Source organism: Triturus cristatus, chromosome 1_2 (genome assembly GCF_964204655.1).
Source record: "Triturus cristatus chromosome 1_2, aTriCri1.1, whole genome shotgun sequence".
In the NCBI taxonomy this organism is placed as follows: Eukaryota; Metazoa; Chordata; class Amphibia; order Caudata; family Salamandridae; genus Triturus; species Triturus cristatus.
Genome location: NC_140580.1, coordinates 348,578,341 through 348,700,236, shown reverse-complemented (window position 1 = coordinate 348,700,236; position 121,896 = coordinate 348,578,341). Strand labels below are relative to the sequence as shown.

The 121,896-nt window shown below is 43.9% G+C and overlaps 1 protein-coding gene across 1 annotated transcript; it reads right to left on the bottom strand.

The window, feature by feature from the left end:
• Positions 1–969: 969 nt before the first annotated feature.
• Positions 970–72,153, bottom strand: LOC146867308 (trypsin-3-like). The gene is made up of 6 exons (XM_085614909.1): positions 72,112–72,153; positions 58,659–58,722; positions 47,789–47,942; positions 47,571–47,712; positions 1,601–1,855; positions 970–1,517 (listed from the first exon to the last, which is right to left on the bottom strand). The coding sequence occupies exons 1-6, from the start codon at positions 72,115–72,117 to the stop codon at positions 1,371–1,373; spliced, it is 768 nt and encodes a 255-aa protein (XP_085471035.1). The 5' UTR covers positions 72,118–72,153; the 3' UTR covers positions 970–1,370.
• Between the last annotated feature and the right edge of the window lie 49,743 nt (positions 72,154–121,896).

Below are 121,896 nucleotides of genomic sequence, written 5' to 3'. Positions count from 1 at the left end.
CCAAATTTAATCAATGATGTCATTTGAGATATCATCATTGATGTCATCAGTGAAATCACTGATCATGTCATGAGTGATGTAATATGTGACATTATCAGCAGTGCATTGCTGGGGGGTGAGTTATAGTTAGCTCAGCTAACTATAACCGCTGAAATTCTCTGGTTTTGTACGGGTGAAATGTCAGCCTAACTATAATGTCCCTGTAACCTTTATTTTTTCCCGCAAATTTCTAAGGTTTTTTAAATGCTAATTCCTCACTATAACGTCCCTGAAACCTGTGTTTTTTTCTGTGAATAAACATGTAACATATGCCAACAATACTTGCATTTACACACTTCCAGAAGGAAGGGGAAATTAATGGGTTAACTCCAGAAGTAATTAGATACAAATGGAATGTTTTTGTGTGTGGAAACTTAACTTACGTTCATCTGCTTCGAGGTTGGTGTTGGAACTTTTATTACATTTATGATGTCCCAGGTCCAACATTTTACTGAATTGAGGCCTGGAGCAAGCAGACAAAATATGGCCATTAACTCTGATTAAATGAAACTACTGAGCGTCAGAGGTGAGGACGTGGAATTCATCTTGCTTCAGGTTCAATTAGGTGAAACTTATTAGGAACCCTTCAGAATGTACAAAGGACTGCTGGCCTGTAGCTGTACTCTTACTGTAGGCACAAATCCTTGGAAATTATAAAGTCACAAGTGTACGTGACAAACTGTTGCTCATTTCAAAATTCAATTCCAATATATAGCCAAATGCTTTACCCTGATTAATGATTGGATACATGTTTGGAAACCCCCAATCCTTTCACTGGCCAACTGGCCCTTATTGGATGGAATTATTTGTGCAGCATGTATTGCAACTTATAAAACCTCATGTAAATGTTTGTATTTTGAGCAAGTCAAGAATTGCACCTGATGCCTTGCAGCTGTGATGATTAAAAAGTTACACTTTGAATCTTACTGCCTGTGTGTTTATTAATGTTAGGCTTTCACAATTAAAAATGTGTGTCTACAATGCAGTTAAGAGGGGGAAGTAAGGGCTCTAGGTGAGAAAGTTCATAAACAAAGATGAAGCAGAAGAGAGAGCAAAGTATTCTTACATATGAGAGACACCAATTAGAATGAAAGGATGAACACATTGATAACACTGCTATATGTTGGACTCCTCTAGGCACTGGACTGCTTCCCATGTGTTTATATCATAGATAAACAATGGTTACCTAACAAATGCTTGAAATAAATAAACATTTCCTTTGGGACACACATTGTGTGCATGCCTGGCTGTGGAGTTGGGCAAACTCCTGCCTGGGTGGAACTTGTCTCAGTCTTTGTCCTGGAATCCAGAAGTTCAACTGTGATGAGGTGTCAGTTGTAGGCCAGAATTAAGTCTATCCAGGCACGGATACTGGCCACCCTAGTATAGACCCCAGGAAAGGCTGTCGCACAGCTGTATCCCCAGGACGTAATTCCTTCCAATTTCCCGTTGCATGTCAAAGGACCTCCAGAATCTCCCTGTGCAAGAAGAAGAAATACTGTGAGAAAGAGTGTGACCTGTGAGAGGAACTCAGACTGCAGTGTTTTTTGGAGTGTCCTACCTTGCAAGAGTCTTTGCCGTATTGACCAGCGCAGACCATGTTCACAGTTATTGTATCATCTCCGTAGCTCCTTTTGCAACTGGTTTGATTCACAAAAGGAACATTTGCACCTTGAAGTACATCCGAAAGGGTGTAGCTGAAGACATTTGTGATGCCCCATCCATAAATCCAGCATAGTGCAACACTGACGGTGCTTCCCTGGCTGGGGAGTGTAGCTGGCTTCACTGCTGTCGTTAGAACCACTTTAATATGAAGCTGTGGGGACAAGAACCAGAATCGAGGGATTACAACAGGAAGAGGGACTGAAAGACACCTGTTATATAAGGAAGCAAAAAGTTGTTTATAGCATGAGAAACGCAATAGTGATTGGAAATGTCTTCCTGCAATTTGAGCGTTTCACATTATTGGAATAGTTACCAAACTTATTGGAACTAATTTTATTGATGTTAGACATATGAAAGATTGTGGTAACCTTGGCATGATTCAAATCTGTCATGTGCACGTTATACACTAATACCAGAATACAACACTTGAAAAACACTTATTTTATGTGGCACGAGGCCGAATCCACTGTAGTGGTAGAAAATTATCAACTTATGGCACTAGACAAGCAGAAGCATTTGGCATAAGATGATCCTGAAAATATAGCACTGGTTAAAAATTAGCATAGGGCATTGGACGATCCCCAGTTTACGGCACTTTACAAACCTCACTATGCATCTGGCAATTGTTGGGTTGTACATCAAAATACTGTTAGCAAAAACATCATCTGACAGAAATAGTGTGCACTAAATATTTTGAGCCTCATTTTGATGTCGGTCGCAGGCTTTCAGACCAACATCTTCAGTTTCACTTTTGACCGCCATATTACAATGACGGCGGTCGGAAGTGAACCCATCCGGTCATTCTGGCTGGCCCATCGGCCGTTCGGGACTGGCACATAAACCCTTAAGGACGGTGTTAAAAATGGGGTTCTCTAGTTGGCAGAGGTAAGTACCTTTGTCCAAATAGGGACCCTTGCTTGTAGTCTGGGTAAGGGGAATACACTTCTAAAATAACCCCTGCTCACCAACTTGGTAGCTTGGCACGAGCAGACAGGCTTATCTCAGAGGAAGTGTGTAAAGCATTTGTGCATGCATATAGTAACACAGTGAAAACACTACAAATGAACACCACACAAGTTAAAAAAAATAAGCAAAACTTTATCTAAACAAACAAACGACAAACATCCACCATACAGTACTCTTAAAAATAGTTACTGTGCAAAATGACCTTTAAATTACAGGAATAATTTTGAAACACAGTTCCTTTGACTCAGTAGCTCCTTCTGGGGCTACCGCGATACTGAACACGACAGAGTCTAACAATTCCAGCCAAACATGTTGAAACAGGTCAACTAAAGCGTCAAGAGACTCTGAGACAGTACCTTTCTTGTTGTGACCAACACACCGATGCGAGTCGGTCGGGGTAACCGTCGCGGTTTCGGTGTGAGATGGAAGCGTTGAAGTGTGCAGTGTTCTAATGGCTCGGTGCAGGCAGCGACTTGTTGAGGAGTTGGTAGGACCAAGGCTTGCATTGCAGTGTGAGACGGTGCTCGATGCGGTGCTGGTCATGGTGCGGTGGTGAAGCTGGTTGATGGAAGAGTCAGGCAGTGATGGAGTCGGTGACATCTGTATAGCATGTAGGGAAGCTGTGCAGAGTGCGATGCCCACAGGACACGGTACAAGCAGCAGCTCGTTGACTGAGTCAGTGTGACCAGGGTTGTGTTGTGAAACAAGGCGAGGCTCTCTACGGTGCCTACAGAACATTGAGTCTGTGAGTGACAGAGTCGGCTGCTCTTTTCTTCTGTTGAGACTGGAACCAGCGGAACCAGAGACAATGCCCAGAAGAATGGTGAGGTCTTTGCTGTTCCCGAGACTTCTTGAACAGGGGCCAAGCTCCACTTTAAGCCATTGGAGATACTTTCACAAGCAGGATGCACACACAGTCCCTCTCCTTGGCAGAAACAGCCACTGCAGGCCAACCCCATGTAGCACACAGCAAAGGGGCAGTACTCCTCCTCCAGTTTCTCCAACTCTTTTCCTTGGCAGAGGTTCTTCTGAAGTCCCAAAAGTGATCTAAAGTTTCTGGGGTCTTGGCCCCAATACATATACAGCGAAATCAATTGTTCTCTGTGGCAGAAAAGCCATGTGCCCTCTCAATACCAGTTCTGTTCTCTCTGGTCCAGCTTCCAGGCAGGAGTTGGAGACAGCATTGTGGAAGGCAGACCAGGCCCTTTCAGGTGAAAGGAAATCTCCACCCCCTACTCTAATTGCAGCCCAGGTCTATTCAACCCAGCCCTCATCCAGACTCTCTGGAGCTATTGCACATCCCCAGCCCCTACAACTCCGAAGCCAGACATTCAATTCACATCCTAGCAGAGGCATAATGGATTTATAGGCAAGAAAATACCTACTTTCTAAAATTGGTATTTTCTAACACAGAATGTAAAAATCACCCTCACTAAAAGATGCATTTTAACATTCTGAGCTCAGACACACTAAACTTTATTTTCCTACCTTGTTCCCAGGGGTAGTTATGTTTATAAAATGTTATAAGCAAGCTCCCCATTCTACCCTTTGGGAACAGATAGCCTTGCGATAGTGAAAAACAAAATTGGCAGTATTTCACTATAGGGACATGACACACACACCAGGGCATGTCCTACCTTTCACATACACTGCTCCCTGGTCACAGGGGTACCTTGGGCCTACCTTAGGGGTGACTCACATGTAAGAAAAAGGAGGGTTTTCCCCATCATTTAAGGCAATCTGCCAGTACCCAGACGTTAAGGCAAAAGTACTGAGGTACTTGGCAGCTCCCAACCCATTGATGAGCTCATAAGCTCTAGGGATGGGGTGTGCATCAGTCCTGGTGACTGAATTGAGCCCTTGGCATTCCACACAGAACCGGAGTCCTGGTGTGACACCGGGTGCGGCAGCCTTTGGGACCAAGATCTCTGGGCTGGCCCAAGGGCTGTTTAAGGGCTCAATCACCCATAGCGCTAACATCTTGGAGACCTCCTCTTTGATGCAGACTTTGACCCTGTCAGCCACTCTGTAAATGTTGTGCTTCACAGGAGGACTGTCTTCAATGTCAACATCATGGACACACCACTTAGTGACACCAGGGGTCAGGGAGAACAGAGCAGCAAACTGTCCCAACGGTTGGCGGCAGTCACTCTGCTGTTCAGGATTCAGGGTGGGGTAGAGGGTTACACCGTCCACTGACCCATCATGTTCCTTAGCGGACAAGAGGTCAGGAAGAGCCATCTGAGTTGTCGAACCTTTGGAAGTCCTCTGACTGAATGTGAGAACCTTCATTTTTCCATAGGTCTTACACCCCTGCTCTCCCTTTCGGGTATTCTTATATATCGTCTTTAAGGACCTTTGGCCCAGTTTCTATCCTCCCTACCAGAAGCAATTACGAAATTAGCTAGCACTGTTTCCAATTTTATTGTCCTAGGGGATCTAAGCATTCACTTTGATGACCCTGCATCAAAAAGTGCTTTAGAACCCTCCTCTGATCTCGCAACCCTCCAACTCTTGCAGAAGGTATCCCAGGCTACTCACGTGAAAGGACACCTTCTCGACCCTGTTTTTTCGAACCTTCAGGAGCTGCGCTGCTTGGAGCCTACACCCATCCCCTGGTCAGCCCATCATTTGATCTCTCTTTATTGGTCCCCTAAGGTGGTCATCCTTTCCGTTCGACCTACAAAATAAACAGTTCACTGTTGGCGAGAACTTCCATTAGATGAATGGGTTCTCTCCTTAGGAGGTAGTATACCTTCTATTAAACCAGATCCTGGAGTAGCCAACGACCAATTTAATAATTGGATGAAAGAGACCTCAGATGGAGTCCTTCCAAAAAAGACCCATCGAGTGAATCTAGGACCCAATAAATTAGCATGGTATACTCCTTTACACCGTAAACTAACGCAGATTTATAAAAAAGCCGAGCGAGCCTGGAGGAAAGATTTCTCCTCCTCGAAGAAAAAGGAATATTGGGATACTATCAAAACATACAAAACTGAAATTAAAAGGGCCCAAGCCTGCTACTACAATGAAAAAATCTCCTGTGCAGCCAACTCACCTCGTGAACTTTCCGTATTGTTAAAAAACTCTTGCAAGCTACGGCCGCCCCTGATATCCCCGAGCCAACAGATGGGCGCTGCAACGAACTTGCAGAATATTTTCAAAATAAAATCCAATCTATTTTATTTTTCTTTTCCGAAACTCACATAAACTTTTTTATTGAAGAAGCAATTGTCAGGAGTAAGGTACATTTGCTGGAAGCATTTCCTCCCCTTGACAAAGAGGCATTCCTAACCATCTCTGCCCTTGTCAAGAGTGGATCTCCTAGAGATCCTGTTCCCCCTAAGATTTTGACATCAGTAGGTGGCTCTGTAGGTCCCTTCCTCACAGAGGTGATCAATTCTTCATTGTCTTCTGGGATGGTCCCCTCTTTATGGAAAAAGGCGCTGGTAAAGGCCTTGTTGAAGAAACCTGGCTTAGATTCCGACTGCCTTGCAAATTACCGACCCATCTTGCTCTTGCCCTGATCCGGTAAAATCACAGACAAACATGTTAACATGGCTCTTTCTAGGCACCCTGAAGCTGGAAAACTCCTACATCCATCTCAAACTGGGTTTCGCCCCTCTCAAGGGACTGAAACTGCCTTACTGGCAGTCGTGGAAGACTCTAGAAGGATCCTTGATGCAGGTGGTTCTCTAGCCGTGATATTGTTAGATCTCAGCGCGGCATTTGATACGGTTAATCACTGTATCTTAATTCATCGACTCAAAGATCTGGGTGTGACAGGAACAGCCTTGAATTGGCTGTGCTCTTTCCTGGAGGGTAGATCCTTCCAGGTCTTCGAGGGCGAGGCCATTTCAAGCCCTAGGTCCCTCTATTGTGGAGTGCCTCAGGGGTCGTCCCTGAGTCCCACTCTCTTTAATGTCTATATGGCCCCTCTCGGGGACATTGTTCTACCCTTTGGGGTGCATATAATTACGTATGCCAACGACACTCAATTAGTGGTGTCACTTAACTATAAAAGCAGTTCACCTACTTGCCTTGGCCCATGCATCGAGGAGGTGATGAGGTGGATGTGCCATTCCTATCTTAAACTGAACGGTGATAAGACCGAGCTTATGTTGCTCGCAAATCCTTCCCCCCTCGAGGTTTCCTCTATCTGGCCACCATATATGGGTCCTGTGCTTGTCCCCAAACCCGAAATAAAGAGTTTGGGTTTCTGGCTTGATTCTGAGATTAACTTTAAAACCCAAGCAAGGAAAGTTGTTGCCTCCTGCTTCGGCATTCTAAGAACGCTGCGTAAAGTGTTGCCTTTGCTACCCCCCAAGCAAGAAAGTTCATGGTCCAGGAACTTGTCTTATCCCACCTGGACTATGGCAACACTCTCTATCTAGGTGCTCCCTGTGCGGTCTTTAAGAAACTTCAAACCATGCAAAATTGTGCCGCAAGGAATCTTGTGGGTACTCCAAGCCGCCAGTCTGCCAAACCTGCCCTTAGGTCCTTACACTGGCTTTCTATTCAGGAAAGAATCCACTTTAAAGCCCTCTGTACCACCCATAAAATGCTAGGGGTGTGGGACCAGCTATCATTTCTTCCTTTGTTCAGCCCTACCAAGCTAACAGATGGTTACGCTCAAATGACCTCCACCTGGTCTCTGTTCCCAGAATCAAGAGGTCCAGAAGTGGCGGCCGGCTCTTTTCCTACAACGCCACTAAACTCTGGAACTCCTTGCCACTTCAGCTACGTAAAGAGCCAGACCACACCATCTTCCGCAAGAGGTTCAAAACCTGGCTTTTCCCTAATTGATTGCCACAGCTTAGCGCGGTTACTGCCCTAGCGCTGGGATGCCTTCGGGTAACCAAGCGCTTTATATAAATGCTATTTCATTCATTCATTTAAAAGGATCAGTCTCCTCTTCTATTACAGCATCTGTCGCCAGGAGCATGTCCACTTCGGACCTCTCCAAGTGGGTCTTAAGGCGATTCACATGCAGGACCCACAAAGGGTTCCTTGGAGACTGCAAGTCCACCAGATAGGCGGCTTTACTCTTGTGCTCCACCACCTCAAATGGCCCAGTCCACTTTTGCTAGAGCACACAAGGGTCCAATGGGGTCATGACCCGCACTTTTTGACCAGGCTGAAACTCGATCCGAGTGGCATTCTGATCATACCACTGTTTCATCTCTTCCTGGCTTGCCTCCACATTCGCCTGAGCGAGTTGCCTAAGGCGCTTAGTCTGGTTCCTGAAGGCCAGCATGTAGCTATATACATCCTGGGGAGGTTTACTGGGAGCTTTCTCCCAGCCTTCTTTGACCAGACTCAGAGGTCTTCTTACAGGATGCCGATACAGGAGTTCAAAGGGACTGAACCCTAAGGACTTTTATGGTACATGATCTGAAACCAATGGGAATAGTCATGAAACCAAATTGATGCAACTCTCGCATATGGGTCAGAGAAAATGTTGGGTGACGAGGCCCTTCTACTAGACAAACTATTGGTAAGAGGCTATAAACAAATCTTTAGGCTCCCCTGGTCGGCCTCGCCTGCACAGCTCCAGTTAAAATTTCTTCTCACAAAGCAGAAACTTGCTAAGCCGGCCGCATTTGTAAAGCTTTGTTATAATCTGTATAAAGCAGCTGAAAACACCTTGGCTAACTTAGTCTGGACCGAAATCAACTTACAACGGGGAAATGGCATTCACATGAAATATCTTTAAAAATAGCATTAGGATGCTCGAACTGGGTGACCTATGGAATTCTAATATCTCTGGACAAACTTTCAAGAAATTGGTAATTAAATCAACCAGACTGCAAAACTGGTTGGCGGATAAGGAATGTCTGTCTAGACGTCGTCATGGGTGTCTGGTGCTGAAATCATATTCCATTTTAACAGAATCACTCCTATTGGCTGCACCTTTCCAGCAGAAGATCAAACAGTCTTTTTTGATTTAAGATTTGGAGAGATACCAACATTAGACCTCATGCCAAAATGGAAGTTGGTTGGTTTAAGTGAAGACCGGTCCTGCCGCTTATGCCATCAGGGGAATGAGACTCTGCTCCACATTGAATGCATTTGTCCTGCATTGATGGACCAACGAAGATCTTTATTAAGACGGGAGTTCCTCGACCGGGGAATTAGGTCATGTAGGTCTGCAATGGTGGAGTCATATGGATCCAGGTAACATAATGATGAACATTAGAATAACTCAGTTCTTGAACATGTTCAAAAATGTGATTAGCATATAGGTTGAGCACTGAGTTATCTGGAGGGGTCTCCTAAAATTTGATTCTAGGATGTAATGAATCTAAAGTTTTTAAGGTAATTTGTACATGACTAGGCAATCTTTATGGATGGGCTGCTAGGGATGGCCATAATAGCTGTTCCCCATCCCGCTATGCTTAGGTAGCAATCCGTTTAACTTGCCATTTTAATGATGCATAGTTTTGCACACCTGCAGTTTTACGGGGGGGGAAAGCCATGGTTCATCTAGCACCATGCATATACCCGCCTCAGTTCAGCAAATAAGCACTTTAACTATCTATAGCGATCTAGTTATGTAAACTCCAGCGGCCCGCATGGTAATTTTGCACTTTCTATAGTAGGGAAAAGATCAGCCCCTGATCAGCCATTTTGATCCATTTAACATCTGTGTTTGCCACCTTTTTTTTAAATATCTTTAGGAAGAAAAGTGAAGGGCAGGCAATACGATGCCCAATGGCAGAAGTAGATGTATGACAATTTTTTTTTGTCTTTCATGGATGCATCTTTTTAACTTTGCTAAATTGTCTGTTTGGTCAAGTTTATGGCTTTAATTGACTAATAAACTATTTTTTAAAGTTGGTTCTATAGAAATTGATTTGCAATTCCTACTGTGTGGTTTGAATCCTGTTAAATTAGTGTCCAGAGATTTGCTCTGCTAGATGAATTGTGTGATTTACTGTACACCGATGGTAGTGGAATTCAAACTCAAAATGAATATTCACAATTGCTCTCAGTACTTGCAAAAGATAACCTACCTTTTCATTTAGGACATACAGTGTAAGAAAAAGTATTAGATAACACTGGTAAAAGAATTGGATTAATAAAAAGTGCAGAGCCAGTGAGACTTACGGTAAAACCAGATGCAGTTTACCACCAAACTCGTGAGTATAAGCTTTCAAGAGAAGCAGAAGAGAGAAGGAAGTCTGTCACAGAAAAGATGATAGATGGAATTGCAATGTGGATACTATTGCAGTCCTGAACCACCTTCAGATAATGGATATATTGTCCCTCCTAAAATAATGCAGTACTGTATGAGAGAAGTGATTTATCTTGCTCATCGCATTGAGAAAGGGCCAAGAAAAGTGTCTTAAAAAAACCTGCTTCTGCAATCCTAAAAATGACACACAAAAAAGTGATGATGTTTTGGGGGATAGTTGGCTACTGTCGTCAGTGGTTTCCACACTTTTCCCTGATTACAAAGCCTTTAGTAAGGCTTCCTCACAGTGACGTAGTGGATCCAGTCCCATCTGATAACAAATGAATGTGTGCCTTCCCAGAGCTCAGAGACAAACTCAGCAGCGAACCAGCTCTAGGAATGCCAAATTTTGACGACCTTTAACTGTAATGCCATGAAAGCAAAGGGTTTGCATTGTCTGTTCTGGTCCAAATGCATTGGTGGGTAAAGTGGCCTGCTGCCCACTTCTCTGCTACATTTATGAGGTTTTGATAGCATAGGAGGGGGTATACACCGTTCTATACTAATAGGCACATGCATCAAGATAAATTGCGGTCGCAAATGGGCAGACTTGCAGAGATCTGCCCTTTTGCGACCACAAATTTTGCATTTGGGATGCATCAATCCCAAATGCAAAAATCGCAATTTGTGATTGCATTTAAAGAATCACAAATTGCGATGCCTTAAATGCAATGCAAGATTGGATTTACAATAGCGATTTCGCTATTATGGACCGCTAAATACAGGTTATTGCAACCTAATGGTATTTAGCAGAAACTTTGAAAAATGCACTAAAGTGCATTTTTCAAAGTTTCAGGTTACACACACACATGCCCTTGCGGCATGTGTGTGCGCAACATGGGTGCACACCACAATTTCAGGGGTGCAACAGGGTGTCCTTTTAAAGCTCTTGCACCCTTGAAATTGCATGCGCAAATTGCGAGTACCTATTGGTACTCGCAAATTGCTCATGCAAATTCCCATTAATTCCTGTGGGCCTGTAGGTAGGCCCATAGGAATGAATGGGAATCCATTCCTTAATTGCGACTCACAATTTGCGAGTCGCAATTAAGCAATGTTTAGGAATCACTATTTTTATAGCGATTCCTACATGCATAGGCTTTTGTGAGTCCTTAATTGCGATTCCTTATTAATCGCAATTAAGGGCTCGCAAAAGCATATCTTGATGCATGTGCCCCATTCTCCTTTAATCATTGTGTTAATTTGGGCAATTGGTTTTGCTCTCTTGCTGAAATGTTTGAATTATTTTTTATAAAAGGGGATTTAGTTGTGGGTGTAAGGAGAAGGTGCTAGTAATGTCTACAAACAAAAGAAAGCTAGAAGAACTTGCACTAGAGGACATCAAAGAACAAGTTTATAATGACATCAAAATGTTTGGAAGAGTCAAGATAGAAACAACAGAAAGTTATAGCTACTGAAATATGAATGTAATATAATGCCATACATTATAAGAATATTGCAAGTCACTGTGGAGTTCCATTACCAAACAAGGAACAAGGCTGAAGGCCAAGTTCCTTTATAAGGTCATGGAACTCCAAGGTGACTTGTAGTATCCATATCATGTATGGCGGGGTGTACTTTATCCCACATACCACACGGTCACACCATTGCCTTTACCACAAACCACTTATAGTTATAACCTTGGTTCATATGAAAGCAAGAGACTCTTTGCAAACAGTAAGAATATAAATTGAACCTTTAGTGCAAAGTTAAAAACATCAAAAACCTGTTAGATTTGTTGCAAAAAGATATCAGAAACAGTTCAACACAAGTCAATTTTTTTTTAATGTTGCAGTCGCTTAGAATGTGAAGAAACCAGAAACATGCTGAAATACTCTAACTTTTCAATAACTATTTTAAGAATGCAAAAATGATTCATGTTCTTTCTGGTAGTCACTGTAAGCTTGAAAAATAGAGCAGAAGAAAAGCAATGTTTCATTTTCTAATGCTTTAAACGGCTGCTCCGTGACCTGAACTGCTTTTCAACTCAGCTGCTGGCTCTGGCAGCAGGCATTCTGATGTCAGAACTTCACTGCAATAACTTATTACAGTTGAATTCTGTCGTTTTTTCTTTATAATCGGCGACTAGGTGTGTCACAAGTCGCCGATTATGAAGAAGTTAGAGACAGGCGTTTATACATGGATTACAGAATCCCACGTATTATAGGGGATATTGATGATGACAGTGGACAATGGAAGGAGATCTGATGAAGATATTTTTCATATTTATTTATAAACGTAAATTATTTGCAATTAAAACACTAATGCTGTAATGTACAGAACTCCTATGTTTTTTCGGCATAGGCCTTAACTAGGCCTCAACTCCATCCTGTCTGTTTGAGCATCCATATTAATAGAATGCTTTCATTTCTCATTGACATCACATGCAACAAAATGTGCACTGATGTTTTGTAATGACATGTTGCTCTGGAAGAACTCCGGAGGACGCCTTTTAGGTATTTTTTCAAAGCCCTTCCTGTTCGCTGACTGCAGACAGTTCATCTATGGATCTTCTCATTAATTATGCAACTGCATTTGTGCTAAACACTTCAGATTCAATTAGGTCAGAGGCAACTTATTGGTATGCAGTTAGAGGATAGTGCTAGGATGCTGGCATTATATGACATGTTATAACGCTGTGCTGTGATTTGCCAATGTATTGTTACTTTTGCTACCCGATAATGACTGTCTGATTTCCATTTCTTTCTATGATTGAACTTTTCTATATAAATCACTGATATTGGAGGGGTGAGCCAGATCTTTTAGGATCTCTACTAGGGATGCTGTCCCATTTTCAAATGGTTTGCTGCACATTCTGGACTCAGTCTATTTTTCAGGCTTTGCTCATTGCGACATCTCTTAAAATGCTATGCCAAATACATTCTGAGCCTTATGACTCATTTATTTATTCTAACTGTATTTTTGCCTCCTGTATTGAACTTCAATATTTTAATAAACCTTTATCTAAATTACTGATCTCTGACTTTTTTTGATTCAGTCTTGATTTAGTGACTACCATTTGATATGCTGTTTTTAATACAATTTTTTGGGATGCATTTCCTCATCGGTTCTTGAGTACCTGGTTCCCGACCCCGCATAAACGCTATGAATATCTTTTACATTATTTGAGAGAAAGCGCCAACATGTCTATGGCTTCTTGCCCATATTCTTTGTCCTTGTATTTAAATCCTTCTAGCCCTGTGTTTGTTTCTATGTTCACCATGTTGGTGTCCTCCTTTCTCAGCGCTTTTGACTAGAATCAGACTGCCCATGTTTGGGTGCCAGTGCAACTCTGTCCCACTTTTTGTGCCTCCCCTTATACTACCAATCTCCATATGTCCGGTTTCTGCATCTCTCATCTCCAGTGCCTGCGCTGTGCTATGCGTTTTTAGCCTTGGTGTTTTGTCTTTTTCTCCCAGTGTTTGTTTCTCCCTGTTCCAGCATTCTGTGTAAACATTTTCATGTGTCAGTGTCTCCTCATCCTCATGGGTTTTCCTACTCGCCTCATGTCTCCAAGCGTGTTGTCCCTATTTCCCATCTCCTTCTCTTCCAGGGACTGTTTCCTGTGTCACTGCCCTCCATATCGGTATATTCTTGTGTCTATTCCTCCCCCATCCCTCTCCCCAGTTTTTTTTCATCTCCAGAGTCTTTCTATGCCTTTGTTTGCGTGTTCCTGACTTCCAGCACTCATGTCTCCTTGTCTCATTGTCTACGTGTGTCCCAGTCTCACTGTGTTCTTTTCTTTTTGTTTCATTTCTTGTGTGCCTGAGAGTGTTCCCTCATGACTGAGTATTCTGATGTCCATGTGTTCACATGTCCACATTTAACTGTGTCTACATCTTCCTGTGTTCACATCTCCATAATGTCATGCCCTACATGTCCTTGCCTTCAAGAATCAGGTCTACCTATTCTTTCCCGTACTTGGTATGTGTTTATGACTCAATGTCACATTTCTGAGTCCTCTCATTTTTGCACCTTTCTTTCTCAGTGTCTTTATGTGATGCTGCTAGAGCAGAGTTTTCAGTTTGAAAATAACTGGGTTTTGAAGCTCTGGCATGTCTATTTGTTATATTAATTTATTAATTATTAATTATTAATTATTTGTCTTGTGTAAGTGTTTATACTAATCAACTCGTTTGTTTTAACAAGAGAGAATTACACGTGGGAATGCATAAGTGTGCTGTTTAACAATAATGTGCATGTTTTCATGTTTAAACGTTGCTGAGTGCTGTTTATTTTTTAAAGCACGAAACGCTTTTCGAATTAATGCTTTTCTATGTTGCAAGAGCTAGATAATTGCATACACATAAGGGTATTAGTGGGGTTAACACTGTTCAATCACTATGCTGTGGTAACGTTGTTTTTGTCTCTTTTAATTAAGATGGTCTATTGTGGCCTATTGTGGCCTAAACAAAGATGGCCGATACGTAAAGCCTGGCCTCGAGTAGAATTTGTGACGAGAGAGAGCCTTGCTGAATATGGTCCTGAAGTCAGCTGACCACAGTCCTTGCTTTGCCTGGTTGAAATTTTCCGTGAGGACAGCAGCAGTTTTAGGCGATCTCCAAATGAAATGAAGCGTCCTTGGCAGCTTTGGGAAACAAAGGAGCTTTAAAGAAAGACTCTGAACTGTGATCTCATTGCCGAGGAGACGTGGAAATTACAAGATACAAATGTATTTTTTGGTTCCTGTTCCGTTATGTTTATTTTGTGATTTTCAAATGTAGCGATGCTACATCCTTTCCTTCTCGCTTTGCTCAGAGGTTTGACGGAAGAAGTTAATACAAATTATATTTTCTTTTGTTCGACTTGCTATAAGAATTGTTAGCTTAGAGAGGGCTTTGCCACTTGCCATTTGCCTTTTGCCGCGTTCCGAATCTGCGTTGGTGAGGATCGTTGCTGAGAGGACTTCGTCTTGAGAGACTTTACCGAGAGACTTGTCCTGACCCGTTCTGACATTTAGCTAGAATAGGTAACTATGAGAAAAATGATTTATTCTGATTGATTTTCTTTGACTAATTTGAGATAAAGCAATATAATTTTGAATATGGTGTTGGTTATTATTTCTTGTCAATTATTGAGTATCCTATTTTGATTATTATTGTATAGATTGTTTAGATTATGTTTAAGGGCAGTCTCAATAACCAGATCTTATCGACCCTGATATAGATGCAGGGTGTTTAGGAGTTTTTCTTTCCACAGGTTATTGCTGGTAGAGTATTTGAGCGTATGTTAGTGAAATGGGCCCTAGTGTATGAAGAATGTATGTGCGTGTAACTGTGAGATTACTCTATCCGTGGAAGTAGGGATATTATATACACCCTGATCTCTATCAATTTCCTGGTAGCAGAGTAGGATGGTTATTGATGATTGTCTTGATCTGATTAGATTACATATTGATTATTGATTATTGATGTTGGTATATGTACTAATACTATATGTTGGAGTTGTCATGTTGAGTTATATGTAGTGCTTCTGGAATTTGGAAGCTGGTAGCAGTTCCGTAGTAGGGCAGAGGGAAGTATATGCTGCTCTCGGGAAAGACGGAATTGTTGGTCCTGTATGTATGCAGGAAAATTCACATTGTCTGGGTTCGGAATCAGTGACATTATTGTATGTTACTATTAGAATATATTTCTGGTATATAAGGAGTGTGTATGGTAGTGAAGGTTATCTGTGAAACTTTGGTCTTAAGTCCCAGGGATCCGTAAGGTTTGCCGTTAAAGCTTATCGCGGGAGGAGTAATAGGTATTCTCTGAGCTTGTTTGAGGAACTGGGCAGGGTAAACTGCTTGGTTAACGTGTGTTATAATTCTGTAGTGGAGCAGATTGTTTGCTGTTCTCGGGAAGCAGGATTCTGTGTGTATGTACTATATTTTCTTGTTTGAATGTGCGTGAATGCATATACATTTAGTTGATTGTAAGACTCTTTGGACAAGTCCTAGAGGAAACAGTTAATGAATGTATGTTAGAAGGGCAGAGTAGAGGGAAGTGCTACTGTGTCAACGAGAGGTTCTTGTGAAATAGATTTCTTTTACTATTCTGTGGTTAGCGAAGCAGACAATGGAGATGTTTATATGTTGTAACTCAGTGTTTCCCAAACTGGGGTCCGAGGACCCCCAGGGGTCCGTGGCACATTCCCAGGGGGTCCCCAGGCATCAGTTTTAAAAGCACTGCAAAGTTCATTGTAAAATTAGCAGTTTTCCAGCAACTATAAAAGTGTCAAGAAAATGCCAGTGATTAATGTACCTGCTGGAGAGAGATGAGTTTTGTCCAGTGGCAGCTTTGACTTATCTAATGTGACACAGAGGGTTAATATACCTACTGCAAAGAACATGTACAATGCATTTTAAAAACAGTATTTTATGTGCATAGGTCAGTGGGTTACTGATTTTGTCAGAGAGATTCTTTTGTCACTGTGCAATTCATAAGGGACAATCATAATCTAGCACAGTGTCCTATAAACTGTCATCAAAGAGCTGCTTACAAACTGCATGGTAAAAGTTAGTAACATATGTTTATTCCCAGTCTATCATTATCCTGATGCTGCTAAAAAGGTTTATTAGGGTGGAAATACATTTTTCTTGTTAAAGTCAATGCTAGCCACTGTGTTATGTTCTGAATCCTGAGTTTGTGCTTCTCCAGACCAAGCACTCTTTAAAAATGCCTACCAGTATGAATGACATGTGAATCCTACACCTTGTAGTCCCCTTTGCCTTATGTAACATTTTCTATACACTGATTTACACGTATGATTCATTATCTCTATATGTGTGTGATGTAAAGTGCTCTGACATCCTACAATGGTATTTACAAGACAGCGTTAAGCCACAATAAATGGCTTAACGCTGCCTTGTAAATAAGGTGAAGCCCCTATCGCCACAGGAACATCGCAAAAAGTGACATTCCCGTGGCGATAGGGACTTGTAAATATGTCCCTAAAATCCTTAGTAATTCGAGTATTTGTTGTGTGCACACATGTGTTTATTTTTTTCGAATTACTGTTTTAATGTTTGAAATTTAAATCCGACAAATTGCTTGGGGGTCCCCGGCTTTCAGTGGTGACTCAAGGGGGGTCCTCATGAGTCAAAAGTTTGGGAACCACTGTTGTAACTAATAGATTTTGTAGAAATTTTGACACGAAGTCTACTGAAAAGATTTTGTAAAGGAGGGGTAGACGAGTGACAGGAGACAGGAGACAAGCGACTGCAGCGACTGCTGACGTCAGGAAGACCGCGCTCTGATTGGATAATAGATCAGAATAGTGTTCGCGCTGGGATTGGTGCGTTGGTGTGAGTCGCGCAAGGAATGGAAGAGCAATTCTAGTGACGTAGACGCTCCAGGATTGGTGCGTTAGTGTGAGTCGCGCTGTTATTGGTTGAAAATCTGTATTGTATATTTATAATACGGAAAAGAGTAGAGAGTTTTGGTAAAAACTAAAATGTATTACCAAGAAGAGAAAAAGAAGAAAACATTCTTTGGAAAAATTAAAAAGTGGTTTAACAAGGATAAAGATGTTAAGACGAGAGAGGGTGAATTGTTACCTCCACCGAAAACACCTGCATCCTACATGGCTGCAAGATATGGGTATCATACCTGTATATGGTTGGAGAATTGGGTTAGGTATACTAAAGAGGATGGTGTTCTAGCATTTCCAGAACATGGTTCATTTAATTTGGCCGTGTTGAGAAATTTACGGGAAAAGATGTTATGTCTTGACCCGAAACCAAGACCTACACAGTTTGAGGCTTTAGTGGAATGGGAAGAGGAAGTACATGAGCGAGAAAAACAGAGATCTGGAGGACAGTACAGGTATATGTTTGGGAGGAGACATGATCGTGAGACTCATCATGATCGAATGAAAAGGTGGCGAGATGCTAGTATGTCAGAGGGATTATATCCAATGAGAACAGTAGAAGAAGGAGCAGAGAGGGTTCCTGAGTCAGAAATGAGAAGATATGGAGTTAATGAATATGAGGATGAAGTCTTGAATGACATGATTTACAAAAGACCACCTCCATATAGACCAGAACCAGAAGAGAGTACACCAGTTGTTTCTCCAATAAGAGATACAGTTTGAATCATTGAGACAGAAAATGTGACATCTGAATCAAGAAGTGGTAATTCTTTCAGGGAGAAAGTAAATCGAAGTGGTGACGAAAATGCAAGAGAATTAGCTAGAACTACAACAGAGCTGACTGTAAAGATTAGGGAGTTAACGAAAAATCTGGAAGCTGTTACGGTGCCTGTAACAATAGGTCCGGTTATGCCTGTGTTTGACAAGCAGAGAATAGGTGAAAATGGTTTGGTGATTCCATATGTTGGGAATAATTTGATAAGTTCAGTTGGTCCTTCAGGAGATTCAGGAAAAAGGACAGAAAGTAGTGACCTGAGACAATCCAGACATGACACATGTAGTGAAATATTAGATGCTAGTGAAGCTAGTTGTTCAGGGATGCCAATTTTAGAACCGCAAAAGAGAGTGGTTCCAGTGAGAAAAACTACTGCAATAACAGCTGAAGATTTGAATGATTGGATGAAAGTTCTTCAGAAAAAGGATAAAGATTCACAAGCAATTGATGTGGCTAGGTTACGGGTAGAATTAGAAGAGCTTGTTACAGGGACAGTTCCAACAGAAATTCTTAAAAGTCATCATGATGGTGAACTAATGTTTATGTGTAAAAACATTACCTGGAGAGCGAGAAATACACATGACAGGTTAAGAGCAATAGCGAATGAGCAGGGAGTTGACATTGATAAGGTTAAAGCTTTGCAAAAAACCTACAGGATGGATTTTTCAGAAAAGGACATTGAAAATTTAAATGCAACTGGTAGAACAGGACAGATTAAATAAATGGTTGCATTATTGCGAAGATGGGGAGATGTAGAAAAATGGAAGGATAGGTGGTATAAGAAAAGAGAGGAATCTGAAGATAGAACAACTTATTCAGCTTTTCCAGTGAGAGAAAAAGAGAAATCAGTGGATAATTATCCTATGAGAGAAATACCTGGAGGAGGATATGTACATGTTCCATGGACCAGACAGGATATTTTATCATTTACGAATGATTTCCCTCGATTGAGAGAAAAGCCCGTCGAGTGGTATAGGCAGGTAGATAGGTTTGTGAAATTGTCAAAAGTGCTGTGGATTGACCTGAATAGTCTGTTTGATATAATTGTTCCAGCAGATTTGTGGACTGAGTGTAAAATAGTTGTGAGTTGGCCTACTGAGGAATATCCAAGAGATCCAAGAACAGGAGCACCAGATCCAGAGGTAATGAGAAAGTATGATCAGGTGATGGTATACCTGAAGAGTAAAGTACCCGCAAAAGAGACAGATTGGGTAAAAATAGATAGAACACAACAGGAAGCAAAAGAATCAGTTCATGCTTTTTACGAGAGGCTGATACTGGCGTTTAAACAATTCAGTGGAGATGAACACCTGGGTGACAAAGATTTGAGTCATTTTGTATACAGATTTGTATATGGCCTGAGACCTGAAATTGGTGAGAGAATTCGTGAGCATACAGTGGATTGGCAGAGTAAGAAAATAGATGAGATTCTGAGACATGCTAAATACTTCAGTGATGAAATTGAAGCAAAACCAAGAAAGCTGAAAGAGAAAGCAATGTGGGCACAAGTGAAAGTTGCAGAAAGACAGGAAGCACAGTTGATGGAACAGGCGAATAATCCAGGAAATAATGCAGGGAATAGACCTAGATATGCAGGGAAAGGAAAGGGGAATCTTGAGGAAGCGAAAAAAAAGTTTCCTTGTCACAACTGTGGCCAATTGGGACATTGGAGGAATGATTGTACGAATCCACCATTAGTGAATAATGAGGGTAAAACCTTAAATCAACAGGTGCAGAACGAGAGGAATAATCAACAGCAGCAACAGCAGAAAGTTGTGAGACAGCAGAGTCAAGAGCCAAAACCGCCCTTGCCGCAGAATAGAGGAGCACAAAAGTATAATCAGGATTCGGGATTCTACAATGATGAGCAGGTAAACAAACCAAGACGTTCTAATCAGGTACAACAGTACTTGTTAAAGAATGAAGGGAGTGAATCTGAGGGTGATTATTGACGGTGCCGAAGAGAGGAGGAAGAGTGCATACTTGGTGCAACTCTAGAAATAGACCAGGCAGGACCATTTGTGGATGGGAAAATAAATGAAGAGAGTGTTACTTTTTTAGTAGACACAGGTGCGACAAGATCAACTGTCAGGTCAACAGATATTAGAAATCTTCCTCTCTCGGATGAAGCAATCCAAGTAGTTGGTGTAGCCAATACACAAATCAGAACACGTCTTACGGAACCAGTAAGAGTACAGATAGGGAAATTTTCAGACATGCACAGATTTATTGTCTGTGACACGAGTCCAGTGAACCTGTTAGGTAGGGATCTGTTATGCAAGATGAATTGCACAATTTTCTGTACACCGGATGGAATAGCTTTTGAAACACCAGATGAGGATGTTTTGTACCGAGTGACTCTAGAAAATAGGGAAAGTGAGTTAATTGGTGCATTTGCTGTGTTTGATCCAGAGGATTTGCCTCAAGAGCTGAGGGACACAGTGAAAAGGACAGTTTGGGATTTTACTGGAGAGGATGTGGGATTGATGAATAATGTAGATCCAGTGAAAATTGCAGTGAAAGAGGGAATTACATATCCTAACATTCCTCAGTACAAAATGACACCAGAAATAATTGAGGGAATAACTCCTATAATTGAGAAAATGATTCAGCAGGGAGTCCTGAGAGAACTACTGAGTAGTCCGTGTAATTCACCGATAATGGGGCTAAAGAAGCCCAATGGGAAATTTAGGATCGTACAGGATCTGAGAAAAGTTAATCAAATTGTGGTGGCATGTTGTCCTATTGTGCCAAATCCATCAGTGATCCTGTATCAGATTCCACATGATGCTGAGTGGTATACAGTGATTGATTTGTATCATGCGTTCTTTTCAATACCATTGCATCATGACAGCCAGCCGATTTTTGCATTTAGGTTTGGCCAGCGTATTTTAGCATGGTGTCGAATCCCACAGGGGTATACAGAGAGTCCTTCGATATTCAATCAGTTGTTGAAAAAATCGTTGGAGAGTTTGATCATGCCTGAAAGTTCAGTACTAGTACAATATATTGATGACCTACTTGTGGCATCAAAGGCACGAGAAGCTTGTGAAGTAGATACCATAGCTTTACTGAATCATCTGGCAGATGGAGGGTTAAAGGTATCTCCAGCCAAATTGCAATTTTGCAAGAAAGAGGTGCATTATCTTGGACATAATATTGAAAAAGGTCTGAGAAAAGTGACTGATGACAGAATCAGAATCATCAGGGAAATGAAAGCTCCAAAGACCCAGAGAGAAGTGAGGATGTTTCTGGGGATGGTGGGTTATTGTCGTCAGTGGATAATTAATTTTTCGCTGATAGCAAAGCCACTGATTAAACTGACAAAAAGTGAGATGACAGACCCATTGGAACTAGATGGGGAACAAATGGCAGCATTTGAAGAGCTTAAAAATAAAATGTGTGAAGCTCCAGCTTTGGGTATGCCTGACTACGAAAAGGAGTTTGAATTGTACTGCAGTGAGAGAAATGGATGTGCACTTTCAGTGTTAATTCAGAAGCATGGATTATTGAGAAGGCCTATTGCGTACTTCTCATCGACACTTGACCCTGTAGCTGTGGGTTTACCAGGTTGTCTGAAATCTGTGGCTGCAACATGCAGGAGTCTGGAACAGAGTGAGGGAATCATAATGGGATATCCTGTATGGGTATTCGTACCTCACAATGTGGCAATTCTTTTGACAAGAAGCAGAACTCAGTACATGTCACATAGTCGGTTGACTAAATATGAGAAAGTGATTCTAGGAGCATCGAATGTGACTCTTGAGAGATGTGTAAATGTGAATCCAACGACACTTTTGCCGGATATTGAAAATGTGGGTGTGAAAACAGAAGATGATCATGATTGTTTGGATGTGCTTGAGTACTGTACAAAACCGAGACCAGACATAAGGGATCTTCCCTTCCATGAGAGTGATCATGTGTTGTTTGTGGATGGTTCATGCCTGAGAAATGATGATGGTGTGCTACGTGCAGCATATGCGGTGTGCAAAGTTTCAGAGGTTATGGAAGCATCACCATTGAAAGGAGTGAAATCTGCACAGGTTGCTGAATTGGTGGCATTGACAAGAGCTTGTGAAATTGGGAAAGATTTGAGGACGACTGTAATGACTGATAGTCATTATGGATTTGGAGTGTTGCATGATTTTGGCCAGCTTTGGCTACAAAGAGGTTTCTTGACATCGAGTGGAACTCCAATAAAGAATGCTGAAGCAATTAGGAAATTACTTGAGGCGATACAGCTGCCTAAGGAGTTAGCAGTTGTAAAGTGTGCTGCCCATGGACAAGGGGAGGATTTTATCACGGTTGGAAACCGGTATGCAAATGACATTGCTCAATACTGTGCAAAATCAAATCAGTCAATTAATAGGGAACGAGAGGGGGAAATGTCTTTTTGCTCTGTGATGTTTACTAATGCCTTAGAGACATGGGATGAAGTGAAGCAGTTGCAGGATGAGGCAGGAGAGGAAGAGAAAAAAGATTGGATTAAGGCAGGATGTGCCCCAAGAGAAAAAGACCATGTTTGGGTCTATAGGGATGGCAGACCAGTAATGCCCAACTCCATTTTGTCGTCAATGGCAAGGATGTATCATGGCCAGGGACATTTGGGGAGGGATGCGATGATAAGGTCGTTCAAGCAGACCTGGTACAATGCAAAGTTCAGGACAATTGCAGAGAGCATCTGTCAAAGGTGTTTGATTTGTCAGCAATTTAACACTGGGAAAAAGACAGTGGTGAGTCTGGGAACAATAGGCAGAGAAGGAGGTCCTTTTACAAGAATGCAGATTGATTTCATTGAAATGCCCCAAGTGAATAGACTGAGGTATGTTCTAGTGGTAGTCTGTTTGTTTTCAAGATGGGTTGAAGCTTATCCGACTAGGAGAAATGATGGAGTGACAGTGGCAAAATTACTGTTAAGGGAGTTGATTCCTAGGTACGGGTTTCCAGTGACGATTGAGTCTGATAGAGGTGGACACTTCTATAATGAACTCATGAGTTTGATTTGTGAAGCATTAAGCATACAGCAGAAGCTACATTGTGCATACAGACCAGAGGCTTCTGGTGTGGTTGAGCAGATAAACGGCACAATCAAAAATAGGATTGGTAAAATGTGCTTAGCCACTGGAATGAAATGGCCGGACGTCTTGCCTCTAGTGCTAATGACTATTAGATCTACTCCAGATAGAACTACTGGTTTAAGTCCGCACGAGATAATTATGGGACGTGCAATGCGCCATGCATTTGTACCTGTCAATAAGTTGATGACAATAACTGATGACATGATTTTGGATTACTGTAAAGGCCTGGCTGACGCAGTTCATTCTGTGTTTCACCAGGTTGGAGAAGAAGCTACCACACTTGAGAAGAAGCAAGCTCATGATCTGAGTCCAGGAGACTGGGTGAGGATTAAGGTCCACAGAAGAAGAAATTGCTTAGTTCCAAGGTGGGGAAGGCCGAGACAAGTCATTCTAACTACGACAACTGCAGTGAAGTGTGCTGGTGTGAAAAACTGGGTGCATGCGAGTCATACTCTGAGAGTTCCAAACCCAAAAGAGGGAACTGGTAAAGAGTATTTTGAAGAATCAGATTCCAGTGATGATGAAGACCCAGAACCAGTGAGAAAAGAAGCAGAAAAAACTTCAAGAGAACCATTGGGAGTCTCAGAAAGGAGATCAGATTCTGTAAGAGAGCCTGAAATTTCAAAAAGCAGTGAAGAAAAAAGAAGAGAAAAGAGCAATTCCACAGAGATTACTCCTGAATCAGAAGAGGAGGAGACTGAAGAACCACTTGAGATTATACCTGAAGAAGCAGGGTCAGAAGAAGATAGAGAGGGACAGATTGCGGAAGACCCCCGAGGAGGTGTAGGGAACTCTTCTAATAAGCTAGGTGAAGGGACAAGTAAACAGCAAGAAGATTGCGTGTCGGAGACCCGAGGAGGGACAGGAGTAGGGAAGTCTCAAATAGTGGTGAAAGAAACTGTGGAGGAAAAGAAAACTGCTAGAAAAAGAAAACAGAAGGCACTTGAAACAGAATTGGATGAGAGTGAGAATAAACAAACAGAGGGTCGAGTTCTGAGAAAGAGAACTTGGATTGGAGAAAGAAACAATAAAGAAATTAGGCCGAAGAAGGTGATAAAAGGAGATCGTTGGCCTAACAACAGAGTAAAGAGATTGAGATACAGAGTAATAAAAACAAATACATCAAATGCTGAACAAGTGAATGAAGTATCGAGTCAAAATGAAGTAAAAAGAAAGGAGCAAGAAGAATCAAGAGAACCAGAAAAAATAAAAAGAATAAAAAGACCCAACCAAAAGTACAGATCACCGGAATGGTCTTATGTGGCACTGTCTGAAGAAGGAGAAGAAGAAACAGTGACTCGAGATAATCCGGAGGGGATCTTGAGAAAAGTGGTTGAGGAAAAAGAAGGAATCTTAAAAGTTATCCTGACTGACATTGGAGAAGAGTCAGATGCACAAGATGTTGTTGATGATCTGATACAATTTGATGTTGCTGAAGAAGAAGGAGTGAAAACTGATGAATATCCAAATTGAGTGAACTGAGAAATCACTTGGAGGAAAAGTGAAAAGAGAAAGTCTGAAATTCAGTTGTCTGAAGTAATCCAAAATATAATAGTAGTGGAGTAGTAGAGGCTAAGTCAAAAGACAAGGTCAAAGTAATAAAATGGCTAACATAGAGGATAATCAAAGTAGATGTGCCTTCTTTAAAAGATGGTGTAGAATGTGCTGCTGCTGTACTGGATTATTAATGCTACTGTGGGGAGTTTTAGTTTTATTAGTTACTTTTAAAGTTACATTTGAGATGCATACAGAAAATATGACAGATATAGAGAAGAATTCACAAAAAGTAGTTTTGAATAGAATTAGTAATACTTACATACACAAAGATAGGTCAATTAATAATTTTTCTAGTAAAGTTATTGTACGAATATGTGAAAACAATGGAAGTAAGGGATTGCTACGTTTGTATGCAATTACCTGCATCCGTTTCAGAGGGTGTTACTTATCATCATTTGCCAGCTACATATGGTATTTCATGTAGTATATTAAGTAGTGTTTTTTATTTGTTAGGGAAAGTAGATTATAAGATGTCTAACAGAGATAGTATTTTTGGGCATTTGCCAATGAATAAAGAGCTGAATCCAGCTAAAGAAGCTAACACTTTTGGTGAAATTTTTATTGAAGAGAAAGGATTAACATTAGATTACATTTTTAAGAATAATTTAACTTGCAGTCTGAAAGAAGAGGAGAAAGCTTTCCTGGATATGGTAGAGGAAAGGAGATTGAACATGCATGAGAAAGCAGGGAAATATGAAGTGAGTGAGACAATTTGGGACATTGAGATGGGGAAAGAATTGAGAAATGGGGCTAGTCCAACTTTAGCTCTAGATGTACCACAGAAGGGTAAACTATGCATTACAAGAAGGAAATCCCAATATGATACATATTTTGTTGGGACTAGTGAGTGCCATGATACATACTTCATTGCAACAGGTTGGGGTTTCAGAGGTGGAGAAGATACAGTTTTCCCAGGAGTGTATTATGTTTGTGGGAACAAGGCTTATTACAAGTTGCCTGACCATTGGTATGGCACGTGTTATGTGGGTTTGGTCTTTCCAAAGATTTTTCATATAGATAAAATAACAGATGTAGAACATATTAATTTACTAATGCGTTTCAAAAGAGAAACCTGGTCTGAAATAGTGGGTGATATTTTTTGGGTTTTAATTCCAGCAGTGGGAATTTCTTTAAATGCTTATGGAATTCGGAAACTGTCAACAGTGGTGGATCGCTTATCGACAAATACCGCTGGAGGGTTTCTTTTAGTGAATACGGAATTAAGTGCCGTACGTGCCATGTCAATGCAAAATCGACTTGCCCTTGATATTTTATTGGCCAAGGAGGGTGGAGTTTGTGGAATGCTGAAAGTTCAACATTGTTGCACTTACATTCCAGACGAAAGCAAAGACCTGAAGGTCTATATCAAAAATATTACTGATTTGCATGAAGAATTAGTACCACTTGAAGCTGAGAGTTTATGGACTAAAATAGCTAATAAAGTGATAGCTGTTAAAGATTTTATTGCAAAAATAGGTAGTACTATTATAGGTAGAATATTGTTTCCTTTAACTTGCATAATTATTGCTTTACTGATACTGAGATTAGTGTGTGTGTGTTGTAAAAACAGGGGAGGGAAGAAGAAACTGAATAAAGAGAAGAAAAACAAAAGGTTGAAAAGAGAACCACAAGAAATTGAATTAGAAGAATTGAGGGAGAGTGTTTATTTAGAAACAAAGAGGGATGATGAAAGAGTGACTGGTGTGTAGTGTTGTGTAAGGAGAAAAAGACATTTCCGATTTCTCCTAAAATGGGACTAAATTTTCAGTGTTGTGTAAGGAGAAAAAGACATTTCCGATTTCTCCTAAAATGGGACTAAATTTTCACTAATTTTTTTTTTGGGTTTATTTGGTGATAAAATCACCAAAGGGGGGATTGCTAGAGCAGAGTTTTCAGGTTGAAAATAACTGGGTTTTGAAGCTCTGGCATGTCTATTTGTTATATTAATTTATTAATTATTAATTATTAATTATTTGTCTTGTGTAAGTGTTTATACTAATCAACTCGTTTGTTTTAACAAGAGAGAATTACACGTGGGAATGCATAAGTGTGCTGTTTAACAATAATGTGCATGTTTTCATGTTTAAACGTTGCTGAGTGCTGTTTATTTTTTAAAGCACGAAACGCTTTTCGAATTAATGCTTTTCTATGTTGCAAGAGCTAGATAATTGCATACACATAAGGGTATTAGTGGGGTTAACACTGTTCAATCACTATGCTGTGGTAACGTTGTTTTTGTCTCTTTTAATTAAGATGGTCTATTGTGGCCTATTGGGGCCTAAACAAAGATGGCCGATACGTAAAGCCTGGCCTCGAGTAGAATTTGTGACGAGAGAGAGCCTTGCTGAATATGGTCCTGAAGTCAGCTGACCACAGTCCTTGCTTTGCCTGGTTGAAATTTTCCGTGAGGACAGCAGCAGTTTTGGGCGATCTCCAAATGAAATGACGCGTCCTTGGCAGCTTTGGGAAACAAAGGAGCTTTAAAGAAAGACTCTGAACTGTGATCTCATTGCCGAGGAGACGTGGAAGTTACAAGATACAAATGTATTTTTTGGTTCCTGTTCCGTTATGTTTATTTTGTGATTTTTCCTGAGCGGAGATTTTCAAATGTAGCGATGCTACATCCTTTCCTTCTCGCTTTGCTCAGAGGTTTGACGGAAGAAGTTAATACAAATTATATTTTCTTTTGTTCGACTTGCTATAAGAATTGTTAGCTTAGAGAGGGCTTTGCCACTTGCCATTTGCCTTTTGCCGTGTTCCGAATCTGCGTTGGTGAGGATCGTTGCTGAGAGGACTTCGTCTTGAGAGACTTTACCGAGAGACTTGTCCTGACCCGTTCTGACATTTAGCTAGAATAGGTAACTATGAGAAAAATGATTTATTCTGATTGATTTTCTTTGACTAATTTGAGATAAAGCAATATAATTTTGAATATGGTGTTGGTTATTATTTCTTGTCAATTATTGAGTATCCTATTTTGATTATTATTGTATAGATTGTTTAGATTATGTTTAAGGGCAGTCTCAATAACCAGATCTTATCGACCCTGATATAGATGCAGGGTGTTTAGGAGTTTTTCTTTCCACAGGTTATTGCTGGTAGAGTATTTGAGCGTATGTTAGTGAAATGGGCCCTAGTGTATGAAGAATGTATGTGCGTGTAACTGTGAGATTACTCTATCCGTGGAAGTAGGGATATTATATACACTTCCCATGTCCTTGTCTTCGTGTGGCACGTCTCTCTGTGTCTTTTTCTCCCCAGGTCCTTGTCATTCTGTATACCTGTCTCTCTGCATTTGTAACATTTTGTCTGTGCCAACCTATGCTGTACCCATATCTCCTGATGTCCTCTAGTGTCTATGAGCCTGATTTAGAGTTTGGAGGACAGGGTACTCTGATACAAATGTGGCAGAGCACACAGTCTGTCAGACTCTCAGTCTGCCGGCTCTATTGGAAGTCAGGAGGACTGTCAACAGAAAACTTACTTTGACAGACTGACAGAGTTTTCAGCTGTCGGACTAAGGGCATCACAGAGCACGCCCTATTTAGGGTGGATGATCTAATGTCCTATTTTACTGTCCGTCACCACCAGGGAAAACAGTGACCATCATAAAAATGTAAATAATGACTCCGCACAAACAGCGAAAAAACACCCTTGGTGTGGAGGTCATTAATTATTTATTGTTCAAAAACAAACTCCCACTTTAGGTGCCTGCTTTTGAAAAACAAAAGTTTGGGGGACAGCCATCAAAATAATGGCAGCGGCTCATCAGATTTTTGTGTTTCTCCATGGACTTGATATCTTTGAGCACCTGTGGACATGCTCAACAAGTCTGTCTCTCGACCCGTCAGTGGATGCATGCCATGGTGGTCACCACTGAAAGTGATTGGTGAATAATGTCCCCTAACCAGACTTAAATCTGTATCTCTTGGATAGGGCTTTCCAGATCTCATCTCTTGTGGAAAATATAGTCAGCCCTCCATACCTGGTATTCTTATCTTCTCCATGAATGTGGGTGGTTGTGTGTTTTGAGGGAAGGAAATCCAATGGCTGGAGAGCAGGTTTTAGAAGAAGATTTATTTAGACTTAGTTACAAGTTATTAAGATGATACGTTTCAAGTAAATAGCTAGTAAGTCAATAGAATATAGCCCACCAGCAGCAGCCTCCTTGCTGCTCAGCCCACACACTTCAGATGACACTCTCTCCCTCACCAGACACTCAAGCATTCCACTACATCATCAAGCACTCCAGCATTCCACTACATCACCAAGCACTCCAGCATTCCACTACATCACCAAGCTATCCAGCACTCATCCCGGCTGAGAGGCAGCGAAGGTGTTACTAAGGAAAGGGTGCTTAGCAACGACTCAAGCCACAACATTGTGTTTGCGTGCTATACCGGTGAGTTAATATGCACTCAGTGGCGTCTGGCCACTATGGAGAGTAGTGAGCCAGGCAAATAGGTTGTGGGTGGGTCCTCTGAATTTGCAGGTTTGACTTTTAGTTCAGAGTTTATCTCTTCCATACAGACGTTAACACAGAAATGGGGAAACAGGCTAACAAGGCACATAAGATAGTAGCAGATTCATGTATGACTCCACATAAGCTGTGAGGTCAATACCCGACTCAGCAGTTATCTCACAGCGTTACCATCCAAAACCCCCTGTCCAACCTTACACCCTTCAGAAGCACCTGACACATCCTGAATGAATGAATGAGAGAATTTATTATGTGCAAACAAATGCCAGGAGGCGTCTTGGCACTAGTCGACTAAAGGAAGGTGGATATTAGTCTCCTATTTCTGATTAAAAGGCCACAGGAAGGTGGGTATTAATCTTCTTTTTCTGGTTAAAAAGCCACGTTTTAAAGGACTTCCTGAACGTAGCAAGAGGTGGGGCTGTTTTAAGATCTATTGGCATACTGTTCCACAAAAGAGCTGGGGACCTGAAGAAGCTTTTACCACCCCATGTGGTCTTCTGAAAAGCAGGTATCACCAGGTTTTGTACTGCTACTGGAGCCTCCCCGCTCTAAGTTCAGCCCTTTCTCTTGTGGTGTGATCCTGAGCACATGCACATCACTTCATATAGCACAGCAGAGCCACTAGAAACAGTGTAATTTTCTCACGTCATCTTCTTTCACTTGCTGTTTTGGTTAAACATCTGCGGATGAACACAGGATGCCAGTGACAGCTTGCCTCTTGTGGGTTTAGCTTGGGTGCCAGCCAGGAGGGGAAGCTGGTACACAGCAGCGCCAGATGTAGGATGGTGACTCAGGCTGTGCCTCTCTGTAGCACCCAAGCAGCAGGAACAGCATCTCCTGGCCTTATCCCACAAGGAACACCTTGGTACAAAGACTTCAATGTCTCTTTGCTCAGAAAGAAGGGAGAGGAAAAGGAGTAAAGAGAAGCTTGCACAGGCCGAGAGGTGTGTGTATAAATGGGTGCTTTCATGTAAGGTGCCTATATCCTAAAAGAAATAAAAGAAGTAGCCACTCACCTTACTTGCTGCTCAAGACATGACACACCCTCCTTGCTCTGGTGTGCGTCTTCTCTCCTCCTGGCTCCAGCTCGGGTCCCAGCCATCCCCCCTAACCAATCCTGGTGCTGCTTTCATGCTGTTAACCAGCATGAGAGAAGCACCAGGATTGGAGGGAGCGGCCTCTCTCAGCGCTCTAAAGGGTACTGGAGGCATGTGTTTGCTCTAAACCCAGCTGTCTAATACAGCTGGGTTCGCAAGGTTTAAAATGTGCATGTCTGGCTGGCCATTGTAAGACTGCCGGCCAAAGTGACATGCGCACTTTAAACTTAAATGCACAGCCAGCCAATCACTCCATCCCTGCTGCCACTCAGCAGCAATGGCCCGCCCCATCCTGACACTCGGTTTGGGACGGGTTGGTGAAAAATAGAATGACAATAAATTAACTTTATTACCATTTTTAATCTCTCGGGCATTTCTGTGGGAATTTTAGCTAGCGAGGCGATGATCCTCTGCCCTAATGGAAGATTTGCTCCAGGGCGCACTGTTCATTGAGGGCCTAGTGACTTCAGAACAAAATTGAGATTTGCCTTCAAGCTACCTTTACCCTGGTGGATTAGACAATTTGAATGTAGCTGCTCCCGGGGAATCCTGAAGCACTTCTAGAATAGCTGGAGAATTCCATATCCTACCTGTCCTGGAGACAAATGCTGACTAAGGAACCTATCTCTGGATCCCCCCCAGCAACTGCTCATCCCCACACTGATTCCTATCCCATGACATCTTGATACACATCTCTGTGACTATCTGCTTCTTCCCCCAACCTCTTGTGTAGGCAGCCTGAGGAAATACTGCCAAGGCTTTGTTCAGCTGGGGTTATGATTTCTGCAAATGGTACACCCTCTATTGGTCCTTTATTAATGGTGCAAGGAAATTGTGCTCTGCTATTAAATTATGGTAGAATAGTATTGATTAAGTTTTTCAATTAAGAACTTTAGGCCAGATGTTCGACCCTTTTTTGCACTCGCAAACGGGAGATTGGGCCATTTGCGACTGCAAAAAAGGTTAATGGCATATAAAAACACTATTTTACGAGTCACTGACTCGCAAAATGCTGTTTGCGACTCTCCCTGTTAGGAAGGGGTGTCCCTTCCTAATAGCAAGACTCCCTGCCATGTACTATTGTTTTGCAACTGCATTTGCAGCCACAAAACACTCGCCGTTTACCAAGTACTTCAAGTAGGTGGTAAACCACTCGAAAACTGGAAGGGGTCCGCAGAGGACCCCTTCCCCTTTGTGAGTGAGTGAGAAAATATTTTGTAAGAGCAGACTGTGATCCCAGGGACCACTGCCTGCCCTTAAAAAATGAAACTGAAAAGTTTCATTGTTCTTTTTTAAATGCCTCCCGTTTTCCTTTAATCAAAACAGGTGCATTAAAAAAATGCTTTATTTAAAGAACAGTCCCAGTCATGGTGGTCTCCTGACCCCAGCAGGCCACCGTCCCTGGGAGTGCTAGCCATTCTCAATGGGGTCACAAATTGCGCTTGCCTCATGAATATTGATGAGACAGGCAATTTGGGACCCCATTGGGAATCGCTAACAGTATCTTTGACACTGTTGTACATTGCATTTTGTGAGTTGCAAATTGTGAGTCGCAAAGCGACGCAATTTGTAAGTCACAAAATGTAAGGGTCGTACATCTGGCCCCTAGTGTTGGTGCTTATTGGGTCACTGGAATAGACTGACCTTCGAAGTGTGCCTCCTGAATAAAGGTACCTCGACTATTGAAGTTTTATTTAGGTTTGTGATCAGACTAGTTCTCCATTGTTCGGCCAGAAATGTCAAGGAAGGTGGTTATTTAAAGAGCAGAGAGTGTTTCTGAAGAAATAACACTCAGGTACATGCATCAATGTAGGCATTTGCAATTCCTTAATTGCGATTATTAAGGAATCGCAATTAAGGAATTGCAAAAGCCTATGCATGTAGGAATCGCTATGAAATTAGCGATTCACAAACATTCCTTAATTGCGACTCGCAAATTGCGAGTCGCAATTAAGGAATGCCTTCCCCTTCATTCCTATGGGCCTACAGGCCCATAGGAATGAATGGGAGATTGCATGCGCAATTTGCGAGTACCAATAGGTACTCGGAAATTGCTCATGCAATTTCAAGGGTGCAAGGGTGTCAAAAGGACACCTTCTTGCACCCCTGAAAATGATCTGTTCACACATGTTGCGCATACACATGCCCCAAGGGAACTTATGTGTGTAACCTACAACTTTGAAACAAGCACTTTTTCAAAGTTTTTGCAGATTACCATCAAGTACAAATTGATGGTAATATGCGCTCCCTATTAGCAAAATCGCAATTTGCGATTTCATCATGCTTTGCATTTAAGGAATCGCAATTTGCAATTCCTTTAATGCAATCGCAGTTTAAGAAATCTCAATAATTTGCGATTTCTTAAATTGCGAGAGGCTGACAGGTTGATGTATCGCAGAAGCCCTTTTTGCTGATGCAAACGGCCAATTTTTGCAAATCGCACCGTTTGCGCTTGCAAAAATGGTTGATGCATGTGCCTGACCGTCCATTACAGGCTCTGGTGCTGTGATATGCGTATGAGCACGTTGGATGTTCTGTTCGATACGTTCTTTTAGGCTTTTCTCACTCAGATGTTATGCTGGCAATCCAAAAGTTGGTTGGGCGTGAAAAGAGGGGAGCTTTCGGGGTGGCACTGGTTTGCCAACTAGAAGGCTTTTTGTGGTATGTTGCACACAAGGGAGTGTGAGAAGAGATTATGGATGGCACTGTCATATATCTACCCTCCATATCTGTGTATTCTTGTATCTGTTCCTCTCCCCATCACTCTCCCGAGTGTGTGTCTTCTCCAGAATCTTCCTATGCCTTTGTTTGGGGGTTCCTGACTTCCAGCCCTCGTGTCTCTCCGCGTCATTGTCTACATGTGTCCCAGTCTCACTGTCTTCTTTTCTCTTTGTTTCTTCCCTCATGATTGAGTATTCTGATGTCCATGTGTTCATGTGTTCACATTTAACTGCGTCTACGTCTTCCTGTGTCTTCATCTCCATAATTCCATGCCCTTGCATTCAAGGTTCATGTCTATCTATTCTTTCCCGTCTATTTGTTTCCTGGTTATTCAATTTATTTGATATTTTTATATAATACTTAATTGTGCAATAGATAACATTACATTGCTTAATATGATCTACCTTTAAAAAAAAAAAGAAATCGTACCTCATGCTATTTCTGAGGAAGCATTAGACTGCATTAGATTTTCTATTACATCATTTATTTCCAGCACATTAGATCACATTCCAGTTCTGAAGAGGCATTAAGGTGTATGCCCTTACACTTCCGAAAATGCATTATATTGTAATCTGTATTGTTAGCTGAATGTCATTATACACAGAATCAAATAGTAAGTCACCCCCTTTCTTGAACTCTTTGCCACAGGGAACCTACGGGCAAACGGTGGACTTATCATAGCAAGTATGTGTTGATTGTTGCAGTCCACTAAGCTGTAACCATTATGTCTGAAGTAGTCCCTAGAGTTACCTGAGAACATAACATTGAAATGCTAAGAGCCCTCACTAGTCACCATGCATATGTAATGTAGTATTTAATTGAGTAAAATGTAATTTTGGACACAAAGACTCATGCATTTGCACAAATGATTCCCAAAATACAATACATACGTGTGGCTGTTTTACATTAGGACAATTATTGATCGCTTTTGATCTTATATTCAATTACAGAACTGTAAAGCACTCAACCATTGCCTCCTGAGCTTGTCTTACACAAAAAGTAAATGCAATATCATGTCAATCTCAGACTCACATGATAGGTTTCTATTGGAGGAAAAGCTATGGTAATTCTGGTCTTCAGGGAGGTTACTGAGCTTACATATGTAATTTTGTAAATTTTTAACATAGAAATGTTGAGACCACCATCTAGCACAATAAAGTAGCTCCGGGCTTATAATGGCGGGTATAAGCCTTCTGCTCCAACATTCCAATGTTTGTATTTCTGTTTGTCCCTTTTTAATTTAGAACATTCTGCCCTCAGTTGGTGGAATGTTCTAACAGCCTTATAGCCCCTGTGCCTCAGGCTATACCAGTTGTTAAAGACCCTTTCCATCGGCCTGCGGCTCAAGCCCACAGTTCGGGTTCAGGGCCTTTAACAACCGGTATAGCCCTCAGCATCGGGCTAGAAGGCTATACGAGGATCTTCCAGTAGAATGACTGCACTTATTCTAAGCAAGATTCCTTTACTAATAATTTTTTTTATTTCAAACAATTGCGCAGCACTGTATATGTTATGGATGTATGTAAGCGTGAACCTAGATAGAGTGCAATGGGAACTCCTTACAGCTTAGGGGTGTAGTTGTGAAAGTCCCAGATATAGCAGCATAAGTTGCTATGTTCCTAAATTCATAATTCTCTTACGTTTTATTTTACTAAGTGAGTTGCTCAACAGCAGAGAACGTTCCTTTTCAGGTGGTGATATCCACCCATAGTGGTACTCATTTTTACCAAATCCACTAAGGACAAGATTAACATCTGGTGGCAGCTTCTGATATTACCATATTATAAAGCCCTTTTTACTTACAACCAATGATGGGGGAAAAATGACCATGTACTTTCCTTGGTAAATAGGTGGAGTCTGCCACAAGTGGACCCCCACCTTCCATCAGTGTGAAATCTGTCTCTGTCCATCAAGGGTGAGGTGTGCCTGTGGGGGTGGGCTATGCCAGGTTGCAGAGTTCTCTTTATAGACAAAGGTACATGCACGACTGTCTCCCCTGTCCTCCTGCATGCCCCTATGCTGCCCACTCTTTCTCTGCCAAGGAGGTTGAAGCCAGTCTAATGTGTGCCTGGCTCTGACTCACACACCACTCACTGAGATGATGGATCTGTCTGTGACCGCATACCCTTTACATAGAGTATGAGACTCAGTATGGGCTATTGTTAGCCTTGTGAGTGGTGAGAAGAATAAAGTTATTGCCTATCTACACACAATTTTAATCAGCCTGGTACATAGAGCTTTTAATTTATCAAAACAAACACTGATTGCTAATGAGAAAACAACATATCGAATTGTCTTAGTAGTTTGAAGACAACACAAGGGATGGTGGGGCACCCAATAAGAATATTAGAAGAACTAGAACATAACCCCCATATTAAACTAGACTAAGCTCAGAAACGTTCGTCCTTCTTGTCCTTCAGTTGGTAACAACCCTACAAAAAAGAATCTGGTACAGGTGGCAGCCGCTGAACTTTCTACCCCACAAGAAGGTTGCCAAAGAAATAAAACTTGCTGCTTCTGATTCAAAACACTATGCTGCTTGGTGAGGGTATCTCATATGTTATCACTGTGCTGCAGTCATAAAGTTACTCACAGACAAGTGTAAGGGACTATCTGTATCATTTAGGTTCCTTCCTGACCACTGGTCGAGAACAATGCTTGCAACTGTACCCCTACCAAAGAGACAGCCCTCAGTCCATAGAGTCACCCATACCTGGGGGCCTTACTTTATTCCACGGGTATATGTGCATGTATGTATGTATGTCGTATTTGTATAGCATGTACCTAGCCAAAGGCAATCGAGTCCTGTGCGCAATCATGGATGTGTAAACAGTCAATAAATGATTAGAGAGGTGGCTGGTTTGTTGACTGATACTGCATCATAATGTAGTGTTGTTGAAAGAAGTGTATCTTCAACTATTTCCTGAATTGGAGCACCATAGTGACTGTCCAGATGGATACAGGGATATTGTTCCACATCCTGGGCGGATAGTTGGAAAAGCCTTGTTACCTTGTGTTTTTTGTCTCCATTCTGATGGTGCCCTGAGAGCTACCAGAGCTGGGGAGGTTGTCATGCCGGTTAGGCAGGGGTGCTGATCATGACGGCTTTGTAAATGATGCAGCAGTTTTTGAAGATGGTGTGGGCTCTCAAGTGGAGCTAGTAGAGTTCCATCATGAAGTGGGTGTGGTGAACTGGCTGAAGTGTGCAGCAAACACAGTGAGACCTTGATTGAATGTTTCCAGAACCTGTTCTTCCTTTCCAGCCTTGGTAGATATTTTTTGTCTTCACTAGTGTATTATCTGAATTTTGGACAAAGATTGTAATCTGGTTGGTCCTCACTTCCCTCAATGGCCACCGACATATGTGAAACACTTACCTCATTCAACCAGTAGTTGCACTTTATCCAGATTTTGGAAGAATCCTTTGTGCACCAGTCAGAGACATATTTGACTGTGAAAGGAATCACCTAGTTGCTCTATCCACCCAAAGGCAAAGACAAGCCCCAGGCACTTGAGAAGTCCTGCTACTGCCACTTATTGATGGAATTAGAGGAGAATGTAATCCTCAATAAGTGAAGAGAGGGAGTGAAGAGGAGCCAGAGCATGAACAAGAAGACAAAGAGCAAGGCTCTTGTGACTGAAGCACTGTGGGAATCAGTAGCGGAGTAGAAGAAGGAGCTGCTGGTCAGGGATGGGCTCCACTGGCAAATCTTTTCTGGGCCCCAAGTGGATGACACGTTGTCCAGCCTTTGTGAGCCCCATATGGTGAAACAGCTGTAGTTGTTACAGTTAGGTCTAGAAACTGAAAAGCAATGGTTCCCAAGGACTCATTTATATAAATAAAATCATAATTTCATAGGAGCACATAGTACCTATAAAAGTTTACATTAACTGATAAAGAGACAAAGCTTCCCTCTCAGTATTATCTGCTTAGGAAAAATCATTCTGAAAGGATTAGTAACATACTTAGCAAGCACTGACAAAGACATTAGATCCGGATTGTATTTCCTGTACTAAAATATATTTTTTTGAATCTTCCACCAATGAAATAACCAAACAAAAAAGCAAATGCTTTATGTATTAAATAATATGGGAGCTAAAGATGTCTGATAATTCAGTGTGCTTTTGAGATGTGAAATACTCCCTCTTACATTGCAATGTAATCACTATACAGAAGGCAGAATTATATAAACCAATATCCTTGTCAATGTTAGGCACAGGCAAGCCCCATAGTACCTGTGTTCAACCGTCCTGCAGCTTGGCACAACACTTCAAACAGTAAAACAGTGAAAACACACCTCAGAAAAATCCCACACCAGTTAAGAAAATATGGAGCAGAATTTAATAAATAAAATAGGATCAAAAAACAAAAATCCACTCAGTAGAACCGGAGTTATGAATTATTAAAGATTAAAGTGTAAAATAGTGCCAAAAAGCTTAAAGTGCCAACCAGAGCTACTTGGTCCTGCTGGACTGGGTAAAATTAAAAAGTTCAAGCTGATCGCGATGGAGTGCAGGTCAGATAGAGTCCGAGGTTAGTCCCACTGCAGGTTTACCATCTTAAGTTTGTGCCAAGAGTCCTGTTCCCGTTGCAGAGGGTGGCAAGGTGCAGGGAGAATGTTATGGGATCCTGAAGCCGAAGCGTGAGGAGCTGTCCAGAATCGCGGATGGGCATTGCTGGATCTTCGAGGTGGTGGTTTCCGCAAGCAGTCAATGCTGCATTACGAAGCCTAAAGGAGCTTTGACTGATTTGCGGTGTGAGCAGCCGCAGTCGGTAGTGGGAGTTGCTGCCGGGCGGTGATGTGGGGAGGGGGAGGGGCAGGGTTAGGGGTAGTAAACTATGGATTACGAATGTTTACAGGTAAGTAAACATATAAATAAATAAAACGAATTTCGTTGTGTTCACTGCATCACATTTGGGGATGCAGTGCGCGCAACAAAATTTGTTTTATTTATTTATATGTTTACTTACCTGTAAACCTCCGTAATCCATAGTTTACTACCCCCCACCCTGCCCTTCCCCCTCCGCACGTCACCGCCCGTCAGCTACTCCCACTACCGACCGCGGCTGGGTGTGAGCGACGAGGTATTGGTACTAACTAGCCCGTTCGTGGTTGCAAAGAGCCTATAAGCTTGATTTAAGCACCTGTGAGCCATATCAAGGGTCTGGGGCCTGAAAGGCATCGCTTGGGGTCAGGAATTTACTGTAGCTGGGCCCAGGGGCTGGTGAAGGATGTTTGGGGAGCCTTTTATGTCCCTGAGGCTCAGACCAGGAGGCCAGCAGACTAGCCCTTGGAGTCACGCTGGTGCTCTGGGTTCAAGAAGAAGATGCAGGTTCAGTTCTTCTCCCAGAGGCAAGAGGGTAGCAGGCACCAGGTCAGCACAGCAGGGCAGCAGTTCCATTAGAGAAGCAGTCCAGGAGAGTGACAGGCTTTGTAGCAGCACAGCAGTCCTTCTTCCTGGTAGAGTATCCACAGGTCCAGAAGTGTACAGAAGAGTTGGTGTATGATGTCATCTTTTTATACCTTGGTGCCCTGGTTCTGGAAGGTAGGAAAAGCTCCTAGACAGTGTCTTTGAAGTGCATGGAATCTCCTGCCTCCCCTGCCCTGGCTCCAAGCTGCTGACTGTAACAATATGGGGTTGTTTGGTCCTTTATGTGAAGGCAGAGCACAGGCTATTCAATTTCAAATGGGACTGTGCTCAGATCCGCCCCCATGCTGACAGCAGTGAACCCATTCAGGTACACCTAATCTCTCCATTGTGTGAGTGTCTGGGAGAAATTCACAAAGTCTGTCAGTTACACCCAGTCATGTGACCCAAGACAGGCTTCAGGCACAAAAGGCTAAGGGCAGGAAAATGCCAACTTTCTAAAAGTTCAGAACACAAAACTATGAACCCGGCTCCGTACTACCGTGCACTCCTACTTCTGAATTTGATAAGTGTGTTTCTTTTTCGGTCCAAAAAATTGTTTCGATCAATTTTTAAATTAATAAGAAACAGGAATGGTCTAATAAAAAGTCCATTCGGACAGATAAAAGAGTTGACTGTTCGTTACTCCATGAGTAGTAGGAGTGTACGGTAGTACGGAGCCGGGTTCATTGTTTTGTGTTCTGAATTTTGAATAGCCCTACCTGGCCCCGGTCCATTGGGCTTAACCCCTATAGGTTTTTGCAATTTTCTAAAAGTGGCATTTTCAAAATTCTAAAGAAAAATACAACTCTAGCATTAAAGAAGATTTATCAATACAATTTCATTAACTCCAAACATAAATGGTCTACCTGTTCCTATTTAGAAATGACACTTATAAAATGTAAGCGGCAACTCCAATGTTATCCAATGGGAGAAGAAAGCCTTGCAGCAGTGAAAAACAAATGTAAGAGTTTTTGACTACCAGGACATGTAAGACTTAAAAATACATGTCCTAGTTTTTAAATACATTGCACCCTGACCTATGGGCTGTCCAGGGCCTACCCTAGGGGTAACATATACATTAATAAGGAAGCCTTGCACACACAGGTAATGGCAGGCATGTTTACCATGCTACTTAGGTGGTTGGCACAACCTGTTCTGCAGGCCCACCAGTAGCATGTAATTTACACGCCCAGTGTACATGCAGTATCACATTACTAGGGACTTACTAGTAAATTAAATATTACTATTGTGTATAAGCCAGTTCTATCATGTTTAGGTAGAGAACATAAGCACTTTAGCACTGGTGAACAGTGGTAATGTGCACAAAGTTCTAAGGCCAACAAAAACAAATTCAGCCAAAATAGGTGGAGGAAGGCAAAAAGTCTGGGGATGACCCTGCAGAATGTGCCAGGTCCAACAGTGGTGGAGAGGATGATAAGAGTTAAAAGCTGACTGTAGTGCAACACAAACGATATCGCTTGAGATTGAGTTTGGACTGTATTTACGCCTGGTGACCCAGACCGTGCTGGTACTGGACATGAAGGCGTAGGTGAAAATATGAACATAGCCAGGTCAAATGGAAGGAGTTCATTTGGAAGGGGGTGGGGGGAGAAGATCAGTCACTTGGTGAAGATTTTTCCAGAAGTATGCTGTGGGACTGAGTAGAGCTGGATTATGTAGTCGAGAATGAATAGTCAGGGAGTAGGTGAATGAATGGGATTTTGTGAATTGTGAATGGTGAATCATGGTGTTCACATTAACCCCTTCAGTGCCACGCCCTTTCCCCCTCCTGTGCCGGGCGTTGCACTAGTGGGTGGGGTTCATGACGAGATAGTCTCGTCATGGGCACAGTGCAACCGTGCTCCATGACGAGACTATCTCGTCATGGGCACTGAAGAGGTTAAAGTCATTGAGTGTAATGATAGTGCAGTGTGTATTGCATTAGCTTTAAGACTGCATCAAGGTTATCATTAAGAAATCTAATGTGTTTTTGGAATGCTGTAATTCTTACGCTCAATTTAAGTGATTACTGAATGGTGATCCCAATGTGTTCCAAAGAGGCAGTTTTAGGTCTAAGCGTGGGAACAGGTTCAAAGTCTTATTTTAATGATGATGATATCCCCTTGGCTCTCATTTGTCCTTGTCCTGCTGGCATCTTTCCCCCCCCCTTTTTTAAAAATCTTTATTTATATTTTCCAGAAAACAAAAAAAAAGGAACAAGTATAACAAAACACAGCAGTGTGTAGTCGCTTCATGTACATACAACACAAGTAAAACATTATTCGGTTCAAGCCGTCCTGGGGTGCAGGAAAGAGCCACTTCTGACATTAGATCCCATCCACCTTACATCTCAACCAGCATTTTCACATCACCTCTAGGGGCTACCCACTAACTGGTCATGATCTGTCTGTGAGCCCACAGAGGTTAGGGCTAGCAAGTATAATTTGTATGGTTGCCATATATCTAATGGTCCTGATCTCGGGGTTGCAGCTGGGCGTACACTTCACTATTCGTATTGCAATAGGACATGCTAAATAACCAATCCTTCACCTTTGGCAAGTACTTGCTACCCCATTTCAGCGCAACTTCTCTTTTCACTAACAGCAGCGCTAATGCACAAGATCGGCGAACGGATCTAGAGAGGGCCTTTAGGTATCCCATTAATAACATTAATGAAGAAGGTGGAATGGGGATTTCTGCCATTCGTGATAACTCGCTAAACACCCCTATCCAGAAGATAGCAACCCCCCGCACGTCCATCTCATGTGTGCAAAGTCAGACATGGGTGAAGTGCACTTAGAGCAGGTGTGGGAGCGAGCTGGGTCCATGCGGTGTACTCTAGCTGGTGTAATATATGCACGTCTAATATACTTAAAATGCAATACTTTATGTTTGTGATTGAACGAGACATTGCGCGTTTGTTCACAGCAAAAAACCCACATGTTGTCGGTTATAGGTTGTCCTAAGCCCCTTTCCCACGCGGCTCATGTCTTGTCATCTCTGGGCGGGAGTAGTGCAATTATGGATTTAGACAAATCCGGAGGTTCTATTGGATAACTGGGTAATTGTGATCTAAGGGCTCTTTGCAATCTGCAAAGCGTGAATTGATCCATGAAGGTGGCCTCCCTAAGCGTGTTCAGGAAGTACTTGGACAAAGTGCGCTGTACCACTCTTTCCTTAGTGATGGGAACCAAAAGGTTCCCAGGTAGGGGGAGCGATCGGGAGAAAAGAAGTTGCATCCCAGCAGTCCAGATCAATTGTTTCCAGGCCCAGCTAGTCATTGACAGCGTTTGAAGATCTTGCGGGTCCCTGGCTAGACCTACCGGCAACAGTGCGGACAGCGGGGTGGGGGTAGGAAAGCTCAGTTTCTGGGCGGAGATATGGCACCCGAGCGTCGGCCTTAAACCAGATAGTAGATACGGAAGTTGGGAATCCCAAACCCCCTCCCTCTCATAAGGTTGTGTCAGAACCTCCCAGCTAATTCTGGGCTGTTTCCCCCCCACACCAACCGAATTAGAAGTGTGCGAAGGGTGGCGGAGAAGGACTTATTTAAGGTATCGGTATGTTTTGAAACAAATACATAAATTGCGGTAGTACCACCATTTTTATTAGAGCTATTCTCCCTGCCGTTGTTAAAGGTAGTTTCAACTAGCGCTCTACCCTGTCTGTTAATTTCTCCATCGCGGGGCCGTAATTTAGTTGGAGAATTTGCGCCTGGTCTCTGTGAATTTGTATACCTAAATATTTGACTGATTCGTCACACCATTTTAGGGGAAATTCGGTGGTCCGGTCATTGTGGGCGTCAGTAAGTGGGAAGGTTTCAGACTTATTCCTATTAATGTGTAGGCCTGACAAAGCGCTGTAGCGGATAATCTCTCGAAGTACCGGGTTTAAATTATCTTCTGAGTGTCTCAAGTATAGTATGATATCGTCTGCGTATAGTGTGGTCAATATTGGTCCCGTGTTAAATTGCAGCCCCCTGTGTGAGTGATTATCTTGTAGATGCCGCACTAGGGGATCCATTGCTATAAATAATAGGAGTATAGACAGGGGGCAACCTTGACGGGTACCTCTTGATAGTGTGAAGGAATCTGTTACTGCCCGATTCACCCGCACATACGCCGAAGGGCGTGTGTATAACAGTGATATCACCAAAATAAACCTGGGGGTATCCCTAAACGCATCAGTGTAGCACACAGAAAGGGCCATTCCAATTAATCAAAAGCCTTCTCAGCGTCCAATAAGACTGCCACGGCCGGAAGTGAGGGTTTCATCCTAAGTATTGTTGCAAAGAGGGTCCGCAAATTCAATGCTGTTGGTCGACGTGGGATAAAGCCTGCCTGGGCCGGGGATCTCATTTGATCGACTATTAAAGACAGTCTATTCGCCAACATTTTGGCCAAAATTTTATAATCAAAGTTCAATATGGAAAGTGGCCTATATGAGCCACAATGTTGAGCGTCCTTCCCTGCTTTGGGTAGTAACGTGATTACAGCCTCCCGCATTGTTGACTGAAGGGAGCCCGATTCGATCGCCTCCTGGTAGACGTCGATAAGATGCAGGGCCAGATCTTTCTTGAAGGCTTTGTAAAAACATCCTGAGAACCCGTCCAGCCCAGGAGCCTTTGAGCCGTCCATGTTCTCTATCGTCTTCGTCGATTGTGAAAGGTTCGGCCAGAAAGTCCCTATTGGCATTCTCTAGCCAGACCATGGCAACCTCATCCAGATAAGCATTATAAGAGTCTGTGTCAGGTGAGACTTTGGTGGTGTACAAATCTTTATAATATTGCAATACCCTCTCCTTGATACCCTCGCAATCTGTTATTAAAACCCCATCCTCTCCTATTAGACTAGTGATGTATGTTTGGCCCCTGCTGGGTTGGATGAGTCTTGCCAGTGTTCGTCCCGGTCGTTCGCCCTCCCCATATCTCCTAGCTGTCGCGTATTTCCCCAAGAAATGGGACTCCCTCTCAACTGCATCTTGATTTTCCATCAATAGTGTTGCCCTTTTCCGTAACTCCGTGGTACTCCGTGTTACCTGTACATCTGTGTCATTTGCCGGCAACTGTGTCTCCAGCTTGGACAATGTGTGCCATAAGTCTCTAAGAATCCCAGCACCTTTCGAGATGCAGATCCCTCGTATGTATGCTTTGAACGCCTCCCACAGCATAGCCTTAATTTCTATGGTACCCATATTAATTTCAAAATATTCCTCTATCGCCAGACTCAATTTGGATTCGAAGACCGAGTCATGGAGGGCGTTATCGGGGAACCTCCACTATCTTGCCCTCCCAGCTGCCTCCGGGACCTTGATTTGCAGCATTACTGGGGCATGGTCTGATAAGGTGCGAGGCAAGTGCAGGATATCTCCCTTCCATGTGGTAACACTAGGGGATAGCAGCCAGTAGTCTAACCTGGTCCAGGTGTTGTGCGGGGCCAAGTAGTGGGTAAATGCGGGGACATCTTGTCTGAGATGGCACCAAGCATCAAATAGGTGATGTGACTCCATCAAGCTAGCTAAGGCCTGTCTGGCCCTTGGTTTTGTGACCGCGTGTGCAGCCGTGCTGTCTAAGCTTGGAGTAAGCAGAATATTTAGGTCTCCCCCTATACAAATATGTTCTGCTCCCATCCTATCTATCTGAGAGTGAAGATCTACAATAAAATCAGGGTCATTAATATTATGAGCGTATGCGTTAACCAATAACATTGTGTTCCCTTATAGCCACCCATTAACCAGCAAATATCTACCTGCTTGGTCCTTATAAACTTCCACTGTCTTGAAGGGTATTTGTTTATGTATCAGGATCGAGACTCCTCTCAATTACGAACTGTAACCTGAAAAATAACGAGCAGGGCCCCAACCGGCTGCAAAATTCGGGGAGGTATGCGGTGCCAAGTGTGTCTCTTGTAAATACACTATATCTATATGATGGCGTTGCAGATAATGTATCACTTGTTTGGGTTTGCGCGTGTCATTGAGCCCTCGCACACTTAAGGACATGAGCCGTATCTGGCCCTCATTACCAGTGTCAGAAGCCATAACAAAACCATACTTGCATTCTACAACATGAACCGACCTTAACGAAGTATCCTACTTGCATGAACTTGTGGAAAAGAAAGGAAAATAAACTGATCTGTCCCATGAAACCCCAACCACCCCCTCCCATCCCCATATTCTTACTACTGGGGAAACCCACACCCTCTAGAGATCTTACAACTTCAATCAACAACTATACTAACTTTACTTGTCAAAGAAGTGCATACGTACGGGGGGTGGCAACGCCACACCTTGTCCCCGGTGAATGTACTAAGTAATCAGACCTGATGGAGAGTCTACCGCGGGGTGTAAACATGGAATCAAATCAAATGTACCCGCATACAACAATACTCAACCCAATTGTCCTCAATTGGTGGAGAATAGCTCCAAGCTAGCACCAGAGTCCGGCAAACCGGGCCGATTTGCCCGGTAATGGGGATTTTCGGCCCTGTCCAGTGTTGGCCCTTGCCTTGAGAAAGTCCAGGGCTGCCGCGGGATTATCGAAGATCCTAAATCTGCGGTCAATGTCCACTTTCAATCTGGCGGGATAGAGCATCCCGTATCTAAGCCCTTCTTTTCGGAGGGCGGCTGTCACTGCCATGAATTTCCTTCGTGCTTCCTGCAACATGATCGTAAAGTCATGATAAAGGGAAATTACGGAATCTTGCCAGCTTGACGGTCCCTTTTCTTGATCCAGCCGCCACCTTGTATCTCTGTCCTTAAAATTTAGAAGTCAGGCCATAATCAGACAAGGGGGGGCAGCCTGGGTTCGGTCATGGTCCCAGAGTGCGGTGAGCTCTTTCTATTACAAAAGTGGAAGTGAAGGACTCTCGGCTAACCAAGTCTGTTAGACGTTTCTCCATGAACTCATCCAGGCGGCTAGTATTTGTGGAGTCCCGAACCCCAAGTATACGAATGTTATTCCGTCTTCCTCTGGCTTCTAACTCTTCATTCTTGATGGCTATAGTTTTAAATATTCATTCCATCTTTTCTATCTTCTTGCTGACTTGAGCTGATCCATATACTAGGTCTGAAATTCTGCCCTCCGCGATGTCCAACCGGCCATCGTGTTGATCAAGCCTGGCTCTCATCTTGTCTAGTCTACCATCCAGTACATCAAAGCGGGTGTCCAGTGCCAAGAAGCCCGCACGAAGCTCTGCTAATAGTGCGTTGTTTCCCTGTGGGCCGACTTGAGGTGGTGCGGTGGTGTCCCCTTCCTCCGCCATGACCGTACCTGCTGATTCGGATCCTCCACCCAACTTCTCAAAGGAGAATTTCTTCTGTCGAGGGTTGCACATTTCCCATGGCTGTCTGATGTAGAACCCTCAGTGTGGGTTAGGTATGTCTACTGCTCCGGGCTATAAGCACCACCTGTAGCGTGGCACTTCCTGCAGCTAGCCTCATTGGTAAGCGGTACAATAACTGCCAGTTGTGGGGCGTCTCAACCAGTGATGTCGCCAATTATAAGATATGTAGCGACCTGGTGTGCCTTGCCAGGAGAAGCGAGGATGTGGGCTAGTGCATGGGGCTCAGCACAGTTTCCATAGGGGATAGGGACGTGGCAGCTGATGGCAAGGGTGAACCGGTTCTGGTTCCTTCTCTTCTCCACGGGACCCCGGGACAAGGTGCAGAGAGCGTAGCCTGGAGCCAATAGGAGCTACTTTCCTGTGTCCTTGGTTCACTTGAGTGCAAATGGCCAATTGAGTGCTACTTTTTGTCCCTAAGTCTGTAGGCTGGGAGTATGCTGCTCAGTGGGTGCACGCTGCGATGTTGCCGCAATTGAGGAACAATGCAGTTTTTTTTTTTTTTTGTAGCCTCTTCCCTGGGCCCTAAGAGTGTAGCGATGTGGGGGGCTAGTGCGTGTGTGGAAGGTCTTGTCCACTTGTTGGGCAGATTTCCCTTGCATTGTTTTCCCTCTTCTGCTACTCGCAGTGGGGGCCTTCAACGGGTGAGCTCTCCGCTTACTTGTGGGATCTGCGCAGTGATCTGGCCCTTCTTTGCACGCACACTGATGATCTCTGCCTTCCGGATCACTTGTTCCTGGGTGCGTAGCCCCTGGCTGAGATGGCGCTCCTCCTTCGCTTCCGGGGGGGGGACGAGACGGTGTGGGCTCCCGAACCTCTCGCTTGGATGACGGGTGCGGCTGGAAATCGAGGTCCCAGCTTCCTCGCGACATCAGGGCCTCGTCACACAGTCTCCCGATTGGCGATCTGGGGGTCCTGAATCTTGTCGCTCGACCCACCGCTGAGTAGCCCCTTACATCTGGGAAGCAGCGGTTGCGGTCGCACCGGGTTTTCTACATTTCTGCCGCAGTGGAGCGAGCTTTTCACCGGGGACTCGGCGGAGCTCCAAGCTATGCTGCCATCTTGGTCCGGTGCTCGGCCATGACCCCGTCCTGCTGGCATCTTGGTGCTCTTAAACTTATATTTAGGTAGCCTGAAATTATTATTTCACATTGAAATATAGAGTATTTTAGCTTCCTTACAAACGTCGGATGTTTAGTTAGACTTCCTAGCTACAAGGGGAAGTATTTCTTAACAGTTTGCTATCTGCACTGAAAACAGCGATAAGAAGTGACAGTACTGAATAAAAGTAACATTATTTGCATCACTGAGGTGCAGTCTTGCTTAGGTGTGTGGATTCCAGCTTTGGTTTAGCATGAAATGCTGCATATTGGTGCACTAGTAACAGGTCTGTGGGATCTCATAAGAAGAGGAACTGTGTATGGAACACTCCACCACTGAATAAAGTACACTAGTACATTTTTGCATGGTTAGATGAATGGAATAAGAGAAAAGGCAACATCACAAGAGTTTTTCATAGTGGTACCCAGACAGAATCCCATAAAGTCTCAATGGTGGAATAGCTACTGGTGCTATATAGAGAACAAGAGAACAGGGTTGTAACGCAAGCCGCCGCAGCCCCTGCAGAGCAGGGGTGCCCCCAGTTCTTCAGGGGCCCCAAAATCCTTCAAATGGCCATTCCACCACAAGCCTAATGCATATCTTTAAGATATGGTAGACCAGAGGGCCCCTCTTCACACTCTGTAGGGGGCCTCATTGTTACGCCACTGCACGAGGAATATGAACTCACCAAGTAGAATTTCAAGACGGTTGGGCTCTTATTTATATTAAATAAACATCATGCTTACCTTTAAGAGCATGGCATCAAAGTTCAGTGTGCTCTGGTTGAATTGTGGGTGCAGTGCAACCTTTATTACTGAGAACTTCTGTGAGGTCGGCTCTTGAAGAAAAAGGTTATGTTTTCCCAGCAGAATGGTCAATCTGTTGATTCTGGAACAGTAAACAAAATTGCATTAATTTTTAGTTTTTTGTCTTCCACCACCAATAAAGTCTAAAGTCTACGTACGGATAGAAGCAGTGTGCAGCCGTGAGTACCCATTGGGGGTTGATGAGCGTCCCTCCACAGAAGTGGCCATTAGGGCCCTGGATGGATGCAATGTATTTCACTGAGTTCTTTTCCACCTCAAACCCTCCAATTATCTTCGGGTCAGGAAGGGTGTCTAGAAAAGTGACAAAACAGAACTGAGAAAAATGAGGTTGCAACCCACAGACAATCTCCTGAAAAAGAACATTTACACAGCATATACATGTTAATTCACCAAAAAGGGTGTGTGCGTGCTCGCGCCTTTATGATGTCTTTGCTGATGACATCACAGGATTAACCCATTGTCCAACCCATAGCTCCTAATCAACCACAGGCTCTAACATGCTGTTGAGGTGCTAGGCAAAAGGCAAGAAACAGAGACTACAAGAGTAACATATCTGTAGAGACCTGTTTGTGATGCAATTACAATGACTTTGATCCACCCCACACACACTGACCTAGTGCAGCAAGAAAGCCATGGCAACATGACCCATGTTGTGGGGTGAGATATGGCTGCAGCCAAAATACTGATGGAGAAGTTTGTAGGATGCATGTCTATGGTCACCGAGGCTATTGTTGGTGGTGCTCTGGATTGATGGCTGGTAAAGGAACGTACCCAGAAGTAAGCGTTGACTAGACTTAGACATTGCTATGTTATTTTGCGATGTCTGGATAATGTACGAAGCAGACCTAATTGACTGCCTGCAGGAAGACATATTCAAGAGGGGCTTGCATGGACAGTGGGAGGGCTTTCATATTAGATCATGAGTTTGCAGGAATATAGTTATAAATGGGCAAGACCTGAGGTTACGGTTAGGATTCTTATGTGAACTAGTGCACACTGGTCACATGGCCACCTGCTGCCATGTCCTCATGTTATCTGAGGTGCAAATGGATATGGGTCTCCTGCAACAAGCTGTTGAAGGGATGTAACATATGCAATTGTACAACATTTGTTAATCTGCCAGATTAATCTATTGCCATCTTTGTTTATTGTAGGTAACGTTTAACCCTTTTATTTTCCTTATTTCTGATTTAAACTGAATATATACTTAGAATATATGCAGATGAATAGAGTGTAGTATACTATTTATTACCATTGTTGAGCGTGGAGAGAGGCATTTGGTCATAATAACGTGAGCTAAAGGAACACATTTATTTTCTCTCCTTTGGCATAAATACCTATATTAATGCAGTGGGTATGAGCTTCTGATTTTTTATGTAGTGTTTTCTAAATGCACCATCCCCTCAGGTGATGAGAGAACATTTGGAGTTGGAGAATTGTAGGACAATGTGCACTGTTGGTATTATTCATCAGGAGAAGACATTCTCTAGGAGGATGTGCTCTAAAAAGAAAGCAAGCAAAACTGCTTCTTCTGAAACTGAAATGTATGGATGTGATTTGACACTATGGGGCAGCTCTCTTACGGGAACGCCATGCACAATTAAGCCCAGATGACCAGGTAGGTCTAAAGGTAGGGGGTCGCGATGTGTTGCAGGTGTGCAACCACTAAAGAGGGGGAGGAGCAGTGGCCCAGTTAGGGATAAGAGGAAAAGAGGGGGCATTGTAAAAAGAAAAGCACTGCTCAGTTGATGTTAAGGGGGGCAAGGAAAGAGGGTTCCCAAGGTCAGAGTATTGCTGGGGTCCCCAGAATACTTTTTTAAACCCTCATGATGTTTTCAAACTTTCTGAAAGATTTAAAGCAAAAGAAAATGAGCCCAGGGATTGGGAGGTGTAAAGGAATCACTCAACTGAACCCAAGATTCAATCTTATAAAAATATATCCTGATGTTTGCGAACATCATGCAACATTTTGGCTCACACACTTGCCACATGTCACTGTGGGCTAATGGAAGTATAGTAAATCCCCACCCCTCCACCTTTTGTCTCCAATATTTTAGTGTGATTTCAAGTCCTTTCCTATAACACATTTATATTAAGGCAGGTTATGGGCTGCTGTGTACAACATAACTCCTGACCTCACCAGTGGTTACTAGCAAATGCTGCCAAGAACACAGGAGGATCTTTTACCTGCAATGTTTGGGTTTATAGTGATGAGGAAACTTATGCGGCATCAGAGATTTGTTTGCCCATGCTTTGAAGATATTATTATTATTATTGTTATTGGCCTCAACTGATGCTCTAATTTAAAATAACCTAGCCAAAGAGACCATAGAGAATCTCAACAGCGACTTGGGGGACCTGCAGCCCAGGCTGCTGGCTCCTAGATATTCCAGTTTGGCTTTCGATGTTGATGTTCCTCAGACAATTTTTTGCAAGGGGATGACGAACCCCATGTAAGCAGAGACTGAGATTGTGGCTAATTGTCAACTCTTGAGATTATGACCCAAATAAAGGCGTTCTTTGGTCTGAATGAGAATTTTTGTCAGGGCTTCATCTCTTTTTTGACATCTTTACAAGGGCCAAACAAAGAAGGTAGTGAGGATGAAATCCTGAAAAAATACTTGTAAACAATGTAGGACCAGTTTTACTACGATTCTTGTACTCACAATGCCCCAGTGGTGAGGTTGGGAGATCTATTTACAAGAGTTTCCAAAGGTGGAAGGACTCTGAAATGCCCTTGTTCATTGACCAATCTCTAGGTTTTTGAATGAACAGTTAGAAACTGAATGACAATGTTGGGCTCCTGCTGCTCTTCCCTGCTCATGGACTCCCGTAACTTGGTCCAGGATGACCACAACATCCACCAAGTATAGCTCGCGGATGCGCTACAAGAAAAGGACGCCGGCCTGCGGCACGGGTCGCACGCTGGGACGCGCCCGGGCCACATCTGTCGTAGCCCAGAGGAGGCTGGGCTGGGCCACCCCTCTAACATCTGGTTCTCAGGTTTAAGGTACTATTATTCCTGTTACTCCTTTTCTTACATATCTATAACTATGGTGAGACGGAAGGTTCCTGTGGAGAAAGCTGGGGAAGGGAGTGGGGCAACTCTTGATACGTTCCTGATTAGAGCAGCGAGCGTTCTCTCGCATGAAATAGAACTGATAGAGAGACGCATGTCTATGGAACCACTCCTCCTCGCCAACAAGTCACCACCAGGAAGCACTGTTGAGAATGCCCTCCTTGCCCCCAGGTTAAAATCGTCACCATTCACAAATCTCCCGCCTGGCCAACTGGAGCCTTCACCAATCACTCAATCTCCGATCATTTCCAACTCGGGGGACATTGAACCTGCACCCCGCACTAGCATAGCAATCGATCATCCTCTAAAGCAATGTAGGGGCCGTGGAATTGTTAAACCTAAACAACCAAAACCTGTAAGAGTAACCAAACCTAGGGCAGTCCATGCCAATACAGCCAGAGTGGACATTGCGACAGCACCGACGCCACCAACTTCAAGTACCCTGACCTGAGAGTTAGTACTGGACAACGCTTTTTGGTCGGGAGATACCAAGTTAATGACCGCTCTTCTTGATCCCATCCTCCTTAAACTGAGCAAAGAGAGATTAGCTGGCATTGAGGTTCAAAATGCACTCGCACCAACACTACCAGTGGTCCAGAATGCGGACCCTATCTACCCAGCCATGGACAAGCTACAAACTAACGCCTGTGCTGGTGGGGATGTGATCACTTTACCGCACTTGAGCATCCCTCCTAGCACATCCGAAATGGATGGTTTGGCCTCTTCAGTCCATGATCAATTTCATACACAATCGACGGCCCAACCATCATCATCTAGGGATAAAAGAGACATGACATATCAGATCCATCAGGTGCCTCAAGGGCTGGGGGAATCAAACACGGCACCTCACCCACTAGGAACAGATCACCTCCCTGCAGTAATGGCAGAAAACAATCCACAACTTTGGCTCCACCTTCTATCGGCAGCTTTTCCTTTAGTGCTGGTTCTGGCCAACATCCCTCCTTTGCGGGATAATCAGCAGGAATCTACTACACAGTTAATGGACAAATGCCTGCATTGGCTATCAAATCAGCCTATGGACTGGGCAGCCATCATTTAGCCAACAAAATCATTATGGCCAGGAGGGTGAGGTGGGTGGGAAACTCTAAAAAACCCTTTGCAGGGGACTGCGTAGTGATCAATTTCAATAATCCCCATACTGGCACATTCCTTCTCAGAAACCTCGAAAGATCTTGTTCTAGGAATGCTCAGATTATTTATTTATTACAGGAAACAATGGTCCCTGAAATCGAAAAGTAGTTAATCATACAATGAATATAGCCAAGATTGGTACTATATTACAGCGAAAAACATCTCGTTCGGACAATGCCGGATCACTTTCGATCCGGCATTGTCCGAACGAGCTGTTTTTCGCGTGGCCACGGAAATCCTTTCTCTCACCATTTTGAGACGAACATTGAATTTTTACTGTGTCCTGTTATTCCGGAACTTAATTGTCCCAGGCATTGTACCTCACAAACGCGTCCCTCTGGAGTATTGTGAACTCGCTACCCGCCCCAGACGCCCCCCCTGGTTCCCTAATGTTACCTTGAGGCATTTGAATATGGGCAATTTAACTGATTAGTCCTGATGATGATCCGATATCCACCTGATAAGGATCGAAATGCCTTCGACATAGTTGTCCACCTTACACATTCGAATTTCTGTATATAACGTATTGTGGAGGTGACAGTATATCTATTAGATGTTTCGCTACTCTTTATTTTTCAAGACAGAAACATCATTGTAATTGCCTGAATGTGTTTCACATTTTGTCCTCACGATATGTAAGTCTCAGGATACAGGCTTGTGTCCCACTAAGACTCTACTTACATTCTCTGGATTATTGTTAACTATTTCTACTTATTAAAGGTGCCTTGTCCGGCTGGACTTTGGCTGTAATATAGTACCAATCTTGGCTATATTCATTGTATGATTAACTACTTTTCGATTTCAGGGACCATTGTTTCCTGTAATATATAACTTCCCAAGGTCCCTGTCTAATTCCTTTGGGTGCCCTTGTGTTTTTTTCACAGATTATTTATTTAGCACTGGAGCATTTCTTTAAACAGGGCCCAACTCCAGGAAACAATCAGAGGGGTAGGTTAAGACTAGGCCAGCTTATGTCACGATATATAGAGCTGCAAATTATTGCACCGGGGACTGGGTTCATAACAGATTTGTCCCTCTTTCTGACTTGGAAGCTTGCGATTGACCACCAACACCTACCTACCCATCATCACCAACATTGGCCAACACTGCTCCTAACACACAGGTTCCACCCTTGTTCCTGTCCCCTTAGGAAATAGGAAAAAGAAACAGGATACGTTTAGTTACATGGAATGTGGCGGAATCGCCTCAAAGGTAGGAAATGAAAAGTGGCTTAACCATTGCCAAACGATGGATATTATTTGCATCCAAAAAGGACTCTTTTTCACTGGGATATCGTACCACTTTCACACCTGCTGTGCCTTCGGCATCGGGCAGAGCTAAGGGCGGTTTACTAACCCTAGTTTCTAATACACTACCATTACAAGTAAAACATGTGGGCTCCAAGAATACCTTTTTTCAAATTCTCCAATTAGAATTTGTAAATGTTGGCTGGTGGTTATTAATATTGATTTTGGGGGGAATGTGAAATGTGTGGTAGACGATTTAAATAACGAACTCCGATTAATTAACTCACGAACACAGAGGGGTTTTCCTAGCATAATTTGGTTGGGGGACTTTAATACCCACCTGTGTAAATACGATGAGGTCAGTTTGTGTGGGATGGGCAGTCCGTATGGCAACCCCCTTCTACATTTCACACATAGTGAATATGGGAAAACGCTTAAAAGGCTACTATACATAAGGCATCTGACCGTAATTAATAGTGGTAAGACAGGTCAGATAGAGCCAACATTTAGGAGGAATAATTCAGAGTCCACAATGGATTTTACTCTAGCCTCTTCCACATTACAAGACAGAGTGGACCATGTCAGTAACACATTTACTTTCCATAGCGATCATGCAATATTACTCATTCACCTAAGTATCCCCCAAAAGGGGAAGAGACAGCCCTTTTAGTTTCCCAGTTTAGAACCCTTCTAACAAAATTAAAAGCCGCACTTCCCCAACAAAAACCAGCAAACAGCACATCACCAGGTCGCTGGTTCGATTCAGCATGCTCGTTAGCAAAGAGAGCTCTTGACAGTGCCTTAAAAAACAAGCCCAGAGTTCCGGCACTGATAAGATCGCTTTGCAAAGATTATAAGCAGGCTGGAAGTACACGGGTGAAGGCACTAGGGGAGAAGGCCTGGGATGCCCTTGAACAAGCCGCAAGCTCACGCAATAGTAGGGAGTTTTGGAAGGTCATAAATGCCGCATATTTTAAAGATTTAAATGATCCATCACTGGACAAGCATGTAGAGGAAGATGCATGGATAGGGCATTTTGAAAGCATCTTTGCACGACAAGCCCCTCAACTTGATCTACCACCCCCACACCCAAGGAAACCCGACCTTCTCGCTTCACAAAGTGAGAAAAGGACTGGAAGCTTGTATTCAAGGGAAAGCCCCGGGACCGGATGGGGTCCTAACCGACCTCTTCCAGGCCAATTACGATCTGTGGATTCCTTTAATAACAAATGTCCTTAATAGTATAGCGGTAGAAGGTCCCCCTCCATCTTGGAACCGCAGCGTAATAGTTCAAATTTTTAAGAAGGGAGACAGGGGCTGCCCCAAACACTATAGGTCCATCTCCCTCCTGGACACAAACCGCAAAACTCATGGGCCAGCTGTTATTAGCCAGGCTGGAGGAGTGGGCACAAGATCGTAATATTTTAATGCAGGCGCAATACGGCTTCCAGAAGGGCAAGGGACAGTGGACCAGTGTTTTAAAAGGACAAAGGGGGGAAGATATATGTGGCCTTCATGGACCTGTCAGTGGCCTTTGACTGTGTGTCCCATTCCAAACTGTGGCCTATGATGGAGGGCATGGGGATCGACCCCCTGATCATCCGCTTTATTCGCCAGCTGTACGCAAATGCCACTGCCTCGGTGATGTATGGTAGAAATGGGAAATGCACACGCTCATTCAAGATCGAGAAAGGTGTCAGACATGGATGTGTCCCCACCCCGTTTCGTTTTTCCATCTATACCAACGGGGGGGGGGAGGTGGCCCTGTCTGGCCTCTCTTTAGACGTGCCAAAATTTGATAACATCTCACTCCCAATTTTGTCGTACGTTGACGATGCGTCTCTAATTGCAAAAACCGGGGTAGCTCTCCAAAACCTTATATCTTCGTACGCCTCATTCATGGCCTCATTAGACCTTGGAGTGAATGAATCCCAATCATTCATCATTATAGCTGGCGCCCATCCTGCTCTGGCTCTCGATCTGGCGCAGGGACACTGTAAACCTAACCCAACGTATGATTGGTGATTGCCTGAGGCTCGAGGGCTATAGCAGGATCGTCTGGATTAGATACATTGAGGTAGAATTAAACGCAATTGGGTAGGAAGAACTATTTAGGGACCCCTCATCTTGTCTCTAAACTGAAAATAATCGAATTATACTTGCAGTAGGCTAACTTTGATTGTAGGGAAAAGAACTGGCACCTATAGACGCTCACAGTCTACGATCAAATCCCACCAAGACCTGGGGAAGGCTATTTCTATCTCTCCTCTGTCACTGTAGCACAACACAGATTTATTCTGCTCCGCTTCCGCCTGAATCTAATCCCCTTGATGTTTGGGTTCCCAGAAAAGAGGTACAAGCTCGCAGACCTGGGCCTCTGCTCCTGCAATAATTACTTACTCCAATCCGACTTTCACCTGGTACTGTTCTGCATGTTTTATCACACTGATAGAGAAAGGTTCCTCCGTCCAATTTTAAGTCATCAAAATTTTACGCAATGTAGAGTGGCACTGCATTTTTTAAAAGCTCTCTCTAATCCCCATGTTTGTTTTATGGTAGCTTCTTTTCTGTGGGCCTTTGGAGAAACAGAAGGGTGAGGAGCTTGCCGCTTTGATTTGCTGTATTGATGGATTAAGATTATATTTGTAAGGTTGTATTGAGGCACCCAAAAGTTTAATACGTTCTTCTTTTAAAACCTTTCTGGTTTTTATGAAAATAGTTTTTTATCATGGCCTAGTTTGATGAAATTGTGCTTTTATGATCTGTTTGTAAATAGATCGAATAAAGATTTAATGAATGAATGAATGAATGAATGGCCTTAGCAGAAGGAGGTCGGTTAAAATAGGAAAGGACACATCTATAACTATAATATTTACAGAGACATTGCTGATCTTTCACATACAGAGAAATCAATCCAAATGTCCCTCGCATTTGCTAATTCTGGAAGGTTACCGTGATAAATCCTCAGTTAATTTTTGTCCTAGAAATTTGGCTCGAGATCACGTGCTGGAGTGTCTCTTACAAGCAAAAAGCAGTTTAGAATGTCTTATAACTAACAATAGCCTGAGTACTTCAGAGCAGACGTTAAATAAAGATTATCTTTCGTGTAGAATCATCACAACCTTGATGTGAGCTGAGCTTGTGGGATTCATCTGTAAACTAAATAAAAATGCACTCTGTATAAAGAAACTAGGTAGGTGCAACCCCACCTGATGGTGGAATTTGTCTCTGCAATCCAGGGCATGATGTTTTTTTTAAGAGTTAGGAACCTTACACATTCATAGGCAGCTGCGTGGAGTTTGTAGAAGAACTTCCTTTTGGAATAAGGAGTTATCTCAAAGTGAAGAAAGAACTTCCTGGAGACTGGCAAAGGGAAAGGAATAACCTTTGCTCCAGTATAGCAACAGAAAGAACATTTACTGGGAGCATTTTGTACAGGAAACCTGAGACCGGGTGTATTAATGGATGCTGAAACCAAATATGTCTTGCTTTCTCAGCTCTATCACTGAAATGACCAAGGCAAATCAGGATCCTTGTGCTGTATATATGGGAGTTTTCCACTGGAGAAACCACACAGAACTCAGGTTATTCTGAAATACTGCCCACGTACAGGACTGCTCCCAGTTTGATCCAAAACACTGGGGTTCGTAATTATTATTTCTAAGACAAATGGACAATCCTTGTGCATTATTCAGGGCAAAATATAAGCAGAAAAGAAAAAGAAAGAATCTCATGTTTAAGGGAACCCCATTGATGAGCCTAAAATAGACCAGAGAGCTTATACATGCCAAGTCAATGGTACGTAGTTCACCAAGTTCTGTAACTGATCGTATATCTTTTGCCCAGTTCCCCTCTACCGCCCTGCATTTGAATTTTGTACATTTACAGCCCAAAATACCAAATTTAAGCCTGCCAGCCAGGGATTCATAAAAGGATTCTTGGCAGGCATGAATGTCGCCCTTCATGCCAAGGTTTCTTCTTTCTCCCCTCATGAAAATCCTGGTGCTGTGTGTCGGTGTTGAAGCCAAAAAAGACATATAATGGAGCAGGGAGGTGACCTTTGTGTTTTTCATACTAGTTAGAGCATAATTCATCAGGAGAAGGTGGAGCTTATGTAAAGGAAGAACAAAAAATGGTTGCCCTATCCATCTGTAGCTTGTGTTCTCGCTCAAGAAGACGACTTGCAGCTCTAGATAATTCAGTGATGGGCTGAGGCTGAATTAAAGAGAATTCACATCTTTGCAAGTCTTATGCGATGAAACTCCTAACCATAGATTTCTATGACACTGCAAACATTAGGCGAAGCCTCATCACGTGGAGACTGGACTATACGCAAGGACAGATGTAAATGAATTCAGTTTGCTCCTACGATTCTCAGCATCTCAGTAGCTCGTTGGCCTGGCATCAACTGTGTCAGCATTGGAATATGACCCTGAGACCAAGATATCACTTCTGCAAATCAGTACAAGGAAGTAATGGGCGATAGCAAGACCCAAGGATAGGTTCTTGGAATGATTAATAAAGAAGAAACCTGATGTGGCTGCAAATAGAGAAGTGACCCGAACTCAAGTTTGAAAAACGCAGAACTCTTCGTCTTCGGACCCTGCTTTTAGGATCTACTGGCGCGAGAGAAACCTGAGGTATGATTGATGAGTTGCTGCTACTGCCCATCCTTCTCGGGAAGAATTGACCCACCTTAGTGATGTGATTCTGCTTTTTCCTCCCTCAATGTGTTATCTAGGAAATAGGGTTTTCGCCTGTTGTGTCAAGACTACTAAGGTAAGGCCACAATAATCTATGGGTCAAGTGCATGTCCTTCTGGAGTTTGTCCGAGCTGCTTTCTCTACCCCTCTAACATTGTCATGTATATGTTTTCCTGGCTGCCTGATCCATGTGGGCACTCCCATGCTTCCTTTGGCTGGAACACTTCAAGCAGACTCAACCATGAAGATTGGCACCCAGAGACTTTAGACATTGATGCCCTGCTGGTGAATTCTTGTATTACTCTTAATCTGCATGTTGACATCCTCTCTGGCTGGGGGCACCAGCTTGCTGGCACTAGACAAGACCAACCAATCAAAGTGATCCGATGCTCAAACCACAAGCACCAAACACTCACGAGCATGAATCCCCAAAGGTACACCTGGAACAGCATCGTATGCCATGGAATACATAAGACAATAACACCAATAATTCCCTGCAAACCATTATGACATTCTCAAGTCAAACCTGCTACTTTAAGCCCTCAAAATCTTTGAGAACTAGTCTGATATATATTTCTTTCTATGCATGCTGGAAACTGCAATCCTCTCTTTGTGAAGGAAAAGTCATATACCAGAATGCAGAATATGGGCTAAAATGTAAGTATGTACAACTGATATTGAGGTTTATGTGTCCTCTGACCAGTCACCATACAGTGATTGCATTGTTGGAACGGCACTAATGTAAGCTGCTGGCATTGGTAGAATAGAATGAGAAGACTTTCAATAAACTGCATTCAGCACTGTATTCAGAATCAGAAATAGTCACCTTGAGCAATGATGGTGCAGCAGAGAAGCTGCAGAAGGAACAACACCAACATCTCAATAGATACCTGAAACAAAAGAACATATTTTTAGAAATGGTCTAAACTCTGGTACAAACTAATGAGCTAATATTTGATCCACAGTTCTTAGAGAATGTGTCTCTTACCTCATCTTCCTCATCCCATTCCTTACGTAAATGAGTTCAAGTCAAGTAAAAGTACTTACAGCCTTCCCTCCCTCAGCTACCTGGCTGTAAGGCATGAGAACTTCATAAAGAGGCATTGGGAGCAGTAGAGTTTGTAGGAGGCGGAGGTCAGTGCTTGATAAGCTTAAAGAGATTTTGGAAAGGTGGTGGCATATGGGGAAGAAGGAATTTTAACTCGCTGAAGTATGTACAGGGATGAGGAAGGAAGAATTAGAGTAATGATGAAGATTACCAGTAAATAAACTAGCCACTCCCTCAGCTGTTTGGAAAATAAGCATGCCCTTCTGATGCTTTCCCTGATTATGAAGAGGAAAGTCAATTGCAAATACAATTTAAAGAGAGTCCGCTAGCAACTTAAGAACAGTGCCTACATGATGGTTGAGTTTTGGAACCACGCATGTGTTTACCACGCATTCAACAGCACAAGTCTTAACCACGAATATACCTCTATCATGCATGCCTTTACCACGAATCATGCTTTGTTAAGGCATGTATGGTACACACATATCCGTGGTTAAGACTTGACAGGTAAGTCTTAACCCCGGACCCCTGCCCCACCCTGAGTCCTAAAACTACCCCCGCCCTCCTGAAAACCAACCTCGTCCCCCCGAGCCCAAAAAATTGCCTCAACCTCCCTCTGAGCCCTAAAAATTACCCCGACCTCTATTCCCTAAAAACTGCCCGACTCCCCGCCCCTGGCCCTAAAAACTTCCCTGCCCCTCTAATTCCTAAAAAGTATTACTATCCCTGCCCCGCCCTGAGCCCTAAAACGGCCCCTAAGCCCCTGCCCTGACATCTAAATCTACTCCCTCCTTCCTAAAAAACTACCCCTTCGCCCCAGCCCTGAAAACTACTCTGAACCCCTCCCAGCCATGAAAACTACCTCGAACACCCAGCCCTAAAAACTACCCCGAACTGACCCGCCCTGAAAACTAGCCTGAATATCCCTCAGCCCTAAAAATAACCCTGAACTCCCCCAACCCTGAAACCTACCGCAAACCCCCCAGCCCTGAAAACCACCCCGAACCTCCAGCCCTAAAAACTACTCTGAACCCCTCAGCCCTGAAAACTACCCCGACCCCGAGCCCTGAGAAGTTCCCCGATCCCCCCTCGAACCATACAAACTACACTCCAAAACCCAGCCTCACTTACCTCACTGCATCCTCTCCCGATCTTTCGTGCTGCTTGGCTGCTTCCCCCAGCTAACAGCTAGACAGCGCACTGCCTTAACCACGCATATGCGTGGTTAAAACATGTGTGTGGTTAAGGCAAGCATGGTAGCATTTGCATAGTCGCAACACGCATGGAAGAGGCTACAGTGTTCCAACTGTTTCCCCTCCACGATATGACAAGCACATCCAAGGTAGTGCTGAAATCTTGCCTAGAGTTCAATCCAGGACATGGTGCTCACCCATGGAAACAGGAAACTTTAGAGCTTTGCTACGGGACTCCATGGGCTAGTAGAAGGTGACTAAGGGACCTTCAAGGGCACTTAATCATCCATGGAAGGCAGGATGTCAAGGGCCAGAAACCAGCAGCAGGTCTGGGGATTGCTGTGGTTTGGGAGTGTAGGTCAGAGAGAGCCAGAGGGCTAGATGAATGTCTCTAAGAGGCAAAATAGGAATTGAAACACTCTAAACACTGGATGAAGGTCTCGGGGAGCTGTCTGTCAGAGTCATTGCTGAGTGTTGGAGCACTAGAAGAGGTTGATTAGAGGTGGATCAGAGGGGCTCTAAAGCCACAGGGGTAAGTATAGGGGATAGTAAATGGGGTTTAAATGACGTAGGAGTGGGTCTGAGTGTCAGATAAAGGACACTGAAATCCAGCTGAGCAGGTTTGTGGGTATCTAAGGGTTGGTTGATTTAAGGATATTAGCAAGTAGCAAGGGTTCTAGTTCGCTGCCTGCCTGCACTGATGCTCCTGAGGATTGCAAGATGGTGGGGAGTTAACATTCTGCATGTTTGTTTTATGGTCTCTTAGGGCTCATACAATGGTCTGAGCATTGCAGTTTGAGTACTGTTTAGTGTCTCCAGGTCAACCTGAGGGAGAATGCCGTCAGCTGAGGTCAGCCTATTTATTTTGCAGGTTAGTGGACGAGGTATGATGGTTGCTTGAGGTTCCTGAGGTAAATTTAGTATCCACAGTGGATCTCTTTGAGTCACCAACAATGATCTCAATACAACTAGAAGCACTAATGTGCGCTAACAAAAAGGTGGTCATGAGGTCCTACAGAGTGGTTCCATCTGAAGGTAAGCACAAAAACAAGACAGGAAGGATCTGGGGCTCTGAGGCCTCAGGCAGGCACCCGAGGATAGACTAAAAATGCATGTAGTTCGATAGTATGGGGTAAAGACCTGGATGGGGAGTTCTGAGGTCCAGAAAAGGGATCTGAGTGCCCCCGAGTTTCATTTAGCATAGGTTCTAGGTCTCTGATGGCACCTTGTGATGCAATGAAGGACTCTGAGGATGGCGGATAGTCAGCTGAATGGCACCTACCATCAAGTGTGGGGCTATAAGAGCTGGCAGTTGGGACCTCATGGCCAGCAGGACAGGTCTAAATGCTGGTGGAGGGTCATTACAGCAAAGCGGAATTCTGCGGATCATCCGATGGGTACATACCTGGTTGCCCTTGGGTGCCTCCACACCACACTTCTCCACTGGTGCCCTCAATCCCAGAGAGATCCAGGATGGTAGCACCTCTTAATCCTATGGCTTGAAGTACATTTGGGTGAAGGGATACGTCCTGTCACCTGAATTTTTCTCTCGTGAGTTGTAATAAAATTGTGCACCCTACTTAAGTCTCTTTTTGGCTTCTTTGACCTTCAGTCCAAACGATGATACCACTCTAATTATCTCATTGATCAGTTGCTCAGTTAATTTGTGAGTATCAAGTGGTGTTCTCATCATTTGATGGCAGCTCAGCCTTTCACAGTGGATAGCCACCTCTTGTGCTAGGACTACAGGCTCAAGAGCACTGAAATCAAATTTGCACTGCCTTCGGGGATCCTTCACAACACAGAATGAATGGATTTTGGCTGGGACACTGCCAGGATGGAAAAGGTGTACACTGATCCCAGGCGCTTGGTGTGCATGCAATACGCCACGGACAAAATTGCTGTCTCCTGGCCTCTGCTGATATTTGGGCACCAAGCCAGGTGCTGGGCTATGTTGTATCCTGTTTTTGAGGAGTCCAAAATGGGCCTTTTACACATGTTTTACATCCTTTGGGTGAATTACGCTTGCAAATTGTATCCAAAGCAATATATATCACATGCAATGTACACCACACATGTGCTAAATACAAATGTTGTGGAGTCTCAGTATCAAGCGATTTTTCTCCCTGCAGAATTGATAATGAAATAGGAGGGTCTGGCTATACTATTTTGGACCTGACTCATAAACTGGGCTTTAGAGTGTAAATAATCTCCTTTAGCCCTAGGCATGTGGTTGATTCGTTTTTTCTGCTGTATCGTACGATTATTCCCTGAAGCTGGAAATCTGGAGAGGAACACATTGTTGTAAACTTTCATTGGCAGAATACTTGAAGTTCCTTAGTACTAGTATAGTAAAACTAAGAAATCTTTATCACCGAGGACCTTAAATAAAGATGAGAGAAAGTAACTTCTAGACAGTGAGCTTGCTTAAAACGTGTCAATCCAATATATGTTATATCTATTAGGATTATCACCACAATGACTAAGCAATGATGACTACAGTAAAATGAATAGACTTTATAACAAAAACACTGTCCATCACACAGCCCTAATCAAAACCTCCCTATATTCCCTGTGGCATTATTTTATTATCATGCCCATCCATATACAAATACAAACGTTATAAAAACAATCGACAAAGTACTCTGTCAGAATATCACACTGATGTATATATATATATATATATTACCTACTGGCGGTCGCCAGTAGGTAGTTATAGTTAGGACCACGTTTCCATAGGAAATCCGCAACATTCTATTTTGAATAACTTTGGCGCCGGTCGACGAATCCTCGCGAATTTGTCAAAATAGGTGGGGCGCTACGCTCCGCTCCTACCCTGAAAGTCTCGGGGTGATTCGTCAAGCGGGGGCTGAGATAAAAGGGGGGTCCCAAAATGCGTTTTTCCCATGCATTTTTCCATAGGACCTTTAGACAGGGCTACAGCCCGAACGGCTGAACAGAATTACTAGAAATTTGGTAGAGAGGTAGTCCCTAGGTCAAGGAAGTGCCTTTTGTAGGTTTGGTGTAAATCTGTTCAGTAGATTCTGAGAAAATAGCCTTTAAATCAATATATATATCTGAGCCAGCTTACGGTGCGCTTACGGTACGCTTACCGTACGCGTACGGTGGCGTGCGCGAGCGAGATTCTGATTGGCTCTTAGATCTTAGTAAACATTCGAATCGGCCGAAACCAGGAAGCGGCGGCCGCCATTTTGTGTATTTCACTCTGAAAAAAAAGAGTGAAAACAAGAAAAGGGGGCAATGAGGAGAGTTACAGACCCCCTAACATTTGTAAGGGGGTCAAAGAAGGACAGAAAAGTACAAAAAAAACATTTATTGATTTTTTAAAAAATCACGGGGTACGCGTACGGTAAGCGTACGGTAAAAAAAAATAAAAAAAAATAAATGAAATGCAGAATTAAGAGTTTAGATATTAGGGAGCTCTAAAAAGAGCTGTTGTGTTTATGAAGTCATTTTTTTAAGTGGTACTTACAAGTAAGTACCGATGCAGAGTCTAAGGTTCAAAAGGAAGACTCTGTTCCCTTCATCATTGAAGTGCACACCATCTCCTCTATAAATGTCTTGCATGTCATAACGCAAGTTGTTGTGGTAAATGGCACCCATACCATAGTCACGGAGGAAAGCAGAAACAGATTTGTTGACGTGCTTTCTTGCTTTGTCAATCTGCGGACAGAAATGATTGGACCAGTTCCATTTTTGCCTTTGGCATATGTTGGAAAACACAAAGGCAGTTTTAGGGAAAAGTGAAAACAGTTGTGCAAAGGTGTCCTTCATAAGCATTTCCAGACCTACCCCAGTCAAAGTGCCTAGGTCATTGCCACCACAGTGCACTATTATGAGGTCAGGGTGTTGGATTTGCATGAAGGATTTCACCAATGGCATCAACTGGTGCCACTTTAACCCTCTCTGACCAATCCATTTAATGTCTACATTTGGCAAAGCAAGGTCTCTCATCATATCTGTTTTCTCTGCAAACTTTTCACTCCAGAAGACATAGCTGTGCCCTACAATCCACACTGTGAACATCTTCAAAGGAGAACTGGATGCACTCAGGAGGTGTCTTTCAGTAGAATGGCAATATGAAAAGAAAGACAGTTTGGAAATGGAGGCATACATATTTTTTTCAAAACAAAAAGAACTGATTGGCTGTTTCATACCATTCTAGAATAAAAACTAGGCTGTATGTGTAAATTATTAGAAGCATGTTTTGTATTGGTACAGAAAAATGTGTTACCAAAGAACAGTACTATGGATTTGCTGTTAGGTTTGAAAAGTCAAGCACTCTTGCTCTGTGGAATTGAAACATTGTGTGGCGAACTTCTGACCTAACTCCACACAGCAGTGTTCCATGAGCTGTTGCTATGGTAGCAGGCAGAAGTCAAGTTGGGGGAAGGGTACTAGGCAGAAGTCAAGTTGGGGGCAGGGTACTTTTGGAAAATGGTTGGTTTTCAACCAATAGAAATGTGTGATTACATTTGAAAAAAAGGGGGAAGCACTGAGATTTGAAACTTACATGTATATGTGTGGAAAAATAGAGGGAAAGTTTGCCATTATCTGGTTCTGCTGAGAGGAGAGAGGTGAACACAACAGAGATCCTGGCTCTGATAATCTGCTGTTTGAGTGCCACATTTCTTTCACAACTAACTAATTTTAAAGGTGAGTTATGAGTTTGAGAGGGGATGTATGTGGTAACTTAAGAAATGAATAATAGAAATGGAAATTCTTTTTGTTGAAGTTGCGTTTATCATTTTCTGTTTTGGGAGAAATTTAAATGTGAGGAACATGTAAAATAATATGGACTATGTTTTCACAATAAATTAAGGTGTACTGGAAAAAAAAAGAATAGTTTAAGGGTTTGAGGTTGGACTCAGTAATGCAAATACATTCAGCATCACTAAGGCTGGTTGCCCTTGCTGGAATGTAGGCAGCCACCCAGGTTACACATGGTGGTGGTCTGAAAAAGCAGTTTGGACATGTGCATTTAAGAAAATCAAAAAAGTGGTTTCATAATGTGTCAGTCTGTAAAAGTGATTTTCACTTGCCAAAAAAAAAGAGCAGTAAGTGTGCTTTCAAATTGGCAAAGAAATTTCGTTTTGTGACTAATGTGAAAACATGACTCTGTGTGCAAAGAGGAATTATAGGCAGAGATTTATTGCGTTTTTTTCTGGTGATTTCACAGTTGCATTAGTAGGAAAAAGGGGGAGCGATTTTTTGGGGGAAGAAGCAGACTCTTAGCACACACCCATCTGCTTGCCATGTATAATCATGCACAGTATTTACAAGCGAGTGGGGTTTTCAGGTTTCAGTCTGTAATGCAAATACATTCAGCATCACTAAGGCTGGTTGCCCTTGCTGGAGTGTAGGCAGCCACCCAGGTTACACATGGTGGTGGTCTGAAAAAGCAGTTTGGACATGTGCATTTAAGAAAATCAAAAAAGTGGTTTCATAATGTGTCAGTCTGTAAAAGTGATTTTCACTTGCCAAAAAAAAAGAGCAGTAAGTGTGCTTTCAAATTGGCAAAGAAATTTCGTTTTGTGACTAATGTGAAAACATGACTCTGTGTGCAAAGAGGAATTATAGGCAGAGATTTATTGCGTTTTTTTCTGGTGATTTCACAGTTGCATTAGTAGGAAAAAGGGGGAGCGATTTTTTGGGGGAAGAAGCAGACTCTTAGCACACACCCATCTGCTTGCCATGTATAATCATGCACAGTATTTACAAGCGAGTGGGGTTTTCAGGTTTCAGTCTGTAATGCAAATACATTCAGCATCACTAAGGCTGGTTGCCCTTGCTGGAGTGTAGGCAGCCACCCAGGTTACACATGGTGGTGGTCTGAAAAAGCAGTTTGGACATGTGCATTTAAGAAAATCAAAAAAGTGGTTTAATAATGTGTCAGTCTGTAAAAGTGATTTTCACTTGCCAAAAAAAAAAGAGCAGTAAGTGTGCTTTCAAATTGGCAAAGAAATTTCGTTTTGTGACTAATGTGAAAACATGACTCTGTGTGCAAAGAGGAATTATAGGCAGAGATTTATTGCGTTTTGCCCGCTGTAAAATGATGAATGCAATTGCTTTCACAATTTATAGTGAAATGCAATATATTCTGAAAACAGCAAAAATAAGGCAAAAATATTTTTTGGAAAAAAATGTAAATATGTGTACTGTATTATAAAATGTTTTAAAAATATTAATACTTTTTTCTTTTTTTTCAGATTCATATAGAAAATTTTCGAAAACTAGAACCATTTTTAAAGCTATTTTTTAAAAAAACAAATGAATAAATATTTTTTTGAGTGAGTATGGTAAGTCAATAATAATAATTGTAGTCTCTCAAGGACCTTGTAATGTGATAATTGATTTTTAGTGTTTTTTTTAAAAAATAAAAAAAAAGTACGCGCACCGTACGCGTACGGTAAAAAAAAAAAAAAGTTTTTAAAAACATATGTAAAAAAAAGATGAAAGATAAGGTTGGCTCTTAAAAGAACCGTTGTGTTCATGCAGGGACAGAGGAAAGAAAGCATGGGAAAATTATTCAAAGCGACAAATGTGCTGATCTATTTTGTTTTTCACTAGGGAAACACTGGTCTCCCTATGGCAAATTAGATCTTGACAAAAGGCGCATCGAATATCAACCCTTCGAAATCGAGGGTTCATTTCCAGAGGGCCAGCAAAAGGAGATTCTCCCCCCACAGATGAAGGGCTCACCTGACCTGCAGAAGAAGGAGTCAGCTCTGCAGATGATGGTCCAGGCTGAGCTGCTGTGGATGTACTTGCTTGTCTTTCTGAAGAGTTACCTCCAAAAAGATGACCATGTGTCCTTTTGTGTACATCCTTGAGGTGTCTCTTCATGGTGTGATTCCCAAAGGAATACTTCCTGTCAGGATTACCTCTAGAAAGTACACGCTGACACAGCCTGCAAGTTACTAAGGGTGCATTCACCTTTTGCTGGCCTTCAGGAAAAGTAAAATAATCCCATACATAAGAGGGCTTTTGTTTCCTCGATCTCTGCCTCAAGACAGTGCTGCTAGTGCTAGCCTCACTCTCAGAAGAGCTCTGCTGTTCTGCCATCGTATCCCAAAGACAAACCAGCTCCTTCTCCTAAGGGATCACAAGCAGAAATGAGGGGAATGGGTGTGGTGTAGGAGAGTTCTAGAACTGAAAGTAGTTTCAACCAATCAAAAGTTGTGTTTCATGATCACATGACCTACCGTACGCTTACGGTACGCTTACGGTACGCTTACGGCAAAAGTGCGCATGCGCGTAAAAAAGACACGCGCTTGCGCGCATGCGCATAACAGTCACTCCCCGGCACTTCCGCGTAACGTGCGCGTGTAGCGTACACGCGTACGCGTCCCACGCGGAGTACGCGCGGCTACGCAAATTGCGTAACTATACGCAAGCAGCGTGGATAAATTACGGACGTAGCGTAAACCGTACGCTTACCGTGAGCTTACGGTACGCGTACTAAAAAAATAATAAAAAAAATAGAAAAAAAGTACTGCAAATAAATTTTACATGTTTATTTTAAAAAATATATTAAAAAAAACATATTAAAGAATTTTTAAAATTTAATCATAGTCTTTATAAAAGGTAAGAAAATTAAAATAAAAATATGTTAGAAAAAATAGAAGAAAAAAAAAATTAGCATTTAAAAAACCTTGCAAATTCACTGAAAAAACCATGGGTTTCACACACGTTATAGTTAGGAATTAGCATTTAAAAAACCTTAGAAATTCAGTGAAAAAACCATAGGTTTCACACACGTTATAGTTAGGAATTAGCATTTAAAAAACCTTAGAAATTCAGTGAAAAAAACCATAGGTTTCACACATGTTATAGTTAGCTGGACATTTTACTCGTAAAAAACCATTGAAATTGCCACGTTATAGTTAGTTCAGCTAACTATAACTCGCGCGCCCGCAATGCACTGCTGATGACGTCACATATTACATCACTCATGACATGGTCAGTGACATCACTCATGACATCACTGATGACATCTCAAATGACATCACTGATGACATCATCCTTGTGATAGAGTGGTAGACCTCCTCTCACCCTAATATAACCTTTGATACACACATACAAAAATAGAGACTAAAATTTACAAAAGAATGGACATACCAATAACAGTTACAACAACCTCTTCAGTAATTCTAAGATCCACATACACATCCATTCATTCACCAACAGTTCAATACAGTCACTCATACATGTACTCACTTATCATATGTACTCATACACCTATACATCCTGTTACACAATGCCACTTATCCATAGAGCTACTCACACACATAGTCACCCATGCTAATAAAGAATAAAACATACATTTACTTGCATATACAGTTATTCACACACCACCACACTTACTTCTACGGAAACTTACACATACTTAGTCTTTTAAACAATCACTTATAGAAACACATACTTATTCATACAGGAACTCTTCCAATGTCTCACTCTCACATATACTCACTTATTTACACCAATAGTCACATATACTAGTTTAAAACATATGTAGTTACTCATAAAGACACTATTGAGACAGTCATTCACTCACTAACACACCCATACACACACTCATCCACCCATACAGTCCTGCACACATGCTGTCTTCAACATATACAAAGAGTGAGCCACTCATTCATGCACCTATGCACTACGTAATACCCGCCACCGAACCATGAAGACACTCAGACTGATACTCAAAAAACCAACTAATAACCCATATAGACACCCATGTAGCTACTCACCAACCCATGCAGCCACATATACACAAAGTGAGAGACTGATACAGATATTTCCATATTTAAACATTACTCACTAAGCCATGTATTCACTATGATACACTTAATCAGTCAGCTACACAATCAATTTTTCAAAAACAAATCATCCATTTAGACACTTATATACCCATTTATTCTTCCATCGACCTTGAGATATACATAAATAAAACATATTTAATTTTCAGGAAAACACACATTCACTGGATGATGTCATCAGTGATGTCATTTGAGATGTCATCAGTGATGTCATGAGTGATGTCACTGACCATGTCATGAGTGATGTAATATGTGACGTCATCAGCAGTGCATTGCGGGCGCGCGAGTTATAGTTAGCTGAACTAACTATAACGTGGCAATTTCAATGGTTTTTTACGAGTAAAATGTCCAGCTAACTATAACATGTGTGAAACCTATGGTTTTTTTCACTGAATTTCTAAGGTTTTTTAAATGCTAATTCCTAACTATAACGTGTGTGAAACCTATGGTTTTTTCACTGATATATATATATATATATATATATATATATATATATATATGTATATATATATTCACTTAAAAAACCCTAGGTTTCACACATGTTATAGTTAGCTGGGCATTTCCTTCGAAAAAAACCAATGAAATTCCCCCGTTATAGTTAGTGCAGGCAACTATAACTCAAGCGACCGCAATCCGCTGCTGATGACGTCAGATATTACATCACTGTATTTAGACACTTATTTACCCATGTCTTCTTCACGTGGCGCATTTCGTACAGTGCACGCCTTGCCATTTTTTACAAAATATCAATTGTTTTTTTCTCTCTTGGGGGTCCTTAGATTTATATATTAAATGTGATTGTTAATTCTTTTTTTTTTTCTAATTTTTTTTTACCGTACGCGTACGGTAAGCTTACCGTACGCGCACCCCGCGATTTTTTTTTTTAATTATTAAATTCATTTTTCATACTTTTTGGTCCTTCGTGAACCCCCTGACGAACGCTAGGGGGTCTGCAACTCTCTTCATGGCCCCCTTTTCGTGTTATCAACCTTTTTTTCTCAGTGCGAGAGACAGAAAATGGCGGCCGATACTTCCTGGTTTCGACCGATTCGAATGTTTACTTTGATCTAACAACCAATCAGAAACGCGCTCACGCACGGCACCCTACGCGTACGGTAAGCTTACCGTAAGCGCACGGTAAGCGCACGGAGCGCTGCCACAGATATATATATTGATTTAAATGCTATTTTCTCAGGAACTACTGAACAGATTTACACCAGACCTACAAAAGGCACTTCCTTGACCTTATGGCTACCTCTCTGCCAAATTACAAGTAATTCTGTTCAGCCGTTCGGGCTGTAGCTGTGTCTAAAGGTCCTATGGAAAAATGCATGGGGAAAACGCGTTCTGGGACCCCCTTTTTTCTCAGCCCCCGCTTGACGAATCCCCCCGAGACTTTCAGGGTAGGAGCAGAGCGTAGCGCCCCATTAGTTTTGAAAATTTCGCGAGGATTCGTCGACCGGCGCCAAAGTTATTCCAAATAGAATGTTGCGGATTTCCTATGGAAACAGGGTCCTAACTATAACTACCTACTGGCGACCGCCAGTAGGTAATACAATTTTAGTACTATCATAGTTATTGTAGCAACTGACACTTCACCTACTTCGCTTGCTTGGTTTTGTCAAAGCTTTGGTTCAAAGTGGGGGGTATTTTAATTTTCTTTCAACTCCCTTGCCTAAAATCCATATTGATGATACATTTGTAACAGATTCTTACTCAAAGCGACACGGCTGGTGCATCCCTGGGTTCGGCACTCACCAAGAGGTGAGGCTGTGTGTCTCTTAACTCCACATTCAGTCCATGCGTAGGTTTCCACCATCCAGACCATAGCATTTCTGTAGTCAGACCCAAAGGGGTGTTCCACGGGCTGCACAATGCCAAAAAATAAAGGACAACTGGATGGGGAGTATCGAAGATTGCAAGGAAAGGGATATGTAAAACTTATAGTTCTTCTTCTCATACAAACATAATATCTTACTACTGAAGAGGACAGGACGGATAGCATTATGTATGGCCTTTCCCAAGCAGGTGGATTTGAAGTTACCTAGCTAAAGATGGAGCTAATCTTTTCCTTGTGATGTACTTTCAAGTATATATATATATATATAGAGAGAGAGAGAGATAGAGAGAGAGAGAGAGAGAGAGAGAGAGAGAGAGAGAGAGAGAGAGAGAGAGAGAGATATTGATAACAGATTGTCAGGAACCAACAGTGGACGCTGGGGTGGTTTAGTGGCAAGGAAAGATGAAGGGGTGGGACTAGAGGTAGCGGTTCTATTTAAAAAGAGACTTGGGAATGGGAAGGTTTCAGGGAACTTCCGGTGGTGCACTGGCATTGCAATTGCCGTTTCAGTTCGTTCACTCCTTTCTTCAACCTAGTTATTTTCTTCCTCACATCACTTAGGTAAAAAACATCTTAGAGTTAAAGGCTAGAGGTAACAAAGTTGTTCCTCAAATTACACACCTCTTTGAAGATGAGACTTTCTGACAATTAAGATATTCTCAAATTATAAAGACTGCACAGACTTAGACCTCTGACTGCAGAGTTCACTACTGGATTAAAGAAATACTACAGGCTGTGACCTCTGGCACCTAAAAACTAGTGCTTCCTGCACATAAACAATCATCCCTGCAACGCAGGCACCTTTGCACCATGGCACAAGGGGTGTCAGTGCTAGCGCTAGGCAGCTTTTTTAGCGCCAGCATTAGGGAAATCACATGGGTGCACTGTATTCCTGTGAATATGATGCATCCCTGCTTTTTTTAAATTACGCAAGACGGCGCTGCTAAATTGCTTGCAGTGCATAGCTGCGTCATTTCTTTGTGAATATGCCCCTATATTTTACATCACAAATAAAGCAGCACAAAAAAACACAGCAGCACACATTATCATCACAAAACGCCACGCAACAAATATGCATAAACACTGTCAAACATAACACCTTCAGAATCCTATTTTCATAATACGGTGGTGAAAGATGTTTGGAACAAGCAATGCTTTAACTTATCAACAAGGACACGAAACAGCGCCAGTCAAAAATATTTTGGAATCTGACCCCTCGTCCTCCTAACCGTGCCTTAGGAGGCCACTAAAGTGCTCTCGTCACGACATGTGGCATCCTAGCAAAATCCAAAATACAATTTAAAAAAACACACGAGTCCCAGAGAGAATTGCGGAAGGGAAGAGAAGTGAGTACTTACCGCCATTGGGACATCCCGTAGAATGGAGCCTAGGCTTTTAGAGGGTGCCAAAGGTTTTACTGAACAGGAGGATGATGCGTGAATTCCCCTAGGATACCGATGGGCAGCTCCATTCCAGCTCTTGACGCACCCTCAAAAGGCGCGCGCCCCGACAGGACAATCGGTGACCTAGTAACACTGCACCTGTTCCGCTGCGCCCACCTCTCTTCAGAAAATATATTTTCGTCTCTTTGTTCCTCCTGTAAGGAGTGGGTGTGGGTAGGGTCGAGTAAAATAACTGACGTTTTGACCTGAGCAGAACACTGATGCCCAGGGGAACCGCTGTGCCCAGGGAGGGCCGCTTTGATGGAAGAGGTAAAGGGTCTTATTAATTTATAAGAACTATGCTTGGGTTAGGCATCGTTTTTACAACGTACTAACACATAAAAAGAACATATTCTAATTACCATTTCACAGTAATGTTTAATCTTTGAAGAAATGCGACAACAATTGAATTTCCTAGCGTTGTTACTCGAACAAGACATCCGGTTTCAGCACCCCACGCCGCCCCACCCCATGGTTTGGCCTTTCGGCCAGTCCATCATTGCCAGATGGACCATTTGAAGTGTGTGAGCTGTTTTGTTTCTTGGTTCTGCCAGGGCTAGGGTTTCCACGTTTCTTTGATTTAGTTTTGCTATCCTGGAACAAGGGCTGGTAAAGTGGAAAGGATTGTGTGCGAATTTGTCAGGATTCTTTTGTAGTATGGGGGTGGAGACATGCAAGTCTACACCTATGAGTAACTTTACACTCAGATTTTGAGTATAGCCAAAAGCAGAAAAGTGACTCAAAAGCATAAGAGTAAATTACACATGTAAATTACTCACAAGTGTAAATTACCTTTGTGGATAGCTTCGAAAGTTTGGAACAGAAACCCCTCTATGCTGTGGTGAGAAGAATGCAAACACCTGGACCTTAGCTGGGGAAAGGAGGAGAAGAGAGAGACCTTTTAGGTGAAGACTTGCACATATAGACCAAACAGAGGAAGAGGCTTATGGCAGGTACAGGTTAAATAGGCAAAGAAATCTAAACCTCTTGAAAGATCTATAGCCTGTGCTAGACAGGCACACACATGTAGCATATACAAAGTCCGCATTCACTACACCTGCTTGCATCAGGAAACTAACAAGGATCAATAGCTGTGGCAGCTGGCGTCTCCCTGGGTGCCCCATCGAGGGGTATTTAAGCCACATCTGGACCATATGCTGTCTGAAACCTATGCACTCAGAGATTTTCCAAATTCCCCATGTGGGTTTTCGGTGACCAGCATGAAATTCTAAAGGGTTGAACAATTTCTACTTGCCATAGTTTGTGTGGATGTTGCCCACATTTTGATATCTTTCACCCAAATAGCGCGCATATCAACACCAACATGAATGACTTCCCTGAACATACAAGTGATTTGCAATGCAGACATCAGGCACACATCTCTTCCGCCATGGTGTCCTTTGTGAATGGTTTGCAAGAGAAGAGCTAAAAGATGGGCAGTTGCTAAGTAAGTTACTATCCCTGTACACCCAATGTGTGTGTTAGTGCATTCACAGAATCTTTGTAAACCCTTTCATCCAGGTTGTATGTAATAGTGCATATGCAATATGCCCATAACTCATGCCACACGTGCTCAATATCGGGCATACAGGGAACAGATGTAGAACAAAGTGCACAAGAAGACCAGATCTGTGGTGAAACATAGAGTTGGCTTAATGAAAGGCAGATTAATCTACCTACATAAAAGTGGCAGTCGACGGGTGCAAACCATAGACGTGCAGTAAAATCAAATCCATACAAAACATTAGCACCAGGAAGGTACTGTCAATTGCACCTGCGAATAACAATTTGGATTTTGATGATGAATCCTCAACCCAACCAACCAGGTTCGGGCTAGCAGAGGCAGTCGAGCAAGCGTATTGCTTCCAGGTTCCCATAAATTGAGTCGGAATTGGTCAGATGCACCTGGCAACTTGTTGCTGGTTGTAAGGCAACTACTTAGTTTGTCACCAGCTTTCTTTCCCTTGCCTATTTCTTTTTCAGGTTCTGTCCTTAGTTCATGTATACCTCTGAATTTTGCCTTCCAGGGACTGCACTGACTTTGGTACCTGTTTCCTCTTCTCCAATGATTGCTACATATAGTCTGCATGCTGCGTTCTGACCGTGTCTAGTGTACTGGTTCTCAGGAAGTCGAGGTGTTTCCTCATTCATAATTTTTCTCTTTACTGAAAAATCTGGTAAGTCATAGACCACACATGTATGAGATATTTGTTGTTGTTTGATGGGCTAAATATTTTATTAATTGTTTTTTCTACTTGCTATCTCAGGCAACACTTCAGATCCACACGTTACCCTTCCACTGTCATTAACCATATGAGTGCTATGAGTGCTGAGAAGTTCCTGGATGGCAGAATGCAGGCGTTCTCTTTCTTTTCTTCTTCTTCTCTCTCCAGGGCCCCCTTTTCCCCAAGCAGGACTTCCTCTTAGATCAATTGCCAATCCTTTCACTTCTGAGACTTCTATCCGGGAATTCCTTAATAACCTTCAAATACACTGCACGTCTTTCCCTTGCTGCGCGAGGCATCCCTCACAATTTGCCAGGGCCACCTTCTGGCATGGATTTGGATGTTAATCCAATAAAGGCATGCCATACCTTGGCATATAATAATAATGGAATTTATAATAAATTTACCATCAGATCATGGTTATAACACTATCTTTGTAATACGGTCAATCACAAAATTAAGCACATTTTCTTTCTGCCGAAAGTGTTCCATCTACAGCAGGTGCTAGAGTACTTTTTTTTTCTTTAACAGAATATCATCAAGTTCCATGGATTATGCCAATATGTAACATAGTATATACTTTCAAACTGAGTTTAAGAATGCTAATGAAGATATGTGAGTGTGGATGGGTAAATGCAATACTATAATGATACTACCAATGTTATTTGTATTGTAGATGTAATATGTCAACAAAAAGGATGTCAAAATATACGTTCCATGTATTACCTGAAATCATTATATTAGATAGTGGTACACAATTTGTATCCATCTTTTGTTTGAATATTTACATGTTTTATCCTGTGCATATCATCTACAACTAGTGGACCAAGCAGAAAAAGTTAATCAAGAACTTTAATCATTTTTGTGGTGGTATATTTAAGATTAAATTGACGGAGTAAAACAATTATAATTGGCAGAGTTTTGTCATTTGTCACAGCAATACTCTTCATGAATCCAACATTAACTTTTCATTTTCTTCTTTACAATTAAGCTATCAGCTATATATTTCTGATATCCCAGGCAAAAATTACACACTCCCAACTAATGAAGACAGATCAAGAATATTGAACATCATACATAAGTGAATCTTTGAACATTTGCAAAAGGATAAAGAAAGAAACAGAGAGCACGCTGATAAAATGAGAAGAGCGGCAGCAAATTATCACATAGGTGATGCAGTATGGGCGATTGATAGAACTGGAGGTCTCTAGTTGGCTGAGGTAGGTACCTTAGTCCAAATAGGGACCCTGGCTTCTAGTCAGGGAAAGGAGGGACACACTCTTAGATAACCCCTGCTCACCCTGTGGTAGCTTGGCACGAGCAGCCAGGCTTATCTCCAAGGCAATGTGTAAAGTATGTGCAACCACACTCCCAGTAACACAGTGCTAACACCACAAAGGATACCACACTGATTTGATAAAAATAGCGGTATCTTTATCAAAAGAAATACGATGAGACCAAACAATAGAAATCCAACATATGCGTATTCGTAATATTTCACTTTGCTGGTTATTAGGCCAACAATCACTTGTAGGTTCTTGAGGTATTAATGAGCAGTTCACGATGATCTAATGCAGTCCTAATGCAATGCTATGCAGTTCGTAACATAGAAATAAGACAGTCCTTAATGCAAGTACTAATGCAGTTTGTAACGCAGGAATAATGCAATTCATAATGCAAGAATAATGCAGTTCGTAATGCAAGAATAATGCAGCTATTAATGCAAGAATAATGCAGTTCTTAATGCAAGCATAAGGCAGTTCTTAATGCAAGGAATAATGCTATAAGCCAATCTGCGCAGTCAGCTCGGGCACCACTAAGCCCCAACAACAGAGACAACGGTCGTAAACTTAAAGGGGCGGCCCCAGTAATGCTGGGCAGGTACGGGTTGCTTGGGGATCAGCGCGTCTAACGCGGTGCAGCAGGAAAGAGATCGGAGCACTCCTGTACTCCTCCTGCACGCCTCCCCAGGCCATACACGCTTGCGGCTTCCGACAGGGGACCAAGCCTTACCTGGGGGGGTGCGCTGCCTCTCTCTCTCTCTACCCCACCGCTCGTCGGACGTCATGCTGGACGGTCCCAATGACTTGCAGCTCCGTTGCTAGGCGACGCTGTAGCCAGACGGGTTACGGTGCTGCCTTCTCCTTCGTTGGCGATCTTGAGCAGATTCCTCTTGGCGAAAAATGATCACGATCCCTTCCACCTTGCAGCTTCCTTAGCTTCAAGAAATCCTTTAGCATGTTGCGGCTCGGGCCGGCGGCGGCGATCCTTACTCACAGCCTCAGTTACGATGACGGCTCGGGCCACAAACAACAATGCAGCAGCGTGGATGATGTTTCACACTGCGGGGGCAATGAGGTCACGAGGCACCTCGTAAACAGCGCCACAGACCACACGGCAGTCTCAGGCATGAAAAACCACACACACCAAGCGTCGCTGAGACACGGTTGGAAACTTTGATGTTCCTGAGTTTCCACAACAGGGGACCAGCTCTCCTCGGGCCCTTGGAGACAAGTTACTTCAGGACACAGCACACAGAAAATTCCTTTCAAGCAGGGGGACACAGCACACAGCAAAGTCCCTTGTCCTCTCCTTAGTCAAATCAGCGAACTGCAGGCCAGCCCCAGAACACACAGCAAGGGCAGTCCTTCTCTTCAGTCTCTTTAGCTGTTTCAAGCCTTTTTCAGTCTGGAGTTCAGGGTTTTCAGCTCTCACATTTATACCCCTAAATGCCTTTGAAGTCTTTGTGTTCAGGGGGCTCTGAGCCCGGTCCAAACCAGTTCTGGGTATCTTCCTGCCAGTGCACACCCTCTTCCTTTGATAGTGAGGGTCTGGGCCTCAGATGCTCCGCAGGAGGTGGAGCCATCCTTTTGTGGCAGCAGCACAGCCCTCTTCACATCCAGGGGGCTACTCCTCCCACCACACCAAATGCAGGCCAGCCTGTTGCTGTCTCATCTACTACTCCCTGGTGTCAGGACACCACCCCGGCCCCTGTCATTCCCAACGCCAGACAGTCAATACACAACCAGGCAGAGGCACGCAGGATGGTTAGGACAAGAAACCAGCCACTTCTAAAAGCATGGTTTCTAAACACACAATTTAAACACCATCTTCTCAAAAAGATGTGTTTTTAAATTCTGAGTTCAGGCACACTAAGCTCCATCTCTCCATCTTTTGCCAATGGGAAGACATGCTGAAAACATGTTACACAGCATTTTCCATTTTGTCCTATGGGCAAGATGGCCTTGCAACAGTGAAAAACGAAATTGGCAGTATTTCACTGTCAGGACATAGTACACACCTCAGTACATGTCCTACCTTTCACATACACTGCACCCTGCTCAGGGGGTACCTTGGGCCTATTATATCGGTGTCTGATGTGCATAAAAAAGGGAAGGGTAAGGCCTTGCAAGTGGGTGCACTTGTCAGGACAACAAGGCAGTTAACAAACTGCGCGCAGGCACTGCAGTGGCAGGCCTGATATCTCTCTTTAGGGATACTTATGTGGGTGGCACAATTAGTGCTGCAGGCCCACTAGTAGCATTTGTATTACCAGCCCTGGCACACATAGTGCACTTTACTAGGGACTTTACTAGTAAGACAAACATACCAATTATGGACAACCAATTACAATAGCACTTTATACAGGGAGCACTTGCACTTTGACACTGGTCAGCAGAGGCAAAGTGCCCAAAGCATCTAAGTCGGCAAAACCATGTCAGAAAAAGGTCTAGGAGGAAGGCAAAAGTTTAAGGAACTTTAGCCAAAAAGGGCCAAGTCCAACACAATCCCCTCCCAGCCTAAGGCCAGGGTAGGCCAATCAACTACCTTGATGGAGTCCCCTGCTTGGGGCGATAGAACACGGACACAGGCCCGCCACTGCAGGGACAGCTTACCATTCTATGCCTTCCTGACCCCATGGGGTTCCCTTGGTTACAACTCCCTGGGCCAACTAAGCTACTCCACTGGTACTTCCTGGCAGTCTGGGGCACTCTAGGGGTGCTTGTCCCTTGCCAACTCCCACGTGGAGCGGTACCTCTGAAAGACCCAGCGGCCAGGTCACTGGTTGCAGTTATCCTGCCATTCAGGTTGGAGGCAGGGTTACCCTGGTGACGTCTAGGGGACCCAGTCCTACTGGCTGGGCTCTGACCCACAGGTTTTCCTACTGGGGAACACAGTTCCCTTTCAACCGTCCATCTAGACTTCTGTGCCAGCCACTTAGGAATGGCACCAACAAACTTCAGAACCGTGGGAGCTCTGGTTACAGATGCCTCACGACCTCCTGACGCTAGGTGTTCTTCCTCGCACAGCTGGCAAGTAGGCTCTATACCTCCAACAGGGTGCTCTCCTAAGGAACCCTCCAGTCTCTGGGGTGGGGCTGCATACCCCCGGGGACGCTGCTCACACTCCCTCCCTCTCCTTTGAGACATGGTGCTAGTCTGCACGCCCCCCGCTACTCTGGGACCTGACTGCGCCACTCTGCCCTTCTTCCCTCCCACGGGACCGGGAGATCTCTGAGCTGCCACTGCTGGAATTCCCCCCTAGTGCCTCTTCAGACCCTCTGTCCCTTAACCAGGGGTCTGCCTCTGGTGCAAGCTCGTGGGGATCAAAGAGCTTGCACTCTAACAGGTGGTGGCTCAACTCTGGAAAATAATTACTGACCTGGGGCTACCTTGGGCCCAAATTGAGCAATCCCGTGATATCATTCGCCATGCTAACCATCACCCAATCATCCAGTGCACGTGTGTATGCATTCACACACTCACCCCAAGGACTGTATTCCAGTGTCTTGAAGTTCCTGAACTTCTGCCTGTACTGTTCAGTAGTGAGCCCATACCTGAGGCATAAAGCCTCCTTCATGTTGGCGTAGGTCAGGGTTCCCGCCCTTTTTAAAGGTGGCAAAACATCTCTCCCAGAAGCCTCAAAGTGGTTCCACATGCCCGCCCCCCCATTGCTTCTCAGGGACCTCATTTATCCTCGGTGCGATCTCATATGTCATGAACCAGGCATAAATATCATCAGCCCTTTGGTAATCTCGCACTAAGTCTTTGGGAATGTACACCTTACCCGCTGGCACTGGCTGTGCGCTGCCACCATTTGAACTGAACTCCACCTGTTTAGCTTTAATGTCCAGTTCCCTCATGCTTAACTCATGAGCTAAGAGAATATTCTTCTCTTCCAAAGCGAGAGCGTGCTTGCTCTCCTCTGCTTGCTTTTCACTTTCAATGAGCAGCTTTTTCTCATCTGCTTGAGCCTTAAGTTTTAAAACCTCCAACTCATGCTCTCTGACCCTTTGGTTTTTCTCCAGCTCCTCTGGGGAAAAGCTCCTCCCTGAATGGTTACTACCAGCCCCTGAGGCTAGTCCTCACACCGGCAAATCCTGTGGACAAATACATTCCCTGGGTCATCCTAATCCATCTCAGCATCACCTGTCTCCCGAGCCTCTTTCGCTTCCCACCAGGCCTTCAAAGCCCTTTGCAGCTCCTCCTTCTTGGCGCTCCTTTTTTTTTTTTAAGACTTTATTTACCATTTTCATGATGAAAAAAGATATAAAACACCAGCTCCAGACCAATGTCAGACATGGTAATACAATGTCGTTATACATTTAGCTTAATGCATGCTAGATATCTCCACTGATTTATAGATATTCAGTACCTCATAGCAACAGTTCCACAGTATACATTCTTGTTAACCATAGAGTAGAGTGCCTTTACCTGAGAGGCAGTCAGTTCGCAATACGTGAGCCATTCCTATACATAATTGTCATATCTCCATTTCGTATGTGTTGTGTGGGTGTCAGCGAGTCAAACTATGCCTGCAGGTGCCAGCCCGTCTTCCAGCCGAGCGGCAGGTTGTGAGTGTGCCATCGCGGTGTATTGTTTAAGAGGGCAACAAGTATCTCAAGGGCGAGATGTGCTGGGCAAAGTGGAGGTGTATAAATCGTAATTGACGTTGCAGTATGCCAAACTATTTAACCAGGCATTTCGCGTCGGTGCAGTTTTACGTCCCCACAGGAGCGCTATTTCCCTTTTGGCCAGTAGTAAACTCTGGGCTGTAAATTTCCTGACTGACTTTGGAATGTTTTTCACGTACCACTAACAAGGCCACTTGGGGACGAGGTCCAGGCCTATCATTTCCCCTAGTGTGTGGTATATGTCGGTCCAGAACACGCTGATCTTGCTGCAGGTCCAAGCAAGGTGCGCAAAATCCACATGTGGGGAGTTACATATTTGGCAGCAGTGGGGTCTGTCTGGGTCTATTTTGTGTGTCTTCTCGGGTGTGATGTAAATTCTGCGGATGAACTTAAAGTGGATGAGTTTGTGGCGACTATTCAGGGAGACCACCTTAGTCTGTTGGCAGCACGCTTCCCATTGGTCATCAGTGATTGGGTGACCTAAATCTGCCTCCCAGGCACCCTGCACAGTGGCATCATTGACTGGAATTGTCTCTGTACATGACCTGTAGAACTTGGAGATCAGGTGGGTCCCAGTGGTGCTATTTATGATCGTGGACAAGGGAGTGAACGGGCATGGTTCGATTGGGAAACTGGGGATCCTAGCCCGCAAAGTGGCGCGAAGTCGGGACAGTACAAATGTATCCATGAATGACGCCTTGCTAAACCTATCTTCATCAGAGACTGAAAACGCTTGGGCATCAATGTAATCTTGGCACTATTTTTCATGGGACATCCCAAAGCTGTGCAGAATTGCCTCAATTGAACAACTTTGTGGGTAACCAATGCCTCAATGTCGAATTCCAATCCGGCAACCTCACTGACTACTTGACTCCTTTGAGACATGATGTGTGGCTTAAAGATCACTCAAAAATAGAACCAAAAATCAAAAACACAATATGTGGTTGCATCGTTTTCTGCGCTAAAACTAGTGATGTACACCAATAACTGTGAGTCAATTGCAAATACAAGTTCAAATCCCAACCACTGCCCACCAATGTTAGAACTGGGGGTCTCTGGTTGGCTGAGGTAGGTACCTTAGTACAAATAGGGACACTTGCTTCTAGTCAGGGAAAGGAGGGACACATTCTTAGATAACCCCTGCTCACCCTCTGGTAGCTTGGCACGAGCAGCCAGGCTTATCTCCAAGGCAATGTGTAAAGTATGTGCAACCACACTCCCAGTAACACAGTGATAACACCACAAAGGACACCACACTGATTTGATAAAAATAGCGGTATCTTTATCAAAAGAAGTACGATGAGACCAAACGATAGAAATCCAATATATGCGTATTCGTAATATTTCACTTCGCTGGTTATTAGGCCAACAATCACTTGTAGGTTCTTGCGGTATTAATGAGCAGTTCACGATGATCTAATGCAGTACTAATGCAAAGCTATGCAGTTCGTAATGCAGAAATAAGACAGTCCTTAATGCAAGTACTAATGCAGTTTGTAACGCAGGAATAATGCAGTTTGTAATGCAAGAATAATGCGTTTCGTAATGCAAGAATAGTGCAGTTCTTAATGCAAGAATAATGCAGTTCTTAATGCAAGCATAAAGCAGTTCTTAATGCAAGGAATAATGCTATAAGCAAATCTGCGCGGTCAGCTCTGGCACCACTAGGCCCCAACAAGAGAGACAACGGTCATAAACTTAAAGGGGTGGCCCCGGTACTGCTGGGCAGGTACAGGCCACTCGGGGACTCAGCGCGTCTAATGGGGTGCAGCGGGAGAGAGATCGGAGCACTCCTGAACTCCTCCTGCATGCCTCCCCAGGCCACACACACTTGCGGCTCCCGACCGGCATCCAAGCCTTACCTGGGGGATGCGCTGCCTCGCTCTCTCTCTCTCCCCGCTCGTTGGACGTCCTGCTAGGTGGTCCCGATGACGTTGCAGCTCCGTTGCTAGGCGACGCTGTAGCCAGATGGGTTACGGCGCTGCCTTCTCCTTCGTTGACGATCTAGGCCAGATTCCTCTTGGCGAACAACGATCACGGTCCCTTTCACCTTGCACCTTCCTTAGCTTCAAGAAATCCTTTAGCACGCTGAAGCTCGGGCCAGTGATCCTTACTTACAGCCTCAGTTACGATGACGGCTCGGGCCACAAACAGCAAATCAGCAGCGTGGATGATGTTTCACGCTGCAGGGGCAATGCGGTCACGGGGCACCTCGTAAACAGCACCACAGACCACAAGGCAGTCTCAGGCATGCAAAAGCCCACGCACTAAGCGTCACTGAGACACGTTGGAAACTTTGATGTTCCTGAGTTTCCACAACAGGGGACCAGCTCTCCTCGGGCCCTTGGAGACAAGTTACTTCAGAACACAGCACACAGCAAAGTCCTTTCAAGCAGGGGGACACAGCACACAGCAAAGTCCATTGTCCTCTCCTTAGTCAAATCAGCAAACTGCAGGCCAGCCCCAGAACACACAGCATGGCCAGTCCTTCTCTTCAGTCTCTTCAGCTGTTCTTCTTTGGCAGAGGTTCCTCTTGATCACGAAGTAGTTCCAATCCTTTTTCAGTCTTGATTTCAGTCTTGAGTTCAGGGGTTTCTGCTCTCACATTTATACCCCTAAATGCCTTTGAAGTCTTTGTGTTCAGGAGTGAGCCTGGTCCAAACCAGTTCTGGGTGTCTTCCTGCCAGTGCACACCATCCACCTTTGATAGTGAGCGTCTGGGCCTCAGATGCTTCGTAGGAGGTGGAGCCATCCTTTTGTGGCAGCAGCACAGCCCTCTTCACATCCAGGGTGCTACCCCTTCCACCACACCAAATGCAGGCCAGCCTGTTGCTGTCTCACCTACTCCTCCCTGGTGTCAGGACACCTCCCCAGACCCTGTCACACCCAAACCCAGACAGTCAATACACAACAATGCAGAGGCACGCAGGATGGTTAGGACAAGAAACCAGCCACTTCTAAACGCGTGGTTTCTAAACACACAATTTAAAAACCATCTTCACAAAAAGATGTGTTATTAAATTCTGAGTTCAGGTGCACTAAACTCCATCTCTCCATCTTATGCTGATGGGAAGACATGCTGGAAACATGTTACACAGCATTCCCCATTTTGTCTTATGGGCAAGATGGCCTTGCAACAGTGAGAAACTAAATTGGCAGTATTTCACTGTCAGGACATGGTACACACCTCAGTACATGTCCTACCTTTCACATACACTGCACCCTGCCCAGGGGGGTAACTTCGGCCTACTATAGGGGTGTCTGATGTGCTTAAAAAAGGGACAACAAGGCAGTTAACAAACTGTGTGCAGGCACTGCAGTGGCAGGCCTGAGATCTCTCTTTAGGGCTACTTATTTGGGTGGCACAATTAGTGCTGCAGGCCCACTAGTAGCATTTGCATTACCAGCCCTGGCACACATAGTGTACTTTACTAGGTACTTTACTAGTAAGACAAATTTACCAATTATGGACAACCAATTACCATAACACTTTATACAGGGAGCACTTGCACTTTGATACTGGTCAGCAGTGGCAAAGTGCCCAAAGCATCTAAGTCGGCAACACCATGTCAGAAAAGGTCTAGGAGGAAGGCAAAAAGTATAAGGAACTTTAGCCAAAAAGGGCCAAGTCCAACAGGTATCAACAAAATATATTAATCTTCATGTTAAATTAAAATTCCAGCATAGGTTTAGTGGGATATTTTCAATTATCAATGTCATCAGTCCAGTACCTGCTAAACTGGCATTACATGAAAGAATGAAGATACATCCTGTCCTCCACTTATCACTTGTTGTTAATCCATTTCAGCAAAAAACTCGCTGTGTCAGTGTCTTCCTTCTGTAGTGAAAATTTCTGATCAGATTTGTAAAGTTCAGCCCCTTTTAGATTGCCGCTATGTGAAAGGGAAACTGCAGTATATATTAGATTGGAATTGTTTTCGACCTGAGCAAAGATCTTAGTAACCAGTAAAACAAATATATGCCCCTCAATTGAAAAAAAAAATCCTTCCATGATTTAAATCCTTTGTAGCAGGGTCAGTATTGTCAAAAAGGTTAATTAGGTTATAATGAATGCCTATGGTGTCCGATGGGAAAAAATTAAAAATGGTCATTTAAGACACCCATTAGTTAGTTTGGTAATAGGAAGAATTGTTACAGATATTTTCCCAGTTTAGATTTTCCTAATGCTTCCAGGAAGCTTGAAAATAAGATGGCAACTGAAATGAGTGCAAGGATGCTACAAAGTACAAGTGAGTTTGGTCTTGCAAGTCGCGTGAAAATACACTTTCATGAGAACCATGAGTTTATTGGCCAGCTTGCTGACACCTGAATAAAAAGAAAGAATTTAGTACAGTACCTTGCCTCAAACACTGAGTTCTTCTCATCTTCTGGAGCTGCTTTTCCCCATTGCTGACCGATGGCCTGCTTTTTGGATAATTCCTCGAGCCTCTATCTGCAAATTGGATTTCTGTTTATCCATTTATCAGTTAGATTGTGCCATCTAGGATTTGTGGTGAACCATGGAAAATTAAGAGATGTGTGGATCAATCATCCAAACTCTTTTTATTGTCATTTACTCGTACAAGTTGCTTTTTGAACCTAGAGAGGTTTGGTTTTCAAACCAAATTAGCTGTCAGATCTAGAGTTTGTTTTGGCCCAAATGCTAAATGTTGTGAATTGTTGACACTGGCCTTAGGTGTTAGACAAAGTTTAGTCTTTCCCCATTTCTCTTTATACTTTATATTAATAGAATGAGGCTTCACCTCAGGCACAACTTATGGTTTGGGAGCAATGGAAGGAGGAGTTGGAGACATCTGTAAATGTGAGTGGGGATAATGTTTTCACTGGCTAAAGGAAGATAGCTCTTCTGAGACAAAGTTTGGGCCTGGAAGTGAAGTAAGTGATGTGGAAGTGAAACTAGACAAATATTCTACGCAATCAAAATATCATAATAAAGAGTCAACCTCAAGAGGAATGAGGTTTTTGAAGTACTCAAAATTGCTGCCAGGAGAGTCAGTCAGGGGTAAATTGCAGCTCTTCAAGCCTTGTCTTCCACTTGCAATTATGGTACTTTCAAAGAAGAGATCATCATCGAACAACTCATAAACACAATGGGCAGTAGAAAAGCCAAATAGAGACTCTTGTCATTTGAAGATCCCAGGTTGTAATGAGTAGTGGAAATAACAAGTGATATACGGATCACGCCACAAATATATATAAAGGAAATGTACAACTGGAGAGTAGAAGGGGGTGTAGGTGAACTTGTGCACAATATTCAGCAGCAGGGTAGGAGTAAGGTTCAGACTAACGCTCTGAATGTTACAGTTGTGGCATTCAGAACTTTATGCCACAACTGTAACATTGTGGCATAAATGCCACAATGCTAGAGTGGCATTTTGTCCCCAAATGTTACCATTTGGGGACAAACGCAAAAATATGTCCCTATATATGTCAATATTGCAACATGTGCAACAAGAGAAGGGATTTCTTTTTAAGTGTTGAAGGATGGAGGCGCTCTGAGATAGAGTGTAAAGTGTTATTAGCGGAAATCGGTGGAAGCTGTATGGGATATCAAGGGATGAAGATATTTCTCATAATGACATTATTCAAGAGCAAATACTTTCTTCTGAAACAAACAGTGCAGCTGATGTGGTTCTTCTTGTGTGGCGTTTCTAACCTGGGCTTTCTCAAGGCTCGCATTTACGATCAAATATGATAAAGTCCTTGGAACGGTGTCTGCAAGTTGCAATGGGTATGGCTAAACTGTGTCGGCACGTGCCTGATCCATGTCTGATTGTGGTCTGGCAAAGCCTGAAGTGTGTGCTGCGTATTGTGGATGAAAAGGCCCAGACCACCTAGGGTTTTATATTAGTAGAAAGCATGAGGATGACCGCTGATTCAAGTTCTCTGTATAACTTCATTGGGGAGCAGGAATGGGCTAAATTTCAGAATGCCACTTTGTGGGAGTCAAGGGAGGGGCAGTATGCATATGGAAAGAAACCAATAGAAGTCTTACTGGAACTTGAAGCCATACTTGAAGTCAAGTAGAATAAATGTTTTAGAGTTGTGTATGTAGCAAAGGATGGCTAACACTTCTTCAGCGAGTGAACAAAGGGTGCTAAAAAGAAGTTTAAATCTGAACCATCCAGATGATGACTGTGTGCTGACATGCATGTGCATGCATCGCAGCACATCCACATTCCTGTGTCATGACAAGCTGCCTGCCAATTTGGGTATTTTACTTTACCACTCCAATTTGGTCAACAACCATTTTGGAATGCTGAAGTAAAATAAGAAATAAACAGCACAGTGCAAAAATTGAAGAAAGTGGCTAAGTAGCACTTTCTAGCTGCCAAACCATCAACAAAAATAAATGGGGAACCTGTGTGGATGCGGAACAACAAAGGAACAGGGAGGAGAGTGCATGGGCTGTGGGCCTTTGGATTGTAAAAAACAGTGTGTTTATGGAAGTACTTTATTCTGATGTTTGCATATGTAAAATGCTGTGGGCTCATAGCAACACCGATGGACAGCCATTTTAACCAATACTTAAAGATAGCTGAACCACAGTAGCTGTTGTAAATTACCATCTTTTGCATGGTAGTCTCACAGATTGTTTTGCCTTCACTACTCTATTTATGCTGAACCCGTTTTTGTTAGCCATAGGATTCTGCGCACTTTTCTCCTGCTAATCAGTGGTAAAGTGTTTGTGCTCTACCTTTTAAGCATGGTAAAATTGGTATACACACAATTGCTACTTTTAATTTACTTATAAGTCCCTAGTGTTTGGTGCTATGTGTACCTAGGGCCTGTAAATTAAATATTCTAACTGGGCTGTAGCATCCTTGTGTCACCCACTAAAGTAGTACTGTCAAACATGTAATTTCAAAAATCTTAATACATAACACATTTACTGATTTGAGTCATGGAAAGCTGAAAGTGCACATTGCACACGTTAGACGTAATAATGCATGAAACTGAGACAACTGTAGTAGAAGCACGCAAAAGCGTGCTTTGAATTGAAAGATGAAGAAACATATATACAAAACAATGTTAATACTTTTAAATGAGTTACATTAATGAGATTACTTATGAAAATTTTGTTTATTGATACTTACTGATTAAATAATATACTATTATTAAAAGGGCTAGTATCTCTCTTTGTATTGGACTGCATTATGTAGAAAAGTTGGTGCAAAACTGTTAAAATACTAGGTATGAACTTGAAATTTAAACTGATAATACTAGGGATTCTATAGTTTATAACAAGTTAATAACAATTTTTGTTATATGAACTTTTCACGTAATAGTACTAGGTGAAAGTTCTACTTTATATGAAATGTTTCTGGTGCATTATATTTGATATAGATTTAGAGTTTATTTAATTTTAAATTAAGATGCAAATGTAAGGTCTTTTCTGGATATGCTCTTTCTTTAAAGCAGCCTTATTTCTAAGCCTAATACAATGGTCTGTTGCAGCGTAGTAAATGTTACTTTATTTGTTCGAGTACATGTAAAACATTCAACATTCCTAAATGTTTCTTAAACATTCAAAATGAAATGTTCCTGTCGGAACCCAGGGTTTCAGCTGCTACTATAGACTGATACTTTGTATTCTTACTCATTGTTGTTAGGCCTATGAGGACTGTAAGTTACTCGTTTCACATGATTATGATGGGAAACCATCTTATAGTTGCAAATGTCCCAGGTGCCATTATGTGAATCAGCGCACATGACAATCGTACAACAGTGGTGTGATGGTGCATCACTAGGAGTGTTATAGAGACATTATAAGAAGAAACTCCAAAGGAGGGGCAACGCAAGTTGATTTTTGCCTCTTGATGGATGCCACTCTGATTTATTTCCTACTTTAAGACTAGAACGCTATTCGGATCAATGTTTGATGATTTTGAAACTTTCCCATTTTTACTTTCGGACTGTCTTTGCTGGTGCTACAGTCGGTAGTAGATGGACTGAAACCCTTCTTTGCTGAACCCTTTTCATTTTCTTTATTTCCTTTTTGTCCCATGCTAATGAATTCACCCTCAGTGGACTTTAAATCTGAATCCTTTTCCCCTCTTCTTTAGGATTGTGAGCTGTTAGATAAATGAACTATCCTTATGTCTTTAATGGTAGTAGGACTCAGTAACTCTGTATATTAATTTATGCGATAATCATCCTTTTTAAACGTGGTCTAAATGTTTGGCATTATCATGCAAGCTGTGATATTTTTAACTAGATTACTTAAAATACTGCTTATTGCCATGAATTTTGAATATTTAAGACAATAATCAAATGAATTTAATATATATCTATCTGAGTCTATTATTAAGTCTTTTTTTGTGTGTTTCCCCTTATTCACCTCAGAACCAATGTCCATTCTTTCCGCCCTTATATCGAAAGAGATACCAACCACTGATGGGCATACCACAATGAACATTATCCTTCCTTGGGCTGTCTCTCTCTCACGGTGTGAACTTACACCGGCAACAGCTTTAATATTCAGAATGCGGGGGAGGCCCTATAGCAGTCCAGAGGATTTGCCGGTGTAATCATTGGACAAAAGTGCGATCTTATATCAATATTACCCCCCAAATTTTACAACAGCCCATCCGGGCTCTCCATCCGTGCTAACAACACATTCTAGAAGGCTTTCTGCTTAGAATTTTTCCCTAACAAGTCCATCTTAGACATATATACAAGGACTCTAACTAGTCAGATTGCTGCAGTGGTATACTACTCACCCATTTGCGACAAATTTCTCTTCTGGCAAGTAGTATGGCATACAACAGTAAATCTCAGAGATATCCCATAAGGCCATCCACCACTACAAAGATAACCAATGAAAGGCTTACCTTCATTTGCTGACCCAAGATACCTGACATTGATGTTTCCACTTTGTCCCAAAACAATCTGATTGCAGGGCATTGATAGAACATATGAACATCTGTTGCTTTCTCTAGACGACATTTAGCACAGCTAGTTCGGCTTCCTTTTCCCATCTTTGATAGTTTTTTGGGTGATATATATGCCCTGTGGAATAAAACGAGGTGGTTTCTCCTTCAAAAAGCAGGTTTGACAGTGAGGTAAAGTGTGCGCATAGATACTTGCCAAATATTCTGCAGCTGCTCCCTTGGCAAGTAGCTTCCCCACAATTCCTCAGCCAGCGTAAACTCTCCATCCATAATGTCCTGAATATGGAAATACCAGAGTGCTACTTCCTTATTCCCTGGTGGTTTTGTTACCAGTTGTTCTTCTAAAATATTGCCTACGCCCAATGTCAATTTCTTGCTTTGCTACTAGCTTTTTAGTTGTAGAAATTTAAACTTTGAGAGGGTACCCTTCATCAGCCCGTTTAGATCTTGCCAGGGTAACAGACTTCCCTCCCGGGTCAGGTCTTTCCAGATCTTTAGGTCAGCATTTTTGATGGGTACCGCCAGCTTGTCATTGAGGCACTCTGGAGTCCCTGGCGAATCCCAGATCGGGGCAAAATGGGAATAGTAGTCCAATTTTGAGAGATGTCTAATGTGATACCACATTTCTGCCATTGACTGTAATACCTTCAGTTTGATTTTTTTAAATTAATTTTGGGTCTCCGAATTTGAGGAGAGAGCTATCTACGTCTACTCTACATTCTTTTAACATCGCTGAGAACATTAAGCCTATTATAGATCCATCTGGTATCTTTGCGAGCATTCTAGGGTTTTTTAATTGGAAACCCATGCGTAGTATTGTATATCTGGCAGGGATAATCCTCCCTTCTCCCTCCTCCTCCGTAGTTTTTTCCAGGAGATCCTAATCCCCTTGCAAGCTCAGATAAACAAATGCATTTATTGCCTGCTGGATTTTATGTATGGTAACTTTATCGAAATGCAATGGTGTGGAATTAAATATGAAAGAGATCTTTGGCAGTATAGTCATCTTGACCAAGCTCTCTCTCCCCAAAATCGTTAACAGGAGTGTGTCCAACCCTTCATTAGTTGGACAATCTTTTTAAACTCTCTCCTCAAGTTAGTTTCTGCAAATGCCTTTATGTCTTGTACAATCTTTAAACCAAGATTTCGCATTTCCCTTTTGATCAGTGGATTATTGCTTATTTGATTCCATACCATTACTTCTGTTTTATGTTCATTCACTGAGTATCCCGACACCTCTCCAAATTCTAATGTTATTCGTAAGATGGGGGTAAGGCAGCGTCTAGATCAGATGAATATACCGCAAGGTAGTGTGCGGATAGCCCAACCTTCCTGATCCAGTCACCCTGATAAAAGTAGGGGTGGGCAGAATTTGCGTAGTCGCGCTACGCAAAGCTCCACGAAAAGGTAAAAAATCTCTGCAAGCATGCAGAAATTCCGTGCACACGCGGAATTGCTTGTTCCACCCGTTCGCGATGCTTTTTTCCTGTTCGCAAACACTGTTTGCGTGCTCAGGGGGAAATATGTTGCGAACACGCATTTTGAAAGCACGAACAAGCAAACAATTCCGTGAAGCCGCGGAATTTTTGGCAATTCCGTGGAACGCCAAATTACCCAAATTCCGTGAGCAGAAATGAATTTATCACCCAGGCCTAGATAAAAGGGGGGAATGTCGATTGCATTTCTAACTCTAAAAGCCAAGGGCTCCATATAAAAGTTAAACAAAAGAGGGTAGAGAGGGCAGCCCTGTCTTGTACCCCTGAGTATTTTAAATGGTGAGGATAACTTCTCATTCACCAAGATCCTTGCTACAGGTTCCTGGTATATTAGCTGTATGGCTCTACAGAATTTATCCCCTAGATTGTATCTTTTCAATACTGAAAATAGGTAAGACCACCTCATCTTATCAAATGCTTTAGAGGCATCCAATGTTGTTTTTGCTAGAGGGGTGTCCAAAGTTTTTGCAAATCAATAGCCCCGATTAGCTCATAGGTGAGCTCGTGCAGATACCTCCCTTCCACAAAGCCTCTCTGATCTTTGTGGATTGTATTGCCCACAATTTTAGCTAGTCTGCTAGTTAAATTGTTTATAAAATGTTTATAATCTGAGTTCAGGAGAGATATTGGTCTATATGACTCACATACTGCCGGATCTTTACCTGATTTCAGAATAAGAGTAACTGTGGCATCATTCTATGATTTTGGTATCTGTACTCCATGATCTAATATCTCACCCATCACTGATGTCAGAAGAGGGGATAACACCTCTGCCAAGATTTTATAAAGCTCCATTGGGATGCCATCAGGCCCAGCCGCTTTGTCCCCTTTACTAGACTGAGTGGCCATCACCACTTCCTCTTGAGTGATCCCTTGATTTGAATCTTTTTGCTGATTAGCGTCTATGGATTCAATAGATTCAGCTAACCAGCCTTCAATCTCTGCGTCTACCAGATTCTTCTCCTCCTCCAAATATAAGATTTGAAAGAACTCCTTAAAGGCCACTTTGATCTCAGTCTCACTATTCAGAGTATTCCCGGACGTATCCTCCTTGAGCTCCTTAATCCAATTTCTGTTCAGATCTGTCTTAACCTTCTAGGCTAGGAGTTTTCCTGTCCCCTCTCCATACTCAAAATGCGCTAACTTACTGGCGTCCTACCTCTTTCTAATCCTTGTATAGAGGATCTCTGATAATTGGTTCTTCAATAAAAGCTGCTTCTTTTCTAATTCTGCTTTGCTCCCTTCTAGTTCCGATCTTTTTATCTCTGTATCTATTTGCTCCATTTCATCCTCTAACCGAGAGATTTCACTCTTATACAGCTTATTCCTATGACAGGTTACACTAGTGATCTTACCTCTAATAAATGCTTTTAGGGTATTCCAAACTATTCCATTTGTAGCTGAGCCTCTATTAATCTCAATAAATTCTCTAACCTCTTCCTTCAGGTTATCCATTATTTCGCTATCTGCCAGTATGGTGCGGTCTAAAGTCCACCTTCTTTCTTCACACCTAATGCTGTTTTTAAGTGTTAACATAACTGCTGAGTGATCTGAGAGGTGGGCCGCCTTATATCCAATATCCAAGATATCCTCTCTGAGGCTCCAATCTACTAAGAAGTAATCTATTCTAGATCTACTCCCGTATTTCTTATTATGAAAGGATGTGCCCTGTAAATTTCCTGCTCTTTCTCTCCAATGATCACACAGAGTGTGCTGAGTCATCATGGCCTTTAGGAGTGATCGTGAGTTAGGCATCGTTGTTGCTCTGGTTCTGTTTGATTTGTCTAATTTTAGGTCTAATACAATATTAAAATCTCCTGCCATAATTATTGGACCAGAGAATTCTAAGAGATGTGCAAACAGATTTTTTAGTGGTTCACGATCGTCATGGTTTGGGCCATAGTAGCCTACTAACGTTAATGACCTATCCTCTACTTTGGCGTCAGCTATAATCCACCTACCCCCTTTATCCACACTCGTCTGTGACACCCATATTTTTGCTTGCTTTTTCACTATTATGGTAACTCCTCTTACATTCCCGCTCTGGCCCATACATAGAACTTATTGTAACCATCTTTGTTTTTCAAAAAGATCAACACATTCCTTTTTTGATAAATGCATCTCCTGTAGGATCAAAATTTGAGCAGGAGAATCTCTAAGATATTGGCCTGTCCCTACACCCCTTCACATGTAGCCCGTTAACATTCTAAGTTAGGATCTGAATGGACATATCTTTATTATGCTAGGTTTACTTAATTTTTCTGAGGTATTTGAGGTATTTTTTGCCATATGCTCCCCACCCGTGAAACCCTTTCACCTCCCCCCGCCACCCTACCCTGGAGAACCCACCCCTGCTTCTTCTTCTTGGACCAGATGTTAATCCAAATTATTCTTTCGCTCCGCTATCACCCAGCCCCACTAAAAAATAACTATATGATTCTGTGTGTGTGGTGAATACCGACTCATTACCTTACAACATCTACCCCCTCCACCTCCCTTGATGTTTTCTAATAGCTCATCTGCTTCCCTTGTGCTTCTTATCATATGCATGTTATTATTATGCATTATTCGTAGCGATATGTGGAATTTAAGTTGTACAGTTGCCCCTGTTTTTTTAAAGTCATCCATACATTTGCCCAACTCCCACTGTCTGTCTAAGGTGGCTCGCAATAGATCTGATCTAATTTCGAATGAGAAATCAGGGCCTTTCAGGGATTTTAGTTTTAATGCAGACACAATAATTTTTTCTTTTAGTGCATATGTCTGAAAGTTAATGAGAATCTTTCTTGGCTTCACTCTACCCAGATTTTTTCCTGAAGGGGTCTCTGTGTATTTTTTGTATGTCCTTTGCAATGTCCGTTTCACTCTCATCACCTGAACTGAAGCTTTTATGAGAGCTACCACATAGGATTTTAAATCATCCCTCTCTTTTCCTTCGGGTATATTTAGAATCCTTAGATTATTCCTTCTGGAATTATTTTCTAACTGCTCCAAGTTTTCCTGAAAACCCTGCTCATCCCTACGCAATGCTTGGAGCTCCGTTTTACTACTTGCAAGGTCTTTTTTAAACTCCTCCACTGTATTCTCGAGTATTTCTGTTCTCTCAGATAGAGTGTCCAACTTCTTTTCTAATGTCTCGCAGATGCCACGTATTTCATGCTGATTTGCTTCTGATACTGTTAATCCGTTCCTGATGTCCACAGTGAGTGATCCCAGCATTGCCTCCAGAGAGCTAACCGATGATTCCACTGGATTCCTACTATCAGCGGTTTTTGTGCTTATAACTGGTATAACTGGTATATGCCCTCCATGGCCTTCGTGCTCTCAATCTTGAGTGCTATCGCCATTGCGGTTCTTTACTCCATCTAAAGTGACGGCTTTAACACTTTCTTGAGATTTACCCTGACCAGACTGCTCTCCATAGCTGTGGCTATCGTGGCTATAGTGCCTCGACTGACTCTAAAACTCTCTACCTCAGCTTGTGATGGTCTTTTTAATGTTAGTACTGATGGCTGTACTTTTAAAAACGATCGCAGAGAGGGTGTAATCCTTAGTTTGGGGTCGGGGATCTCTTCCTTTTTTTCTTTTTTTTTTGCTTCCCGCCTAGGTTTCTCTCTGGTCAGACCCCTCTGGAAACCTGAAGAGGGAGTTAGGCCAGACGAATCACCCAATTCCAATGGAGGAGTCTGCGTCTCCACAATATCTACAGACTCTTCCCCCTTTTCAGCATGGGCACCAGCTAGTACCCCTCCTGCTCTGCCAAAAGTGACCCCCTCAGTAGCCCCCCTACCTTTTAGTTCCTGCCTTCCTCCGTTGCTAATGTTGGCGGCTGGCTGCTCTTCCTTAAATGGAGTTGTAATCACCAAACTCCCAGTATGAGTGGCTGCAGCGTATGTGCTGACGCTGCCTCCTCTTGCACAGAGGAAGCGTTGCGCTGCTGCCCTGCGGCTCTTCTTGAGCTCCAGGGTGGCCCCAGACCAACGCGGACCGGTGTCCGATTCTGGACGGCGGGTTAACAGGCCTGGGACCGGCAACACTGAGAGATCAGGAGAGGTGAGACACATCAGGGCTTTACAGCGACATAAGCGACATTAGGAGGCGGTGGGAGTGCTGTATTCACACGCGCTCCGGCTGAGAGTCTCCGGAGCTCTGTAACCTGCATGCTACGCAGCCGCCATGTTCTCCTCCACCTACCAAGCTGCAAGCCCAGGTGCTCTCTATTATTGAGTCTCATTGATTCTTCCTTTGAAACTGTGCTATTTATCTATTGATTTAAATGTGTTGTATGGAGAATCAGCAAGCTTTTATGGAATATCAAGTTCTGCTTCTTTTATTATGAGTATCCATAGCAGAACTTTTGGTCTGCATAATTCTAGTCCTACTCAACTTCTTCAGGAGGTTGGTTCTTCCTATTACAATTATTTATTTCTAAAGCAGGGTCTTGAGAGTGGTGTACTTAAACCTAATTTCAAATTTGTGAGTTAGCTGTCAATTTATGGTCCTCATTGGATGGCTAACGTGGTGTTTTAGTCACTCTAATTTCCTATCGGCTAGGAAAGATTCTTCTAAGGATCATTGCCTCTGTGGTACATGAAAATGCTGCAGATTGTCTAATCGTAAAGGGCCCAGTACGGTTAGAGTAGTAAGTAGAGTAAGAGTACAGAAACTTTTTGTCACGCTTGTGCTGCAATACTTCTCAGACTGGACATTGCAGCATGTGAGCCCTGTTTTGAAACTGCCATTTCTACCTGGCAAAATAAACATTTTGCAAGGCCTAAGCCATTTTTTAATAATTATAAGTCACCCTCAACGTAGGCCCTAAATGCTCATCGGGCAGGATGCATGGTGTTTATAAAGTAGGACGCGTTCTTACATTTTACATGTTCTTGCAGTGAAAAAACTCCAGAGTTGTTTTTCACTGCAGCAATGCTGTCTTTCCTATAGAAAAAGCACTGGGTTATATTACAACAGCTAATAATGCATACCTTCAGTTCGGGACTGTCTAGAAAAAAGATTCATGAACTCATTGGAATAGGAATTTAAAATCCAACCAGATGGTCAAGTTGGATTATAAATAACTATTTTGAAAGTGCCACTTTTAGAAAGTTAGTAGTTTCTTCCTAAGCCAAATGTGGCTTTCTACCAGTGCCCAGAGTCCCCTTGCTGTTAATTGCTCTCCTTTGGTGAGATGTGGATTTCTCCCAGACAGTGGACAAAGGGCATTGTGTGTGGAGAAAAGTGTTCCTCTCATGAACAGGAAGGCCTGGGGGCTTGTACCTAGCCCCTCCCTGAGCCTCAAAGGGTAGCTGGAAGGGTTTACCCAGCCCTTTTCTGACTTCAGACGATGCCTACCCAGTCATAGCAAATACAGCTCACACCTGGGCCTGCCTGCCTTTTGCTTTTGTTTCACAAGCCATACTGGAGCCAAACCCAGGAGAAAGTCAAGAACTGATCAGAGCCAGTTTTAGGGTTAGGCAAAGGGGTGTCCCCCACCTACAGTCTGGCTCTAGGTATAAAAGTGGCATCTCCTGAACCTGAAATCAGAACACTCCTGTACCTGAAAAGATTCAGAAGAAGGACTGCCCTTCTGTCTGAAGAAGGAAGTCCGGACCAGCCTGTTTTGAACCCAGGACCCTAGAAGTGACTACAAGGCTCCTGTTTGAGCTACAGTGACACAAGGCTTTTCCTGCTTTCCAGCTGACAAGACCTAACTGGACCTGACGTGGTCCCTGCTGCTGGCCTCTGTGGGAGTGAATCCTGACCCCAATTGCTGACCTCAAGATCCTGGACCGTTGGCTTGAGCCAGAGTGTACTTCCCCCTCATTGACTGAAGTTTTCACAGGATCTGGCGCAGAGTGATGCAAGGCCTCGCTTCATCACACCCTGCAGCTCCTGATTGACGGCTCCAATGTTTCCGACCAGAGCTGCCCATTGCAGGACTGCGCAGCTCCTGATCAGCAGCTTCACCGACACAGGGCAAAGCAGTGCCTCGCATCGCAGTATCATCAAGCTCCTGATCTGCGGTATCATTAGATCCAAAGCAGAGCAATGCAAAGCCTTACACCGTAAGACCGCGCAGACCACACCCAGTTCCAGCGGGCCAAACCTCCTCCCGTACCCAGCCCTTGTGCCATTGTCGTGGGTCTGAACTTTTGACTTTGTCCCAGTTTAGCGTAACCAGATCCCCTCAGTTGACACTACGTGCCTTTTTGGCACTATTTCACCTTACATATTAAAAAATCAAAAATCTGCTTTTACTGATTGGATTTTTTTCATTTTTATGTCATTTTATTTATTAAAATGTACTGCATTCTTATTCATTGGTTTAAGATTTTTCAGGTGTGATGTTGAAATGTACTCTACTTTTTCTGAATTGTTTTGTGATTTTTTTTTTTTGTGGAGTTTTCACTTTATTACTGTTTGAGTGCTACATAAATACTTTACACACTACCTCTATGTTAAGCCTGTCTGCTTTGTGCCAATATACCAGTAGGCTAAGCACAGGCAATTATTGGCATTTTTGGTTCACCCTGAGAAGGATTATGATTATTATTTCAAGTGAGTTCTTACCCCCTTCAACAAATAACACAATTTCTTACAGTAGTCAATCCCTGAATGGGGTTGTCCAAAAGCCCTTTTTGTGTATATATCTGTAGGCATGTCTGTGTGTTTGTTGTGTGATGACATTAGCATCTTGTCAGACAGTTGAAGTTGTGTGTAGGTGAACTGTGAACATAGAAAGCTCTGAATTGAGTCACTGGGGGGTAATGGAGCACTGAGAATGAGAATATGTTTGGATCTTTGGTATTTAATAGCTAACATTTGGGTAGATTATTATCCCATTCTCGGCAGTACAGAAATGTTGGCATTGTTAAAGGGTGCAACAGTGTTCTCTACCAGTCATCTGTATACTATCAATTGAGCTTCATACCAATTCTCTCAGCTTGACCTTGTGACACCTGGGGGAGTTTGTTGATTTAAAAAGACGCCTATGGCCTCTGTGCTTTTCAGTTTTTAAAGGGGGTCCTTGATTTCACATATTTCTGAAGTGACTGAGTACTGGAAAGGGTGCTGAATATTTTGAATGAGAAGAATGAGATTGACAATTGAGAACTGTAAGATTGGGGTTGATGCTGTTGGTTGTTGGGGCTGATGTTGTGGGTTGTTGGGGCATCCCTGGCCCAAGTATGGTGTAGCTCAAAAGAACTGCTTAGAGATAACTGAAAGATGCACCTTTTCCCCTTCAGCTAAACCCTACTAAGTCAGCAGTGGTTATTTTATTGGGTCGTGGGGGCATCGAGAAGTAGGATTGTATGTCTAGTTGCAGAAGAGATGAATTTATTCATTTAAAATGTTTTAGAAAGTGTGAACATGACCCGACTGGGTATCAGAGCACTGTCCATATAGGCAAACCATAAAAAAGCCAAACAAACATACATAAGGTGATCGTATTAGAGATAAATAATCAAAGTATTGCACAGTTGAAAGATAGATCTGTGCTGTAAACATGAAATAAAAGTTAGTTTTTACCATGAAGAAAGGTGATTGTGCCATGCCCAAAGTTTGTAAGTGGCAATACAAATGACAGGACTATAATTAAAGGGCACAGTATGTGCCAAGAGGGCACAGTGTGGGAGATGACTTCCTTTCCTGGTTGCAGGTGCACAATGCTGATCCATCAGAAGGATTTGGCTGACGGTTTAGACTGGGAGGAGTGTGTAGTGAGTTAGCACTGGATGGAGCAAGAAATGAGGAGGAGTGAATGCAGTGAGTCAAAGGTGATGAGATTCGGAACAAAAACTTCATGGAAACGTGAGCTAAGAATATGAAAGCTGATTTTGAGACAAGAGACTATTGTCACAAGACACTTGAATTGTCCCAAAATAATGGAGTAGTTAGGTGACTTTAATTGAGGTGCTGCCAGTGACATTAAGGAGATGAGAACTGGATCTGGTGCATAAAGGTCCCATAGATGTGATGGCTATCAAGTTTGTGATCAGGAAGTATGTGTGATGACCATCGCTGGATAGATTTACGGAACATTTTGTCAGAGATTATGTTTCCCACACAGAAAGAGACAAGTTGTCAGTCACTGTTCCATGTCCAGTTAATCTTGTTGACCAGCTTTAATAAATGTGAAGCAAATGGCCAGATGTGTGGTTCATAGACAGCATCAGCACTAAGCTCATACTCAAAGTATAGAAGGTTCTCTTGATGTAGTGACAGATAAGAGTACAGAGTTAGGTTTGATGCAAATAGAGGTATTTATGAGAACCATGGGAGTAAGGCATGTCAAGATGTCTGATATACTAAAAGGAACTGATCCACAGAGCGTTTAGCAGGGTTATCAAGCACAAGTTGTATATATCATTGGCTAATGGGTTGAGATGGGATTAGAATGGAAAGAGACTTTCAGAAGCATGCTGTAGATGTGCGGACCACACCTCATGCCAGCACATCTGTTGCATTGTTTGTGATTTTGACGGTTTAGGTGGGTAGTATAGGGGTAAAAAAAGATTGGATTGACACATATTCAGCACATCATACATCATATATGGCATTCAGCACTACCCCAGCAATGCCTTCTGACTGGTTGAGGCCAGTCTATGTTGTAAATTCACCTTTTCCCAGCCTGCTTTCTAGGATGTTTTCCATCATCATAGATTTTGAGTTACTGTGTATATTACGGCTTGCCATGCCATCAAAACACTGGATTGTACGCAACGAAGAATTACCTCGAATGCGGTTTGCACCCTTCAAATGTTCAAATGCAGCTTGACAGACTTACCTTTCAGCATACCATCAACTGCCACAACTAAGGGATACAAGTTGGCCAATTAAGCCATAACCTTAGGTAACCTTTCACGTAGCATAGTGTATGTGCATCACAGGAAAGGAATGATTGGACCAGCTAGGACATACTGCCTCTGCCTTACACTGGAGAGAGGCATATAGATTAGGCCTCAGGAAATCCCTGTTGCTTCTGCAGATTGAGTAGATGGAGGAAGGTGGTCATGAGGATACGGAATCTGCAGAATACTTCAAGACCCGTGAGACACAGCTGGTTGAGAATATTGGGAGAGCCTGTTGCCTGCAAGAAGTGCCCTGCTGAGGCTGGAGTGCAATCACCATACCCTCCTCAGATGATTTCTTTGTGTGAAAAATCAACACTACAAATGCTTTCCAGGTTTCCGCTGTGAGATTAGATAACCCCTTCCGCAACAATGCATTTATTTTGGGTACTCGGGTCATTTTGGCCTCTACTTTACTCCTATACAAGACTAAACACCTTCCCTAAGCCTTTCCATGCAATCACTATTGTGGCCCACACATAACAGTCCAAATTGACCCTCAACTACTTATAGACTGTATGGTCAAAAATCATAGGTATGTTTGTAATTTGCCATTCTGCTCCTCATTTCACTATTCTGGTTGTCACACTATGCTTTCCTGTGGAATATGAGTCTTCTAACGCGCGCTTTCATCTTTTAGTTGCTTTACAATAAGATTTTAGCCTCTGATGAAAGTTAGGGATCCAATGGTACTACCCTTACCATGACTATAAGTAACTATACCTCCAATGCTCAGGCTAACACTAGTTTAACTGAATTAGAATTCAAGACTGTCCTCATTGCATTTAAAAACAAGCATTTGCAATGCAATAGGTCTCGCATTTACGCGAGTTTGAGCTATTGCTATTGTTAATGACAACGTCTTTTATTAATGTTTTGGTTTTAAAAACATAAATAAAAGGCATTGTAATTTACAATGCTAATAGCTTAAACTCTCTCACATGCGAGACCTATTGCATTGCAAATGCTAGTTCAAATGTTGATGAGGGTGAGACGCTGTGCCGGGGACAGGAAGACGTCTTCACCCCTGTGACTTGAGTTCTTGCCAGTCTGTGTGCTCCAGAGAGCACTCTTAGGGGACTTCATTCGGTTGGACTTAAGGAAGTCTGCTCTTTTTGTGAAAGTAAGAGTCCAGCGCCTATTCACAGTGAGAGAGCTCACGAAGTGTGGCACTAGATCACCTAGGCATAAGTTTGGCCATCCGCTCAGTAATTCTTTCCAGGCAGCGTCAAATAGTGACTTGTGAACATCTTGGGTGGCAGCGCAAGCAGCTTTCAAACACCCATTCATTCTTTAGCTGCAATCTGGCAGAGTGATATTGACGTTTGGCCAGTTTTTGGAGCAGCACTAGCATCTGTTTGACATCTCATTTGAAATTGTGATTAGCAAGCACAGCCAGAAAGAAGAGTGCCTCAGTGAAAACCTTTTTAGGTACGCAACATGTATTTTAAATTTTGAAGCGGCAGTGGTGCGCTGAGGAGATTCAAGAGTTGCAATACTCTCAACCCGCAGCAGAGGCAAACATTGAGTATACTAACCGGCGCGTCCTTCTGCGGAGATGTTTGAGCTCGAGCTCAGAGACCAAGTGATGCTGAAGATGTTATTGAGGCACGGTTGGGCCCAAATAAATTCAGTGGCATTTGGAAAGAAAATAAGTCCAAATAAACTTACCTAGTTTATGTGTTCAGTGAACGTCAGCAACAGACTCGGAAGAAAAGCGGTGGCTCTTGTATTTCGACAGTGTTGCTCTTCATAAAATCCTCAGCAGCAAACTCAGAGGAAAAGGAGCGGCTCCCACCTCTAACTACAACAAGCATTGGCCGCGCGGCCGTGAAAATGAAAGTGATCGCGATCAACGGAGGAAAGACAGATGGCGGCTGCGCGCGTGCACACTCACATGCACGCAAGCTTTAGGCCACCAAAAGCCCGTGGCAGCACTTTGAAACCACCTACTAAATGTCTTGCAGAGCATGCAAAGGCGAGACCTAAAAACATTCATGTTGAACTTTTTCAGATTAACAGGTATTGCCATTTGTTCTCATCTGATTCATAGTAGTTATGTTTGTTTTTAGTAGGCTTATGCTAATTTTGAAGTATGGGTCAGTCAGTGAAATATGTGAGATTACTTTATGGACCACGATGTCCAGTCGAAGGTAAGTATTGTGTGAATGGGAGAGGGTACTGCCTACCTACATGAATCTCACCACAGGCATTGAGCTCTGCAGAGTGGATATACCTTTGATGGTGTGTGTTGGGTGTGCCACTAACAGCAAGTCCCATAGCTGCGCTCTGGCACAAACTTTACATTTAGTGTGATTGTGTATCAGGACTGACCATAAACAGTTGGTCGCCTTTTATTTAACCCCTCACTCACACCCTGCCTTCAGGGTGTGAGCTTATTTCACGTCAATGCATAGTCCTCAGGTAGCACACTTCATCTCTCCACAAGGTGGATTCAAACATGACCCAACAGGGTAAATGTATGAATCACTAATTTTAATTCTATTACCACAATAGGGCCTGATTTAGAATTTGATGGACAGGGTACTTCGTCACAAATGTGGCTGATATCAGTCCGATGTATTAAAAGTGCCATTAGATATAATGCACTTGGAATACGGCAGCCGGGATATCAATCACATTTGTGATGGAGTAACCCGGCTGTTGAATTGCAAATCAGGCCCATAGTTTTGAATCTCTGAGATGGCACGGGTTGATTGACCCACTGACTTTCTCTGAGCGTGGTGGTTTTAGAATGCTCTTCTGTTTCAACTTGGGGGGTCACTGAGGATGTCTCACAGCTGTAAGGCTAGTTTGTCGGATGGATTCCTTAGCAGAGAATGTGGTTTACTCCACTCCTGCACATTGTTTTGCCACCTGACTCCTGAATGTTCCTCAAGAATTGCATGTCTACGTGTGTTGCTATTACTTTGACTGTTTTAATACAGTTAAATGTTTTGAGTAATCATTTCAGAACCTCTCTAGGCGGCAATCATCATGCTTTTTAAAGCCCTCACTGTCCAAGTTCCTTTTTTCGGACAAAGTTCAACACTTCCAGCCTAGATGATGATCTTGTATCAGGGATGTGGTGTCCTACCTGAAGGGTAATGGGTGACGGTGAAGCAGGACTGGCATTCTCTTGACAAGCCTCTACATTTAGCGAAGTTGGAGCCCACCAGGCACAGTGCTATTTAGGGATTCTCCTGATATATGCACAGAAAGGTGTGCTATGTCCATTCTGAGTCCTCTTGCTGTTCAACCCCAATACACATCACTTTGCTCCATTTTACCATAAACCTCTCCATCTTTACATTGGCCTGAGGCAGCGGGTGTGATCCTCTGGTGTAAGGGTACCAGTTTCTTGAAGCAGGCTTCAATATTGCTTCTCTAGATGAGGGGCCCATTGTCTGTCCTCAGTTGTCATGGTATTCCTTAAGTTGGAATGATTTTCTTAAGCTTGTTTCTTAAGATACTGTTCCACAAGCTAGTCTTGAGTGTGTGACAGGACATCATCATGCACTCATCCCCTTATATGATGTATTCTACTGACACTGCCTGAGAAGAGTGGATTGGACAATTAGATGGAGGTGTTCCTCAGTGTCGGTGGTGTAGTGGCTTGCATTAACATTGTGCACAGCCAGATACCTGAAGAGGTAGTCGGCGGCATTGTTAACTAGTGACTTTAAGATTAACGTGAAATTATATTTTTGTAGCAAATTTCTCTTCAAGAAACATATGAACTAAGGGTTTGTTATCCATGACCACGTTGAGTCCATGATGATATTGATGCAGGTGGAGTGGTATTCACTCCCATGCAATGCCATTGCCTCCCTTTTGATTTGTAAATACCAACCGTCAGTCTCCATGAGATATCTGCTAGCAAAGGCAATTGGTGCCTACATATCTAATTGTTTGTTCAACAGTACTACTCCTGGTCATACTGGTCATCGACCACCAGCTCAGTTTCCTTTTGGGAGTTAAAGTATTTCATGGTGGAATTGTGTAGTAGTTGTCTTCATGCTTTGAAATGCATTGTGGTATTTCACAAACTGTTGGACCTGGCCCTCTCTGCAGGGTTACCCCTAAACATTTTGCCTTCATCCCTCCTATATTTGCTGAAATCGTGTTTGTTGGCCATAGGATTTTGAATAGTTTACCACTGCTATTCAGTGCTAAAGGGCTGTTCTATATCATTTAAACATGCTGAAATTGGCTTACACATAATTGGCACGTTTAGTTTACTTATAAGTTCCTAGAAAGTGATACCATATGTACCCAGGGCCTGTAAATCAAATGCTACCAGAGGGTCTGCAACACTTATTGTGCCACACACTTAAGTACCCCTTTAAAACCTGTCTCAGACCTGCCATTGCTGCCTGCATGTGCAATTTAAATCTGCCATTATGACCTGAAAAATGTAAATCTTTTGCAAGGCCTAAACCTCCCTTTTTAATACTAATAAGAGACCCCTACGGTAGGCCTTAAACAGCCAAAAGGGCACCTTGCAGTGTAATTAAAAAGTTGGATATATAGTATTAAGTTTTAAATGTCCAGGTTGTGAAAAACTCCTACATTTGTTTTTCACTACAGTGAGGCCTACCCCTACCTTAGGATAACATTAGCTTACCGTAATACATTTAGTAAGTGATAACTTTAATTTGAGAACCGGTGGAAATTTTGAGTTTGCTGTATAAAGAAATGCAATTTAAAACGTTCTTCAATGGTAAAGTCACATCTTAAATCACAGTACTGAAAAGGCCACTTTTAGAAAGTTGGGATTTTCTTGTCTTAACTTTTTGGTGCCTGCAGCGTGTTTCTTGGGTCATGTGAATAGGTGAAGCTGGCAGCTGGTCTTTGTGTATTACTCCTAGACAGTGAGAGAAAGGGGAATATGTGATGTCAGGATAGGCTATCTCTGTCAAAATGAGGAGGTGGGCTGTCACCTACCACACAGGCACATCACAAAGACTCTGCATCGGCACACTAACAAAGGGTTTCACACTAGCCTTGTGTGCCTCCAGACAAGCTCGGGCCAGGGCAAGGAGGCAGAATATTCCAGATGCCTCTATGGGGGAGGACTCCAGGAACTTCTCCCAGTCCGAAGAAGGCACCGGTATATATACTAGACCCTTAGGGGCATATTATCAAGGACTGGCGATAACTAACGCTAACCTAGGTTAGCGCTAGTTTTTCTATCGCCGTCTATTGCCTGCTTCTTCCACCCTGTTATCGCTGTATTATCAACACGGCGCTAACAGGCGATAGCTTCCATGAAAACTGCCGCTTATCGCTGCGCGATGGCGATGGCGATAGGAAAACCGGCGATAGCAGGCAGAATCCAGCGATAAGCTTTTACTGACAATAAAATGCACGCTTACCCGCAAGTGTGGACTTAAAAAAAATAGCCTATCAGTCCACCTACCATAGAAAAGATGTACAAAAAAAGTTAAATGCAGATTTGAGCACCCAGGGCCAAGTGCAGCACACATCAACAGCCCCCCTCAAGTCCCCCAACATCCAGGATTACCAGGATGAGAGCCTGGATGCCCGGCTGGACTTGCGCCTGAGACGTCTGTGCAGTACCCGCTGTCTTCTTCGTCACTGCCTCGGTGGTGATCCTGGGGGTGGCGGCATTGGCAGTGGTTGTTGTTGCCTTTGTGGAACCCCAATCTGCATGATCACTACCTCCATGGTGTCTGTGGCTCTCCTGATGGAGTTCTGGCCTAGTCTCCCTATGTAGCTCCATTCAGCACCAGTTTAAGTCATGTTTTTACGTGGTGTTAAATTCGCGGGTCCGGGTCATCATTGATAATAGAGCGATTTTGTGTTAGCGACTTTTTCGCAAATTTTCGGTAAGGAACGCCTACTTTGCATGTCATTAGCAATAAATATCGCTGGCATGCAGGGCGATAAAAAATCCGCCTGCTATCGCTGAAAAGCTGGCACTAACGCCTGTTATCGACAGCTTGGTAATAGTGCGATTAAAAAAAACGCGTAACGCGGTGATAACTCACTTGATAATTTGCACCTTAGACCCAATTTTTCAGATCACTTCTGGATCTGTGCTCTGCTGCAAAAAAGTCTGCTGTCCTGCTGCTCTGCTGCCCTGCTGCCTGAGTAAGAAGAACAGGACCTGCAACTTGAACCCTGAACTATCAGAGTGATTGCGAGGGCTAGATGGCTGGCCTCCTGATCAGAGCCTCATGTACAGAAAATTCTTCAACCATCTTGAACCTGCTCCTGGACTCTGCCTACGTAAGCCCCAACGCCCCCAAGTGGTGCCAGACCAGTCCTGGACCCTTAATAGTTGTTATAAATGTGCTCTGTCAGCCCCGCTGTGGTCTTCTTCAGAACTGATGTGAAGCGATGCCCAGCTAAGTCTTGCTATACAGCTGCAAGCCTCATCAGAATCGACGCTGAGTGATATGAAGGCTCACTGCAAACCTGCAAGTCCCATTCACGAGCACCAACATCAAGTTGGCAAGCGCGAGTGAGGAAAATCAACCTCCCGGCAAGATTTCTCAACGCAGGCGGTCGTGACGGCTCACGTTGAGAAACCTTCCATTTGCGTTGAGAAAGCTGCCACTCAGGTTGAAAATCTACTAGCAAGAAAAGAAGTAGTGCCCTCTTGCACTGCACATGGTTCAGTTTGCGCTTATTTTACAGCACAGGACAAGCCCCTGCCGCTGAAAATTAACAGGAACGGCATGATCAAATGCACTCCGCTGCTTGCGGAACTCCACATAGTACGGCAGAGTTTTTTGGTAACTTCACGGAGTTCTGCACTCCGCAAACTCCACCCAGGCCTAGTCAAAAAGGGTGTTCAGGTAAGCCACCGCTCTGTTGAAGTTGTCTTTGTTGTTGTTTTGGGGAGGGTCTTGAAGAGCTTAAAGACTTCCTCCATGGCAAAGTGTACGTGCAGCGAGCTCTATAGTGCCATCTGTTTCAGGGTGGCATAAAAGTTTGTTCAGCGTAAAGAAAGAGGCCCCCTGCTATTAGGATATGGTTCCTTAACGTAGGGAAAATAGCAAAAATGTACAGAGTTAAGGCAACCAATAAAAATACAATGACAAATTGTGATCAATTTACTGTCAAAATGAACCAAAGACAACAGTAATTATTGCAAAAATACAAACAATGTTGCCCCTTGGTGGTCCCTATTCTTAGTTCAATGCTTACAATTATTTGTATATATATTAATCATTACTGTCATTTATGAATCTTCTCTCTATTCACAAGACAACTTTTACCTTCACAGATTCTACATTGTTTCTCTTCTCGTGGCCAATTTTTTCCTGACAGAGGCACTCTGGTGTGCCGAAACGCGCATAGAACATTCTAGTCAACCTAATTTGTGCCACATTGTTTCTAACTGAAATTGTTTTTTATATACGTGGTCTATTTGTCATTCATGATGAAATTGTTAATAAATATAATAATTTCTTGTTATAATTGATAGTATGTCTGGAAGTATGCATGATGGACATGCAAGTGTATGAATGAATGTTATGTTTTTCTTGATTCTTCCATTTTCAATAAAAAGCTTATTTTGTATTTTTGCAATAATTACTGTTGTCTTTGGTTTATTTTGACAGTATTTTGATCACAATTTGTCATTGTATTTTTATTGGTTGCCTAAATTCTGTACTTTTTTTAATAAAAGTTTGTTCACACAGGTGGCAGGATCTGTGAGTTTGTGGAATAGTGGAGAGACCTAAGTGAGGTGGAGATGTTTTGAAAGCCAGGTCCCTAAGCTGCCTGAGCTATACCCTTTGAAATGGGCACTCCTGAGGTATTGCCTGGGCACCTGCAATATTTTGAGCATCATCTGACACGATTTTGCTATGCATGACATCAGCTGGTGCACGTGTGGATTGCAAGAGCTTAGACTTTATCCCTTGCTTGCGATAGTGACGTAGCATGCCTGGTCGTGTTTGCTGATCTGATGTGCTGCTTTATTGATGTTGTGATGGCCATGGCATTTGTCAATTGTGTTGCCAATACTCAATACTAAGGCAAAGTTACACAGTGTGGACCATATATACGAAGGGTTTGCATCGCATTTGCACCACGTAACATTATGCATGCATGATGTAAACTCAAAAATGTGATTTATCAGCCCTGCAGGGCCATTTTATTAGACTTGATAAATCAGGGGGAACTGAACGCAGCCCATATCACTGCATTTCATTACTCTGCCCTGGAAAGGCATTCTCATGGGTGTTGCATGGGTGTTCTCAAGCAACTCCCATGAATTTCTGCGCATTCCCAGATTAAGCATCACTGGTAGAACTGGGAATGCGCTTAGGGGAGGCATTACTAGAAGAAATATTTTTATTTCTCATCATAACTTCCTCTTTCAATGTGTGCTACCTTCTGCTTCAAACATAGAACGAGGAATTTGCCTCTCAGGATTGTTTTTGTTCAGGAAGGTGCCCCTTCCTGCACAAAAACAATTCTGCATGCAACACAGGCACTCTTGCACCGTGATGCAAGGGTTCAAGCATTGGTGCTAGGCTGCCCCTTGTGTGCCACCACTGGGGAAAAGACAGGAATGCACCATATTGTAATATATTCAGCACACCTCTGCCCTTTCCCTATAAGCAGGGTAGTGCAGAAAGATGATTTGCTGTGCTGCAGTGAGTTACTTTTTTTAAATATGCCCCTTAGTATTTGTTTTTTTGAGTTTGACAGTCTCTTTGTTTATTTATATTTCAACCTTTAAATATTATTTTTATCTGTGCTGCTTTTCTGGGCAACCTACATTCAGGCTGTTTGCCCTCCTTTCTTAGGTGTCACAGAGGGAGAGCTCACCCTTTATTGCAGCACCGAGGAATCCGCTTTGCACAGCGAATCTTCCCTGCACACGTTGGAACAGCGTGTCAGTGCATTCAGTTGAGCATTCCACTATACTCACAGGATGCAGGCAGCATACTAAAGGTTAGGTCTGCACTTTGAAGATAATGAGTAGTTTGGATGGGTCGAACACAACATTGTGCCGTTAGGTCTCCTTCGGAGGTTGCCAGCAGGCCCCCTTAAGAGTCATGGGCAGTTGTTCTTGGTGGTAGGATGTCCGCTCTACTCTTCACCCCCAATTTGTTTTTAGGATCGAGCTTAGCGCAGCACGCATGCGCTGCCCTAGGAGATGACCTTTAGGAATTGGTCTGCACTTTTCAAGCACTCGTGCTAGTGGTGGCATCCACCTTGCGGGAGCGAGCAGTGGCACGCAGGGGCCATCTGTTTGTAATTAACGTGGCCGCGCGTGCTTGTATATATTTCTTTACTTTCCCTTCTACTGCCTGCCTCACCCTCGCCTAACTGGTTCCTTTTAAACACGCTTGTGGCTTATTGATCTCTGCCAATAATTAAGCTACATATCTAGCAGCTATACTTAAAAAAATCATACTTTGTCAATAGTATCTGTTAGCATGTATTTTAGTATATTGATGTATTTTAAGCTCAGGTTTTTTAATTCATCTCCGGACTTTTTTTTGTGCTCACCGATTGTTTATCTTTAAACATATATTTCTCGTGGCCATGTGCGCTTGTTTATATCTATCAGCTGAACTTTAAATAATATTACTTTGTCAAAAGTATCTGCTAGCATGTATTTTAGTATATAGATGTATTTTAAGCTCATGTATTCCAATTCATTTCTGGACTTCTTCTTGTGCTCACCAGTTGTTTATCTTTCAACATATATTTCGCGTGGCCATGCGCGCTTGTTTATATGCAGCAGCTGAACTTCAAATAATTGTACTTTGTTAAAAGTATATGCTAGCATGTATTTTAGTATATAGATGTATTTTAAGCTCATGTGTTCCGATTAATCTCCGGACTTTTTATTGTGCTCACCGTCTGTTTATCTTTCACCATATCTTTAGCCGTCTCCTACTAACCAAGTTTGAGGCTTGTTGATCACTGCCAATAACATCCGTTCAATACAAAGGGCCTACTCCCATCCTCCATAATGCTATATTATGGTGTTTCCTTTCTAGGACTGCTGGAATCAACACCCAACATGCTGACTGTACTCAGAATTGCTGAAGTCTCGGCCTCCGCTCAACATCCTGTGATCCTGCACAAAATCACTTAATCTTCCTGTGCCTATCCTGGTTTTATTTGTGTACATTTATTTTTAGAACGTTACCGATGCAAAATATCAATTCACATTAAAACAGGGGCTGCTCTCTACACACACCATATAAAGAAGCGCTCTCTCCTAGCACATGCTGCCTCTCTTCTCAAGTTATAGAAGTGATGAAACTTATAGTCAGCCCTGCTTTTATTTGAACCTGTGGACTGCTGGAAGCAACACCCAGCTTCCTCTTTATACTAAATATTACTAAAATCTTGGCGTCGGATCAACATTCTATGATCCTGCGCAATATCACTTAATCACCCCGTGCCTACCATGGTTTTATTTGTTTACATTTATTTTTTTAACATTTGCACTACTTTTTATAATGCCTATTTCTGTTTTCTTTTCCGTTCATTTTTTTCTTTCCATGTCTTTTTATTTATCTGCAAGCTGTGATGCAATATTTTCTAAACAGATAAAGAAAAAATGTATTTATGAAGCAGTTTAACCATAAAGCATGTATACAGTCATTCCCAAACGTTGTGCACTGTCTTGTGCCATGTCCCTCCTCAGCTTCTGTTTGTCTTTCACTGTGCCTATGTTTTAATTGGGAACTGGTTGATAAGGAATACAAAGTGCGCATATGAGCTATTTTACCATAACTTGTCAAGAGACTTTGTTTTAATGTTAGCATGGTGGTTTAAACAGTGGGTCTAAAAAGGAAGCAGTGTTGGGAAGAGTACATTTACATCTCCTACCTATGATAACGATCTTTACAAGGAGGCAACATTTCTCTTCATTGTGCCAATGCAGACTCCCATTCAAACTCATCTAGTAACTATTGGGACGTTTCACACCGCTCCAGACTTACTGGTGGCTACAATTGGTCCTGTTTTAGAAGCAAGGTGTTAATGCATTTCAAACATATTCAACTAGAAGGGTAGCCTAAAAGCAACATTGTCCTTTCAGCCAACTACGATTTGCGTGTCCCCGTGCGCCTGTTTATATTTCTCTACTTAATCTCCCCTGACTGTGTCACCCTCGCCCTCCTTGTCAACCGTCTCCTCCTCCACAACTTTGTGCATCTTTCACCATTTCTCTCTTTCTTTATCTTACGTTATATCTCCGCATTTCACTATTTCTCTACATTAATTTATAGAGCCTATCTCACTGCCCTTGTCTTGCTTTTTGCTGTCCATCCCTCTCTCACTGTCCATATCTCGCTCTCGCTGTCTCTATAAACAACTTTCTATATTGCTCATCTGTGTTTCAGTTTTCATACTGTTGGAAGGCGTCCCCCGGGGAGGCTGCAGAATACTTTCCTGACCACCCGGAGGCTCACCTTGCCCAGAGTTAGGCCGAGCAAGAGCGGGGAGGCCCTTCCTGGAAGGGTCTCGTATCTATGATCGCACACGCTGCACGTACCCTTTTCGGATAGAGGGACACCACACAGGAATTCTTTGCAAGACAAGAGACTTTATCGTTAGTTGTCGGGGATCTTTATGATCCGGAAGGCAGGTGCAAAATTAGTGCCACAAGCGGCAGCGATCTCGTGATGAGGGGTAGGGGGTAGCGGGACAGTCTTTGAATCAGTGTCTCTGCGGAGTATCCGGCTCACAGCTCTCAATCCTCGAGCTGAGGGGATGTTGCTTCTCTTGGCAATCTCTGCCGTTTCTCTTGGAGGAGCGGGCCGCGAGTCACTCAGCAGGCACCGGAGGTTCATAGTTCGGGGAACCGCGACGGCGTCAGCAGGGCTCAGATGGTTCAGAGTTCGGGGAGCCGCGACAGCGTCAGCAGGGCTCAGATGGTTCAGAGTTCGGGGAGCCGCGACAGCGTCAGCAGGGCTCAGATGGTTCAGAGTTCGGGGAGCCGCGACAGCGTCAGCAGGGCTCAGATGGTTCAGAGTTCGGGGAGCCGCGACAGCGGCAGCAGGGCTCAGATGGTTCAGAGTTCGGGGAGCCGCGACAGCGTCAGCAGGGCTCAGATGGTTCAGAGTTCGGGGAGCCGCGACAGCGTCAGCAGGGCTCAGATGGTTCAGGGTTCTTCGGTGCGGGGAGCGATCGAGCCGCGACCAGGTCAGCAGGCTCTCGTCAGTCCAGGTCTTCTCTGCCCCCGTCCCTTCAGCCCCCCTTGTTATACTCCCCCTCCTCTTTGAAGTCCGGAGTCCTCGCGGAGAGGGGTCTGGTGCCTGGGGGCGGTGTGTCGGGGTTTCCTGTCGCTCGGCCCTTTGATCTGTTCAGGTGGGTCCGGGAGGGACTCCAGACACCCAGCAGGCGAGGCGCCCGCTCACCGGGGGCCTGGTGGTCGATCGAAACCTCCCTCGGCGAAGAGACCAGAGGTGTGACAGGGTCGGCGCCTCTCGGTCTGGCTTGGGGGGTTCCTCTCTCCCTCGGCCGGGCATGCGTGTAGGGGATCTGGCCGGCCCTCGGGATGTTGGGCCACGGGGGCCGGAAGTCTGTGACATCGAGGTTTGGCGTGGTTGCAGGGTAGCTTGCTGGTCGGGAGGGCCCACGCCGCGAGGCCGGTCTCACACGTGCCCCCCCCAGCTGAAAGGCGGGGAGAACTACCCATCCACTTGGGGGTTCTCCTCGCTGAAGCAGAAGAATCGGGACAGGCCGTCCGCGTTGGCGTGGTCCGTCCCGGGGCGATGTTCCACAGTGAAATCCATCCCTTGGAGGGAGATGGACCAGCGTAGCAACTTGGGGTTTTCTCCTCGCATCTGCATCAACCACCGCAGGGGTCGGTGATCTGTTTGTACTCGGAAGTGTGTTCCGAACAGGTAGGGCCATAGCTTTTTGAGGGCCCAGACTACTGCGAAGGTCTCTCTTTCAATTGTGCTCCACCGCTGTTCTCGGGGCAGCAAGCTTCGGCTGATGAAGGCTATGGACTGATCTATGCCCTTGTCGTCGTACTGTGAGAGGACTGCCCCGATGCCGTGTTCCAAGGCGTCCGTCTGGACCACAAACTCTTGGGCGTAGTCAGGGGCTTTAAGCACCGGAGCCGTACACATAGCTGCTTTTAGGGCGTCGAACGCTTTCTGGCAGGGGGGAGTCCATTGTACTCTCTTGGGGAGTCTTTTGGAGGTTAGCTCTGTGAGGGGGCCTGCGATGCTGCCATAGTTCTTAATAAACCTCCGGTAGTAACCGGTGAGGCCCAGGAAGGCCCGGACTTCTGTTTGGGTCGTGGGGGGTTCCCAGGACAAGATGGCGTTGATCTTTGGCTGGAGGGGGGCGACCTGCCCGCTTCCCACCTGGTGTCCCAGATAGGTTACGGAGCCGTGCCCAATTTGAAATTTGCTGGCTTTGATGGTGAGGCCGGCCCGGCGCAGGGCCAGCAGGACTTGTCGGAGGTGCTGGAGGTGCTCGGTCCATTGGGAGCTGAATACCGCTATATCGTCGAGGTATGCTGCGCTGAACCCCTCTAGTCCGGACAGGACCCTGTTCACCAGCCGCTGAAAGGTGGCCGGGGCATTCTTCATTCCAAACGGCATCACCCTAAAGCGGTAGTGCCCATCCGGGGTGGAGAAGGCGGAGCGCTCCTTGGCTCCCTCGGTGAGGGCAATCTGCCAGTATCCACACGTTAGGTCGAAGGTGCTGAGGTAGCGAGCGGCCCGAGGCGGTTTACGTGGAGAACCCGGGGGGGGGTTCCGCGGGGACTGCACATCGATGAGATAGGTGACTTGGCTCTTCCGCTCGATCACCTTGAAGGGTCCAGTCCACTTATCCTGGAGGGCGCAGGGTTTCACCGGGGCCATGACCCAGACTTGTTGGCCCGGCTGAAACTCGACCAGCGTAGCATTCTGGTCATACCAGCGCTTCATCTCTTCTTGGCTAGCCTCGAGGTTCGCCTCTGCGAGTTCTCGGAATTTCCGGGTCTGGTTGCGGAGTGCCAAGATGTATCGGAACACATCCGGGGGGGTCCCCCGAGGAGTCGTCTCCCAACCCTCCTTGACCAGGCTCAGGGGTCCCCGGACGGGGTGTCCATATAGCAGTTCGAATGGGCTGAACCCCAGGGATTTTTGTGGAACCTCCCGGTAGGCGAACAGGAGGCAGGGGAGGAGGACGTCCCACCTCCGGCGTAGAGGTTCTTCGAGGCCCATGATCATTCCTTTCAGTGTCCTGTTAAAGCGCTCGACTAGGCCATTCCCTTGGGGGTGGTACGGGGTGGTGAACTTGTACGATACCCCGCACTGCTGCCAGAGGGACCTCATGTATCGGGAGATAAAGTTCGTACCCCAATCACTCACGACTTCACGGGGAAACCCCACGCGGGAGAAGATCCCCATCAAGGCCCGGCCCACCACGGGGGCCGTCACGGTGCGGAGGGGGATGGCTTCGGGGTAGCGGGTGGCATGGTCCACCAGGACGAGGATGAACCAGTGGCCCTGGGCGGTCTTGGGGTCCAGCGGTCCCACGATGTCGATGCCTACCTGCTCAAAAGGAGTACTGATGACGGGGAAGGGTTGTAGTGGAACCTTGCGCTTCCCCCACTCTTTCCGCTGGCTTGGCACGTGAGGCAGGACTTGCAGTGGGCCTCCACATTCGCTCGCATCTTGGGCCAATAGAAGTGGGTGACGAGTCGCTGGTAGGTCTTATCTTGACCCAAGTGTCCGGCCAGGGGTACATCATGGGCCAGGCCCAGGAGGAGACTTCGGAAGCGCCGGGGTACCACCAGTACTCGGGCCGATCCCAATTCGGCCGACTTCTGTTCGCTGTACAGGAGGCCGTTTTCCCAGTATACCCAGTGGGTGCCGGTCCGGTCGCCTGCTGCTTGGGCCTCGGCCTCTTGTCGGGGTCCAATGAGGGAAGGGCAGGTGGATTGTTCTTGACAGAATTCTTCTCGGGAGGGACCTCCTTCGCTGCGCCACTGGGCCAATTCCGGCAGGTCCCCGAGCTCGGTCAGGGGTTCGGGGTCGGAAGGCACGGACCCCTCGTCGGGAACGGTCGCTTCTTCCGGCAGGGGGGCGTTGGCCTCGGGTGGCGCATCCGGGACCTCGGGGATGGTGGCGGTGCTCCGTGGCATGGCCTCCCCCCCCTCGGAGGAAGGCACTCGGAGAGTCATCGAGTGCGTGGTGGCGCATACCCATTCGGGTAGGCCCATCATCTCGAGATGGGCCCTTCGTTCTACTTGTCCCCACGGGGAATTCTCAAGGTCGTTGCCCAGGAGGCAGTCCACGGGCTGGGAGGTTCGGACCACCACTTTTAACTTGCCAGTGACTCCTCCCCATTCAAAGGGAACCAGGGCCATCCGGCAGAGGCTCTCGGAATTGTCTGATGAAATGACGGGACAAAAGGCGCCGGGCAGGATCTGGTCTTCGGAGACCAGGTGACAATGGACCGCCGTGACACTTGCCCCCGTGTCCCGGAGGCCCTCGACGCGGTGACCGTTGACCGTCACCTGCTGTCGGTACTTCTTCGTGTTGGCTGGGAGGGACGTTCCGGGGACCATCTCCCGGTCCCCTAGGGAGACCAAGGCTATGGTGGCGAGTTCCCATTCTTCGGAGTCTTCCATCTCTTCCCCCAGGGCTACGGAGGCCATTTGCCGAGCCGGTGGGGTGGTTGTGGCGGTTCGCTGGTACATGGGACATTGAGGGTCGCTGGCGTAGTGTCCGGTCTGTTGGCAGCGGAAACAGGTGATCCTCACTTGGGGCCCCGGCCTCCCCGGTGGCCCGGTGCTGGCCGGAGGTGGAGCTGGAAAGGGCGGAGGTTGTCCTCTGGGGGGGCTGAGCGGGGATCCCCCCGGGAGTTCCCTGGGCCGGCCTTGATTCCCTCCACCCCTCTGGCGGGGGGTCCCTGACTGTGGCGACCGTAGTCTCCCACGGGACCCCGGGAGGCCCGGGTGTTTACCCACCGGTCGGCTTTGACGGCCAGTTTTCGAGGGTCGGTGAGTTTGCTGTCCAGGAGGTGCTGGCGCAGTTCTACAAAGCAATTAGCGGACAAGTGTTCCCATGCGATTAGGTCGAACAGCTCCTCAAAGGTGGAGACCTTGCTGCCCTTGATCCACCCGTCCAAGGCCCGGCTGTAAAAGTTTACGTACTCCACCCAGGTGGTACCGGGTATCTTCTTGCAGTCTCTAAACCGTTGTCGGTACCTTTCAGGGGTGAGCCCATATCTGGCTACTAGGGCCTCTTTCATGTGACTGTAGGAGTTCATCACCGTGGAGGGCAGGTCCAGCAGGGTATCTCTCCCCTCGCTCAGGAACCGGCCCCACAGCCCAGCCCCCCAGTCTTTCTGCGGGACTCGGTGGGAGGTCATGGCGACTTCGTAGGCTTTGAACCACTGCTGGATGTCGTCGTTCTTATAGTATTCCTTCACCACATCTTTGGGGATGTGGACCTTTGGTTCCACGGTGGAGGAGATGGGTTGGGTTTCCGAGGGTCTGGCCTCCGCATTCTTAGCCTTGAGCTCGATCTCTTTCAGGCCACGTTCGTGCTCCAGTTGGAGTTTTCTTTCTTCGTGTTCTCTTTGTCGTTTCTTTTCCTCAAGTTCTCCTTGTAGGCGTAACTGTTCTACAGCCAGCTTCTTTTCGGCCAGTTTTAGTTCTCCTTCGATTTGTAATTTTGCTAGTTCTAGTTCGTGGTTGCGACCTCTTTCTCGGTCCGCTAGTTCCTCTGGAGATAGGCCCCCCTCGGGGGCGCCGTTCATCCCCGGGGTGCTTCGTGGTTCGTTAGGCAGATCTTCTTCTGTTTGTGTCCGGGGAGTTCCCACCTCGACCAAGGTTTTTAATGCTCCCTGGAAGTCCTCTTTCGTGCTTAGTCCGGTGGTAGCGATTCCAAGGTCTTTGCAAAATAGTTTCAGTTCTCGGTGCGTATAAGATTCCAGCTGGTCCTCTCGGAATGTCGTGCTCGGGTTGGTGCCTGCGGCACCTAGGGAGGTTTCTCCTTCCATTTCTTCCTGGTAGTGCGTTAGCTGTCCACTGCACGATCTCTAGGTGTTGGCTCGGATCCCGTCGCCTGCCACCAAATGTTGGAAGGCGTCCCCCGGGGAGGCTGCAGAATACTTTCCTGACCACCCGGAGGCTCACCTTGCCCAGAGTTAGGCCGAGCAAGAGCGGGGAGGCCCTTCCTGGAAGGGTCTCGTATCTAGGATCGCACACGCTGCACGTACCCTTTTCGGATAGAGGGACACCACACAGGAATTCTTTGCAAGACAAGAGACTTTATCGTTAGTTGTCGGGGATCTTTATGATCCGGAAGGCAGGTGCAAAATTAGTGCCACAAGCGGCAGCGATCTCGTGATGAGGGGTAGGGGGTAGCAGGACAGTCTTTGAATCAGTGTCTCTGCGGAGTATCCGTCAGCAGGGCTCAGATGGTTTAGAGTTCGGGGAGCCGCGACAGCGTCAGCAGGGCTCAGATGGTTCAGGGTTCTTCGGTGCGGGGAGCGATCGAGCCGCGACCAGGTCAGCAGGCTCTCGTCAGTCCAGGTCTTCTCTGCCCGCCGTCCCTTCAGCCCCCCTTGTTATACTCCCCCTCCTCTTTGAAGTCCGGAGTCCTCGCGGTGAGGGGTCTGGTGCCTGGGGGCGGTGTGTCGGGGTTTCCTGTCGCTCGGCCCTTTGATCTGTTCAGGTGGGTCCGGGAGGGACTCCAGACACCCAGCAGGCGAGGCGCCCGCTCACCGGGGGCCTGGTGGTCGATCGAAACCTCCCTCGGGGAAGAGACCAGAGGTGTGACAGGGTCGGCGCCTCTCAGTCTGGCTTGGGGGGTTCCTCTCTCCCTCGGCCGGGCATGCGTGTAGGGGATCTGGCCGGCCCTCGGGATGTTGGGCCACGGGGGCCGGAAGTCTGTGACATCGAGGTTTGGCGTGGTTGCAGGGTAGCTTGCTGGTCGGGAGGGCCCACGCCGCGAGGCCGGTCTCACACATACGTTTTTCCCTCTTCATATTTTTCTGTCTATCAGCCACCACTTATGCAAAAAAGCATTGGCATAGCCAATAGGTCTCTCCTTTGGGACCTTATAAGTATTTAGTTATGCAGCACAATATCCATGGTGCAACAACATCAACTGTTGCATGGCTAAACACTTATAAGGTCCTAAATGGTGAGACCTATTGGCTATGCCAATGCTTCCTTTGCCTTGACACACTCCACTTGCCGCATGGTCTATTGCTGTGTTCAGACACAAGCTCTCACATTTGCTGTGCTGAGGTGCCATGAGCCCATGGATAGTCAGTGCCTCTTTATTTAAGCCCTTGGCCATGCCTGACCTTCGAGGTGTCAGTACACAGTGGGTCGACACTACATATACCTACGTAGCAGTATAGTTAAATCATTGAGTAATGAGCCTCATTTCATCTACTGTCCAGTCTCTTTAACGTCGAAAGAGTTTCAGTTCAAGGGGTTCTGTCATTCTTTATGTGTGTCAAACCAAGTGGGATTGATTCTCAGTTGGCAGTACATGTGCCCCCTCTCCCCGTTCTGGAAGTTGGAGAGCCACGCTGTCAGGCGCAACCATCCATGCAGAAATCACCTGGGCATTGAGGGGGCTTCCAAAGCATGGGTATTTATCTTTTAGCCAGTACAAACTCCAAGGGCCCTAATTATCAAGGCTTTACGTCACATTTGCGCCATGCAATCTGGTGCATGTATGATGCAAACTCTAAAATACAATTTATCAAGGGTCCAAGGCCACTTTGCGTAGCCTTGCGTGGCTTGGTAAATCAGTTTTAATGCTACACAGTACAAATCACTGTGCTACGTTACTCTGTCCTGGGAAGGTGTTCCAAAAGTGTTGCAGGGGTGTTCACATGCAGCTCCCATGGAGTTTGACGCATTCCTAGATTTACCATTGTTGGTAGACCTGGGAATGCGCCAAAATGCTACGCCTTCCTAGGTGAGGCATAACTAGGAGAATAGGAGAAAAATCTTTATTTCTCCTTGTTACTTTCTTTTTCTATGTATGCTGCACTCTTCAGCACTCATAGATAAGGGAATATGCCTCAAGAGATTGCTTTTTGTGCAGGAAGGTGCCCCTTCCTGTACAAAACAATCTTGTATGCAACGTAGGCCCTCGTTCACTTGCATGGGTGCCTGCATTGGTGCTAGGCAGCCCATTGTGCGCCAGCGCTAGAGAAGGGACAGGACTGCACCATGTCGTAATAAATAGGGCACATTCCTGCCCTTTCTCTGCAATGCAATACCCAAATTGGTAAACCTGCATCATAGTTTCTGTCTCTTAGGGGCATATTTAACATACTTTCATGCAGAGAAACACAGCATTCCACGTTGCTGTGCTGCACTACCTGAAAGTGAAAGGGCAGGAACGTGCTGCATTTAACATCATAAGGTGCATTTTCGTCCTTTCCTTGCGCTGGTGCACTTCAGGCAGTCTAGTGCCAACACATGCACTCTTGCACCATGGTGCACGGGTACGTGCATTAGAAGAAGAATTGTATTTGTGCAGGAAGAGATACCTTCCTGCAAAAAAACAATTGCTTGAGAGGTTTTCCACTTTCTACGTGTGCTGCAGATTGCAGCACACATACAAAGAGGAAATAATGAGGAGAAAAAAAGATGTTTCTCCTCGTTATGCCATCCTCTGTGAGGTGTAGCACTTTCACGCAATCCCAGGTTTACAAACCTTTGTAAATCTGGGATTGTGTAAAATCCATGGATGGATGCATGTTAACGCCCATTTTTCACCCATGGAACGCCTCCCAGAGTGAAATATAACGCAATGCAGCGCACACAGCTGCATTGCGGTACATTTTTTTTACACAGCCATGTAAGGTGGGGCAAGGCGGTGCAAATGGCACCTTGCATTCCTTTGTAAATTTCTACTAGCTTTTTTGAATCATGGATGCGCCACAAAAGTGGTGCAACCATGGCGCAACATGTAAGTAAATCTTGCCTTTAGGGCAGGGTAGTAAGCTGAGGAAATAAGACTCATGCTTGCATGTGGTATAACAGTGCATGAGTACCCTGTCCACCACACTCTCAATCTGTACGCTCTCTTCAATGTTGGACAGCCTGACATTTTCCATCAGCGGAGCCTCTTCTGGTGCAGTTATCTCCAACAGGCAGATGGATATCTTCAAATATGGTGGGCGGTCATCAACCAGGGTTATGCGCTCCACCACCCTGGAACAACGGCGGCTGCCCCCATTCCCAAAACAAGGCGTTGAGTTTGTGATTGTTTGGAAATATCTGCACATAAATGGGCAGCATCATAGCACTGATAAATAAGTTAATAACCTACTCCACATGCGTTGCACGGCACGCATGTGTTAGGGTCCCCTGGATACATTCCATGTAGTAGTCTGTGTGGTGCTAGGTATGTTTTGTATTGCATCCAGTACTGCTTTTGTTTCATCCTGGTATTCCTAGAGATCCTAGCGGGGAATTCTACAGCTCATATTCCACCCAATGTAAGAAGTGTGTGCTAAATGTACTTGAGGTTCACTTGTGTAGCATTCTCTTTATAATCGTCACTTGAAAGTAGCAAGTGGCAGTTTTTTTTAAATAAAAAGTTGTAGAGAGTTACATATTTCAGTGAACTGAGGTGTGTGTGTATCTGTGTTTCAAACTCCGCCCTGGCCGCTGAATTGTGCTACCCACAGGATTTATTGTTTGGACATTGTGAGCCTTTTCTCTTCTTTTCCGTTTAAGCAACCAGTTTATCATAGTTGACTCAAGGTGTGACGGTAATCTGTGATTGGAAGTGCCTATCAACATTTTCTATGGCTAGTGTTGTAAACTATATTCATGCGACTTTTTGCTTAAATTTTGTAAACTAAAATGTCCCCAAGCTTTAAAATGGAGCAGAACTAAAGCCTAAAGGACAACAAGAACTTGGTTTGCTGCTGATAGAAACAGTGTCTGAAGCATTCTCTTTCTTCACTGACATTGTTTGTGTAATGTGGGTGGCAGGACGGCCTTTCATTGTTTTTGAGTAGTGAAACGGACATATCAATACCTAAAACCTGCGTTAGAAAAAAAAAAAACGAGGTGCCCTGGATACACAACTGAAAACAGTACAGCACCTTATGTTGCTACAGATACTGGTGCAAGCCAAAATGTCAAAAATCTGTGCCTCAAGGGCATAGCAAAGACCTCTGCTCCCCTTTTTAGGTCTCGCCTGACCCTTTTAGGGATCAAAAATGCTACCATGGCCAGCCTAGAGCTACAGTGCATGTGCGCCGGCGCAAACTTAGGAGCAGAGGCACCATATGGCAAACCTCATCATGCTCATTAAGCACCCACGATCACTTTCACTTTTGTCCGCGATCACTTTCGCGGCGCCCCTTTGATGTTCTCCTTCAAAGAACATCAAACATCAAAGAACATTTTGTTGTGTTAATGTTTTGCTGCGCCTGTATGACTTACAATGTGCTTTCTCTTTCCACAAACTCGATGTTTGTGTTCCTTTATTTTGATATGCTTTTAGTATTACTGTCACACACACAACCACAACCACACACACAACCACACACACAACCACAACCACACAGACACAACCACACACAAACACACACACACACACAACCACACACACACACACACAACCAAACACATACACACAACCACACACACAACCACACACACATAACAACCACACGCACGCCACACACACACACACAACCACACACAACCACAACCACACACAACCACACAACCACACCCACAACCACACACACAACCACACACACACAACCACAACCACACACACAACCACATGCACAACCACAACCACACAACCACACACACACAACCACACACACACAACCACTCACACAACCACACAACCACACACAACCAAACCCCCACACACACAACCACACACACGACCACACACAACCACACACACAACCACACACACACAACCTACCACACACACAACCACACACACACAACCACACACACAACCACACACACAACCACACACACAACCACACACACACAACCACACCTGCACCCACAACCGAAACCACACACAACCACACACCCACAACCACACACACACAACCACAACCACACACAACCACAACCACGCATACAACCACAACTACACACACAACCACAAACACACAAACACACACAGCCACACACACAGCCACAACCACACACACAACACACACACCACACACACAATCACACACACACACAACCACACACACAACCACACACACACACAACTACACACCCACAACCACACACACACAACCACAACCACACACAACCACACCCACAACCATACACACACACAAACACAACCACACACACAA

Excerpts from the sequence above, each read along its gene's own strand:
- LOC146867308 (XM_085614909.1), bottom strand. Across the intron at positions 47,943-58,658 it reads CTGCACCATCATTGCTCAAG|ACACCCTTCCTGACCCGAAG; the intron begins GTGACTATTTCT and ends TCACTTTTCTAG. Across the intron at positions 1,856-47,570 it reads TTGATGCCATGCTCTTAAAG|CTTCATATTAAAGTGGTTCT; the intron begins GTAAGCATGATG and ends TTGTCCCCACAG.